Below are 138,871 nucleotides of genomic sequence, written 5' to 3'. Positions count from 1 at the left end.
GTTTGCAAAGTGAAGAAGGTTGAAGGAGATAACAAAGCAGCAGTAGCTGAGGAAGTTACTGAGTTTGAGGAAGTACTGTTCATGGTTGAAGTTGATGTTGATTCAGCTAAAAGTGATACTTGGTTGATTGATAGTGGTAGTTCTAACCACATTACAGGAAATGAGAAACTGTTTAGTAAGCTTGATAGGAGTTTTAATGCCAAGGTGAAAATTGGTAATGGTATGTTTTTGAAGATACTTGGACTAGGTACTGTTACAGTGAAAACTCTAAAAGGATTGAAATCAATTTTTGATGTGTACTTTGTACCTGATGCACAGCAAAATCTGTTGAGTGTTGGTCAGTTGACTGATAACAAGTATGTGTTGTTATTCAAAGGTAAAGCCTGCACTATATTTGACAGAACAGGTGCTGAAATTTTGACAGTAGCCATGAAGAGCAGATGTTATCCATTGAATTTAATGGAAACTAAGCATAGTGCCTTATATGGTGAAGTGAATATGTCAGAATTGTGGCACAGGAGGTTTGGACATGTGAATTACAATTCACTTGTCAAGATGGCATCAGAAAATATGGTAGATGGATTTCCTGGTATACAAAGGGATTTGAAACTGTGTGATATTTGTTAGTATGGAAAGCAGTGCAGAAAGCCCTATCCTAAGGAGAGGAGGTGGAAAGCTCAGCAGAAATTGGAACTCATTCATACAGATCTCTGTGGTCCTATGAAAGAAGTATCTTTGAATGGTAGTAAGTATTTTTTACTTTTCATTGATGACTATACCAAATTCTGTTGGGTTTATTTTCTGGTGCATAAGTCAGATGCTTTGCAGCAGTTTGTCAAGTTCAGAAAATTAGTTGAGAACTTTGCAAAGCTGCATATTAAAACTCTGAGAAGTGATAATGGTTCTGAGTTTACTTCATCAGAGTTTGAGAAGTTTTTGGAGAATCTGGGAGTTAGGCATTAGTTGACTGTGACTTACAGTCCTCATCAGAATGGGACAGCAGAAAGAAAAAATAGAACTCTCTTGGAGATGAGTAGATGTATGCTGTTTCAAATGGATTTACCAAAGAGGTTTTGGGCTGAAGTAGTGAATGCTGCTAATTATATTTTGAATGTGACATGTACTAAAGCCTTAGCATCAAAAACTCTTTATGAACTGTGATACAATTATAAACCAACAGTGTCTCATCTTAGAGTTTTTGGTTGTGTCTGCTTTGTAAAGGTTGCTGACGAAAAGAGGTCTAAATTATATCCTAAGGCTCTACAAACAATTCACTTGGGATATAATGATTTTTTCAAGGGATATAGACTATTGGATGTGAAGTCTGAAAGGTTGTTTATAGGCACAGAAGTGACGTTTGATGAAGGGCAGAAATGGAATTTTGAAAAAAAATGTAGCTAAAAATGTTGATCTAGTTGAATTATCTAGCAAGTCAGTTGATGAAGAAGCTAGTGAGACTGAAGACATTGAAGATGAAAGGTTAGCAGTAAAGGGAACTAGATCATTAACTGATATTTACTGTAGATGTAATGTTACTGTGGCAGAACCTATTTGTTTTGCAGAGGCCAGTGCAGATGAAAATTGGAAGGCTGCAAAGGACACTGAAATGAGTATGATTTTAAAGAACAACACTTGGAATTTGGTTGATAGGCCAAAGGATCAGAATTTTATAGGTGTTAAATGGGTGTTCAGGACAAAGTTGAACCCAGATGGTACAATAAATAAGTACAAAGCAAGGCTAGTTGTAAAGAGGTTTGCACAAACTTATGGTATTGATTTTTTTGAAACATTTGCACCTGTTGCCAAGCTTGACACAATAAGATTACTTGTGGCATTATCAGCTAAGCAAGGTTAGAGGATAAGCCATCTTGATGTGAAATCTGCATTCTTGAATGGCATACTGATAGAGGACATTTATGTGGAACAGCCAGAAGGCTATGTTGTGAAAGGTTCAAAAACTAAAGTATGTAAGTTGGTTAAGGCTTTGTATGGTCTTAAACAGGCTCCACGAGCCTGGTATGATAAAGTTGACCAGCATTTCAGAAGTTTAGGGCTTGATAGAATTATAACAGAATCAACTTTGTATATTCAGAAGATTGATGATTTTGTTAAGCTGATAGTTGCATTATATGTTGATGACTTGTTAATAACAGGTCCAAATGAGAAGTATTTGATGAATTTTAAGGCTCAAATGATGTCTGTATTTGAAATGATAAACTTAGGATTAATGTCCTACTTTCTAGGCATGGAAGTTCAACAGAATAAAGGTGAAATCTGTCTACATCAGGCCAAGTATGCTCGAGACTTGTTGAAAAAGTTCAATATGAGTGATTGTAAGTTTATTCTTGCTCCACTTATTGTTGGTGTTAAATTCTGCAAGAATGATGGTTCTGGTGATGCAAATGGTCTGCTATATAGAAGCATGATAGGTTCACTGTTATACTTATCAGCTTCTAGACCAGACATTATGTATGCAACCTGTCTTCTTTCAAGGTTTATGCAGTCTCCATCACAGGATCATTTAAAGGTAGTTCAAAGAATTATTAGATATGTGAAAGGGACAGTTTATTTTGGTTTAAGATACTTGAAGGATGAAAGCTTTGAAGTTATTGGGCATAGTGACAATGATTGGGCTGGCTCAGTGGACGATTCAAAGAGTACAGGTGGTTATTGTTTTTTCTCTTGGTAGTGCAGTGTTCTCATGGAATTCTAAAAAGCAAGAAATTGTAGCTCAGTCATCTGTTGAGGCAAAGTACATAGTTACTGCAGCAGCAGCAAATCAAGCTCAGTGGTTGAGGAAAGTTTTGACAGATTTGGGAGTGGTTCTAACTAAGGGAATTCTTCTGAATGTCGATAATCAGTCTGCCATTGCTATAACAAAGAATCTAGTGCTTCATGGCAGGACCAAACACATTCGAGTCAAGTTTCATGCTTTAAAGGATGCTGTGAAGAACAATGAGGTTGAATTGCAGTACTGCTCAACTGAAGATCAGTTTGCTGATATTTTTACCAAGGGGCTTAATCGTGAGAGGTTTGAGTTTTTAAGATCTGGTTTACGTGTTCACCAAACTAAAGATCAAGGAGGTGTGTTAGAAAGGTGATCTTTATTTGGTAGATGAAAAGCTGTGAGTTGTGGTAGAAGAAAGGATCAGATGGCAAGTTGCAAAGATATTTTGAAGCAGCTGTTGGAATTAAAACGCAGCAAGCAGGAGTTGTTTTGATTTTACTGATATGTTTGTTAATGAAACGGTGTTGAAGTTTGTTGTTTTGCTTATTTTATTTTATGTTTTATTGTTACGGTGTTGTTTTGTATTTTTTTGTAAGGCTTTAAGCCAAGTATGTTTTTCAGTTTGTTAATCTGGTTGCTGGGTACTGGTTTTCATGATGAATGTGAGCTGAGTTTAGGCTCGATTCATTTTGATTTGAAAATCGTTGCTATTTTTGTGGATATGAGTATATTTTGAATTCAAAACTGCTCATATAAATATTGAGTGATGTACTAAACAAAGTGTGGAATTCCATAATACATTTTCTCACTACTCTGTTTAGAATTTTCTTCTACTTTCTCTGCTTCTCCTCTCTTATTCTGGATTTCATAAACACTTATAAAATCTTACACCTCATTGCATTAAACGTCTATAAATTCGGGAAAAAAAATCATAAAGTTCAAATCTTCCTGCTCTTTCTTTAAACCCCTGCATAGAACGATGAGGTTCTGCAGATGCTCATCGAGTGCTCTGTCATGGTTACTGTTCTTGTTATTAATTGGCAATGCAGGGTCAGAACCTGAAGGATACAAGACCTACATAATTCATGTGGACCATTCTCAGAAACCTTCAACTTTCTTAACCCACAAGTCATGGCATCGTTCCACCCTACAATCATTGTCCAAAGCTGTTGGCGATCAAAAATGCTGCTGTATTCATACAACCATGTCATGCATGGATTCAGTGCTAGGCTCACACCATCCCAAGTATCCAAAATCAAGAACTCTCCAGCTCATCTTGCCATACATGAGGAGTCTTTTGGCAAGCTGCTCACTACCCACTCTCCTAAGTTTCTTGGATTAAGGCATTCTTCTGGTTTGTGGCAAGGCCGACCCTTGGGTAAAGCCACCTAAGCAAGGGCTTTAGGCCCCTAATTTAGAAAAGCCCCAAATTTGGAAAGGTTCTATAATTTTATAATATAATTAATTATATTAAAATATATAAAAATAATTAATAATTAATAAATTTATCTATTTTCTCACTTTTCTAATTATGTGGTTAATAAATTTTAATTTCTATCATTTCTTAATTTCTAGAATGCTATTAATTCTCAATTATTTCTCTTATTTCCAATCAATTAACAGTCATATGTATATAATCATCTCCAACAGTTTTTTTTTTACTTATTTCTCCTATTTTCAATTAACATATTTAATAAATTTCAACAACTATTTTTTTATATAAAATCAATTTTTTTTTTCAATGTATAATATCTATTTTGGCATTCTTCTTTTCTCATTTGCTCTTTCTTCCTTCTTCTATTTAACTTCAATTTTCCTTCAAAGAATAGATAAGAAGTCGGTTATGTTATTATCTTTATAAAACCGTGAATCATATTTACGGTGTGTAATAAGTATTCAACAATTAAGTACTATTGTTTTAATATTTATAGATTTTTTATTTTAATTTAGAATTTATATCATATTATTATATTATCTTTATTTTATGTGATAGTTGATTTATTTAAATTAAAAATTTTGATTGATGATTTATATTAATTATTTAAAAAATCTATGATAGTCGCTTTAGGTTTTTAACTTTATTGGGCCGCCCTTGGTTTGTGGCCTTCTTCATCATATGGTGAAGGTGTGATCATTGGTCTCATTGATTCAGGTGTTTGGCCTGAGAGTGAGAGTTTCAATGAAGAGGGATGCCACCAATCCCTCAAAGATGGAAGGGAAAGTGTGAGAATAGTACGAGTAGCCCTCTTCCTTGCAACAAAAAGCTTATTGGCGCGCGTACATATATCAAAGCATTCCAAGCAAACAACTCGAAGGAAGCAGACAATTCACCAAGAGATTTCCTTGGACATGGAAGACACACAGCATCCATTGCTGCGGGTAACCATGTACCTGGTGCAAGTCAATTTGTATACGCAAAGGGCATAGCCAGAGGAATGGCACCTCGTGCACATCTTGCCATGTACAAGGTCGCAAACTCAGAAGATATTTCTGAAAGTGATGTTCTTGCCGCTATGGGCCAAGCAATTGCAGATGGCGTAGATATCATGTCACTGTCTCTTGGTTTCGAGCAGACGCCATATTTCAAAGATGTCATAGCTATAGCTTCACTTTCAGCTAGTAAGAAGGGGATTGTTGTTGTCTGTAGTTCTGGGAATCAGGAAGCATATAATTCTACAAGGAATGCCGCACCATGGATTACAACCGTAGGTGCTGGTACACTTGACCGAAGTTTCAGTGCAACAGTGACTCTAGGAAATGGATTAACCTTCGAAGGGGAATCAACTTTTCCTGAGAGTGTCCTAATATCAAATGCATCTTTATACTATGGAAAAGGTGATTCTAGGAAAATAACGTGCGAGTCATTAAACAAGAATGAAACTGCTGGAAAGGTAGTCTTGTGCGATTACGCAGGAATTACCATCATTTCGAAGCAAATATGGAAATTTCAGGGATAGGAAGAGTTCAAGATCTGCTTAACATTTGGGGGGAGGCTACTAATATAAACGATTGAGTCTGCCCAGAGTCTGCTTCTGTCTCACCTGTTCCTACAGGAGTGAGGCAGAGGACCTTCTTTAAGGGTGAATTTTTTCTTTTTTGGCTGTAGGCATTGAATAGGTTTGTTGGCTTAACAGGGGAACGTCTTTCAATTCTTTTAAACCTTTGAACCCTGTGTTGATGATTAGGTTAAGCTGTGTTTTCTAATTGTTCATTGAAGGTTGGTGTATAGGGTCTTTTTGCAGGTGTGGTTTTTTGCTCACCTGGGTGTTGAAAACGATTTTGTATGAGTATACCCCTTTATTTTGTATGGGGCATACTAGGCAAAATCTCTGTAAAGAGAGGAACTTTTGTTTCCTTTTCTTCTGAATAGTATGGAAATTTCAAAAAAAAAATTTCGAAGCAAATAAATGAGCTTTACAGGATAGGTGCAAATGCAGGTATAATCGTGGCAGATCAAATCCCTTTTGGTGCTTTAGATGATCTCAGCATTCCCACCCTAGTCCTGCCTACTTCTTCCGGAGCTTTGGTTAGAGAGTATGCTATGGGTGCACGTATTAAAGCAGTAGTGAAAACCATGAGGTTTGTGCTCACAAGTTTGGGTACAAAACCGGTACCACAAGTGGCTGTTTTCTCTTCAAGGGGACCAGATCCAATCAACCCTGCTATTTTAAAACCAGATGTTTTTGCTCCAGGGGTCGACGTGCTGGCTGCAGTCCCACCATTTCCAAAATCAAGAATCGGCGACTATGCGTTGGTGACAGATTATGCATTCAAATCAGGCATATCAATGGCAGCACCCCATGTTGCTGGAGTGGCAGCTTCACTGAAAGCTGTGCACCTTGAATGGAGCCCTGCAGCCATCCGATCAGCTTTGATGACCACTGCCTATACCATCAACAACAATGGAACTACTTTGACAAATCAATTTTATGTTTCTCCTGCAACACCTCTAGATTATGGGGCAGGTCATATCAACCCGAATAAGGCATTGGATCCTGGACTCATTTATAACATGGATATACAAGATTACATCCATTTCCTGCGCGGCTTAGGCTACAATGACACGGAGATGAGAGCTGTTCTTAGGCAAAGTCAATGGAACTGCACCCAAAAGAAAACCGACCTGAACTATCCATCTTTTTTGTTTTTTGAAATTTAATAATATATTGAAGCCAGAGAGAGATAAAAATCCTCACCTCTGGAAGTGCAAAAGAAAATTCATGGCTGTCACTCTCTTAATCATGAGAATAACAACCCAGAATCTCCTTCAAAAGTTCACCTAAAACACTATACAAAAACCAGGGAACTCAAGGCTCCTGTACACGATAAAAAGCTCCCAAGAGCTCCCCTACAACATGGGGTATCCCCATACCTCCCATAACCCATTTACAAAAGGATAAATTCACACAATTCAATCACTTTTCAAGCATCTGCAGCCACGCCAGAAACCCTCCTTCCTCTAAAAGGTGCCACCAGCTAATTATGCCCCCTAACAGACATTGTCCCCTGAAAATGCTTTCCAGCTAGTTCCAGAGCTCTGATGATATCCCCTATCCATCTTTTGTTGCCATATTTAATGACGAAGCCAGCTCTCCAAAGGTAAAGAATTTTTCCAGGGTGGTTACTAACGTGGGAGATGATCAATCAGTTTACCAGGCAGTTGTAAGAAGTTCTACTGCGATGACAGTTAGAGTAGAACCGAACACTCTGACATTCACGAAGAAATATCAAAAGCTAAGTGTTATGGTGAGTGTAGAGGTTGATGGACCAGCTCCTCCTTGGAGTTATGGTTATCTCAAGTGGACTGATCAACGCAATCACACAGTTTCAAGTCCTATAGTGGTCCTGATTTCCTGACGTGAATTTCTCTGTTTGAACCATTATCTCTACCAAAGATTAAGGGCATTGATAAGTTCTACTTGCTTCTATTCTGCCTTTAATCAATCGTGATTGTTGGTTTTGTGTGTTGCCACTTGATGTGTCATTAATGGTGAAACAAAATTCAGGGGGGTTGGGTGCGTTTTTTTCTTTTTGTAAAATAAAGTCATTAGTTTATGCATAAAAGATTGTGATCAAACAGTAAATTAACATTAGCAACATTATGCGAAAATTTTATGCTTGTATTAATATTTAATTGGTGCTTTTCAAAAAACAAAAATAATTGAAACCTTAATCGATTTATAAATTAGTTGGCATTGCAAAACTGAAGGTTCCATTTTATTTGAACCGTACGTAGACCTGAGAAATTTTGATAAAAGTATTTTAATCACTTAAAATAAATATTTAGTCGGTCAAATAAATTCATTAAGTTATAATCTTAAAAAAATGGTTTGGATTAATTTCCATTTAAAGTCTAACTAAATTGTAGTAATTGGCTCAACATTACACATTAGGGTTACTAAAACCATTTATGAACCACTAATAATATATAAAGTAATCTTTGAATCTCAATAGTCAACCAATTTCACAGAAAAGACACCCCACCTAATCAAATTACCAAGTTACATAAACTTCTCCTTTACCACATAGAGACATTGTTTTGAAGATCTGTTGGATTACTCCATTCTAGATCAAGTTATTTTCATGTTATCCATATTTTACTTTTAGAGAGTTCCAATCACAAGATTATTTTCTTGTACACTAACATTACATAGAGAATTGTACCCATCATCTAATTTAATAAAAATTGAATAGAATACTTCATTTATGTCTCTTTTTTTAGAAGCAGAATAGAATTCATTTAGTGTTTCATTTATGTTTGAACACCAAAGTAATTTGTATGTACCTCATAAATTTTAAATTCTTTATCATCTTTTTAACATTTACAAGTTTTATTATAAAAAAAATTAATTCTCTAATCTTATATGGAATATCCAAGCGTAATAATGATTAAAATTTTGTTTGAAAAAATAAAAGAAAATATTTATTTTATATATATATATATATATATATATATATATCCAAATTCCCATAATATTTTTTGGCATCCTTTATTTATTTATTTATTTATTGGTATTGACAAAAACACATTTATTATTTACTAAGACATTAACGGTTTCTTCTGTGAAATAGAAAAAATTAAGCCAAATGATCAGTTTCTTAATGATTAACGAAGCACTATTAGCTGAAACAGAGTCCCTTTCATTTCATGGAAGCTACCGGAAAAGAAATTCGTAAAGGACAAAAATTGAGATTCCGACGAGACCATAATCAAACCAATAGAAAAGCCAAACATAATCCAACCAGTCTTATATGTGGTTGGAGTTAACATTCGTGAGCAAAACTTAGGAGAAATCGACACATAAAAGAAATCGAACGTGAAGCCAAACTGACTTGGATTTAACGTCGTGCAATTAACAATGTCTTTTTGTTCCATTTCTTACATCTATATATGTGGGACAGACAACCATCAAACTCAGACCTTCCTAGTCTATTAGCCCTCATCTGCAAGACTTGAAAGATGAGACTACGCAATTACCACCTCCGCATTCTATCATTGCTACTGTTTTTCTTATTTGGAGTCAACAATGCAATGCCAGAACCTGAAAAATACAAGACGTACATAGTCCACATGGACCATTCACGTAAACCTTCATCTTTCTTGACCCATGAATCTTGGCACCGAGCCACCCTGAGATCATTGTCAAAACCGGTTGATGACAAAGACATGTTGCTTTATTCATACAACCATGTCATGCATGGGTTCAGCGCTAGGCTCACACCATCTCAAGTATCAGAACTCAAGAAATCTCCGGCTCATGTTGCCACACGCGAGGAGGCATTTGGCAAACTGTTCACCACACACTCCCCCGAGTTTCTTGGATTGAGGCATTCTTTTGGGTTGTGGAATGCGTCATCATATGGTGAAGGTGTGATCATAGCACTAATTGATTCAGGAGTTTGGCCAGAGAGTGAGAGTTTCAATGAGAAAGGTATGCCACCAATCCCTACCAGGTGGAAGGGCAAGTGCCAGAATAGTACAAGGAATCCTTTTCCTTGCAATAGAAAGTTGATTGGTGCCCAAACTTTTATCAAAGGAAGCCAAGCTGCTGGTATAACAGATTCGCCAGACGATTCACCAAGAGACTTTCTGGGACATGGAACACACACATCATCCACAGCTGCAGGTAACCATGCACCAGGTGCAAGTCAATTTGGATATGCAAAGGGCATAGCTAGAGGAATTGCACCTCGTGCACACGTTGCCATGTACAAAGTCTCATCAGGACCATTTATTGTAGAAAGTGATGTTCTTGCTGCTATGGATCAAGCGATTTCAGATGGTGTTGACATCATGTCACTATCTCTAGGGTTTCAGCAAACACCTTATTTCCAAGATATCATAGCCATTGCTTCTCTTTCAGCAATTCAGAAGGGGATTGTTGTTGTTTGCGCTGCTGGGAACGATGGAGCACAAAATTCTACACATAATGCAGCACCATGGATTACAACGGTCGGGGCTGGAACACTTGATCGGAGTTTCACTGCAACAGTGACTTTAGGGAATAACCTAACCTTCGAAGGAAAATCAGAGTTCCCAGAACGTGTTCTAATTCTTGACACACCTTTGTACTATGGCAAAGGTGATTTTAACAAAAGAATATGCAACATTAGCATTGAATAAGAGCGAAGTCTTTGGAAAGGTGGTCATCTGTGACAACAGTAACAGGGTTAGCATTTTTGACCAAGCGACAGAGCTTGCAAATGTTGGTGCAGTTGCAGGTATACTCATGGCAGATTGGACCCCTTTTGGTGTTGATGGACTCAGCATTCCCAGCTTGGTTTTACCAACTTCTTCTGGTGCTTTGATTAAAAAGTATGCTATAGGGGCAGCTGGTGAGGCAGCGGTGAAAATCATGAGGTTCGTGCTCACAAGCTTCGGCACGAAGCCAGCGCCACAAGTGGCTGAGTTCTCCTCGAAAGGACCAGACCCTGTCAACCCGAACATTCTAAAGCCAGATATTATTGCTCCAGGGGTTCAAGTGTTGGCTGCATTCCCACCATTAATTCCAGTCGGAGAAATAGGCAACTATCCAGTGGCCTCAGATTATGCATTATTATCAGGCACATCAATGTCTGCTCCTCATGTTGCTGGAGTGACAGCTTTGCTGAAAGCTGTTCACCCTGAATGGAGCCCAGCAGCGATCCGATCAGCTTTGATGACCACGGCAGATACCATTGACAACAATGGAACCACTTTGACAAACGAACTAACTAACCTTCCTGGAACACCTCTAGAATTTGGGGCAGGTCATATCAATCCAAATAAAGCCATGTCTCCTGGACTCATCTATGATATAGATTGGCAAGGGTACGTTGATTTCTTATGCGGCCTAGGCTATAATGACGCGGAGATGAGAGCTATTCTTAGACAAAGCCAATGGAATTGCAGCCAAGAGGGAACAGACCTAAACTACCCATCCTTCGTTGCCATATTTGGCAAAAACGGTAGCTCTCCAAACGTAAAAAACTTTACCAGGGTGGTGACAAACGTGGGAGATGACCAATCAGTTTACCAGGCAGTTGCAGAAACTCCCAATGGAATGTCTATTAGAGTAGAGCCTGGCACTCTAACTTTCACAAAAAAATATCAAAAGCAAACTTATGTTGTGAGTGTAGAGATGGACAGTAAGGCTCCTCCAGTGGCCTACGGTTATCTGAAGTGGATTGATCAAAATAACCACGTCGTCGCAAGCCCCGTGGTGGTCCTGAATTTCTGACGAACATGCTTAGCTTAATTATTTATCTCTAAATCCTCTGATTGTGTTTACTTCTTGCTTCTTATAGAATAACTCCCCAATATTTAAGTTTAGAGATGGCTATTGGACGGGTTAGGTCAAATTTGAATAAGGTCATTTCATATTTAAGTTTTTTCGAGAGTAAAGATCATTTCAAATTCAAATTATTAAATTTTTTAAAATTAAATTAAATTAAATTTGAATGAATTATTTGAATTTAGATAATTTTAAATTAATTTTTTGAATAGTTCGGATTTGATTGATTAGATTCAAATTATTTTTTTTTTATCTAATCGAATTAGAACGGAATAAATTATCAAATTGAGTTTTTAACTTTATACTTTTCAAAAAAAAAATCGCAATCTTTAACTTGATGGTCCAATAATTTATTAAATTTGGGTGTAAACATTTAAATATAGCTTCTAAACTAAAAGATAAGAAAAAAAATACTAAAAAGTAAACAAATATATTCAACAACTCTAATAGGACTTTAAAATATATATGATAACAAAGGCTTGTTTGTGACCAGGCTCACGTTGTCATCAAAGCTTAAGGCTGAGTACATGCATCCAAAAAGTGATTCCATGCTACCTAGAAAACCTCGAAATATCCTCATCATCTTCCCTATCTACCTCAACTATTTAAAGAATTAGGTTTCTTAAAGTTAAACTCATCTTTCACTACAGTGAACTGGAATGGCTGCTGCTATTGCTGCCAAGGATCATTAACGCAACCCCAAGAACTTGAAAGTGCCAAAGCCTACATCATTCCTGAATCTTTTACTATATATTTGTTTTGATCTTTTTTCTTTTTTTTTTCTTTCTGTTTGATACATAATCAATACAACAATTCAATCTGAGATTTATATAGCTTGATTGTAACAAATAATATTCCAGAACTTGGCTTTAAGCATCAGATTGGTCTTTGCTATTGTCTTTTGGCTGTTGCAAGATTACATAAAATGACCAAACAGACAAAGGGCGAAAGCAGAAGAAAAGGGAAAGGAAATACCTTAGATTTATTTGCAAATGACTGATGAGGGAATTTATAGTTTAACAGATGGGGAAAGAACTCCTCTGGAAGATGAAGAAAGCTGAAAGCGAAAATTCGTTAATATTCTTTTACAAGTTAGTATAATTTACAGATGAAGGAAGGAGTAGAATATCTGCATCATAAGACAAACATATGACAAGCTAATAAAAGCATTAAACCTGTTGGAGTTCTTAAAAAAGAGAAAGAACATGAAAACGGAAACAAACTTCACTGCAACTTCATTAATAGCTGATATATATTTATATTACATAGAAACCCACTTAAGTTAAACTAAATCTAGTTACAACTTAACTAGCCATTATCACTAGAAACCATGGTGATCATTATGATTTTGTGTACAAAATGACAGAAAACAGCAGACATATTTTGACAGAATTGTGGCTGTGACATCTCAATGCCTGGTCACGTCTTTCATACTCAAAAGTCCACCTCCTATTTGTGGTGTCAAAAAATATCTTCAACTTGACTGTCAAAGTATCTTCTACATGATCTCAATAGTCTAACAAAACCAAATGAACCAAACAAAACTCTGTCTGAGAAGCTAACAAAAATAAATGAAAAAGACCCAACCTGTCTCATGTAAGGTTGAAGTTAACGTTTGTGAAGATACCATGGGAATTTGACACATAGAAAAAATCAAATATAACAGACATACAAACTTGAAGTTAACGTCCTGCAATTAACAAAGCTGTTGCGTTCAGCATTTATAGATGTGAGATCACAAAACCATCAAGTTCAAATCTTTACTGGTCTTCTCCTCTTTCAGTAAAACAATGACTGGAAGGATGAATTTCTACAGCTACTCACTCTTTGTTCTGTCATGGTTACTTTTGTTATTGTTGCTTGAAATCAATAATGCTATGTCAGAACCTGAAGAATACAAGACATACGTAGTCCACATGGACCATTCTCATAAACCTACTTCATTCTCAACCCATGAGTTATGGCACCGGTCTACTCTTAGATCATTGTCAAATCCTGTTGATGATGAAGAAAAGTTGCTTTACTCTTACAACCATATCATTCATGGCTTTAGTGCTAGGCTCACATCCTCTCAACTATCTGAAATTGAGAAATCTCCAGCTCATCTTGCTACATATCAGGAGTCACTTGGCAAGCTATTCACGACACACTCCCCGGAATTCCTTGGACTAGAACATAACTCTGGCTTATGGCCGGCTGCATCATATGGAGAAGGTGTGATCATAGGTGTCTTTGATACAGGAATTTGGCCGGAGAGTGAGAGTTTTAATGACAAGGGAATGCCACAAGTACCACAGAATTGGAAGGGAAAGTGTGAGAATGGCACAGCCTTCAGCCCTTCAGCTTGCAACAAAAAACTCATTGGAGCTCGATCATTTAGCAAAGGAATCCAAGCTGCTGAAGGAAATATCTCCAAGGAATTAGACTATGACTCACCAAGAGATTTTGATGGGCATGGAACTCACACATCATCAACAGCTGCAGGTAATCATGTACTTGGAGTGAGTCACTTTGGGTATGCAAGAGGCACAGCGAGCGGAGTAGCACCACATGCACATGTCGCCATGTACAAAGTCATGTGGGAAACAGATTCAGGAAATAGTGCAGCAAGTGATGTATTAGCTGGGATGGACCAAGCAATTGCAGATGGCGTTGATATCATGTCACTATCTCTTGGTTTCGACCAGACACCTTATTTCAACGATCTAATTGCCATTGCTTCTCTTTCGGCGGTTGAGAAAGGGATTTTTGTTGTTTGTGCTGCTGGAAATGATGGAGCTCGTAATTCAACATACAATGGAGCACCCTGGATCACAACCGTAGGGGCTGGCACACTTGATCGCAGTTTCACTGCAGCAGTAACTCTAGGTAATGGGGTTACTTTTGAAGGAACGTCATACTTCCCGGAGAGCATTTACATTACCAATACACCACTATATTATGGCAAAGATGATGCAAACAAAGCAATATGCTACATGGAAGCTCTGGATGCAAAAGAAATTGCTGGAAAGGTAGTCGTATGTGACAACAGCAGCAAGATTGACATTTCTAGTCAAATGGAGGAGCTTGACAGAGTAGGTGCTTATGCAGGAATATTTATGACAGACAGATCAACCTTAGATCCAGAAGACTACTACATTCCTAGTCTGGTTCTGCCAACAAGTTCTGGAATGTTCGTAAGAGAGTATGCAAAAAATGCAAGTAAGGCAGAGATAAGAAGCATGAGGTTCCTGTTTACAAGTTTGGGTACAAAACCAGCACCCCAAGTGGCTGATTTCTCTTCGAGAGGACCAGATCCAGTCAACCCAACTGTTCTTAAACCTGATATTATCGCTCCAGGAGTTGATGTGTTGGCAGCAGTAGCACCAAATAGGCCTTTCACAGAAACAGGTAACTATAAGTTCGTGACAGACTATGCCTTATACTCAGGCACATCAATGGCAGCACCCCATGTTGCTGGTGTGGCAGCTTTGTTGAAAGCTGTTCACCCAGAATGGAGCCCAGCAGCCATCCGATCAGCTATGATGACCACTGCATATACTAATAACAACAACGGAACTGCTTTGACAAACCAGTTTCTTGACCTTCCTGGAACACCTCTAGATTATGGAGCAGGTCACATCAACCCAAATAAAGCCATGGATCCTGGACTTATCTACGACATTGAATTCCAGGATTACATAGACTTCCTGTGCAACCTTAGCTACAATGACGCGCAGATGAAAGCTGTTCTTAGAAGAAGTCAATGGAATTGCAGCCGAGAGAGAACTGAACTAAACTACCCATCTTTTATTGCAATATTTAGCAAAGATGAAAGCTCTCCTAAAGTAAAGAACTTTACCAGGGTTGTGAGTAATGTAGGAGATGACAAATCCGTTTATCAGGCAGTTGCAACAACTTCTAGTAGAATGACAATAAAAGTAGAGCCTTCTACTCTAACATTCACAGAGAAATATCAGAAGCAGAGTTTTGTTCTGAGTGTAGAGATCGATGGAGAACCTCCCAAGGTGGTTTACGGTCATGTCAAGTGGATTGATCAATATTCTCACATAGTATCAAGCCCCGTAGTGGTCCTCCTCAACTTCTAGGTAAGACCTTCTATGTATATATATTCAAGACACTATGAATCAGGAAATGAATGTCTGGTTATTACCATAATAACTTCAGGCTTTGAATGAACCAGAAATCTGAAACACTGCAGACTTGTACCAATCACACGACAAAGATACATCAGTATTTCTCGAATTAACAATTCTACAATGGGGTCAAACTGACCAAGAATTAGACGAAAATTTCCCAAGTAATTCCAAAAAGATCATATTAAAGTAGTAAATAAAACTAAAGGCAAAACGAGAAAAAGAAAAATTGAGCTTAGGAATCATAACTGACTTATCTCTAAGGTGGGAGGGCGGAGCTCGGGAAAGTAGAAGAGAATTCAAGCTGTTAAGACTAGTGTATGACAGGTGTCATTATAAGCGTGCAGTTGTACTCCCCAAATGGTGGCTGGAACAGGTCACCTTTCCGTTGACCCAAACGGCCGGTACAACAATACAATGCAACCATAAAGCCGAAAAGGCCCATACCCAGTCCATTTGTCAAAAGCAAAAACCCAACTATAGTGTTAATAACTTGACTATGGTTTTTTTTTTATTATTTAAAATAGTTATTATAATCTTGTATTTATAAATTTTAAAACGTTACTGCTTGATTACCTCTAAATTTATATTATTATTATTATTATTATTATTATCATTGTCATCATTCCATGCATCCCAATGCTGGTAGGTTTGACGTCTATGACTCCTTATCTCTGTGTATTAAAATAGATGATCAAATCCCAATGAGATTCAAACATTAATTATTCAAAAAGAAACGCTGGAGAAAGAAGACATCAAAAAGTACATCAAGCAAAAGGACGTTTGTTGGGACAATTCCTGCAGCAAAAGCGAAGTTTCTTCAATTAACGATAATGATCAAAATGGGTCCAAAATGGAGCCTTCTCATATACAGCCAAACCCGGAATCCCCATATTTGGTAGAAATGTGATATGAAATTTGAACTTTTTATGTTCCCAAAAGGGTTCTTAACAAGCATTGCCAGGCAAGGCTATGGGCCGGCTGACAAGTCAATTTTGAAGAAACAGTCAAAAAGAAAAGAGTTTCAAAATTTAAAGCCACCAAATCAGGAAATGAGCGCCCAGCACGAGTGGGAACCAAGGGCCTAAACAGGAAAGACTGAAAGCCCCTTCAAACCACACATAAGAAGAGGTCCAAATCCAATGGTTCCAAGCTCTTCTGTACACCTTTAGCTGTCAAGCTTTTCTCCTGTCGCAAACAAAGCCCCCACTCCCTTTAAAAACCCCGAGGAGCAGGGCAATGCTTAGAGACTCATGTGAGCTGTAGGACCCAAATGTCAACATTCACCCCCCACCAAAACTTCGTACAAAAGGTATCTGTCTTTAATCGTTTCTAATCATGGGGATTTTGTGTTCAAAGTTCATGTTTGTGCCCATACTAATGAAATCCACCCGCCCTTTATGCCAGCAACAGCTTCTGCAACAATATACTGATGTAGTTTTTTGTCGCCTGTCGGCAATTATGATTACAAAAGAAATGAACAGTAGATTTATGTTTATAAATTGGGCTTTGCATTTGTTCCTTGTTTGATTCAAGTCATTCAATGACCCTAGCTACAATAGAGAATTATCAGATTATCCACCGACACTACAATTTGATGATTTGGTGATAAGCCAAGAAACCTAATAAATTCATATCACCATATGAAACTCTGTAGGAAGAAACAAATTACATGCATCTATATTATAGCCAATGGCACACTGAGCTTGGCATAAAATCCCAAATAATCTACAAAAGAAAAAAAAATTGCATTTCAAGACAACATGAATTTTGCATATACACAGGGCAGAAGTGGTGTTTGCCTGAGCTGGCTCTCAATGAAAGTAATAATTAGCTAAACAAGATGTGTCAATTCACCTTAACCTGAGTTTTCGAGGCTATTGCTCCTCCGATTCTTGTTTTCTCCATAGTGATCTATTAGTTTGGGCACCACTCTCATACCCACTACTGTCACCTGATTCATTTACACGTTTGTCTGTCAATCTATCCCTTGCACCATCTTGTGGCATGCGAATATTTTCCCGACCGGCTCTGCGGTCCTGGAATTTAAATGCAGAATGAAAAACAGAGCTGATACATAACAATCTATAAAGAAAAGCACCAAGTGGTAGAATAACATCAATACATTTAGGCAAGATTTGATTTTGCAACACAGTCCGACTAAATTATCAAATAATTGGTCCTAAAGGAACATGGGTGCTTTATTTTAAGTAATATAAAAGTATATTTCATTTCCCAACGAAAGTTGCTAATCACATCTTGATTTTCTCATCAATAACAACAATAACAATGAGACAGTTTACATGCTCAATTTACATCTTTGCTAACCCCAGCAATTCTAAGATATGATTCATTGCGTTAAATTGACCAATATATATTGCCTTAAAAAATATCTAGGTCAAGAATATGGAAGCAAGAGTTGTAAGACCAAATCTACCATAAACCAGTTTGTCTAGGAAATGCCCTCCATAAACTAAACAACCAAAAGCATGGGGATGTAATAAAAACACGCATTCTGGAGATAATGATGTTACTAACATTAGGTACAAGCATCAATAATCAACTGTCAACTTACATCTCTAAATGGAAACTCATCAGCCTCAAGCATATGAATTACATGCCCCATCTTTGGCCTTTTCTGAGCATTTGGGTCTACACAGCGTAAAGCGACTAAAAGGGCTCGCTTCAGTGCTCTTGAAGAGGGCTTTACTGGTAACCTTGGATCCAAAACACCCTCTGCATTCCGGTTGGTAACCATTGTTTTGAGCCACTCGACCAGATTTACCTGAAAGTTGAAACGACTTACATACATTCAAAAGCAAAAGGACCAAGAAAAGCCATCTAGAATTGATCATATGACAACATTTTCAATTGACTTAATTAATGCCTATAAACCTCTCCTTGAGGACGACTGTAATCCACTGGATTTCTTCCAGAAATTATTTCCATAAGAAGAATACCAAAGCTGTATACGTCACTTCTCTCATTTAACATGCCAGTGCTAGCATATTCTGGAGCCACATATCTACAAAACAGAGCGAGTGGTAACTGCTCAGCCATGGCTAGATCATAACACTAAACAAACAAGAAGATTTTCACAAAGAGAAGTTCAACCAACCCAAATGTTCCCATTACACGAGTCGTAACATAACTCCTTTCCGAGCCCAAGAGCTTTGCTAGGCCAAAGTCAGATACTTTCGGATTCCACTGCTTATCAAGCAAAATGTTGCTTGACTTGATATCTCGATGAACAACCTTAGGCTCAAGTCCCTCATGCAGATATGTCAATCTAAATCAAATTTCAGTTGTTACAGACAACAACGTTGTAAGCAATCGAAGGGGAGAAAACTAAGGAGAATTTAAGCTCTGTACCATTTTCAATCAACTAAAAATTTACCCTTTTGCAGTTCCAAGCACTATGTTCATACGGATCTCCCATGTAAGAGGACTGCAAGGCCCAACATCTCCATGAAGCCATTGTTCTAAATTCCCATTGTCAACGTACTCATAAACAAGCATCCTATAACCACCAAATTAACATGTTAACAAATCCATGCATGATGCTGAAATTTAGCAATTCATAAAAGTTGGAATCTTTACATAAAATTCAAACTTGCAACGCTGCAAATTAAGATCAAATGCAACAAATAACAGAGTCAGTAAGTAAGCACCTCTGAGCTCCTTCCGCACAATAACCAAGTAACCTCACCAAATTCTTATGCCGTACGCGTCCAATTGCTTCCACTTCAACCTTAAACTCCTTTTCCGCCTGACCCCTAAAGAGAAATACAAGAATAACCCAAAATAAAACTCAATTTTTCCCAACACAAAACTCCATGCAACACTGCCTCCTCTTATTTCTCAAGAAATTACACTCATCCGACAAATGTTTCAAAAACTGCCAAATAACCTCAAATATCAGCCAAAAAATCAAAGATACAGCTTTCTTTTACCTGTTATTTAGCAGATTCTTGACAGCAACCTTAGTATTATCTTCCAAAACGCCACGATAAACAATTCCATAACCACCTTCACCAATCACATTCTCTGCAGCAAATCCATTAGTAGACTCCTCAAGCTCTCTCAAAGTATACCAATGTCCCCACCCCAAGTGAGGAACTTCCATGACCGCCATCCGCTGATCACCAGACCGGACCTCGCCCGACCCATTTTCCGACCCGGCTCCACCCTCCGGATACGCAATCCGACGATCCTTCCCTATCTCAATGTGAATTCTGTTGCGCCCAGAAACAGGGCTGCTGTCTTCTTCTGCGTGAAGAACCAAGACAGGCTCGGATTCTGGAAGTGGGTCCGGGTTTGGAGTTTGGTGAAGCTTACTGTCCGGATTAGAATGCCGAGAAGGGTCGACCCGGATTTCCTGAATCTCTTTAGAAACATTGGGGATAGTAGAGTTATGAGTGGACTTAACGTTGTTGTTGCTGCTGGTGGTGGCTTTGTTTTGGCGTTTAGAAGTGAACCAAAGGGAGATAAGGAAGAGAACAATGACTATAGCAGCTCCAACGCAGATTCCAAGGACAACCCATAAACGCAAACCGAAAATTGATGTGCGTTTTGAGAGCCGATCGTTTAAGAAGGAATAATCAGACATTACTTGTGTTGTCTTTTCTTCTTCTTCTTCTTCTTCTTCTTCTTCTTTCTAGTTACTTGGTTTTTGTTTCTTTTGCGTTGGGAAAAGGGGTCAAATTCAGGTAATTGTTTTTGTCAAGAAATGAAGAAGAGTAAAGCGAGAGAATGAGGAGTGGAACTGTTGGAAGGGATGATGAATATATGAGGTCATTGAAGAGAGAGAAAGCAGTGTAAACAGTGCGGAGTAGAGTGGGCTGTTAGAAGAGAGTGAAAGAAAAAGAGAGCAGCAGCTGGCATGATGCGACTTATAGAATTACGAGAGGCAAAAATTGGGGAACCCCCCACTCAAGTTTTAGTGGCTTATTTAATGATCTAATGTTAATCTTGGCATAGTGGGAAATCCAATTGTAGCCAAGCTTATTTTCATGTCAAGCTTTTTATATACTGTGAGTGGATCATGATATAGACATTTATCTTTATAACTAGCAAATTTATTGACAATAACGTAGTATAATACTAGTATAATTTTTTATTTGCACTAAATGATTGTATAATCTTGAATTAAAAGAGTTAATTATTTGTGATAATGAGTAGTACAATTCTTTTTTATATGCATACGATGAAGGGAGAATTCAGATTTGGGATGATGATTTTGGAGTTTTTGTGGGGCTTATTTCTTCATGTGAGTAGATTAATGAAAGAGGAAAAGAAATGGGAAGATGAGAATTATTCAGTTTAATATTTTAGGGTTTAAATATTTTTGGTTGTGTGTAGGAAGGAAGGTGACTTAGGTGAGCTTCTTTGACTTTGGCTTGTGGACCTGCTGATTCGCTTTTAAATAGAGATTCTTGGTCAGTCAGGTATTTAAATTTTCTCACTAGAATTATTCTCATCCTTAATTTATTGCATTTCTTTGTTACACTCGTTTCCCTGCAAGAAGTTAAACCAAGATTATAGGTTTTTTTTACCCCTTTATTTATAAAATAAACGATTACTTAATCTCTTTTTATGTCTTGTTTGTCAATTGTCGTGCATGGTACATGGCATGCAAATGGGGTTACATCAAGTTGGGCTAACTTTTGGGTCCAGCTCCTGAAATGGGTCGTTCATGCCAGCCCATCGACCATCACCGGAATGTTCCACGCCTGGAGGGGTGGCTCCATCTGTCAATTTATCAGTTCGGCAGTCAATCTGCCGGTTTTTACAGTTCGCGGTCATCAAGTGGTAGTTATCTCCTTTCCTCCTTGTTTTGTTACGGAGCGCTATATTACTGTATTACTATCTCATCTTACAAGAACATAAGACAAAATTAAACTTTGCCGTGCCTTTTTCGCGAGGCACATGCAAAGGTGTTTTCAAGGGTGAAGTTACCTGTCTGATCATCTATATGCTGCATGAATGTTTGCTGTCAACATGATGAGCTAAAAGAGCAAGAAATACTTGGCTTTCCCTTGAGATGTTGAATGTTCGATTGATTTGTCACATTGGGAGAAGTCATGATTCCTACCTCATGTGCCTCCATTAACTAACCCTTTGCCCTTATATACGAAGCAACGGAGACCATGTACAAGGTGCAAGCGAAAGGCTGTTCAAAGGGTCCGCCAGGTTTCCCCCCCTGACAGCGAAATTACTCCGACGGCGTTCACATCAAGTCCATGATGGTTAAAAATATGATTTCGGGGTCATGCTCAAATGTCACTGATGACACTTGTCTCATGATTTCAATGCCTCGATTGTTAGGTACGGTAGTTAAGCAAGGCCAAGAATTTGTTAGCTTTTTTTGGGTTGCTTTGTTCCTTCTACTTTTGAAAAATTTAGAGATGTTTTCTTCGAACATACACAGGAACCCCCATGTGGAGTTTTGGCATCATTTTTGCATTTATTATGCAGCAACAGGGAGGGAAAGAGAAGGAGAAGAAATTAATGATTTTGACGATTGTGTTTCAGCCACGTTGTGATGTTCACCATGAGATTGCAAAAGGAGAATGATAAGTTAGCAATGCGCGCGACAGACTTCCTCATCATGTGGCTTCAATAATGTCCCCAGACTTCAAGGCCAAGCTTAAATTATATGTACTCTTTTTCTCTATTTACAATAGTTCATTTTGGGGATCATATTCCTCAACCCGGAGTTCAATTAGATTTCCATTTCAATGCGAGAATTATTGGCAAGGTTCCCAAATATATCAGCACAAGGAAGGTAAAAACCTAAGGCGATGAAATAGTATTGTTAAACTGAACTCTTTTATACTTTTTTTGTATTCTACATATTTACATCATCAAAATTTCAGTTTGGAGGTTTAATTATTGCTGAAAACGATTTGTCCGGCCCCAATAGCAGTGGATTTGCAGCGGATAGAAGCTTTCCTGATCAATTTCCTGTAGCCAAGGCTGACTTGGATTATTCTAGCCTGTGGGGATCCCTGAGTAATTCAAAAGAATCACCCTTTTTACTGCAATGGAAAGTATACTGACCATACATTATGTTGAGATATATTATAGCATTAACATGACAGGAGCCATAAGTTCATCTCTCCTGCAGCCAGCTTAAATGTCTCCTCCACCGACACTGCCTCCGAAAATTGGTCAGACGCTCCATCAGCCTAATCGACGGAATCCAAAAAACCCCATATTGTCAGGGAAAGTATTTTAATATGGCAGACATGATTCTTATTGTATATGAACGCATCAATTACATCTTTCTTGAAGAGCAGATCATTGAAGTGTGATACTAAAACCTGCAGGATTGTCTATTTATGGCGTTTCGAATTTCAATGGTAAGCTTAAGAAAAGAGTTCTCACAGCTGTCTTCTAAAATTTAAAGAAAAGAATAAAGAACCATTTTAGCCGATATTTCTGTATCTTTATTCAATGTGCCATGGAGACAAGGACCATGGTTTCTTTCTATTGTCTTCATCACATTTACTTTTATTTACCTCTAGGTTTTGCAACCATTAAAGCCTAATGGAATAGCATATAAAGTTACTCATGGAATATTACAGGCATTATAATTACAAGTTTTCATTCCATGTATCCAAAAGATGAGCAATGTCAGAATGAATAAATCATGCTATTAATTATATGTCTGGTAAAATCTGCCATTAATAGCAAGTAATTCTAACCAAAATTTTCTCTACTCCACCTATTAATTACAAATTAATATACTACTAAGATACTACACGGTATCCCTAGATGAAAAATCATTCAACTTTTAAGAGGCCAAGTTTCTCAGGAGTATACTTACATGGACGTGGATCATGTACATGCTACGATACTGATCCGAGGAAATGTGAGCAGACACCACCTCCAACTGATGCTTTTCTAGTATGTACATGATGGTGGTTAATACCCCTGGCTTCCTTGGTGAACAGACACTGACTTGTGCATCATCCCCACACATATTAATGACAACATTTGGAGAAAACCATGTCTGAAAGCAGGCTGGAGATATCGGGGCTGGAAATGTTTGAGACACATCTGTGGTCATTGGATAGTTATTTGATGGTCCCTGATCCGCCAAGAATGCTTCCCTTGATTCAGGAACTTGCATCTGCGATGTGATTATCGATGATTGGTCATAATCAACCATTGTTGCACTCCTTAGTTTCTCAAGCTTTTGTTTTTGAAGCGTTTGGAGAGTCTGTTGAAGGTTCTTGATGTACGTTACTGCTTCATCAACAATAGTAGACTTGTCTGCCTGTACAAGATTAAAGATTAAACAGTTTGGTTAATAGCATTTATCACCAGTACCAGTAGTCCTATTTGCTTAAGTTCTTTCCATCCATATTTTGAAACCCAAAAATGGGAACTACAAATGCAAAACTAGTTCAATCCCAATGCAATCAAATAAATGCAATGTCATATCCAAATATACTACCTCTCATGCCAAAAGAAAAAAAATAAAACAGAAAGTTATAAATTTAAGTATGACAGTCTGTTGTATTTATGGTTGTCTGCAACATGTTGGTGCCTTTTATATATTAATTTCAGAGGAAGAAATCAAAGCAAGCTCCTTAGGACATACAATAAGAATTAGCTCTCTTGGACTAGAATAGATTGTAAAGTTTAAAGAAATCAGGTGTCCTAGAATGGAAACCTGTACATGCAAGACATGAGTCCGGTTCTGATGCAATTTAAAATAGACATGCAATGATTCGATATTCTATCTGAACATATATATATACTAGTCTAGTGAATTTTATTTCTGTCTTTCTGGAACTATAAAGCGAGTTGATTAGACTTCCCAAACACAATTTTAAGAATGGTTTGTTCTATTTATCGATGGGTCTACCTGCTATACATTTAATGTATCGTGTACCAAGATAGCAGACATTTTCAGATTAAGAGACCATAGAATAACATTTATCAGGAACGTAGTTTATAAGAGCACAGAAGAACCCTAATGCAACTCTGGAAGAGAAAGCCGTGTTCTGCCAAGCTTGCACCATATATATGGTCAAGGGCAAGGCTATAAGCTCTTACACTACTTTCATACCAGGAATTGCCCTCTATATCTTTAGTTTGTCATTAGCAACGTTCTTACAAAAACAATCCAAATGTATTCTAACATTGAAGTTTATGGAAAAGTGAGAAGAACTTTCATCACATTTTCTTTTTGAGAACCCAAAGTAATCAAAAGCTGAACATGAACAGTTTCCAGGAAAACGAATTTTACTTTAGAGAATTCTATCAGAAAGGTTAAGAACAAGAGGCAGTTATATAATACAATTACTTCTTTCGAGAGATTAAAATTAAACAGTATCTTTTGTAATCAAGATACCAAAATTCCTTCTTCTTTTTTTTCTCTCGGAGTAAAACCTTCATGCAAGTGATGAAAGTTGGATATAGATATCATGGAAAGCAAATTGTCTTCTTTCATCTCCATTACGCCAAAAGTTTTTTCAATCTTATATAAATTATTACCTTAGCAGGAAGTTGAGGAAGCAAAGCATGAAGACTAGAGAACATATTCCTCATCTTCTTCCTCCTTTCTCTTTCGGTCCATATATGCATCTCATGCACGGATTGATCACCAGCATCACCACAAACCTTAGCCTTTCCATTTTTGAAGCCTCCTTTTCTACTTCTCTTCTGACCCCCCTGTGCTACGGCTACTGTGCCCATCTCCATATCTATATATGGGCTATTAGAGCTTGAATTATATGGTTTCATTACCAAACTTGTTCTTCACTACCACAACCACAATTCCCCGGGCCTGATGAATCAACCAGGAAAAGAAGTGAAAAAGAAGCCAAAAGAGAATGGTTTATCACATTTATTTTTGCTTGCAGAGATGGGTGAGTTTTGTACATTTATAATATGGAGAGGAAGTTAAAACTTACAAGAAAGTTTTGTAAAAGGCACAAAAAAGGTCGCAAAAGTGTAAAGGAAGATGATGAAATGGGCTCGTAAGGAAAAAAAGGACCAAAATACAATCATGAGACGATGCCGTTAATTTGGCGTCCAAACAAAAACGGAAGCTAAGCTCTTTGTTCTGTTGTTCGCTGAAAGATTTCTCAAGTGGGGCCCCGATATTATAGACTTGCAGCATCGTCACCCTCTTCTTCCCTTTTATCTACGACCCTGACCTTTCCAAATTTTCATCATAGGAAATGAAATAGAGGCAAGGGCTAGTTGTAAATGGCAGGTGTTGCAAATGTGGGTAACGTAGGGGGTGATGAAGAACCTGTGGGGCAGCAAGATATTAGATGCCCAGACGCGTCAAGCAAGACAAAGTAAAGAAAAACAAAGTTGCAATTCCGGATGGAGCTTTCCATCTGTCTTGTTTGGTCAGCATGGTAAGTATTTCAAGCAAACTAATGATATGGATATCAGTTTAAAGTGCAGAAACTGAAGATAAAAGCCCAGCCAGCTAATCTTTTTCTTTGCTGTATCCTTGTCTCGATCATATATAAAACGCAAAAGAGTTTCAGTTTCAGAAAACTTTCTTCTTTCCTCCTTTTTCGGGTTCAAAGATGATTGCTATAGCCCATGGTCAAGTGTAACTTATCATAACCTTTAGATTCTCTTAAAGAAAGGCTAGCGAACAAAACAAGTTAAAGCTGAAAGTTTTTGTTTTTATATACCACTGCCAATCATCATTACTCGCCCAAAACTAACCCTCTTTTCGCCATCGAGATTCCTTGCGAACCCCAATCCCTCTCCTTCTGGGACCACCTCCACTTCAGATCTGTTCAAAGGAAATGCCTTCACATGACAATTTAACAGGGTCTTTAACACATTTTTGCTTGTAAGCTGAATTAAGTGTGCATCACTCCTACACTTTTGATAGAATGGAGATGGTCAGGGAAGGAGGGAACCTACAACATTTTGCTTGAGAAGACTAGCAACAATTTTAACTCTATACAACACACAGAAAAACATGTATTGATAAATGATAATTTTCACTTTATGCAGGGGAGGTGCGATAAGCACGGTTGGAACTGAGCATCGGGGGTTTTTTTCTATATATGAGAAGGATGCCAGCAGCATCAGTCCCATAGACCATAGTGTCAACCTGTTACAACTTAGAACATAAATAACTGAACAGGTATAAAACGGTCATCAGTTTCAATCATTTTCAACATCATTTGCGCTCTATATGGTTTTTGAACTAGAGGAAGAGTTAGACGTGATGGCCTCAGTTTTATACATCCTGTTTCTTGAGGATTTCTGCTTGGCTAAGACACGCCTGATGAAGAGTTATTCCCAGCATGATTCACCTCTAATTGCAGTTGTGACCTGCCTTCCTTGCAGATTTCCTTCACATTACAACAACGATGGCCTGAATTAGACCAAGAAGTTTTCTGACAGATTCATTTCTTGTTCATGCTAAAATTACCTTGGAAGATGTTGAGTGGCTGAAAGATCCACAGTGCGCCTCAGCAGATGATTTAAAACCAAATGAAGCTTCCAAATTAGATATGTTAGCTACAGAAGGTGCAACAATTGGCTGATTTGAGATGGTGCATGGGTTGGAAAGATTAAAAGGCGTGTTCATCAAGCTTTCTTCATTTGAAGAAAATGTGCCTGCTCCTGTGTTGGGACTGAAGAATCTATTTCCCTCATCATACCCCATGCCGGTGGGAGGCAGTTGCGTTGGCTGTAGTACTCCTGGTAAGCACATTGGGTACAATCTGAATCCATTTCTCATCGATAACATCTGCATAGCAATCACAACAAAAAGAAATGACATTTCATGGTTCTAGCTCAGTTTGTGTTGCCCCATACCATCACAAAAACCAAACAGATGATTTAGAACAAACCCAGTTTATATCATTTCATCTTTCACTCATTTTTTCTTGAATTCTATTCCATCATGTGCAACAAATCCAACAAATTATCTTATCATCATCACACAAAATAAATGTATAAAAAGAAAACAAATCCCTTTCTCCTCTGAACATGTTCATGGGCATCAGCAAAACCAAAATGATTTTAAGTCTGAATAGAGTTAAAGCACCACATCCGCCTAACCTTTCTTTCCTCCCAGTCTGAATCCCATAAACAATAATTATCTCCATGCATTTGCAAAATCATTAAAAGATGTTGACTGATTAGTAGCATACAATTGCACAAACTGCTTTGTCCTAGAGTCATTCAATAGTGCACTATCTGATGCCAATAGCCCCAATCCTCTGTAACATCTTGTAACACATGTTATAAAATTGAGCTGGTATCATGACATTGTTAAATGCCAACATTGCAGGATCTTTAGTATAATTCACACTGGTTTTCTTCAGTGCTTCAGCAAACTTTGACTTTTATGTGGGATCAGTTGGTGTAGTCTTGCTATAGCTGCAAAGCCTATCAGCAAACTCTTTGAATGCGAGAATTCAATAATGTGGCTACCAGAAAGTGCAACCACCTCTTCAATAGTGAATTTCTGGATGCAAAATCTGATGGCAAAAGTTAGGTCATGTTATCTCTAAGGATGTTCTCTTCAACCCTAGAGGCTTGGCACAGGAGGGTATGTATGCAGCCAAGGCAAACCGTGTAGAAAGGCCCTCCAACCTTGGTAATGTGGTTACGAGTGCAAAGGCAAGGATGTCAGCAAAGGAAAATATACCAAGGCCCAGGGTAGATTTATAGTATATATCGGATGATCTTTTCAAAGTCAATGCATGATCGCTGACGGTAGTTTGGTGAGAGCTTGGAGGATGAAGAGACAGAGAAGTAGGATAAAAGTAAAGGTGGAAGGCACGGGAATGGGGAGAGAGGTGATGAAGGAGAAAAGGGGCACCTTCCTGCTTACCGCTCAGGAGAAAGAAGGAAAAAAGGTAGGAAATTTAATGGATAGAAGTGAATTTAGGAAGGTTTCTTATTTTGTTAGATAGGAGAGAGAGATCATAATACACTTTCACGTTTCTTAAGCGTGATAGATGTTAGTCACATAACTTGTTACTTAATCATCAATTATTGAATTACACTCTTCATTTTATAAGGTATTAAAGATCTAAGTGCAAGATCATAATACCGCATTACCTAATTCAGGACATAAACAGAAATAGGAATTATAAGAATCAAAGCAGTAGTAATATATAGATAACTCTTACCATTTTCTTCAATAAAATTAACTAAAAATTCCATCTCTAAATAACATGGTCAGCTGTATTGGAATTTCGTAATATTTGACTAATAAACAGCAAAATTTGGCACGTGAAAATTAACACCGAAAATTGAAAAGACAATGTACGACAACAAAATAAGAAAACACAAAATGGCAGAATCAGAGGAGAACAACTCACCTGTACTTGAAGCTGCAGCTGCTTCAAGTACTCGATCGCCTCGTCAAGCATCGACGCCTTATCCGTCTATCACTCCAAAAGCATGGAACTCATTTATTAGAAAACATTTTTTTTAAAAAAAAAAAAAAAAAGGGGGCTCTGTTTGGTTATGCTTTTCTCAAGTACCTTGTTAGAGTTTGGGATTAGATTCTGTAACGCTTTCATTTTCTCATTAATCCTACTCCTCCTCCTCTGCCAAACAAACAAAAACAAATATCAATCAAATTTCTTATAGATTTCGAATTCACAACAAAAATGTTAAAGAAAAGTCAAACCTTTTCCGACAAATTATGGACTTCGGCTGCTCTGCTTCGCTTCGATGAACTCCGAGGTCGTTCTTGATTTGACGGCGCCTTCGATGGCTCTTGAACCTTCTAGATTTAAAAAGGTAATCTTAATCTCAGCTTGAGCTATTGGCCAAAAAAAACTAAGCTTTCGCCATTTTTAATTTTAAGGAAAGAAAGATCTTTGAAAATTAAATGAAAAGTAATTTCAATTCTTTAACCTCGCTGTCATAACTGAATTCGCCTGCAGAAGACAACGCAATGTCTGCGCTATCTTTAACATTGGCTCCAAAATAAGTTTCAGGATCAGAGAAATTGACTCGAGGCTCCGACTCGGCCCGAACAGCCGATCCGCCGAGTCGGTACTGATCCTCAACCGGAATTGCCATTCCGGCCCGGGAATTAGCAGCGGGCGTTGAGAATTCGGGCGCATGAGACGGAAAAGTGTGAATAGACTTAGTCTTGAATTGCATGCACGAAGAAGACGAAGATGATGAAGCAGAGGAATTGTGAAGGAGTTGGTTAAGGAAGGTGGAGATTTCTTCGGGTTCCGGATTTGAAGACGCAGGTGCTCCGTACAGATCCGCCATGAAAAAGGGGTAGGAGAGAAATTAAAGAGAACCGAAACACAGGCATAAAAAGAAGGAACGTTTCCGATTTGAGTTTCTTTTTCCGTGCTGATATTGTTGGCTTCTTTGTGAAGATGATGATGATTACCGAATAAACAGAGAGAGAGAGAGAGTATGGAGCTCTTTTCCTAAAGTTGGCATATAATCAAATTGTGATTAATCTCCCGCCTTAATTAAACAGACGGTCCAATGTCTTTTTTTATTTTCATTTAGGTCACCCTTTTTTGGTTTATTTCAAAATCTACCACCACATGTTTTGACAGCATCCAACAATTACATCTCCTTTCTGTTTTTAACTTTGGGTTATTTATACCCAAAATCTTTTGACAAATTTATCAATTTTCATGTACAGCAAAAAGAAGACTTAATCATTTAGATTCTTAAATTCCATCCAGCGTTAAGACAAGACAAGATAATATGGTTTTAATAATTAAATTATAGTTTTTATTTATTTATTTTTACTAGTATTTTCCATCAATGTTTTAATGTACAAAGGAAGGCCGATACATAATTGAAGGTGTGGAGGGATGGCAATGAAATAATGGAGCATTTGAAGGGACGTCGGCGTTATTAATGTATTTTGCCTTGAGACTTCAAAACCAACAAGGTGGGAAGATCAGAACAGAAGCAACAAAATAAAGGAAATGAAAGTCAAAGAGACAAGTTTCAGCCCTCACTGTCTTATCCAACCAAACGTCAGCTTGGCCTGAAAGTAGCATTAATTAAAAAGACCAGCCATTCCTGCAATTCCCGAGGCCACTTTGCTAGTGGCGTGTTTAGGAACAAGCTGTGACCTTAAATCAACTCATGGGATTACAGATTACTCCTTTTCTTCCTCACAGGACTCAAGGCCACACTCCCTGAATTTCCTGATTGCTGTTTCCTGCTGAATTGTGGCAAAAGATTCTTTGCTTTTAACACCATGGCTTGTCATGTTTCAGTTTTCATTGTCAGAGATAGGAGGGAGGATGGGAAGGAGATTGGAGAAATTTACAACATCGCAGATTTTGCCAACTTGCTTTATGTTCATACATTTGTCAGGTTGAAATTTAGACAGATTTGTAAGTGTTAGTCTCCCCTCCGATGATGGTTACAAGTCCTTGTTACCATTGCCAATACGCTACCCTCGACCAAAAGTACGGGTTAAACTTGTTTGCAAAGCTTATGTTAACTATGAAGGTTGCTTCCAACCTTCTTCACTGTCGAAGCATTACTCTTTCAAGTTGAAGGTCGCTTTCAACCATCATCTCCTTCTCCCTGACAACTTCCCTTATCCCATTTTGTGCAAGAAAAAATTGAACCAGCCTAGACAAAGAGATTAATAAAATGGGTTAGTCAAAAATTTTAGACCATACCGACGAGAGAGAATCCATTCACTAGAAGCAGCTGCAACAGGGGATCCACTGAAGACAGTATTGACAAAAACAGTCATTTTGCCAAGTTGTTAGAACAGTGAATTAGCCTGTTATTGGTTACGGAGAGAATTTCTTTGAAAAATTATGGTCAATCCAACAAATAAAAGTTATATAAGGAACCACTCACTTGACCTGCCTTGGGGTATCCATAAGGTCAGCCCCTCCCCCCACCAAAACAAAAAGAGAACCAAAATTAAGAGGAACATCAAAATGTAATGAAGTATTCAATAATCTATGTCGCCAATGGGCTAAGATTCATACATAAACTAATAGTGCAGTGATAAAATGAAAAATGTTGAAACCAGCTTTCCGTTCCCAGTGCTTCAGACATTTGTGTCATCCACCCTCATGATTGCTTTGTTTTGACAGAATTGCAATTAAAAATGCCTCCAGCTATTGAATTAGAAGTGCCATGGACTATCTCAGGATAAAAACTGTAAAGGCTACATATGGCAACACTTGAAGGATCACGTTCAATGATTACAGAAGCCACAAATTTGCAATCCTAGTCTTTCTTCCTCTGACCTGAGGAAGAACTAGTTTCCTGAAAACCAATGGTTGTCTCATTTATTCAGACCCGTTGCTTTGCAAATGGGGCACAAATTTTTGTGGATCAACCATTGTTTAATGCAATCAGCATGGAAGTCGTGGCCACATTCCAGTGTTCCAAGATCTTGTCCATCATTATATTCTTCCTGCATGTTTGTAAACAATTATTCAAAGGGTTCATAGAATCAGTAACGAACTGCACAGATGAGAAAAATCATTACCTGACAAATACAACATGGTTCTGCCTCTAACTGAGTTACTGGTGCAGTAGAGTACTTTCGCCGTTTCAGACGGCTTAGTATAGTTTCTTCACTCAACCCTGTGCTCACATTACCAATGCGCTCTTCCAGAGCCAATAACTCCTATTACCCACACAAAGCAATTCTACGGTGAGAACAATTTTCCAAACTCAGAAAGGACAGTAGATGCCAGGAATATAGAACTACCTCATACGACATGTTATCAACATCGAGCCGCATATCTCTATGCCGATCATGAATATCAGCTACCCCAAAAAATACTGATTGATCAAGGATCATAACATCCTGCCATACAAGCAGAATTAAAACGAGCAAACGTCACTAGTTTTGTCAGAAGTAAATTTAATTCAACAAACAACACTCGGATCCTACATTACATGGCCACCCTTTGCCCATAACAAGCTCAAATTTGGAGAAAGCTACCTATATGAACATAGCAACAATATATGAACAACCAAAACTAGAGCAATTTTTTCATGCTTCCATGTTTCAATTGGTGAAGATAGAACCACATCAAATCACACCCTAAATATTAAAAAAACTTACCTCAAAACGAAAGTTCTCACCCCTACGCATGAGATCCAAGACATTGCGAATCTGGCCCATAAAATTAACACACACTGTCAGCTCCAATTGAGTGGTTCTTTGCTAAGACAATTTAACATTAAAAATAAGTTGTATGCAGGTTAAAAGAAAACTTCACAAGATAGCTGTCACAAGATAGCTGGCATTTACTTTTGTGCGATCAAAATAAAGACCAAGGTGCAAAACATGAATAATTTATACATAGAATAATGCAAGCATTTTGGAATAACAACACCCAATGACATGTCTTTCAAACAAAAGCAACTAAGGACAAAGACAATATATGCGCGTTATTCTAAACAATTAGCATTGCATCATCATGCAAGGTGACAAAGTTTCTCCTATATCTATACCAGGTATGTGCTATACAGTCACATTTAGAATGGGAGCAAATCAAGTAGTACAAATGTTAAGCGAATAAAGACTATTCCTTGTTATGTTTGAATTTGAAGGAAAGGTGAAAAGTATCACAATTACCTCAGACACAACAAGCCTGCTTCTTCCTTCAGTGGCAGCAGCTAAAGTTCGGAGTGAATGGGGAATTCCAAGCAAACCAGCATCTTGCCTCTCCATCCATGACATTGACCTAGGATATGGACGATGGTGCCCCTGATTAGCTACTCCGGAGGAAAGCAGCAACTCTTCTGGAGAAGTAGGAGGTCCCGGAGAAAGTGAAGAATGATTGCCCTGCCCTCCAGACTCAGCACCAAGGGTAGACATCAATGATCGACGAACAAGTTCTGACAATCTCCGAGGGTATTGCGTAGAGGGGTTGGGATGAGGAACCCATGTGGAAGCGGACAATGCATTGGCACCAGAACTTGAGCCAGCACGAGATGTAGAAGCAACATTTCCAGAAACACTTATATTTCCACTGTTTAAACCTCGATTTGTTGGATTTCTAACTACAGTTCTCACCTCAGGTGCAGGAACAAACATAGGATGATCTAATAGGTTTCTAGCCATGCTTCTTGATTGATGTTCGTCTCGTGGGACAACATCTCTCTCCCCAGATACATTAGAACTTGATGAACTGCCAGTTCTTGAGCCAGAACCTGCATTCCACCTAAATGGCTGCACATTTCGCGGCAAGGATGGAACATGAATTAAGACATTCTGGTCTTGAGGACTTGCATTATCTACCACTGGTGCTGACCGTAAGTCCAGAGAATGATCAGTTGGAAGAAGTCTTGATGACTGCTGCGAAGATGAAACAACAGACTGCCTGGCCATATCACCTGCAGAAAATATAGGAGGGGCAATAGGTTCTTGTATACTTGAAGGATTTATTCTCGGCCGGAAATTCCTGCGTGAGCTCTCTGCAGTTGGTAAAACGATTTGTTCAGGGATGCTGTCAGAAGCTGATCCTCTTACATCTAATCCAAGTCTAGGGTGTGCCTGTCCTGACGGGGCAGATATATTCACACTACTTCCTGCATTATAGCTAGCAGAAACTCCATGCCATGCACTACTTTCTGCACAATGAAAGTAGCTAGAACTTCCACTTGAAGAGGACTGCCCAACATTTCCTTCAAGAGCCTTTCTTTTGCAGGATGCACGTCGACCCTCATATGAACAACCAGGTCCGCTACTATTACCATCTACAGCGTACCCACCACTTCCAGAAGAAAGTAGAAAAGCTTCAGGACCAGCACCAGGTGATATCCGCTCATTTTCAGATCCACTAGGCTTATATAGATTAGATCGTTCTGTAACTTGACAGATATCATCACCGTGACCCACTAGGCCTGCATTTAAGTTGAGATTCTGGGGAACAGTCCCAGCGTTGGGACTTTGGACAAGTTGAGGGTTCTGTTCATACCGCCGCTCTTCTAATCTGGGACCAGCATTTCCAGAAGCACTCATGGAAGATGACCATCCATGTTCTATTTTCCGCTCATTACGAATGACCTCATTCTGTGTGCCACTAGAGCTAGGCTCTCCCAAGCTCCATCTGCCCAGCTCCTGCTCCTCTCGACCAATAGAGTTCACGTATGCAATGTTCATGTCATTAGGTGACAGCAAACAATCAGGCAGTCGGTTTTCCATAGGATTTCGAATATTATTCCAGCACACCTGCTGGTCTATAGTGGCATTACTTGATGTCGAGCCATGGTCAAAGAAGGTTTCGGGCAAGGAACCAACTGTACCCCTCTGCCCCTGCATTAGGGCTTGAATGAACTTCCGTACAAATTATGGTGAAGTCCTGACAAATATTCCAATACACATTGTAAGTCTACCAATCATCACAACAAAGTGAGAGAGAAACCATGACACTGGAAGTGCTACTAGACAAAGTACTCAGTGTACAAAAATACACGACCATATAATATAAGTATGTTTCAATCCATTTTCATGTATCTATTAGAAAGAGAGTAGTTGAAGTAGGATTTGTGTTGCCTTACAGGGACATTTTTCCCCTCTGACAGAAGGAACCAATTGCTCCAAACAAAGTATCAAACTATTCACAGGGGCATACAATACATGCAAATGTTACTTGGAATCTTCAAAAATGCAAGCTTCAAAATGATAAGAAACTTACAGCTTTTTGGAAAACACAGAAGAAACAAATATCACATAAACAGAGAACACCCAAGGACAGGCAACTGCATCTAAAATCTAATGTCTAAATGTTACTAGGGAGGATAACGATAAGGCTGCAGAAATAAGACCGCGGCATGAAATTATGCAGAAATGCAGTAATCAGTGGGAGAAATAAGAAGTAACTAATTAAGCCAAGTGACCTCTCAACCTGAGAGTTTAGACAATGTAACTAAATTAACAAAGACACCGATTCTCCAGTGCAGCATAGCATCAACAAAGACCAGTAAATGTGCAGCTAGCAGCCCAAACCAAAAGGGCACTGAGAAACTAAATCTGGCAAACTTAAAACATTTCAGGGAATCAAAACCAAACAATAATGAGCATCCAGTAGCAGAAGTTATCCAACAACAAACCAAAACTAAAACAGACAGTAAATAAGGTTAGAGCATCCACGCTTGGCCATATAGAACAAAAGGCAAAGACAGACAAAGAAAAGAAACAAACTGAACGCATAAACAAGAAAGAGGCTTTCCAGCTGTAGTTATCTCTTAAATATGTTCCCTCAGCACCCCCATCCCCCAAAGCCAGCATACAAAAAGATAAAAGAAGAGAAGAAAGACAGAACACAACTAAATCAAACACAACCACAAAATGCAATAGAGAATCTAAGGTCAAACAAGGCAACTATCAGCACCATCTCTCTACAAATCGGCTATTATAAGAGACAGCTTCGACAATCAAACATCCAGTGGAAACACGGAACAAAAACTAACAGACTTTAGTTACAAACAGGAAAGACCTGAAAAGAATATGCAGATTTTGAAAAGAAAAAAAAAGAACATAAAAATCAAAACTTTGAAAGACAATACCCTATAAAGCCAAACAACCAATAAAATCAGGAGAAATAAAAACCAGAGAGAATATCCTCCATATCTCATCTGACCATCAACCGATCAAGCAAAAATAAACATGAAAGTAAACCCAAAGAGCTCACCTAACGGATGGAAATGAAAGACCTTGATCGATCTAAAGAATCTTAACAAGAAAATAAAGGGATTAGACCACAAAAAACGGATGAAAAAGCAGTCTTGAAGCTATTCTCCTTTCCTCTCTCAAGAAAAGAAAGAGAGAAAGGAGAAAGAGAAAAGAAGAAAACAAAAAACACCCACTTGAGCAATGGGAGGAAGGGAGAGGGCCTTTGAAAGATAAAATGAAATGAGAAATCAAATATACAAGAAACAAAGAGAGAGAGAGACTAAAAGAGGACAGTAATCTGTAATTTACCAAATAACCCTGCGGACAGAGAAAGAGAGAGATAAAAAAGAAGAGAAAGAAAGAGAGAGTAATGTGGTCATAAAGAGCAGTTTCCTAACAAGAATTGAATAACAAAAACAATAAAAACAAATAACAAGCAACAACAACTAGGCAAAGGTGTCCTGTTGGGCCGCTTACCAAATGGCTTTCAAGTCTCCATCTTTCTTTTCCTTGTAAAGATTTTTCCCCTCCCTATCTCTACAACTAAACGTATAAAATAAATAAATATTAATTAGGACCCGTCTCCCAATGCCGTCCGTAGGCAAAGCCCCACAAAACACTAAACTCCTCCCTTGGTTCTGTTTCCATCTTGTTCACGCCAAGCACCTGCCTGCCCTTCCTTCCCCTTCTCCTCCCGCTTTAACCATCCACATGCCTCTCTCTTTCTCTCCCTTTCCTTACCCCTCTCATCTTATGAGGAGCCAGCCACCTTTTTTTGTGACCAAGAAAAAGTTAATTAAAGACTGATCAGTTTTCCAAATACATGAACTGATGACCATGACATGTGTAAATATGTTAGATACAAAACGTGGCTACCCCACTTGAATGACTTGGATTTTCTTACCCTTTTTTCTTCTTAAACATCTAAAAACCTGATTGCTTGGTAGAGCATATAATTTTGACTATTCCCCCCGCCCCCCATAAATGGGATTTGTTTCTTTCTTTTCTCATCACATGCTTGTCAAGGAAAACAAATGAATCATGTAGGGGGTAGTGATACAACACATACAAAGAATTAGGCACCATCTTGAGATGGGGTAAGAACCTGAATTCTGTGTCGGTATATTTTAGGTGGAATATGTCAAATGGAGGAGGCTTTGGTGTATGCGCAGAAATATCATTGCTTTGCTTGAAAGAGGTGTGAATACAATGACCCCAAAAGTCCCCTCCCCCCTCCCCCCAATGAGTATTTTTGCAGGTTCTTGCCCCCAAACTTGCTTTAATATTTCGTCTCCTGCCGTTCATATCTCAATCGTGGGGGGCCTCTCCTCTTAGCTTGTTTTGTTTTTCAACCTCTTTTTTTTAATTGATTTTTCTCCCTCTCTCTAACCACTCAAAGGTGGTTGCTTTGCTTTTTTATCCTACAAAATGTGCCCATATGGACAGATGGGTTGTGCATACACAACCGCATTGTGTAATATCTGTCATTGAAAATTGATTAATAAGATAAGCATTGATGATTCCCCCATTTCCAAAGCGAATATTAGAAACATGACCTTTGCTTTTGACAAAAAAAGGACCTTAAAGAAAAATCTCTACTACCTACAAATGACGCCAAAACACTCTCCCTGTATTTGGAACTAATCATGTACCAGTATCTGGACATTACGCACTAATTCCCAAAAGGAAAGATTAAAAAAAAAAAGAAAAAAAAGAGGGAAGAGAAATTAAATGAGGAAGGTGATTTGACTTTTGCTTAAAGAGGACATGCTTGCAAGTTGGAATGATGGGCTGGTTATAAATTCTCAAGGGAAAAGTGAGTCAGTTAGGGCCTCAAGGGATGGGGTGTAGTTGTTAGCAATTATGTGATTTAAAACCAGACAATCCCCCTCTCTTTAAAATCTGTTTCTGTTTCTGAAGGGTGGGTGGTGGGAGTGATTGAATCAATTAATTGGAAGGGAAGCTTATGAATTATGACCCTAAATTTCTTTCTTTTGTTTTTTCTTTTCTTTCGGCCCTGGGAAGAACGCAAGGACTAAAGTGACCCCTCGAACAGTATGTGTTAGCATATGAGAGAGGTGGTGGTGGAGGTTGAATGCGGTGATAATGATTATGCACATGGCAAGTGTTTGCCCATGCAATTTAAATCCAAAACTGGGGCTGTGATTACCACATGATGGATTGTGGGAACTGGGAAGGGAGCGTCTTCCTGTTTTCTCTAGGTATGTGACCAAAAAAAGGGGGCAAGATACTTGTGGGCAAGGTAATGAAGCTACAACATGGCCCTGCCCACTGAATTAGAACATGATCGTTTTGATAAATAAAGCAACTTTGCAGATGAAAGGGCAGAGAAACTTGGCAGAAAAGATTTTGGTTTTTGGTTGTACTACCTTTATAGTATGGAAATGAACACGTATCTTCATTCCAGATGAGAGCTAGGGATTGGGTTGGGGATATTGCCAGACAGCCAGAAGTTGAAGATGTTGGGTCCAGGGCATAATCAGCCTGGCTAAAGATCATCAAAATTCAATTCAACCAGGGAAGGGAAGAAAAGTCCTAACAACGTAAGCAAGCACTAAAATTCTTTAGTAGTATTAATTACTTCCGTCTCATCTAGATTATTGGAAAAAGGAAGAGGTGAGCTCTGAGCTGGGCTAACAATGCTTTCTTCATTGTACTATCATTTCTATCTACTAATAATCACTTCCATTTTTGTATTAATAGAAAACACTACATACAATTTTCACTGTTTCATTTCATTGTCTCAGCAGATGCAGATTTAAGAAATAAAAAATGGAAATTGAAAACCAATGATAATATTTAAAAACCAAAGACATCCTTAAGTCTTCCCAGACTTTGCCTTGAATATTCAAATGATTAAGTAGGAACATGAAAATTTCTGATTTCAAGTTTTTCTTTTCATTACCCACCAACCATCCATCACAGAAGCTATTAAAGCAAGGGGCTACAAGTTTTCCCTGCCTATGATCGAAGTCCAGTCTGCAAACTTCATACAGATTAAACCAAAAGAGCTCATTACCTAATAGACCACATGACAGCCCTCCCTCTTATCAATTTAAATAATTGCAGCAGCAAAGAAAAAACACTAGACATACAATTCAAACAGTTTCATCCAACTTTATTTAAAACAAACAGTCTAGTTATTTCATCGACCACAGCAGTGGTTCAAATTAAATTACAAACAGGCTAAAGAAAGAAAGGCTTGATGTCATTGAAATCTGCATTATATACACAGTTTTGTGCACCTCTGCAACTAGAAGTTCTGAACACACTATAGAACAGGCTAGATGAACAAAGCATTCGAGAAGTGAGTGGAAAGAATTTCTCAACCCATCATCATAGGTGAACTTGGAAGCCAGGTGAAGCACCTGATATTGAAATTGAATGTACCACGTACTTATATTTTCTGAAGGAAAATTCCTGATAATTTGATTCTTCTGAAACAAAACTTCATGATAATTAAATTCTTCTGAAGCAAATTCCTGATATTACCACATGAGTGCAACCTGTATCGTGAACCAAAAGATAATTTCACTAAACTTTCATGAATGTCATCAGCTCAAAGCCTTACCACAAAAGAGGAAAGAGAAATGACCTTAGGAGGTAAGTGATCCTGCCATTACATTACTCTCTACTCAGATTTGAAAATTTCTTGTTCTGTATTAGGTTGCTGAAAACATAAATCCATTCCCTTGCTATTTTTGTGTAATTAAGCCTCCAATGAGGTAACTGCTCCTATCTGCTTTAGGGCGTATCACAGACAATCATCGCCCGAGATCGTTCAACTCTATGAAATTTCCTTCTACAATTGCCCATAAATTATTGGTAGCCAACTGAGATCCCACCTGCATAACAGCCATGTCACAGAAAAACTTGTTCAATTTGAGGAAAGACGCCATCATCTAATAAAAAGTTTAGACATGCTCAACATTTGAGGAGTTCAGACTTCAGATAGCGGAAATTTCACTAGAGATGCACAGCAAATATAGGCAAAAAGGTTTATCTGGTTTGTAAAATGTGAGAAACTGAAAAGAATAGATCAACATCCTTCATTTTAATGCTCAACCATGACATTTAAAACAGCGATACAAGTGTGTAGCACAATTACTTCATAATCTTGAATACATATTATTGTTGGCTTATCTATAACAAAAAAAGAACTGAGGGCTTATCTGTACATGCATGACATAAGATAGGAGTTATAGACTATGCAACTGAGATTTGAAAATGCATGCTTTGTTAGGAAAAGAAGCAGTGTATGCTCAATATAGGTTACCAGATCATTGGGCAGCTCTGGTTGAACGACTGAAGGGAACTCAAAACTGGGAACAGAAACAGATCTAGTTGATATTGATTGATCTAGCTCTTTAGTGAAGTCATCACCATTGATTTCAGCTTCAAGAATGTCAGGTGAAAGAAATCCATCATGCTGAATACCGATGTGACGTACAGCTGCAACACTTTCTTCTGCACAAGAGCTTAAAACATTCTCCGATACACTATTTCCAGCACGAGATTTGACAAATACTCGGCATAGGACAAAAGAAGCCTGCAAATGGTAGAGACATCAACTTTCATGGAAGTAACACTTCCAGAAGCCCCCACCCTTGAAACCAATCTAAACATAATTTCATATGTTCAGCTTCGTATAAAAGATATCTCACAAAAAAGCATCATTAATTACAAAAAAGTTGATATTTTTGAAAGAATATGCATATGAAAGTCAGAACTTACTAAGATTTCACTAGAAAATTAGGGCAGAAATTTTCTTTATTGAGGACTCAGAACACCCCAATCTACACCAATAAAAGTTTCTCCAATTGAAAAGGTAAAAACAATAAGCAAAATTATTTTCATGTGGCCATTCAGAAAAACAAATCATTTAGCATTATTTGCCTAACCAACTGAACACAAAACCAAGATTATGTTCACTCTAATGATGCATCATCTAAAGCATTTTAGAAAAACAACAACGCACCCTTTCAAAAACCACGCAAAGCCACATACAAACAAATGGGGGAATTAACCCACTGAAGTTTTGGAAAGCTTCGAGTTAGATTAGAAATTCCTTTTGGACCCCAGCAAATATATTTGAGTGAAAAGAGTCACGGTCAATTAATAAACAGCAAAAGGTATGGAGCCTTAAAACATTAAAGAAAGAAGCATTAAAAACAAACTAAAAAAGAAGGTTTCTTGGAGACTGGAGAGCACAATATTAAATCTGCAATAGATACAAAATTTGTCAGTTACAATTCATCACTACCTACCAAACATCAATAACAAGAAGCAATTCCTCAAAATATGACCCCATAAATAAAAACTTTAAAGAAAGAAGTAATTTTTACCTTGCGATGGTGAAGCAGGGCATATTCGTACATAATCCAAGAAGTCCTAACTGCTTTCTTAACAGAATTAGCCTCATAAAATACAAATCTAGTTTTAGTCCCCAACAATACATTTTCCCCATCAAACACATCCTTAACTTTCCCTATTTTCCTCCAAAACCCTCCCTTTGCCCTCCTCTTACTCCTCTCTCCTTTTCTCTCCGTATAACAAAACCAGTGCCTTTTCCTTCCCCGACATCCGTGCACAAAGCACACGCCCTCCGGCAAATCCGACGGCTCGTAGTCGTACAAGTTAAGCTCCCTGATCAAATCGTAGCCGTACATGTCAGCGCGATCGGAGGCGTCGGAGCTGTTTTTCCCGGTGAGGTAGTGGTTAAGAAGCTCCTCCTCGGACGGGAAAAATCGGCAACCAGGTGGACGATGATATAACGACCTTGTTCTCGATGAATCTCCTGGAATTTCTATCAATGGAAGAATCGAATCTGAATTGTTGCACATTTTGAGAATTTTTTTTTTTTTCGAATCAAAGAAAGAAGTGATTTTTTTCTAGGGTTTTTCTTTTTTTGGGAGTTTCCTAATTCTTTCATAGAAAGAGGAAACGAGAGAAGGGAGTTTGATTTGGCTGGGGTTTTGGGTTTTTGTAACTGAAAGCGTGCCCGTGAAGCTTCTGTGCAAGTGAGAGTGTGTTAGCGTCCTATACAGGAGTACCTTCGCCTTATCTTTTTCTTTTTTCTTTTTAATTTTCGCACCTTTTTTGCGGCTTTGTTTGTTGGTGGGTAAGGCTGTGGAAAATGGGGGAGGTTTTTGATGACGTGGAGGGATTTCATTGGCTCGATGCGTTAACTCGCTGACCGCGGAAAGAGTAGACTGAAACTTGGATTGGTCAAGAACGGAATCCAGGGAAGAAACCACCGTGACTGTTGTTGGTTGAAAACCCAATATCTGTGATCTGTCAGCCGTTAGATCCCAGTTTTTGGCTTAGCTGGCAGTTGAGAAGATTGGGGGTGTGTCAGGTAGTACAAAAAAATGGTAATACAGAGGAATGTCTTAACCAAAACTCGTGGGACTTTCCCAATTTGGAGGGGTAGCCATAGTTTTCGGCTCAGCTGTACTCGCGGCAAGAGCTGATAGATTCGGCAATTGGACACGTGGCTGAATCTTCTGGAAAGTGGAACCACGCACCATACGAGGAAAGACAAAAGGAACAGGTGCTCCGAATGTGGGGAGCAAGTGTCTAAGGTGTCCAAAATCCGGGGAAAAGTTGTTTGTTTTCTTAATTTTAAATGCGCAAGTAAACTTTGAGATGGGGCGGCTCTAGCGTCGTTAGCCCACGCCGCAAACTCGGGTTATAAATTCAGAGGCGAACAGCCGCCAGGCGCCAGGTGAGGTGAGTCCTTCATGAGCATTTCCTTTTTTGTTTTTCTTAAATATGAGCATACCTTATTGTTTTTTTTTTTAAAGTAAGCATGCGTTATTGTTATTATTATTATTATTATTATTATATATTTGTGATTAATTTTACCTTTGCTCGAAAGAGAAAAAAATCTTTTTCAAACTGTCGACTTTTTTGATAATGATTTGGAGTCTTTTTTTGTTTTTAGGATAGATATGTTGCTGAGGGACGAGTTGAGAGATGGAAAATTAGAGCTAAGAGGATGGGTTCCAGCCTGGAGCATTCTTTCAGTTGCGTTTCTAACAAAGCTAATGCCGGTTTTAACGCAACAGATCGGCGCGGACTCTGTTTCATAATAATTAGTGCCTGACGCCCAAGACCTCTGGACTGTGAAATGACAAAATTGTAAAAGATAAATTTTTTTATAAGTTTAATTTAAAAATATTATTTATTATAAATTTAATTATTTTGAATTAATTTTTAACATAACTTGATAATAATATCATTTAAATTATATTTTAATTTTCTCTATCTCATTATTTAAAAAAAAATTTCAAAATTAAATATCAATTTTTCTAGTCAAATAATGTCTATCTCACCATTCAGTTTTTTTTCGTCATCTTAAATAGCAGACATGACATCAAATTTTTTCTTATTTTGTTTTATTTTTTTGGATGGTGGATTTTTGGGTTCTTAAGAGCAATGAACGGTAATTTTGTTCTTCTATGGTGATTGCAGTCAGCATGATGAATGTGGTAACTGGATACTTTCTGATGATGACTCGTTTTGAAATGTGTGCTGCAATGAAGATGCTTGTGTTGATAAGTTGGATTAGATTAGTTAAAACGATGGGCTTAAAGAGAAAGAATAGCTAAAGCATGTTTGATAGATTTTATGGTGGTTCACGATTTTATTATGTTTAGAATTAGGATAATTATTAAGCATGTTTGTTGGGGATTTTATTTTTTTATGGGATTTTGAGTTATAATTATTCAAGAAATATTTTGTAAAGAGAGTATATTTTGTTTTTGCATAAGAGGAATGAACAAGTCCCTCTTGATAGGGATATATTTTGTTTTGCTTTTGAATGTTGTGGATTGCAAAGTTGAAATTGATTAGACAAATTTGTACATTAGAACACTTTGACAACTTAAACCTAGCTGCGAGCAGGTAAATAAATTAACTATTAGATATTACATTACTGATTTTTAGGCATTGTATCACTAGTTTTTAAGTATTATGAGACTGATTTTTAAGCATTATGTGACTTAATAATTGCGTGATTGGTTTTTAAGTATTATGTGACTGATTTTTAAGTATTGTGTGACTGATTTTTAGGTATTATGTGACTGATTTTTAGGCATTGTGTGATTGATTTTTAGGCAATGACTAAGTCACACAATACCTTACTAACTAGTCACGCAATGCCTATTAACTAGTCATGCAATGCCATATCAACCAATTACACAATACCTAAAAATTAGTCACGTAATACTTTAAGACTAGTCACATAATGCCCAAAGTCAGTCATACAATACGTAAAAATTAGTAACGTAATATTTAAAAACTAGTCACAAAATACCCAAAAATCGATTATGTAATACTTATAAACCACTAAAACTACTGAATTTCATTTAATAAGATCAACAACTTCAAACGATACACCATATTCCATTTAATAACATAATTAACGAATATACCTACTTGACAAAAAATGTTTAAAATGTTCAAAAGTTTTTCTTCATATATCAAAAATTACTCCAAAATGTTTAAAACGCTCAAAGGTTTTTCTTCATGCATTAAAAATTACTTCAAATTACACAAAATGTTTAAACATTTTTCTTTCTGGTAAGAAATACTCTACAAATGAATGGTTTTGTGAGAAAAACTCAAAGAATATGAGTTGGTTTGAGGCGCAGACCTAAACATACTTGACCCGTTAATAAGTTTCAAGTTGAAGCGCGAAGCCAAACGAATAGGTCGATTTTATTAAAGGTAATTTTGTTCAAATTTTAATTCTCTTAGTTAAAAACAGTTAAAATTGTAAGGAGGTTTATTTTCAAAAACACCTAATGCATGAGACTTATTTATAAAAAGAACTCTTGTAAAATTATACCTGCCTAACTCTCACGTAGCTTCTGGTATCATCTCTCCTTGCCGACTTGGACTAGTCTAGAGCACTTGAATTTTGGGGTAGAATTAATGTGTTGCATGGAGGCGTTTGGTCGGGTGGAAGGTCCTTTTCATTTTTCTGGTAGGATAGGAGAAAATGTAAATTAGCTATCAACTCGCACATGGAAATTATTTTACATAGAGGATGTTGTTATTCTGATCCGGGGCCCTTTTGTTATTTGTGTTTTGGACAAACCAGCTTTTCATAAGGCTATTGCTCTTCTTCTTTCCTACACGGCCAAGAAGGCACTCCCCACAGCATTCTCGGTTAAATCATACTGACTTGGTCTAGTCCACAATAAATTATAGAGGTCCTTTGCTGCATGTCAAGGTAAATATGCTTTCAGATAATTAAAAGCAAATATAGGCATGGAACTGTCCGGGAATATCTGTCACACCCTATGCCGCTAGTTTGTTAATGCCAATTCCAGTTCAAAAAGCTTGAAATGTTTTTTTTATTTTGGGAACATGGAAATGCTCAAAATGAACAAGCAACTGAAGAAAAAGATCTCTTTTCGTGATTAAGGTAGTGAGAAGCAGAGTGATAGCTATGGATAACTATTTGCTGGCAACCCAGAATTTATTTGAGACAATCTATCCATTTGATGTGGAAGATCTGAAATGTCGAAACAAACATACTCAAAGTTCAATCCTTCTATTTCAATGGTAAACCTATCACACTCTTTTCTTTCTTGCTAGTGGTAGATGAGGCTTAAGAATAATACTGGCAGTGGTAGGTAAGACTTGGACTGCATGGGACAGCTCCGCAAACTAATTAAGCTTATTAGATGGGGGAAGAAACAAAAGCCACGAGCTCCTCGTTGGATTCCAAGTCTCTACTTCCTCCACCTTGGCGTCCTGGATATGAGTCAACATTCCCATCAAACTTGTGAGCATATCCGCTACCAAGTTTCAGTGCTTTCCCCAAGCCAAATTAATTTATGTACTCATTGAATCTTGGTGGGCTCCCCATCCTTACAGAATGTGGATCAAAAGACCGACTAAGCTGGTAAATAAATTGTGAACGAAGCCATTCGTCAACAAAAATACGCACCGCTTTATTGGTGTGGTTAGCCACAGCTAGGTGCAATTGCCAAGCATCCCACCCAACACTCTGTTCAAGCAATTCCCAGCTGTGGTCATTGCTCTAACGGTTTGAATCGCATTTCCAAAGAAATCTGGGGACAATGGTTCCAATCAAGATCTGTTATTTATGGCCAATTTTCGAAGAACAACTTGCTCGTGTGGAAAACGTCCTGCCTTTTTTATGGACCTCCAAACGAGCGCAGACAAGGACTGAAAGGAGGAGATTTTACCGGTGTTATATTCTGAATTGGCCCTTGCTTTGAGTTTTGCAATGGACTCTGCTGAGAAGTGGAAGATTCTCTCTAAATCTTGGGGTGCTTCGAATCTGCTAATAAATTCATCCGGTTGGATGAATGGAAGGTTAATTAGCGGACCATGACCCTCTGGGAACCACCTCTTAAGCACTGGTGGGCGTGAGATTTGTGCATTTCTTCCTTGCGCTTTAAATAACTCTGACAATATGTTGAAGAAATGCCAGAAGGTGGTTCCGTCCCCAGTAGCGTGGTTCACAGAGCACCCTATGAATACAACATCCACCCGTGACCTGAATTAATATCAAAGGCCTGGCGTGACCATCATGGTTGACAGCTCCATCATGATCGAACAACCAATGGCACATAATCTGGGGAAACAATACCGGATGTTGTCATGTCAACTGCTGCATGAATTAATTGGGCGCCCCAGGGCTGTTGTTGCAATCAACAAAGACAAAATAGGAAGGCGGGTTTTCATCATTTCTTGTCGCGAGGCGGCATGCAAGTGGGTAGAGATGAACAAGGGTGAGGGAGAGAGAACTCTTCAGCCCCTGCAAGTGATTCTTGATCATGTCTTGTTGGCAATTACCTGGAGGTTTGGAAAAGAGAAGGCCGCTTTGAATGTAGTGTAAAGAAAGCATGGGGCCAGATAAAACGGTTGCTTTGATTCTTCTGAAACATAATGGGGTTTCACAAAGCATTCTGATATGTATCGGACAGTTGGGGAATTCATTTCTCACTCAAAGGATAGTAGTTTCTTTGGTTTCCAATAGTCTAATTTTCATTCATAGCTTTGCTCTGTGTAGCTGTAGAATTATAGCTAGGAGACTAAGACAGCTTTTTCAGTCTATTTCTGAGTTAACAATTGAATATGCAATTTAGGAAAAAGTCAGCAGATATGGAAGAAAATTCAATCTTTTATTTTCTGAATCATTTCCATCCCACTCTTTCGTTTTCTCAGTAGTGGTATTGTAGACGAGGCTTGGAAACAAACAAAAGAAAACAAATAAGTGGTAGTAGGTAAGACACGATGCGCAGGGGACAGTCACAGAATCAAAATTTAAGCTTAAATAGAGGAAGAAACAGCAGCCATGAACTCCGCATCCGATTCAAGAGCATTCATAGAGTGAGCTGGAAGGCAGACCTCCAAGTCTATGCTTCCTCCACCTTCGCGTCCTGGATATGAGGAAACCTTCCCATCAAACTTATGAGCATATCCACTGCGGAGTGCCAGTGCTTTCCCCAACCCAAACTCATTTCCGTACTTGTTGAATCTTGGTGAGCTTCCCATCATTACACTTTGTGGATCAAAAAACTGACCAAGCTGGTAAATAAACGGTGAACGAAGCCAATCATTGACAAAGCCACGCACTGATTTGTCTGTGTGGTTAACCACAGCTAGGTGCAATTGCCAAGCAGCCCATCCAAGATTCTGCTCGACCAGTTCACCAGCTGTAGTTACTGCTCTCACGGTTTGAATTGAGTTCCCAAAGTAATCTGGGGACAAGGGTGGATCCAGTCTTGATCTGTTATTTATAGCCAACCTGCAACTAGTTAATTGGTCATTTGGAAAACGGCGGGCCTTTGTTATTGACATCCAGACAAACGCAGATAAAGACTGGAAGGAGGAGATTTTGCTGGTGTTGTATTCTGAATTGGCCCTTGCTTTGAGTTTTGCAATGGACTCTGCTGAGAAGTGGAAGATTCTCTCTAAAAGTTGGGGTGCTTCAAATCTTCTGATTAACTCATCCTGGTGAGTGAAAGGAAGGTTAATTAGTGGACCATGACCCTCTGGAAACCACCTCTTGAGCACAGGTTGGCGTGAGATTTTTACATTATCTCCCTGTGCTTGAAATATTTCGGACAATGTGTTGAAGAAATGCCAGAAGGTGGATCCATCCCCAATAGCATGGTTCATAGAACACCCTATGAATACCCCATCAACCAGCTCCGTGACCTGAATAGACAGCAAAGGTCTGGAGTGACCATCATGGTTGATTGCTCTGTCATGGTCAAAGAATGATTGAACAACCAATGGCACATAAGTTGGGGAAAGAATGTGGGATACTGTTGCGTCAACGGCTGCGTGGATAAACTTGGCCCCAGGGCTGTTGTTGCAATCAACAAAGACAAAATAAGCAGGGGGGTTTTCCTCTCTTCTTGTTGCAAGACGACCTGCAAGAGGATAGAAATGAACAAGGGAGAGGGAGAGGGACTTCTTGAGCCTGTCCAAGATATTCTTGATCAAGTCTTGTGGACAATCCTCTGGCGGAGGTTTGGCAAAGAGAAGGCCCTTTTGGATATACTGTACAGAAAGCATGGCTAGATCCCATGTTGTCAGATAGAAGGGCTGCTTCGATTCTTGAGAAACATGCGGTGGTTTCACAAAGCATTCTGAGATGCATCGAACTTTTGATGGATTCATTTTTCTTGCTCGAGGGAAGTGGTGAATCTATTTTCTTTGGTTACCACCGTCTAGTTTTTGATTCACAACTTGGCTTTTATGTAGTTGTAGAATTATGTACAGTAGAGCTTTCCTCAGTCTTGGCCGAAATAATCAAACTTATCTTTTCTCAACCACCCTTGGCGGAACCGAGTCAAACAAAAATGTCAATTTATATTTTTTATGCATATTTTATGAGTACCAAACCGAACGGTCTCAAAGAAAGTCAGTCCTTTCTGAACACAGAACAGTCAAATTATCTTAGTAGAAACATTTTGGTAACCAAATCCAATAGCGATCGCCGAATCTTCACCTTGATTATTAGCTCAAGTGCTGGTAAAGAGCCAAATTCACCAGCATTCAGTTTTAATATGGCAAGTTTCATCAAGATGTTGCTAGGAATCTGTGTTGAGACTATTCGAATGGAGTTGAAGCATCCACCTACCCCAGTGCTGACGACGCCAAAGGGAAACCAGGTTCGATGTTCGTGTTGACTGCAAGTTTTCCTCTGGGGATAATAAAAAAATTAAGCAAGAAACCTAGCGTCTTGCTCACCAAGCAAGCACCTAGGAACTTTCCCCTTAATTTCGCAAGCAAAAATAATGACGGTTTCGAAATTGGAACAGGTCGTATTTTTTTATGTGTCATCGACTTGACCTCTCAAAACGGGCAACAACAGGAGCATCATGGCATTACGAAACTAAACCATACGCTTTCTTTCTTTCTTTTTGTATTTTATTGGGTGACATTCCGGCAGATCGTCCCCCCTAACTTGCATCAACACCCGTATGATAAGCAATATGAACAGCATCTTCTTCAATACTACTTACGCCAAAATAGTTTTGAGAACCAAAAGATTGTTCTAAAACAAACTTTCAATAACATTAAACAAACTTATAGTTATCAATAACAAGCCAAGTAAATTAAAGAACTTAACAAATAAAAAAAAAACAACCAAGCCAAAACAATCCATGTTCTAGGCAAGTATTAAAAATCCTATGACCACCAAAAGCATACCATATATAAATATTGCAAACTAATAAGATCGCCCAGTGTTGATAAATAAAGGGTCGAGCAACTCCTCTGCCAAGATACTAGACCGAAATTTTCAGTCTCTCAAGAGACAAGGTTATCATTCAGGGATAGTGAAGCCAATTGGTCGGCTGGACTGTTGGCCTGTTGCTGAGCAGCAACACTCCTCAATACCTCCAAGGCCTCTGCTACTTTAGCCTTCAAAGCTTCTGGCGATTCCAGGAGATGCAAAACCTCAGTTTGGTCCATCTCTAGAAGCATTCCTGTAACCTTGGCCGCTGAATCACGCTCAAGCCGTTCCACAAGGGGATACAAGCTTTCACCAAGCATCTGCTCACAAGTCACAAATTGAAAATATAAACATCTTAATCTAATTAAATCAAACAAATAAATACCCACAGTCAAACAATTCAACAGAAGCGCTCACCGTCCTCTGCTGTTCAGGTGTAGCATTTGCAAGAGCCGTAGCCAAAGCTGGAATCGGCATAGGCTGTCCAACACCAGCATCTCGCAAGGGCATGCCACCCAAGTCATATGGAACAGAAAGCATTCCTCCAGCAACACTTGACATGGGAACATCAGGCATGTTACGACCAGGTGGGTAACGATAGACACGTCCCCTGGGCAGCATCTGGAACAGGAAGGATAAATTACACAAAAGCCCACAACCAAAGCATAAGAATGAAATGCATGCCTGTATAGATATATAGACATATGCATATAACATACCTGTTGCTGCATCAATGGCACTGGTGGTTGAGTCTGTTGCACTGGACTTGCTCCCCGTCGTCCCCCTGGGCGCTGACCCTGCTGCACCATGGGAACAAAGGAAATTGGCACAGGAGGCCCACCAGGCCTCATTCCAGGAACCAGTTGCTGCTGATAACCAAAACCAGCCTATAATACATAATATAAGGGAAACAAGCATGGTCAAAATTCAAATCTCTCAATGCAATAAAATGGGTGTTAACTACTTGCAACCCAGAAACACCAGAGAGAGAATAAAATTAACACATTCCTAATCATTCAGTGGGGGAGCAGTAGCAGGAATTTTTCTCAATAAAAACAAATCATCCAAGCATCCAAAAGGGGAGTAAACATATATTACTTGTGGAGGAATGATAGCTGGAGGTGCTTGCCCATATAAAAATTGTTGGCCAAGACCTGGAGCACCAGAAGGGTACATTGGCATACGAGGAGCAACTGAGGGGATAGCAAGCGGTCTCATTTGAGAAAACTGAGCCTGAATAAATAAAACAGATACATGTGAGAAAGCTCACACACATTGATTCATTGAACAATCAGAACACTTAAATTTCAAAGATTGAGAATGTGAACTTCATAAGAACTTCAGAATATCTATTACATGGCCCATTATTAAATTGATAAACAAGAATAAAGAAAATGTGAAAACGAATCCATACACAAATTTAATCACACTACAAAAATCAAATGGTCCAAGGACTTATCCTGATACCTGAAGCCTTGCTCTTCTCTCCTCTTTCCTCTGTGCAAGTGCAACATAAAGCGGTTTGCTAACAACCATTTTACCATTCATCTCAGCAAGCTGTAGATGCACAACATGTATCAAATTATGATCTGATACTGAGATGACCACCCAAAAGACAAAAAAAAAAAAAAATTTCAAACTTACAGCACGAGATGCTTCTTCAGGGGTTGAAAATGCCACAAACCCAGAGCCCTTACTAATTCCACTAGGATCACGCATAACCTGTAAAAATTTAAGCAGAAAAGGCTATAACATACACATCAAGAAAAACAAGATTACAGTAGCTAGCATCAACAATCAAATGATCAAGAAGCGTTATCACAAACCTTGCATGAAGTAATGTTACCAAATTCTGAAAAGAGTTCCTTCAAGTTTTCATCACCAATACTATCATCTAAGTTTTTAATGTATAAATTCACACCCTGAAATTTATCAGCAGCCTCCTTCATAGTCTGCTCAAATCGAGCTTTTAATTCATGCTCTCTTTCAGATTTTTTCTGGGCTTTTCCAACGTACCACTCCTTCTCTTCAAATTTCTTTCCATTAAGAGCTTCAACAGCTTTAGCAGCGTCTTCAGAATTTTCAAAGTTAACGAATCCAAAACACTTCGACTTCCCATCTGCATCCCTCATAACTACAGCACTAGTAATTTCACCATGCTCACCAAAAATTTTTTTGAAGTCTTCATCAGTTGTAGACTCAGAAAGATTTTTCACATAAACATTATTAAATTTGGCCCTACTCAATGCAGTCTCTCTTTCCTGCTTACGAAGAAAGTGTCCAACATAGACCTGCTTGTCATTAATTAACATGCCATTTAATTTATCAATTGCATTTTGTGCAGATTCTTCATTGTCAAATTGTACAAAACCATAGCCTTTGGACTGGCCAAAACCATCAGTAGCTATCTTGCAAGAAAGAATGTTGCCAAATGAAGAAAACGTATCATGCAATGCTTTGTGGTCAATAGACTTGTCCAGATTCTGCAAGGAAAACAGAAATCATAGGTATAAATAAACAAGAAACCTCTGTATGCATGTGATTGGTTGCAACAAATGGAAGACGAAAGTCAGAAAATATCCATTGCAAATATTTACATTAAAATTGAGAATGCAAGGGGAGAGTTTAAACAGGCAAGGGCAAGAGACTAAGAGCCTATTTGACCTAGCTTTTTTTGACTTAAAAGCCATTATGAAACTTATATGGAAAAATAATAACTTTTAAAATTAAACTAAAGCTGTTTTGTAAGCCGTTCGACAAAATAAATTATATAAGTTCTAATTTTGATTAAAATTACCATAAAAAGTATTCATATCATCTTCAATTACCTAATAAATTAAAACAGAAAAAATCTGCTTCAAGTTTATACACAATTTTAGATGTTAAAATCAAAAAAATCTATACAAAAATAGAACACTCAAACTTTGTATAGTAATAATAATGTAACAAGCAATCGAAACATGATGCTTCAATTCTCCAAGAAAGAAGAGAAAAGAGGAAAGGATGTATTGGACATTAAAATTCTTTTTGATGACCAAAATGCAATTTTAATTTTGAATCTTTTTTTCTCTTAATCTTTGTAAGAACAAAAAAATCTCAAATTTTGCTATTCTGTTCCTAGTTTTTCTTTCTAATAGACTTTATCTTATTAAAAACAAAAAAAAAAAAAATCAAATTTTGCTATTTTGTTCCTGAGTTTTTTATTTTTTTTTTTCTAATAGTTTTTGTATAGAGAGGTAGAGGATGCGGAGATTGCAATTTATGTTAGAGAAGGGTGATTTGCAGAGAGAGGGAGAGGAGAGGGAGATCGATTGAGAGAGAATGTGATATTTCTTGAAAAGTTGGCATGTTTTTAATAAAGGAAAAAGAGAACTCCACTTTAAGCTTTTTTTAAAAAAATTTTGTTCCTTTAAGAAAAGCTGTTTTTTTAAGAACTTGTTGTAGATAAGCTTAAAAAAAGTCAGGTCAAACAAGCACTAAAACACCTAAGAACATTCACCCAAAATGACCATAGTTCTAATTTCAAAAAATAAAAATCCTTATAGCCAAACAAACATCTAAATGGGAGAAACAAAGTGGGTGGGAGGAGGGGCATATTGGAAGAATAAAAAGACATTAATACCTTGATAAATATGTTTGCAGTACCACTCTTGCGAAGACTAGGGTCTCGCTGAGAATACATGATTCGGATGGGCTTGTTATTTAGTGGAGTGAAATTCAATAGATCCAATGCCCTAGCCGCTGCAGACAAGAATGACGCAAGGGCGCTATTAATTAACTTGAACAAATTCATAGTAAAAAATTGATTCTCCCAAAGTTCATTATCCAAAACATGATCTTCAAAAAAATGAGCCATAAAACTTCATTTATTTTTTTACACTGCAGAGCAAAACTGTCAAAACACAAATCTTTTGCAAAGATGCGTTCATATTTCTTATATCTACATACACTACGCACAATCCCAGAGAAAACTATATAATCCAAGACCAATATTTCGACTTAAATTCATTTACACTTACTAAAAACATTGCCATCAATGGAAATTGCATAGATACTAACTTAAAATTTGCAATAGAATTAAATTAACAAAGAAATCAGCCAGAATAATTTTCCAATTGAAGTAAATTCATCGATATTTACACTTTATTAATACCTGGATTTTCAAATAACCCTATATTCATAAAATTCCAAAAAAAAAAATCAATAATCTACATTCACATTCCAAAAGAATTCAAAGAAAACTAACAACCAAACAGCCTTAAATTATTAAATTACTAAATAAAGATAATTTTTTGCACTCAAGTAGAAGTCTAACCATCACGAGGATTGTTATAGTTGACGTAGCCATAACCGAGAGAGCGGCCCGTAGCCAAGTCCCGGCAAACCCTAACGGAGACGACCTGAGCCACGGAGCCGAACATTTCGTAGAGCTGCTCATCGGTAACGGTAACATCAAGATCCCCAACATAGAGCGACGTTGGCATGAACTGCGCTCCTCCGGGTCCTGGAGCGACGCCGTTTGGCCCGGAAACCGGCGGCTGATGCTGAACCTGAATCTGCGCCATCGACGAAAACCCTAACCCTACCTCTTCTTGTTTTTTTTTGTTTTCTTCCCTTTTTTTTGGATTTTTTTTGTCTTTTTTGTTTCCCTCTCCTCTTGTTATTCAATCACAACTTTAGAGAAACAAAAGAATAGGGACAGGTTTTTTTGAAACTAAATAGAAAATGATGGGATTTTTTTTTTTTTTTGTGTTTTGGGATAAAAGAGGAGAGGGAGGGGTAAAACGGGGATAGAATCGTCGGAGATCCGGACGGTAGACGACGACGGAGAAAAGAAGAGTTGTGGAAAAATTTTTTGGATTTTTTTTTTAAAAAAAAAGTGATAAAAAAGGGGGAGGGCAGAACAAACTGCACCGCACCGGCGAAGGAGTCACAGTGTCGTTTTTATAGTTTGCAAAAGTTTTGAAGAAACCCTACTTCTCTTTTCCAAAGTTGATATCCGCCGTCGGATTTTTTGATGGACAGAAATCAAGCGGTATAATGTAGATGAGAAATCAGGTGCTTGCGTGACAATAGGGCACTTGAATGACACGTGGCAGTGTCAGACGCATCGGTTACAGGAAGTTGCTTCCTCTGGGGTGTTTTTTACGTCATCGAGGAATTTAGACATTTGTTTTGTTTATGTGAAAAATAAAAGACAATTGTTTGGAGGAATTTAACTTTTATGTGTGCCTTTTTGCTCTTTCTTGTTCAGCAACAGCAATGCATGTTGTTTGACTTAGCCACCAAGTAAGTTGTGGCTTTGGTTGGGGAATTCTTCGACGCACCCTTTGTTGTTTTTCTTTTTTTGATAACCAAAAAAATACTTGGTAATCATCACTCCCCGAGTCCAAAGATTAGATATAGTAGCTATTGAGTTTAACACAAATAATAATAATAATAATAACAATAATAATAATAATTATTCCTGAAACTTATAAATCTAAATTATCAATTTTTTATAATGCAAAGAGGTAAAATCTTCCATTGAAAATAAACTGTATTTTGTTTAATATAAACATAGCAAAAATGGCCATACCCAATTAATTTTATCATGTTTAACTTATTGTTGATAAGATTTAAAATCTTTCTCTTGACTTGACTGCCTTGGTATTTGTCGATGGATAACTAAAGAATCAACATGGATACTTAAGTATAAACAAAAAGGAAAGAAAAGCGGGTCAAATGCGTGTGCTGTCAGATGTGGACTGTTAGGCGTTTGCCCAAAACGCACGGCCTAAGCTCTGGGCTCACTGTTCGAGGCTGGCTGGACCCATGTCACAAGTTTTGTTTATTAATCCGAGACCTTGTTCAGTAAATTTGCAGGATTGGGCCTGCTGGGCTAGTTGGGCTATTGTTCATATGTCCATTAATTCTTTCCAGAATGAGATGAGACATTAATTAATACATTATCTTCTTAGGCACGTAGATGCAAATTCTAGATTTATTTATTTTTAATTAATGCGTGTCACATGGTAAAAAAGTTTAAATAGTAATTAGCAAGTCATACGGTCTCAAATTTATTTAGGGAAGTTCAATACAGTTTATCAATTGTCTGCAAATTAATTTTAAATAAAAATATAAGATTAAAATCATTAAAATTTTAGTAGAGAAACTAAAACCGAAAAATTAAGATAGTAGGAAAACAAAATTAAGCCTTGTATCTTTTAATTCCTATATACTCCATATCCTGACCAAAACACAAGAAAAAAAACCAAGTTCTGTAGCATGCCTCTTTGAAGAGAAGTGAGTGAGCAAAGAGCTAGCTCACTAAAAGGGGTTTAACTAAAGAACCTTAAATTAAGCGGCGTTACTTCCCTTGGTTGGTGGCTTGGTGCTGGATTGACTCGTTAATCAGAGTTGGCGAGGGTCATGTATACTGGTTCTGCCATGTGCTGTCGGTCGATGTGGTGCACATGTTAAAGATATTTTACATCTGCTTTGGTATTCTCAAGGTTCCACGGACCTTTGGTTACATATATAAGGGTCTCCGATCGCAACATCTAAAGTTGAAAATGGACAAATCTTATTCCTCGGCCAAACTGCATAATTTGTTTTCTACTTGTTGGATTTTTATGTAGAATGGTGAAACGAATGTATTATTGAGAGGAAGGGTTAATATGGTCTCCAACAGTCGTGAAGAACTGTGGTGAAGGTTTTGGTGATGCAGTGTAAAAGTTGTTGACCCTGTTGTTGCATCGAAAGCAATGACTTTTGCTTTTCTTGGTTCTCTTCCAAAAGGTTCGGATCGATACAGATCAATGCCGAATTGTTGAAATGGCTAGGCTTTTGGGGTGTCCAGCATGGCTTGCGCCGGAGGCTTGTGCCAGGCCAAAGGTGGTCATCCATTTATCCTATCAGGCTGTATATCCGCCTCTTTCTGGACTTGGTATAGGATATGGACTCAACGCACAATGGTTTTTCTGTTTTCAAAGGGCTAATCTAATCCCAAATTCTGATTCCTTGGCAGCACACCTGGTCCAATATTCATTGTGTTGATGGACGGTGATCGCACGTTATTCTAAAATAAATAGGTGTAAAAAGTCGTTTGAGAAGAGATGAGCAATGACTCATTTAATGTTGGCAAATTAAGAGGCTAATTTTTGAGGAAACGGGTACATATCCTAAAAACAAACTTCATATATCAGACGTCATCAACAATAATATAATATATATCCATTCAGAAGCAAACCCCGTCATCCCGGATGAGAATTGAGAAACATGCAAGTTAATGGAAACTTGATTCGTATTATATGCCACAGTGAATATTACTAATTTATCTTATAGAGTCGTAATTCCTCATCCTCTAATTAGTTGAAGAAACTAAGCTAATTAGCCAAAAAAAGGTCACCTTTTCTTTTATGGCATGGACTTTTGACAACAGTATATAGTACTGATGCACACTCGGTTACCGAGAGAAAACCCTCCATTTCCATTTGAAAATATTCTCTCTGGATAACTGCCATGAATTTCCCTCCAAATCCCTAAGCCTGGGTGGGTAAATCAATATTCTGGCCCACAAAACACACTATGCAACTTTTGTTTTTAAATGCTTTAAATAAATGCACGTCAATTAACTGATCAGCAGTAGAGAAGTAGATTAGATAGATGTAGTTGCAACTTTATGGAAGTCTTCCAAGCAATAGAATCATAAGATAGACGATGCAGCATTTGTATTTTAATTTTGAGAACACCCACGATCCACCTACTTTTGTTTCTGGCATCGAGGGGAGGGGACGGGAGGGGATGAGGACACATCTCTTTTTCCAATTTTGAAAAAAACTGAAAATAATCCAAGATTCAAGGGGGTAGCCTAGCTTAAGGGGAGGATGATATATAGGGAGGTAGGTGCGTGGACTTCAGTGTCCAAGGGTGACTGCTTTTAACCTAAAAGCTTCATTTCAACAAGTTTCCCCCCCTGTAGTCAAAAGGATCACACACCCAAAAACAATACACCAGCTGCTGAGAGAGAGAGAGCTCGAATAAAGAGTGACACAAACCCGCTTTGGTTTTAAGTCAGGAATAAATAAGCAGTAGAGTACAAGGAGACAACTTTGTCTTTCTTCTTTCCCGAAACAAAAGAAAAAGCTAAGCATATCATCATCATCATCATCATCATCAAAGCAGATCATAATGGGAACAGAATTTTGGTTTTCTAGCAGTTTTCTCCTTTCCTGTATCTTTTTTCAAACCCCTTCATCTGCCTTCCGGGTGTAATGGGAATAGCTCCAGAGTTCTGTTTTCCTCCTCTTTACACGATGATCTGCTTTCTTCTTCCAAGTACTCAAATGACCAGCTCCTGCACTTTCTCTTATATGGACTATCCTCCTCTCTTTCCATTAATTCCACCTGTAAACAAATGCATGGTAATTTGATAAGCTTCATGTTTGTAAGATAGAAAAGCTAACCATAGTATATAAATCAAGGTTTTTCTTCTTCTTCTTTTAGTAGGACGTACCCTAGTGTCCAATGTTATGGTGGTAATAGGAGCTGAGCTTCTCGGACAATGGTTAAGGCCAAGACTGTTGCGCTTCTGCTTTTGTCTCTCGCGTGCTTTGTGGTTTTGGAACCAGTAGAAAACGTTTTTGCCTTCAATCTTGCCGTACTTCCCTAGCTGCGCAGTGATTTGTTCTATTTGTTGTGCATTTGGAGTTCGCATCCCACCTCTATACAGCATCTCCAAAATCCCTATCTGCTCTTGTGTTGGATTCCACCGCGTACCCCCTGGGTGAGTTTCCACCTACAAGAAATGAAGTCTCTGGTTCATAAAAGTTCTTCCGATACTCTTTACTTGATTAAGTTTCCACTAGTAATAGTGATGAAGCATAGCTTAAACTCATGATTACGCCTTCTCCTCAAATTATCATTGGAAAAAATGGGCTTCATCGTACCATTTCCTCTTATATTTTTAGCTACTCCGATGTAGGTCAATCGTAAGGTGGTTTAAATATAGAGTAGTTTGCAAAAATAAGGTACGTAGTTAGACGGAAACCGAACAAGGCAAGGGCTGCTGGAGTCATATTGAGCCAAGTTGACAGTAAGGAAAGGTACATGAAAAAATGAAAAAGTTTGTTGCAATTAATACCTGAGGAGAATCTCGCTTCTCGTCCAGGGGGCCAAGCTTTCTAGGGCCACTTTCGGGTCTAATGAAGCTCTTAAGGTCGAAAGAGGAGACGGTATTATCTGTGGAGGTGGCCAGCTTGGGAGCAAGAGGGCGTAAGCGCTTGCAGCCAAGGGAGAGGGATGGTTCGTGCTCCCAGAACCCACGTGCCAACTGATGCACCTTCATGTTTCCCATGGTGAAGGAGTGAATGATGGAGAGTTGTGATTATATAGAAGAGGGAAGAAGAAAACGCTTAAAGCAAAAAATAAAGAAAGAAAGAAGAGAAAGTGGGATATGAGGTGGTGCTTAGAAGAACCAAGACCAAATGATGAGGTGAGGTTGACTTGTGATTTCCCGTATTTTAAAAAGCAAAAAACAAAAGGAAAAGAAACAGAGGGAGAAAAGGGGAAAAAAACAAACACACACAGTGGAGAAGAGAAGAGTTGAAATAGGGGGGAGGAGAGGGAACAGGACACCAAAGAGAGAGGAAAAAAATGGGGTTGATGGCATGGCATGGCATGAGCGTGTGCGTGTATTTTGTTGTGTAAATGCGTGTGGGTTGGGCAGTCTAATCGAATGGGTTTTAATTTTCTTGCTTTCATGATAAGGTGTTGCTGCTTTTCGGTGGCCTCTTTTTGCTTCTCTCTCACTTTATTTTCTAAAAAGCCATTGTGGGAGAGGAATGAAAAAAGATTCCTCCAATCCCAAAACTTGAAAATGGAACTCTTTCTTTGCTTTCGAAGATACGGATATGGTGAGAGAGTGAAGGCCGTCGTCTATCCATCTTTAACAGGTAGAGAATGTTGAAAAAAATTAACCAAACCCATAACTCATAACAAAAAACAATTATTCTATTTTTGAGTGCATGAGTATGACAAGCATCCCAACACTCCCCCCTCTACTTTGGGAACTGTTGCTCCCAATTTCCCAAATTCTATATTCTAATCCTCCAAAACCAACAAACCCCACTTTTTTTTTTATTTATGTACTACTATCTTATTATTTTTCGTATGTGCCAGTATCTCTTGGGTCTAGTACCTACCATGCAACCACACATGCCATTCTTGATATAAGAAAGGAAATCCAAATGCTTCTTGTACTTAAGTATTATTTTTTATTATTAATACGTATAATTTTGAGTTTGGTAAATAATAATTGCATGTTCCACTTTGTATGATGAGGTTTGAATATAGAACTGGATCTTATGACCACAATCACGGATACTTCGGAAGCAATCGATTGTGTTCAGCACGTGTGACTGCCTCTTACCACACATGTGCTTCAATTATACAAACATCTTCTCTGTGATGATATATTAATAAAAAGTACTACATTGTTATTTCTTTCTTTCCCTTTTATATATGTACATATATATAGATATATATATATATTGTGCAACAGTTTCACAAATTTGTTAAATAGTTTAATGTAACGATTTGCCATATTGAGTGACAACTTTTACAAATGTCACGTTTTGAGAATTTATATAATTAACTACATTACCAAAACTATTATTTGTTTAAGGTTGTTTAAAAAAATTAGAAACAAAAAACTAAAGAAAAATAAAAGGGAAAAGAAAGAGGGATAGAATTATTAATTAGTGGTGCTTAATTTTGTTCAAGAAATTTTGCTTGTTTCTTGGTGATTGCTTAAGGCCAATTTGGCATAGTCAATACTCAATAGTCATACATACAATTCCTGATTTCCCCTTGTTTAAGGAATTCTTTTTGTTTTCAAAGTTATGGGTAATATTTGCGAAGACCATGTATATATGAAAGCAGCTTCTTCAAAGCATGACAAAGATGCATGTTTTTGCGCACTTTCACTGAAATTTCATGCCTAAAGGTTGATAAGCATACATCCTTGCACTGATTTTGCGGGTTTAAAATAGGAGGGGTTCCCACCAATAATATTGTTTCTTTAAGAATATTAATTTAACCATCATTTTTCTTGAAGAAATTAGAACAAAAAGAAAGGCCACTCCTTTGAAAGAAATAATTGGGAGTCATTTTCCTTAAACAGCAAAGAGAAAAGAAAAAACTCCAAATGTGAAATGTATCCCAAAATTCTAACAGCAATTGCTGTATTACACTGGCAGGGCATCTACAGCCATTGATACCCCTCCATCGTCAAATAAGGATTCAACATTGGAGATTTTGTTGCCGGGCTGATGTGACCTTTCTCCTTCTCTTCCGACCTTGGACCTGCCATGCACTGCCAAGAGCATCCTGACATTGACAAATTTGCCTGCAACTTTTTCAATATATTGTTGATTTTGCAAAACAGCTCACTCTAAGCTCTTGGAGGATTTTTCACCAACAGGAATCACAAAGTTGAATCATACTTACTATGTATCTGATTTGATCTCATCACTTTGGACTCACTCTATCTTTTACTACAACTTTTTCTTTGTACCTTAGTTGTCTCATTTAAACCAAACTGCCTTGATCTTTGTACAGTAATTTGGAAACTATGCAAAAAAAAAAAGAATAGAACTCTTTGTCAGTCGATCATATTGAACTAATTAACCTAGCGTTGCTTCATGAAAATATATATATATATATATATATGTTTCTAATTAATTAATCATCATCTGCTATAAATATTCATTAAGGAGCTATTTAGCATGGAAAAACGTAACGCAAATGTAAATGAACAAGAAAAATCATGTGTACGTTGAAAAAACACAGGCTTCTTTAAGGATTTACTAGTTACAGTTAAGCTGTCAAATGAAAAGATGCTTGGTGAAAATCCTTCTCCCCCTGTTTCTTGAAAAGAGAAAGATTACTTGGAAAAGGTGATCTATTTCGAGGTTAACTGCGATTGGCCAGGTGTCATTCTGGCTTGACGACAATGCGTGGGATAATCATGTCAGTGTTGACATCTTAGATTATGAGTTGAGCCCCATGATACATTTTTTTGGCCTCACGTAAGCTGATCCCACGACTGATTACACCATCTCCTTCAATCACGACAAACATTGAAAGGAAAATATTTTTCCCCAATATGAATCTTTCCCACCCCTACTCACATAGGCAGCCATGATTCTGTACCTAAACTCATTTTTTATTTTGGCAATAGATATCACATGTCAGGCCTGATTACTTAATTTCCTTACATTTTCTTTGCTTCTTTATGGCCAAATTAATAAGCTTTTCTTATGTCCACGTACAATACTTGAGTTTTTCACTAGATGCTTAACGTACCCTCTCTTCTTTTCTTTATGGGTCATTTTAGCCAAAAAGAAATGGAAAAATATTGATTAAGATCGACCAATGACTTTATAGATCGTAAGAAAGAGGTTTTGCCATTTTGGATAAGTTTAATGTTCAAGGTTCTTAATTTGTGGTGTGGTTTCATCTTAAATCTCTTCCAGTTGTATGCATATATGGTTTTATCTTTAATATGTATACATTCTTACTTAAGAAAAACTAATACTGAACTTGGTTAAAAAAAAAGGCATCAAATAATATACTATAACTTCACTGGAGAGACCCCCGTGTGACTGTGATCAAGCAGTAACATTAATTAATGGGGTAAATTAAAGAATATATATATATATATCCTTCAAATAATAACAAAGAAGTAAATAGCTAGGAATATGCATGATTGAGAATCACAGTGTTTCCATTTTGTCTGCATATCATTAATTAATCACATCATGGCAATGTTGAGGGTAAAATAAGATTACTGATCAGTTTGTTCTGTGCTTAATTAAGCATCAGATATAATCATGCGAGAACAAATGAAGGGTCGATAATGAATTGGTAAGGTGCTAGAAATGCAGGTGGGGTCCTTGCAATGATTCAACAAAAGCAGCAATGAATCAGGTACCTAGAATTTCACATTTGGATCAACAAACCACCGAACAAAGACTAAGCAATTTTTGCAGGGCACAAATGAAGAAAAATTCCTTGTCTTATTCGAGAATAAGAGTGCGATGAGCCAATCGCCAAATGACATATATATATATATGTGCGCGATCTGAGAAAAACACCAAATATGGAAAACGGTGATCAGGTGTAGGACACTTGTTGTGAAATGAATGGACAGTCAAATTCATGGCGCAGTGGCGTTTTTACTTGTTGAAAATGGGTTATATATGTTCGAGGTTTTTTGGAAATTCATACAAATGGGGGGGGATTTTGTTTCTGTCGGTCAAAGAGGACTTGCTGAAGGCTATGGATTTTGCATGATAGGAGAGTGGATCCCACACAGTGGAAGAAGCGGTGGGAATCCATCATTAGAAAGACAATGCCATCATTTGCACGTGTCTATGGACCACACTCACCCAATTCCATCATCATAAAAAGTAAGTTACAGCGTCCTCACACATGAACAAGATCAAACTAATTGAACTTTAGCCTCACATCGATCCCTCTTCTATGCCGCCCCATCTCCTGTCTTTCACAGGGAAACTGATCAATTTCTCTCGCTTTAATCACCTTGAAGATTTCTTTACATATTTGCACTACGTACTTGCATAAGTTAAATTAGTAATTATAATACAAATCCAGATCGAAGATGGATGCAGAATTAATGGATTCAACTGTTGAATTATATATATATATAGCATCATTCAGGATTCCATATATCATATAGAGAAGAGATCACAAATCAGGTTATCTCAAATGAACTCAGTTTCTTTAGTTAGTACTTGTTAAGAAGGTTTAGGGTTCAAACTTTAAATCTCTCTTTTAATCCTCCCTTAGATCTCTTCATATATAATCCATATTTAACAAAAGCAAAGTTATTATTATCAGACGTTTATACTGTGTAGTGTAGGTATGAAACTAAGCTGTTTACAAAAACCATGGCTGCTTTAATGGAATTTGAATGCAGCCATTGCCTTTAAGAAACCAAATGTTTTAGTAATGGTTTGTTATCTCAGGGCATTTTAGTGTGGATGAGTTGCAGATTTTTTTTCTTAATTAAGCAAGTAAGGGGGTGTATATATATATATATGTACCAACAAATTAAGTGAAGCCGCATTATTATGATCATAATGTGGGTCTAGATTATTACATGCATTTGTGTCGATTTTAAAAGATTTTTTGCGTGGCTTAATCTCTGAATTATTTGGCCATCATCAAGATTTTATTACAAGGAGAAGGTGTCGTTTTCTTGTTTTTGAAAGCAATATTCACTGTGCATGCCTTTTAGGCCTGTAGCCCACTTATCTTTATGGGTTCTCAAAGCCCACTCTCAGCACTATAATCTTAAGGTTTTCCTTTAAATTCATATATAAAACAGAAAAATCATTGCACAAATTCATATAGTTTCCCCCTTTCTTCTTACTCTTACAAATGCCAAATTAAAGTTCAGAATTTAAACCCACATATTCTGAGTCTCCCGGAGAATAGTAGAGTACTTAAAACTATTAACCAGACACATAAAGCTGAGATTCTAGCCTTCATACATGTATCCACATATATACGTATAGGAAAGAATGAGCAGGAATGGTTTAATTTGTGTGTGGAAGTTGATAATGTATGTGCAGGGGCGGTCCATGGCCTAGTTTGATGGGGCGGTAGGAGAAAAAGTAATGACAAAGAATCAGAAAAATTGAAATGCAGATGAGGGAGAGAGAGAGAGAAGGGGTCATCTTCACCCACTTTTGCAAATGACTTTATATTTCTATACTCTAGTTTGCGTTTTGCTTGGAAACCTTTTCAGCTTGGAAATTGATAGAAAGGGATGGATTGATTGACACTGTTGGTTTACTGATGATGCCAAATAAAGCGAAAATGCGGGCAGCTGCAGCAAGCGCATGATTGTTTAGATTGAAATATATTCCCAACTAGATTTCGATGGGGTAACTTTACATAAACTCCGCTCATGACTTTATGGTTCTACAGTGTAATTCCCATTGCTTTTCTCGTTTCTCCTTTACCTTTTTTTCTCGAGAAAGAGTGAAAGAAAAGGGAAAAAAGAATAGATGGGATGAGGATAGCATGATCGCTTGGTGAGAAAATTGTCATGTCGTGTAAGGGAAAGTGGGTGCAAATGTGCAGGGAAAGGGATTTGGTTCCCAAAGAGTAAATGGATGACAGTCCAAGCACAATTAATTGAATTGATGGCACTGAAAGACCCTCACTATACAAACTTTCCCCATCCCCCTTTTGCTTTGCTTTATATTCTTCCCCATCAGCCCCTTTTTCCTTTCCCATGTTTTTTTTAACCTCTTTTGTGGTGTTTGCACAAACTCAAAAGAGTTAAAAACTTGACCTCCCAAGCCTTAAAAGTCTAAACGTCTCTTTCCCATCTTCTTCTCCTTCCTCTTCTTCTTATGTATTTTTCGATTTGGCTAATCTGTCATAAAGTTCTATTGCATTACTACCCCCTCGTCCCTCCTCTTTCCTTTGTGTAGTGCGTTAAAATCACTCTCCCAATAGCATCGAATCAAGTGCCAAAAATGTCCCACGCTCCATTGGTTGTCTGAATTCTACCTGAATATTGTATTATATGGCCCATGAAACTTCACAGCCGTTGATCTCATTTTCCCGCCCAAAGCCATGGGCACACTCCAGTTTCAAGTCACAAATCCCGGTACAGGGACTTTTTTATTATTGTTATATTTTGTGGATATTGGATTTGTTTGTCTGCTGGTGGAAATTGGGAGTTGTGATCCATGGTTTTTTTGTTTTGTTTGTTTTCCCCTGCCCCTGCCTCTGCCTCTGCCTCTGCCTCTGGGTCACCCAAGACCGACTTTTCCTTCCTTCAAGTAATGAAAAATGTTATCCTTTGAAGTTGAGTTTGAAGATGAAAGTCAATAGCATAAAAAGTTATCCATCAATAAGTAAATTAGCACAAAAAGTTGTGGGGGGAAAAAGGGGAGGCCTGGCCTTAAATTAATTAGTGATAGACTGACTGAGTATCCAGTTGATAAATAAAATCCCACCTGCTGTGGTAGGTGATTACTTAAATGATAAAATGTAGTGGTGGCATGCTGGTAAATGGGTGCATCATTAAGACAGGTTTATCATACATTACTATAATAATTCTTTGCTTTTTTGTACTTTGTATGCATTCCACCCAAATATATATATGAGAGTTGTAGCAACCCATATTAACTTTGAACTCGTTGTCTTTAAATAAACAATGTAATGCAAGCTAATAAAATGATAAAAGAGACTACAGGAAAAAAAAAAAAGTAAATGAATGAAGGTTTGGTCTTTCTCAATAAAATATTAAGCATTTTCCATGAATGCCATGAAAAAAATTCCCATTATTGGAAATGTTTTGAGGTGATAAGACAATTTATTTGATATATTCTTAGGTTCATCTCGTTAAAGAATATGAAACTTTTTTGAGTTAAGATATAGTAACTAAAAGGTTAATATCTTAATCTTAAATAAATAATTTATTGTGTTCATGTCCTCGATTTATCGTTGACTTAAAACAAAACTAAGTTGACTCTTATAATTAGTGATGAAGTTAGAATTTTAAGTTCGAAGTGATAAAAATAAAAAATTTAATATTTGAGAGATGGAGTTATAAAATTTATTAAAAATAAGAGTGAAATTATAAATATTCAAAACAAAAACAAGAACCAAAAATAAATAATGATATTACTATAGTCTATGTACATTTTTAAATAAAAATAAATGAATCATTTTTGGTATGGTATAGAATAGTTGTTAGTTGTAAATACAAAGAACAAAAAATTAAAAAAAAAGGCAGAAAATTGGCCCTAAAAGGAAAAGCCCAAAAGGCAAGTACTTGACGGGCTGAGGTACCCAAATTTCAAACAAAAACATCTGAAAGCCCAAAACTGTTGGTTGGGCTCTGGAATTCGTGAAAATAACCCAATCACTATTCTACTTTTACGTAGCAGTACTGTACTTCGTCACTCTTCCTGGAAGGCTCGCTAAGCTTAGCTTAGCTTCACCACCAGCCAACCGCCGCGGTTCCTGTAAGCCAGGTTTCTCCGGTTTTCCTGCAACTTCACTCCTTCGCCTGGCCGTTTCTTTTTCCATTTCTCCTGTTTCTTCACGTGTTTTTTATCCCTCGTTTAGTTACTTGTTTATCGATCAAATTTTATGTCAATAATTTGATTATTGTCATTACTTCTTGGATCGATGTTGGGGTTGGAGAACATATTATTTAGTTTAAAAGACAACAACTGCAAATCCCTTTTAATAATGTCTATTACTGACTTTGTTCAAGTCATTTCTTAGTTGACCATTGCTTGTGTTTGGAGGAAGATAACGACATGTTGAATCGCTGAGGAATTATTGCTTTATGGTTATCATTTTGATGCTGATATTCTGCTAAATTTTAAAACTTTCATGTACCTCTCTCTCTCTTCTTTTTTTTAGGGGGTGTGGGAGAAAGGGGCTGAATTATCTTTAATTTATGATTAGTGAAACTTTATCATATAAAAACATGCAGCATCAAACAAGCAATTCAAATGTAACTCAAAATAATAATTCAACTAACATCAAACTTGAACAGAAAGATCGATCCTATGCGTCTAAAATATTAACTAAATACTTTTGTTCACTAAAGAATTTGTTTTGGTGTCGAACATTTGCGTGTTGGTCCTTTCTCAGCCTCTACTTGTTTAGTAATTCTTAGTGTAGAGGGGAGGGTTTATTGAAGTTTTAGGTCTAGAAGGGGGAGACGATTAGGACAGATAATGACTGCTGATAAATGTTGCAGGTTTATTTGATAGTGTGGTTGGTGGTCCATAAGCATACACCTTGGTTTGGACAGACATAGGTTTTGTGAAAAATTACCAATACAAAACAGTCCCCAGCATGCGGCCTTGGTAGATCGAGATGGGGACTTGCTTTCGGACTCTATGTAGCCTTTCTGCTGGTCATGACAACATTGAAAAGCTAGTTGAAGAGAAGTTCTTTCCCTAAGTTGTCAGATTCTCAGACACGTGGTTTGATCTTGATGGAGTCTCCCTTACACCCACCTCCCCTTCTGAAAGATATGATGGGGTTGCTACAAATATTACTACTCCAGAAGGTTTATGTGTCCTTCTTTACCTCACATACTTCGAGAGAAGCTCTGGTGAATTACTGTCCTGTTTTTGAACACTAGTAGAACCATATAATTCCCTCCTTTGATTGTTGTTACTGTACTACATTAGATCTTTTCAAAGTGCCAAATTAACACTTGCTTTTATATATTTGAAGAATTGAAAGATTGTGACTTCACACATTAGAACGATGATGTTCATAGCAAGCCTACCATTTCTGTAGTTTGTCCATGAGTAAAGTCTGCTTTCATGTCAGTGGTCTGATTTTTCCATTCTTCTAACAGGACAAAAAAAATCAAATGCCATTTTTAATTGGTCTGATATAGTCCCCATTCCCTTTTAACCGTGTAAGTCATTTGTGTTCTATTTTTTTTTGTAGATTTCTGAGTTGACCAAGAGGTAACCGGTACCATGTCTCTGTCTCTGTGACTCCAAGCTTGTGTGTGTAGAAAAGGGGGGGGGGGGTGGAAGAAAGTCTTTTGAAAGTTATTCTTTTTCTTTTGCTAATGTGCTCTATCTGTATTTATTGGCCTTTGTAGTGGAAAGATGTGATTATTTTTAATAAGCATCTGATAAGATTGAAGTCTAGAGACTTGATATATGCTAGCAAACGAAGATTTAACTCAACTTACATTAATTCAATCAATTTGACTATATCTGTTCTTACTGCCTGCTTGAACATCTCTTATGGTTTGTGTTACATGATGTCAAACATGTGTAATTTAATCATTTATCAATTACAGATTTCATCCTCATAGGTAGAATATTTAAGAATTTGCTTTTAACATCTGTCTAAATCTCTTGTAAAGGGAGAAAAACTTGAATTACTCTTGGGAAAAGTGTTACTTTGTAAAAACATAGACCTCATTTTGAATGGTTTGTTCTTATTGCATACTTGACCTGTTGCTATCTCCTATTACAAATAGTATTGTTATTTTGATTGGACTGGAAGCTTATGGAAATCTTGACATCTCTGTTTGGTTCCATTTACTTTGTGGTATATATGCGTTCTCATATGGTTTCTGTCATTTTCTTGAGAATGTCGTCTAGTGTTAATTTTTATATCATGCTAGATTGCCATCGTGTTGCTGTCACCGGCATGCCATATTGCGACTAGTAGGTTGCTGCAGCATTTAATTGCGAAGAAGAGGCAATTATACTGGAATGCCTGGAATTTCATGTGAAAGAAAATGTTTAGTACCTTTCAATTGTATACATGACAAACTTGACAGTGAAGAGCTGTCTTGTGCTGCATGTGGGGTGAAGCAATGTAAATTTTTCCTCTTGTAATTTGTCTCATTAAAAGCTACTTGTCTATCTGCATTGCACATTCTATAAAAGTACTAATTTTATAGTTAATTTGTATAATGCCATTGGACCGACATCTTATTTTATCCCTTCCCGTACATAATATTTAACTTAGAGATGAAAGTCTTGCAATATCAATTGCAGGGACTGTTGAAGCTAAAATCATCATATAGATTACAAAGAATTTTCTGTATCGCATGATATCTTACAGATGAAGAATTGTCCTTATAATGATATGCACTTTTGTTGGTGGGGATGCACGACCTGCTTTTGGCTCCTTGGTAAATAATTTTTAAAGGGTCTCCACTCGTTTGGGATTGCGGTGGGTGGAGGGTAGTTTTGAAGGTGGTTCTGTACGAGGATGACAGCCTGGTAACTGCATGTGACAACCTGGTTATGGTGGCTTCATGTGTTAACTGCTACCTTTCCTTGAGTAATATTATTTCAGGAGGAGGAAGGAGATTTCCATTTAGAAGAGATAGCGCAGCAATTTTGAGAATAGGCTCCCGGCTCCGCCCGCCCGAGTTCTGAAATATGTTATCTAGAAGACAGAGGAACACGCTAAGAAATACACAGGTCATATAATCTGGCAGGCAGAGTATTTTTATAATACAAGTTTGATATTCAGATCCCAAGCTTGTTTCTTTATTTGTTTCCCACTATGTAGCCTTTTGTTTGTGATTGAGGCATGTATACCTTCATCTGATTACGTGGGCCTTCTACTTTCCGGGAAGAGAAAAGAAAAGAAAGATAGAATGGTAACGCCTGCAACACAGGTTACGAAATATCTGAAAAGATGGGCTAGAAATGAAGCCTAGAAGGCCATCAAACAACAACTAGTTTCCATCGGTCGGCTTAGAGGTCTTTGAATAACTTGGCGCAGTGGTAAAACTTGAAACTCCAATTTCCTTCAATGGGATTGACCTCGACTGACTGACCTTTTACAGGTTAATAATTTAGACTTTTATTTAAGAAAGATTTCAATTATTTGTTTTTTTGTCCATGTGTTATGGTGGGCGTAAAGAGTTTAAATTATCATATGACCAGCAATGATGGTGAATCAATATTTCAAATGTAAAGTTGAGATGAGCTTTCTGTATATTTTAGCTGGAGATCCATAAACACCGTAGCCTGTGTTATCTCTTTTCTTATGCCTTCTCCTTTTCTATTGCTAATAAAAGTCAACATCTGATTGGACGACAGCAGCGGCAGACTGTCACAACTAATAAACACAAGAAAGATCAACCGTCCATCACTTAATTAAAAGCGAAAAACAACAAAACAAAACAAAAGAAAAGAAAAAGAAAGGGCATAGGTTTCCCTCCAACCGTTAACATGTTACATGTTTGGTCCTTATTAATACAAATCGAAATCCAAATGTCCCAGTACTTGCCTTGTCAATACGCATTTGACAAACCCAAAAAAACCAAAGCATAAGCTTACGTTAATTAATCAAAAGAAATAACAAAGAGAAAAAACACCCACTCACCGCCCACCTTTCATCACCTATCAACTTCCACCAAACAAACCCTTCCGTAAGCCACCACCATTCATGACGGTGACAACCTCCCTGCTGATCCAAAGGACCACACTCTCTCTCTTTCTGTGGGGCTTCTCTCTAATTTGGCTGTGTAATTTTTGTGGTGTGGTGTCCACAGGCAAAAGTCACAAGCACCCGTACTCGGTTCTCCCAAGTATCTCACCCTTATCTCCTTATCTACTTTGTTTGGTTTAGCAACTAAAAGTTTTCAAGACACAAAATTGTAGGCCATCGCCGTTTTTCCCTTTTTTTTCCATAGCTATCCTCTATCATCGAATTCGCCAAACTGTTTTCATCACAATCACAGATACATCTCTATAAGAAAAGGAAAAGGGCGGAACATGAGAAAGGAAAGGCAAAGATGAAAGAGTAATTTCTAACTGATCAACTATATCTAGCTAGCCATCCCGGTTTCATCACTATCCAAGTTACAAGTTACAAGCCACAAACTAAACATCTGTATTCCCAAAGTAAAAACATAACCTTATCAAACAGAATCAATCCATTCTTTTTGTATTGATTCTATTCTTCGGGCACTTGCTATTCCATTAGAATCCGAAGACATAAGAAGAAGAGGAAAAAAAAAAGAAAGTGGAGGCTATGAACAGTTGTTGATTTTTGTTGGTGGGGTCTTTTTTCTTTTGGGGGATTTATTATGATCATCACTTTTATATCGTTCAATCTTCATCAGAACTTTCCGGGTACTTGTTCAAATCAGGCTTCTGGAAACCTCGACTAGGGTTTGATTCTGACGATGAAGCAGCATGAAGCGACGTTTGTAAAGCATCGACTTTAGCTCCCACCTCCGTGGCTTTCTTGCGTATGGAAGCGGCGGAGATGTCCCTAAGCTCGTCTTCTTGGAGTATGAGGTCAGGGAAGTTGAGCCTAGCGGAAGGCCCGCGCAAGTAGAAGACGGCGGTGTCATAGGCACGGGCAGCAGCTATAGGGGTGGTGTAAGAGCCGAGCCAAATTCTAGAGCGCTTGTTTGGTTCTCTGATTTCAGCCACCCACTTGCCCCACTTCCTCATCCTTATCCCTCTGAATGGTTTCTCTTTTTGCTGTTTCCTTTGCTTCCGCTTCTCTCCGCTTGTTGAACTTGAAGTTGAACAACAATCGCCTTCCATGAGAGAAAAGATATAAAATAAAAAAGCAAAAATCCTATTCAGAGCCTATGTCCTAAAGGAACTAGCTAAACCCTTTTACGGAACTTTTTCCCCTTGTTTCTAGAGACTATAACTTGTAAGCCATAACAAAAAGAAGAAGAAGAAGAAGAAGAAAAGATTCTACGTTTAATCAAAGAATACCCTTTGCCTCAAAAGTTATTCTCTGTTATATATATGGATGCCAATATATATATAAATAGCAAAGGAGAGAGAGAAAAAAAAAGAGAAGGGTTGGGGTGGGGGAGGAATGCAGAGGCAAGAAGCATTAGTATCCCACTTGGCTGCTAGTCTGTCGTCTGGGCACGGCCGCCACGTTGATCTTCCTTAAAGATCAATCCAAATTTGGCCGACATAATCCATCAGCTGCATCTCTTTCTCTTTCCATTAAAGCCTATAATAAACATATAAACACAAAAACACACTCTCACTTGGTGAGTATGAAAAGGGTATTTCGTAATTTAACCAAAGCAAAAATCTCACGTAGCGGCTTGGAAGCATGTGACCGCCGACGTGGTTCTGCTCCCAGCACGCAAACTCCCTACCTAGTTTATTTTTAGTAGTCGTATACTCTTTTTTTATGTACATACATATATAAATACGCTACAAGGCAATCATTCCCATTTTTATTTCTTAATCAAATGCTTTTACATCATTAACAAGTTGGGCATTCACAAATTCTACTTACATGTTCATTTCACCGATTTGAGGTATGACGCACTGTACTAATTCCTTTGAGAACATTCAGATACATTAAAATATGCCTATAAATATAGATAAGAATACATAATATATGACACGCTAATTCATTTGAGATAGAGAGATCGATGTTTCTCAAACTAATGAAACGTAAATCTATGTTTACAAAAATTTAGCCAAGGTTTTTTGTTTTCTCATTCTTTGAATCATGAAACCGTTGTATGTGTACATAATTCTTTATACAATCACTTACAAATCAAATTCATTATATATATACCTCAAATAATTAAGTATATCTTGAGCACCCTTAAATAATTTACGACTAGCTCTTCATGTTTGTATATATTAAGGTGGTTGATCTAATTATTTATAGAAAAAAAGGAAAGAAGAAAAGAAAAGAAAAGAAAGAAAGAAAGCTGCTTTTTGTCTAACTGAAATAACTGGATTTAACTTTGTTTGTTATTTGGATACTAATGGGGAGGTGTATAGGCAAGTGGATCCAATTAAGCTGAGAAGGAGAAAGAAAGAGAGAGATGACAATTTAAGCTATGGGGGTAAAGGTTACAGAGAGAAGAGGAGAAGTCGGTGGTGGATGGGTGGATGGGGATTGAGAGTGACTTTCCGTCCACGCAATGAAGCTCCCTTGTAGTGGAAATAGCAAATTGGTCTTAATACTTTTATTTTATTATTAATAACTACAAACTATAATATAACTATATGTACATGTACAAATCCCCTGTATGGTTCAAACTCATTGAACTGACTTTTGTTGGTGTCAATCTCAATCATCTGATTAATTTTAGACTTTTTAAGACACATTACTTCTGAGTGCTTAACCCATGATCATCGAGAAGTGGCATCTCTTGATTGGTTCTTTGATATTTACTATTGGAAGGCCATCCCCTGATTTGATTATTGACCAACACATAGGCTGGCTAGAGGTTGATATATATATAAACTTGTTCAAGGCTTCCGGGTGCCAATTTTGAATTAGAAAACAATAACTGTCGTGTAGAAAACAAAGAGTGGAATCGGGAATGATGAGCTACTTCGGCGCGCCCTTGAGGGCTCCAAAACTCAAAATTTTCTGCCAAGGGCAAATTAAGGGGCGGGAGGGTAGGCACCGTACGTACGTTACCTTCTTCCACTTGGCTTCTACGACTCTTTTCACCGTTGAATCTTACATAATCAAAGAGTGCTGCTGCTTTCTTTCTTTAAATAATATAATATAATATAATATATTTTAATCAAATTTTCTCATGTCACCGAAATTTAGTCGGTAAACTATCTAAGCACCTTTCTTTGGATGCAATTGCAATTGCAATTGGAAGAGTGAGCAATATGAATAGGAATTCATCAATATATACATTTTGTAGTTGATATACAAAGTCTTGAACCATTAAACTAAACAAGATGAAGAAAATGTCATGAGAAACAAGGGGAAAATTAATTATTAATTAATCTAATTGGAGGAGATGCAAGTCTTAATTATCTCATGCTGTAACTATCAACAAATTTATAAGAGCTACACTAAAATTCAAAGATACATTTAATCTATCATGTATATATATGTAAGTCAATAGGAAGCAGTAAAGAAGTGGCGAGAGAGAGAGAGAGAGAGAGAGACTGTTAAAGACTAAAGCACTAGGCAATGAGGAGTGTGTATATGTTGGCAGTGACAGCTCGGAATCTTTTTGGAAAATTTGGATTATGAGGCAAAGGCAAAGGCAAGGATGCATTGGTTTCAGATGAGACATGTGCGACGTGAGGGGATCGTTCATTCCTCAATTGCCCAACTTGGAATATATATATCTTGCTATTTGGTCGGCACCAATTAATTAATTGTGATATTTAATTAGGCTCATGTTCTCATGTTGCAATATGCCATTGCCAAGACCCTTTCCCATGTCTCATCCATTTTATTCTTAATTCTTCATTCGCTACATTTTAATATTTCTTTATTACTATATTTATATATATAAATTATTAAGCTCTCGTGCCTAAGTTGATCTTATTCCAACATGAATTTTCATATAAAAATTCCAATGAGTTGGATTTTTTTATCAAATTTCCAACTTCATTTTTCATTTCTATATGTATCTTCTTTCTCTCTTTGATCGTTTACATTAACAAATTACTCCATATTTTCCTACTCTCAAGCAAAAGCTACATTTAATAAACATTAATTATTTCTCTCTCTTTATTCAACTTTATTTATTTTAATTTTTCTAGCTAGGGCTTGTTTTGGTTTTTTTTGTAAGTGTACATGCAACCCAACAATAATATTAAAGTTAAAAGTTCATTAGGTAGTACATTTGGTCAACTGCAATGCACTGTGTCTACTGGCTACCAGCATAACTAATAAAGGATTGCAGGTACATACATTAAATCCTAAATAATAGATAGATAAAGTTAAACATTAATTCTGACTTTCTTTCCCCCGTCCTGTTCATTGGTACTATAAGATATTCACATGTTGATGGTATAAAAAGATATCTCAAAACAAATAATTAAATAGATTAAGAGCAGTTACAAAATAAGCTTTTGAAATATATGTAAAAACATATCTATATATAGATTCCATGTCACGAATGAAGCCTTAAACTTTTAAAACTGGTGATTATGTTAGTAAATCAGGCTCACCACCATGAATGAATTGACCACACAACTTCTACTATTGGGGAATAGCTTTGTCATCCTGATCAAACAGTTGATCTTTCACTCACCAATTTGTGCATCATTATCTTATAAACCACAAAGTGATTTGTAGTTTGTGTATCAACAACTTTACCCTCTGTTTGCTTTCCTTCCTCCTTTGGTTTCAACAGCCCTTTTTACGGTAATTAACTCTAAAAAACTTTTCCTGCCAGCCATTCATGTTCTGTTTGTCCAAAAGAGTAAATAGTGGAGTGCAGAAAATGTGAATGAGTGACTTTGGTACTATTAAACAGATGTAAACATGCAATTTCAAAAGCAAATTTCACTTCAAATCTGTTGCTCGTCCTGTTTCTCTTTCTCTTTCAATCTTCACTCCCTGTAAGCCATGAATGAAAGGGCAGAGGCGACACGCTTGTGAATAAAAGGCTCTGTCACCTGCTCATCCCATACCAGACAAACAACCTGTCACTTAGAAATTAAAAAAACAAACATATAACACTGATAATATATTCAACAAGACAGATGATCTTTATTCCTTTATCTAGGATAACCACTAAACTTAATCTTTTGGGTTTAGATACCAACCTTATCCTTAAAATTCTACTATTAAAAACCACTTTAAGACCTCCTACTTTTTGGTTCTGATATAATGAGCACTGTTGGTCCTACACAAAGACAGCCTTTGGGGCGAATCTGTTTGCTGCACACATCGTTAGTCACTTAAAGACTTGACTTCCACGGTTCCACCATGGGCTCAAAAGAAAAGAAATGCATTCAGACAGGTCATCCTTAATCTTGAAACAGAAACAGAGATCAGATTCAGCAGGACTGCCCGACGAATCATGCACCAAGACAAATCTTGAGTGCACGACGACGCTATTGGTAGTTGATCAGTGCAAATCTGAGGCCTTATCCTATAGCGTCTGAGTAAAGGGAAGATTCCATGACAATGTCCCACTAGGCTATGATATTATGCAACATGATTGGGCAGTAGACCAACTATTAAGCAAGCTAGTCCTTCAAAGCTGATTGATATGGAGCAGTTAATCCTTATTATGCCGACAACAAAGCCATCAAATCATAGATTAAAATATCAAGAATATCAGGAATTGTGGCTGGAGTTGTTTAGGACCTTACTTAAGTTGGAGTATAAAGTAAACGTCCCAAATTATGCAAGGTTTATTTCATTTTCTGTTTTATTTTGAGTATCAAGAGAATTAAGCCTTGGGGCCAAGTGTGAGGCCTATTTCTTTTCTTGCTTCAAGTCTGTTCTGTTTCAGACTTTCAGTTAACAAATTAACTCTAAATTACCCTCCATCAACCAAACTTCAAATCAAACACGCAGCAAAGCAACTATGAAATTTCTCAATCCTAACACTTAATAGCAAGTACATTGCACAGGCCTGGGGCAACACCTAAAAAGCTTTCCAATCCCCTAGTTGTTTCAACCAACCTTAACCACATGCAAATCTCATTCAAGGCCCCAATTTGTCTCAAAAATCCAAGAATAGAGTCTAGACCTAATTTTCCTGCTTGGACAAAATACCTACCAAGTTCTTGTCAATTTGCGGCCACACCCCCCCTATCCTTGTCCTACATCACCTATGATTGGGGGAACTTCACTGAATCATTGGACCTGACCTTGATACCATCAATCAGAAGGCTGATAGGTAATGATCCACAAAGCCTGAAAGGACCTTTGCCGGTCAGGGGGCATGAACTCCTGCAATTACTGCATCAAAAGGATTTAAGAGCAATCTACTTATCCAGGATCAATACAGACAATGGCTTTTAAAGGCCACCAGATCTTTCTGAAACTCCATGATGTTGAATTGAGATGAGGCAGGTTATAATGATCAAAGCACAATTCCGAAACAATTAACTAGTTCTAACTAACAATTATTCTCGATTCCTTTGCTCTGCAATCTCTACAATGAAACAGTACAGAACTTTTCATCCCATTAATTTCCTTCACCTTCTCTCATTTGCTGCTACTCGTAAAATGAATTTCAGGAGAAATTAACCACAAAACCATTCTATTTATGTTACACTCCACTACCCCTTCCTGTCTTATGTCTGATATCGCATCTTAATGCACATTACCAGAATTATAGTCGACGGAAACTCCTCTTTGAACATGCCAATATTGACAAGCAATCATGCCACTCAAAGAACAAATAAAAGACAAATCAATCAATAATCAACATTCTCATATTCTCACAACCTCTACTTTTAATTCATTACACCTTTTATTAAATATTTTCATTATTCATCTTTTCATATCCAAACAAACTCCAGGCTATAACTTAAAGGATTTTTAAATTTCTATATTAACTTTAATATTACCAAACAAGCATTTTAATTGGCCAAAAAAGGCCAGATATAAAACCGGCACTTATGCAACTGCATCCAGGTAAACACCCACAAGAATAGTTCTTCAACATAGCAAGGCAAAGAAATTTGACCTGATTAACCTAGACAAGCACTAATGTAAAGTAACAACAAAAATATGCTTCGAAGGTAGGAGATCACTGGACAATTAGAAGTTTTCCATATACAAATCTAAACAATTAAAATGAAAATAAGAAAGCAACCATGTTCGACCACTGTCTGCTGATCAAGTTCAAGATATTCCAACACACAATAAGCAGCTCATGTACCAACATAGATGAGGCACATACTAGATTGGTTTTGAAATAGAGAATAAATCTACATGCATTGTTACACTGCAGTTTTGCTCTTGTTAATAAGTATATACCATGTCAAATTTCAAGGTATCCCTAGTAAACTCTACACTATCAAAAGAAAAAATAAAAATACAGTGACAATTTGAGGTAGATATATACCACTTGCAAATCTGATGACAATGAAGAACCACACTGGGCAAATACCACCATTAGGATTCTCAACTCTTATTAAACAAGCAGCAAAGCTCACTGTTCATATAAATTCTAATCTTTCCCCATCCTCCCTAATAATTCATAAGTTACAATTACTGACCTCCATAACGAACCACACTTTCCTCATAGAAAATACCCATCTTCCTCAAAAATCACCTCATCCTCACTATCTTCCAACAAATAATCTTCATCATCAGCTTTCTCAATCTCCCACTCATCCTCATCACCCTCCTCCCCTTCAGAAAACACCGAAATCCTCAAACCACCAAACTCATTCCTCCCCACCACAAGCTCATTTACCACCCCATCCAATTCCCCCAAACTCCGACTATCAAATTCTGAAACCGAAAACGACCCATCATCCTCCCTCCTCCACCGCTTAGGCACCAAATCCTTCTCCGTAACCTCCCCATTTTCCACCCCTATCCAAGACACCCACAAATCAGCATGTCTCCCCAAACCCCTGTCCCGATCCCCTACAACCACAGTCCCCAAATTCTCCTCCCTTGCCCTCCTCAACATCTCCGTAAAATCCTTATCATCCGAAACCAAAAACAACCAATCAATCCCTCTACTCATAGAATGCTGCATTTGTCTTTTCAATGCCCAATCCGCCGCTTGTGGCTTATCCTCTACTGTCTTAACACAAACCCCAGCTCTCCTTAACTCACTCGCCAACCCATACCCAACCTTCGGCGTTACCAAACTCCTTGCCGCTTCATTGTACTTGTGATTCCCACTTATATACCTTTCCTTAAACCGCTGTCGTTTCTTACCTTTCAGCGATTTCATTCTGTTTAACTTCTTTTGTCGTTCCCTTTCATGTAACTGCTTGAAATGTTTTCTCAAATCCAGATTTGTCTTGCATTTCCGACCGCAAACTCCACAGATGTAAGGATCGGATAGAGTCACGATTCCTTTGCGTTCGAGGATGTCGAGGTTTTTCCTCTCGCGGCGTTCTTGTAGGACCCACTGAGGCAAATGGATAAACGCGTGACGGTTAGCGTATGCTGACATGTCAACGATTTCTCCGAATTTTTCAGCCACCTTTTTTAAGGCCACCGCGGCTTCGTACGGCGGTCCGCGCGGTGGCTTGTTGTCGAGGTCCCACAAGATAACAACTTTTTTCTGCTTGGGAGCATAAACGCCTTGCTTGTTTCTCACCATGTCGATTTCCACGGCGTTGGCGTTGGAGGCGATGAACTTGATGGTGAGGTGGCATTGGCGCGAGGGGGATTTGGTATTGAAGGGTGTGGGGAAAGCGGGTGAGAGAGAGTGGGAAAAGTGGAGGCCTGGTTTGCTGAGGAGAGGGGCTGGGTCTAGGTGAAGGGATTTTAAGGAATTGCAGAGAGGATTCATTGCTTTATTCGTAGGATCTGCTCTTTGTTTCCCCTTTCTCTTGTTTTGTTTTCGAGTGGAGTGAAGTGAAGTCGGGGACTGAATGTTTTGCTGAAGGCATTTGGATAGGCATTGGTCTAATCTAAATATCAACAACCAGAGAGCTGTGGCCATTTTTGGGCCTGAATTTTGGGCTTTTCAAGAAATTGCAGATCCAGATATGTTCGTTTATGGGCCTATTACTTTTCTTGTTATTGTAAAGAAACAATAGTATGGGCCTTTCACCTTCGCAATTTAAGCAGAAGCAGCTCTTTCATCACTTTGGATAGATATGTCGAGGGGAATAAGAGAAGGGAACAAGGGAACCAATGGAATTGGATAAACATGTTGACTCTCGAAATTCTTGCCAAAAGAATGTTGGATTTTGTGCTGCTGCGAATTTTGACGCTGGGACATGTCACTTTTGCTTCTCAGGTCCCATGGTTAGCCCCCAAGCAACTCTGCACCCAATCATTCCTAGTGTGCACGACTGTCTGCAACAACATAGACAAATAAGATAGAAAGAGCTCTTACTTAAATGGTTTTGCCTGGCAAAGAAAAAGAAAAGTTGTATTTGCAGTTAATAATCACCATGCTGGCTTTACATTTTCTCTTTTCTTTCACTTTCTCTTTTTCAACCCTGTCATTGACAAGGCTATGGGGGAAGAGAAAGAAAAACTGTTTGATAATTGACTTCATCAAAGGTCTATTTCTAGCTTTTAGCTGCTCATTATTTTTCCGATGCTTTTTTCAGTTAACTAATCTTCTTCTCTATTCTGCATTTTGGTGCCCCTGGTAAATTGAATAGACATAACTCTCTTTTACACAAATATTAGCCTTTATTCTTTTACAATAAGCAATGAAAAATATAAAATAAAGCCTAAACTTGTTGGAATTGAATTTGATTTTCTGGCCATCCACAATTTATTTATGAATGGTATAGTTCACTTTCAGCAACTGTAATTCTGATGTGATGTACAACATTGTTTTCTACTTTGACAATTGTGAGCATCTATGAGAAAGTTTGAAGAGTTTAAGATGCAGGGCAGCTCCACCAATCCTTAAGCTTCAAGCATCACCCTGAAATACAAGTGGCATCCTATCTTTTTCCACATAAGACATGGCAACCACTTTTTTTTCTTCTTTTGTTGTTCTGCAATTTGGAAAACAAAGACTTTCTCAAATCTTTATGGTTTCTTTGTACCCAAAAAGAAAAAATCTTTATGGTTTCTCTTTAATGATTTCCCCTTGAATTATGGCAATTATCTTTGGAATTATGACCAAGACTTTTTGTCAACTATTACCAAACAGGATGATTATTAAATTGATGATTGCTTTTATGTTTTATTCTGATACAGGGGGTGAATGATGGAGCATTAGTAACTATACTTTAGTGGGGCTTCTGCAGTTGAGTTATTGGTTTTAATTCTCACACTCTGTTTTGGGTGGTTGTAATATTGACATCCACTGTAAAGTCCTTTAGTGCTTGGTTCACCCCCCAAAATTAATAGCATTAAATGAAATTAATTATTTTTGTTTTAAATATATGTTCAGACAAAAGGTCGACATAGAGTTTTTCTTTTCTTTTCTTTTAAAAGAAAGAAAGAAAGAAAGAAAAAATTGGTATTTTGATGGCTATCCAGGAGTATGGAGGCCTCCCACTACTTTGCAGATGAAACATAATTTGGCTGGCAAAATGACAGGGAACGCATTCAAATCACAATCCCTTAAGATGAGAGTTTATGGCCAATGTTACTAATTTAAGTAGCTATAATTAAATAGATATAGAGTGCTAGCGTGACACCTAAGATGCCTAAAACAACTCAATCGCTACCTTACTTAAAAAAATATGAACCTCAAACAGAAATCCCATACGAAAATGAATAAAAATGTGAAGTCCCTACCATCAGAATAGGCTTGGCCAACATAACACAGGCAGTGGCCCCCCCATCCCATTGTATCATGGACTAGATAGCCTTTTTTTTTTCCAGGCCTAGAGATCATGCCTAATGAGACAAATTTTCAATGTGCAATGTTATGTTTTTTTTCTTCTCAACCAGAATGAGAAAGTCAATAAACTATTTCAGATACCTTTTATTTAAATACAGTGCATTCCTCTGAATAAAACACATTTTTAATGTATGTTCAATGTTCAAGCAAAGTTCTTGCCAAGGTATCAAGAACTCCTTTGTTTATACAAGAAAAAGGAAAGAAATTTGCCCTTTTTCCTGCATCCATGAAATGATTGCGTTTGCATAGAATTCCAGCCGAGTAGATTTTACATGGGATTAACTGTCAAGTGGACAAAAAACTACCAACACGTACATATCGAAAAATCATGTTCCTTATTTTCTTGCCACGTTTCTCAAACTCTTGTTGCACATGCTCCGCCTTTGCTCGAGTCCCAAATGCTGAATTTGTCTCCTAAATCCAGATATCGGACAACATACAGTAAAAACAATGAAAGCGGCCCCCAAGGAGAAGTTGGACTTGTGGCTTTCTAGAAGGTCTAACAGGTTTTACAACTTACAAACAAGCCACCCGACTAACCCCCTCCTCCTCTCTCTCTCTCTCCTTTGAAACAAAAAATGAATCAATAAACGCGTTTTTTAATGAGGAAGGATTGTCGGTTCACATTAATTAAAGAATGGACCATAAGTAAAGGAAACGTTAATGCCCATATATCCCACGAAATGGTTCCTCTCCTTTACTACTTTACTGTTTGCTTACACCATCGCTCCTGCCTTTCTTGAACCAGTCTTAGTCCACGCTTGCCTTGCCGTCTCTTTCTCCTTATAGTTTCTTCCTCTTTTTCATTAGCCTTTTATTCACGAAATACGTTTTCAGAAACAAAAACCCAGCAGCCGTAGAGAATAAGCTAATACAGGTTGAGAAAAAGAGATGATTGAATGGAAACATGTAGCGGCGGTGGCGATGACCATCGGAATACTTGTGACCCTTTTGGTTGTGTTTATATGGAGGTGGTGTTACCACAAAGAGCGTAAAGATGTTGTTGATCAGAACCGGGCTGCTAGGACTGAAAATTTTCAAGACGGGATTGCTAGACTTCACCAGGCGAGTCTACATCGCCGGTTTGATTTAGATAGCAAGAGAAGAGGAAATTACTATGTTTTTCGACGTGGGGCATCAGCAAAACCTTTGTTTAATTGGGCTGATCATCCATCTCTTATCACAGATGCAGTTGAAAATGGATGGTCTCGATTTGGCTTCACAGGCTACATGTCATCCCAGTCTACAAGATCAAGCCTGTTGGGGCTATGTGCAGCTGGTGATTATGGAAAAGGACATGATATAGAGATAAACTGGGAAGTATGTCAGGGATCAGCAGATTTCATGCAAAAGATTAGGCTGAATTCTGGGTCAAGGAAGGGGACTATGGGTCATCATTCCATGGCTGCAGCATCTGTTATTAGAACAGCTTTGCCTCTACCGGGGCCTCCTTTGGGGAATTCTGCTTTCCCTCAAGAGGCCTATTTTGAGATCACGATTTTGTATTGCCGTGGAGATGATCATGACTCGAGAGGCAAGCTGAAGGAAGGTGAGAGGACAAAACTCATCCAGGAAACTTACAATGCAAAAGCAAATTCAGAATCTTTAGTCCATGTTATAAGCGGTCATGATATTAAGATTGAGGAATTAAAGCTTGCAACTAAAGATGATGAAGGCAAAGGTGATTCAGTGATGTTATCCGTGGGACTAACTGTAGGTGGCTCTCTTCCTTTGAAGCTTCCTGGTAGCTATCCAGGATCCATCGGTTTCAATTCGGATGGTTCTGTCTATCTAGATGGTAACAAATTTTCTTCAATATTACTTTCTATCAAATCTCTAATTACCATTTTTTTATGTTAATGTCGATTAAGCACAGTCCATTTATAGATGAAATAGTAGTTCACAAGTTAGAACTGTGGCTAGCAATAAAAAAGTGGCAACCCGCCAATGAATAAAGCTCTCATGCTAAAAGTTATCCAAAATTAGCCGGAGCCTCGAAGTAATTGAAAAAAAGGCCCACTGCCACATGGTCATGAATTATGTATAGAGAAGCATTATTTTATTAGTTAGGCTAAGACCACTTAATCAGTTAATCGTGCCACCCTTCACTGTATCAGGAGTAGGTATGGAGCTGTTGACTCAAAAAAAATGTATCAGGTTCCTCTAATTTATTGCTGTATTATCTGTACCAATAAAATTTAGGCTAAGCAGTTCAACTTTCATGGTTCTAAGTCACTTCTTTATGCAACTTCTTTCCTTCTCTTTTTGAGTTGTGATCAGCACTTCCAAGTCTTCAACCCGTGCTTTATTCTATTCCAGGAATTAAACTTGTGTTTGGATCTGAGAAAGAAGACTGGGGGAAAACAGAGAAGGTGATAGGTTGCGGTTTCGATCCTAGGCAAAAGAAAGTGTTTTTCACATTAGACTCCGAGCTGGTACATGTAATAAATTGCAAGTCTGAGGAATATGGGACTCCCCTTTATCCAAGTCTTGCGGCAAACGCTGATGTTTTGGTTCTGGTTAATTTTGGACAAAGTGCCTTTGCATATGCTCCAGCGAATGGACAACGGACACCAAATCCGTGCTTCATTGGCCCTCTTGTAAATTCCCCTGCTGCTGCTCTTGGCTATGAAGACAGCAAAGAGCTATTTTCAATGGGAAGAATTGATTCCCAATGGCTTAACAGATGCACAACTAAAGGCAGCCACAACGTTGGCAATAATTATCCAACAACAGATTTTGATGAGGAGTCTGAGGCTGATTTGTTTGAAATCGTCTTGGATAACAACGGAAGATCCCCCAACACAGTATTGTAGCTACAAGACTGACAATTTTTGGCAACGAGTGTCTCCAAGTTATCTCGGTTTTGGCATTGAATGAAGTATTTCTTGTGAGAGGCGTGGATTTGGTGTACATGAACACACACTAGAGTTTCAGTAGGAGAGAATAGTTGAACCTCTGCAATATTTAGCAGCTTGTTCATCTTCAAAATACCTAGACACAAACAGGTTTTATGAGGAATTGAGAAGGAAAATACTTGAATTCTCTTTAAGCTTTTACAATGCGCACCTAACCTTTGGCCTTGTATAGTTTTTTACTTGTCATGGTATGTAATTTACTTTGTATAGAATCAATAGCATTTGTTCATTTTTTGCTTCTCTTGGCCTACAGTTTACGCTCAAACTCCGTAACATGAGCGTTTTGGTGTAGCAAAACTGAACTTACAGAGTCGTTTAATGATAGTCAAAAAGACCAAAAAGAAGACAGAACAGAAGGGGATAAAGAAAACAGACAAATCTCCTGGAAGGGCAAGAGGCAAAAAGATGAGATGCCAAGTATCAACCTCACCCACCGTTAAATATGCACAAAACAAAGAGGAGAACATATATTGTCAAACATGCTAGTGCCGCGTCAAATTTTTGTTGGTGAAGGGGTCAAATTTCAAGATTAGATTGTTTCAGAATACAAACATTGCATGCTCCCAAGTCATGGAATCATCACATTTATTATAATGTCAACAACAACAACAACTTGAGAGAAGTCTGACCATTTAAAACTCCACATCCAAGGTTGCTTGCTTGCTTGGAGGAATGTCAAAAACCCACCATTCAACCTATGACAGCTGCGTTGAAGAAGAAAAACAGGCCTGCTATATATCATTGTTTGAAAATGGACTAACCGTAAGTGCAAAAGCTGTGGATTTGGCGATTGTATATATCTATATTTGGGCAGGAAAGCAAACAAAAATATATATGTTCATGATGACAGAGAAGAAAGAATATATTCTATTAACTTAAAGATTGAATCCTGCAACAAGAAAAGTAAAAAAGAAGACTATATATGTTTATGGCTATTTTGGTGTTCTCTTCTAGAGTTTTGAAATCTATGAGCAAGGTAGCTATATGGTTAAATTTGTCAAATTTCTGCTTTAGCGTATCAGTGGTTGAAGTGTTTGGAAATTTAGGGTGGGTTGACTTGAATAAATAAATAGTAATAATAGCACTAGCAGTACACTAACGGTCCTTATGAGTGAACTGAGCCATGGGTTAGATTATAAACCTTTTTGACCCGCCAAACGCAGCAAGAATTTTCACCCAAAAACAAAACTTTCTCGTTTGTTGCTTCTTAATTCGTATTTTCTTTCTTGGGTCAAGCTCAAAGTTGTTCCTCATTATCCAAATATTTATATTCATCTAATTACTTGTTGTGCTCGAGTTTTCGCAGTCTCGCTTCCTGCCATCAAGCTGCAATAATCAAATATTTACCTGTTTAAAAATTAAATCATGATAAATAAATTAAAGCCTTTCGATTTCGATCAATATTCTTCCCACGAATTTTTTTTAAAATTTTTTGTTTTGAATTATTGATGTTTATACTAGTACTTTTTAAACAATCCTAAACATTTTGTTAAATAAAAATTTTAAAAGAATCCATATCGTATCCTGTTGAGTTTTGCTGCGTGGGCAACATGCGTGGCTGTCGTCTCAAGAGTATTCCATGCCACTCTGGTCTGGTATGGTGCTTTAAAAGCTTCCATCTGTTGGTAAAAGGCCTGTAAAGAATATATATCAGTTCCAGCACTTAACCGACTCTTCCTGCAGTGCCAAGAGCCCACGGCCATGCTATGGCTGTTCTAACCCAATGGCCTCGAGCCCACGGCTGTGGCTGTTTCGGCCTTTGAACCCATGGAAGCAAAAGAGATTCAATTTCAATCAAATACCGCTGCCCAATAAGGCATATGGCCCTTTGGGATGAACAAGTGTCCTTCAAAATAAGAAGCAAATTCGGGGAGGGAAACACTGGAAGGGCGGATGGGTACCTAACTCATCAACTTTAATTTGCTACCCAACGAGACGTCATATTCAGATGATGTGTCACCTGAATCGTGACTAGGCAGGGGCCAGGGGCTGTGACACCACGGTGGGCATCGTTACCTACCGTATTGGAACCAAAGGAAGTATCCACGCTATTACTATCATTATTAATCTTAAAATCCAATTGTACCAAAAAGAATGCGCCAATTAGTGGTAGGTACCGCTGTCTTTAAGAGATATTGTACAGACAATATCAGCAATGGACCATTTCATTCAATGGTTGGGTCCTATTGCCTTGTGAGTCCATAGCTTGAATCAAAACTATACTCTATTAGAGCCACTTGCTTAATCTGGTAATCCTTGAATATTTTTTATTCGTCCAGCTCCGTGAAGCGAATCCAAACGGGAGAACACGTATCGCCAACATAGTCCACCGGTTCCAAGAGAGGTAGGCTACCATACGCTTAAATGTGACACTTGATTGACCCGTTATTATGGCTTCTATTTTTAAGGATGGTTTACCAGGTCCTTTGGTTTTAAGGTGTTGATGATACCCTAATATCAGGAAAACAGCCAATTTTCTTTACCTTTAACATTAGAGTTTGAATTTTTTATTTTACCTTCAAATTTTCAATCTCTACGCAAAACCTCTGTGTCTTCCAATTTGAGAATCCACCATGGGAACAGAAGATGGAAAAATACATGCAATGTTTCTTCCCTACATGGCACCAGGCCACATGATGCCAATGGTAGATGCGGCCAGGCTACTAGCTGCAGCTGCTGGCACCAAGGTCACCATAATTGTCACTGCCATGAATGCCCTTCGCATCAAAAACGCCATTGATGGAGATGTCCAATCTGGCCATCAGATTTCACTTGAAATTCTCTCTTTCCCTGGCGCTCAAGTCGGCTTACCTGAAGGCTGCGAAAACATGATATCCACCCCAACACCAGAAATGTCCATGAAACTCTTCCATGCCATCGAATTGCTGCAACCAAACATTGAAAAGCTTTTCCGTGAAGACCACCCTAACTGCATAATCTCCGACAGTCTCTTCCCATGGACTTTGGATGCTGCCAATGATCTTGGCATACCAAGGATCGCCTTTAATGGTAGTGGATTCTTCAATCTTTGTGTCACTGACAGTATTATACGTTATCAACCTCAGAAGAACGTCAAATCCGAGACAGAAGCGTTCGTTGTTCCAGGACTTCCAGATGAAGTAAAACTCACAAGTTCACAAGTGCCAGATATTTATAGGACCAGAACTACCTTCTCTGAGTTATTTGACAAGCTAAAGGAATCCGAGAGGAATAGCTTTGGGGTGTTGATGAACAGTTTTTATGAGTTAGAGCCTGCTTACGCAGATCATTGCAAGAAAGTTATGGGAATCAAGACTTGGCACATTGGCCCTGTATCTCTCTACAATAGAGATACCGATGATAAAGGTGAAAGAGGGGACAAGGCTTCTGTTTCCAAATACGCTTGCCTTAGTTGGCTTGATTGCAAGAAACCCAAATCCGTTCTTTACATCTGCTTTGGAAGCCTAACCAGATTCAGCAAAAATCAAACAACAGAGATTGCTTACGCACTTGAGGCTTCGGGCTACTCATTCATGTGGGTTGTTGGGAAAGTCTTAAAAACAGACGACGGTGATTGCAAAAAGCAACAGCAAGAATTACCAGAAGGATTTGAAGACAAAATGAAAGAAAACGGACAAGGATTAATCATAACGGGATGGGCACCCCAAGTGCTGATACTTGATCATCCAGCTATTGGAGGTTTTTTGACGCATTGTGGTTGGAACTCTATACTCGAAGGAGTTAGTGCAGGTGTACCATTCATCACATGGCCGATCTTTGCAGAGCAATTCTTCAATGAAAAGCTTGTGACGCAGGTGCTCAATTTTGGAGTAGCGGTGGGCAATGAGGTTTGGAAAGCTTGGGCAACAGAGGAATCACCGTCCATAACGAACAGAGATGATATTCTAAAGGCGATTGATGCGGTTATGGGCAATACGGGTGAGGCAACAGAGATGCGCAGAAGAGCAAAACGACTTGGAGAATTGGCAAAGAGAGCCATTGAAGAAGGCAATTCATCATACAATGACATGAAAAATTTGATTGAGGATATCAGAATGTACAAAACAGGAACTAGTGGCTGAGCAAAGCTTGGAGAATTACAAAAGAAAGATGATGAAGGCGGGAATTCATCTTAAAGACGAGGAAGGTTTGATTGGGGATGTCATATTGTACAAAACAAACTAATGCGTATTTTATTTCTTTTCTTTTTTGAGACTGGTAATAAAAGAGTTTTAAGTAAAAAAGGGTCGCATAGAAGCCTGCAGATGTAATAAGGTTTTCTCTGGATAGAATAAGCACTTTTAATGCTTCTGCATTTTTTGAGACTTGAGAAAAATTACTCCTTGAAAGGTTTGTGAATTGCTATGTAGAAAAAGATTTTGAGCTATTATGTCATCTTTAAGAAAGGAGCAAATGTCAAACTAGAGCATTTTGGAGGAGAATGTCCTGTTTGATAAAAATTGCACAAAGATAACGAATTGTCACTTCAATAAAAGCTCTGATTTTCTCAGTCTATTACCAACAGCCAACGAATCCCCAACAATATCAGCACACTTCAACCAGAGGTAAAGAGAGACAACATTTAGTCTCCAAAATCTATTAGCTTATAAATCTTAAATGGTTTTTTTTTTCTGTCACTAATTTATAATGTGGACAAAGTCACAGGTGCTCGACTAGAATTGCACATCTTGCCAAGATGCTTAACATAAATGAAGCTAAATGTATAGCTAAATGCCATAATAGTCTCATCACGTCTGCTGATCGAGCACATAGCTAGAGACAGGGTGGATATTGCTTGGCTTGCTGTTGAACCCTTTTCCGATACTCATCTAAGTTCTGCAGTAGCCAATATTGCATTAGTACAAAAAGATAAAAGTTTCCTCTCTTCTATAACAGGCTATTAACAGCAACAGAAATTATTAAAAAGCAAACTTTGGTTATTTTGAGGGGAATGCTAATTACCGAGACATAGAGCTGATACCACTCAGTTTGTGCAGGATCGCTTGCATTGGGTTGATCAAGCAAATCTTGAATGCCCACCAAAATTTGCTTTATAGTAATGGCTGGTTTCCACCCCTTTTAGGAGGAAAATTAGGAAATAGAAAAACAATAAGCCCATCAGAAATGAGATCCATGCTTTCTTGTCGATCAACCATAAATGAGAAACCCCCAGCAAAATAATATGCATTTACATCAAAGACGGTCTCGAGTACTTACGTTGTCCTCGTTGAGGATAGACAGACATACAGTTCCAGAAGGACAAACATTAGGATGGAGGAAGCCTTGTGGAAACTTGCAGTTAGGGGGTTTGCTAGGGTAGTCCTCACTGAAGTGGAGAGTAAGAGGAAAGTAGCCACCGTCCCAATCAGTCTGCAAAATTGCAAAGGCTAGTAGAGGTGAAAACATGCCGCAATGAACTATAAGCACTTAAAAGGAGAAAAGATCGCACTTGATTGATGCTGCAGAATAGTTGTCATCTAATTAATACTACTGGAAATGATTTCTCAAAATCAATTTGATGAGAGGTTTTGTTTCCGAACTATTGAGTGTGACAAAAGAAAAGGGAAAGCATTTTGACTTCCAAGGTCTACCATGCTTCCTTAACTAAAACTCTCATTGAATAGAAGTGTGTTATTAATTAAGTTGAAGCATCAAGTTGTTCCTCAGTATTTGAACCGAATGCCTTGGCTAGCTTTCCAATGCAAAATATGGAACTCACTGAAAAAGCAGAAAACGGTAAAAGTTTGTATACAATCAGTGTCTAACCTTTAATCATACGGATTATCCATTTCAATCACGAATTTGAATATCCTGGTACATAACTGCTAAAACCATAGAAATTCCAGAACACACAAATGGCATACTTAGTAATGAAAAACATATGATCATTAACCTAAAACCTATTTAAGACTGACCCCTTTTTTGCCGGGAATAATACAGTGCCAAAGCATCATATTCACGGACCCATCTAGCGCAGTCTCAGGCTTAGCCACAAAACCCTTCAAAATAATAATAAATAGTAATTGAAAAAAGAAGAAGACAAATTGATTAATAAAGTGTTGAAAGAAAAGAAAAGAGAAGCAAAGGAAGAAGAAGATGTGAGAGGGGAGAGAGGTACGTGGGGGTGATTTTTGCGCCAGGCTTTTCGTTCCTCTGTAAGACGGCTACGTGCGATGCCACCCGACATGGCGTTGCGAAGATCTTTGTCTTCCTCTACGAAATTTCTCTTCTGTGTGCACAGATTGGCTTCCCATTTTTAGTTTTAAAGTTGACTTGGAACCTTCTATTCCTTGTAACATTTCCTTACCTAAAGTGCCGTCAATTTTTTGTTTTATGAACAAGGAAATTTATTTTTTTATTAAGAAGAGGTGGGATTTTTATTTATTATTTTTGGTAATAAAGGAGATTTGACTCTATCATTTTGAAGAGTGTACCTATCAATGGCAAAAAATCTGAGACTATTTTTATTCCCTTTCGTCATTTTCTAGGTTTTATTATATTTTCTGAATGCACAAGTCAAAAAAGCTTTAAGAACATGTGCTACAATTGATGGGTAATTTGCACGTGGTCATGATGTAGATGGACGGTGTCGGTGGTGAATATCTCAACAGTAAATGATTTGAAACTAATTATCCAGCCCAGCCCAAGTCATTGGTTCTAATATTAATTTCAATTTTTGAGTATGTTTAGCTTAGTTCTTTTTAACTTAAAAATTATTATAAAGTTCTTATAAAATATAATAATTTTTAAAATTAAGTTAAAATTATTTGATAAATTTACTTTTTATAAATAAGTTGTTAGGCAAAACAACGCATATAAACTCTAATTTTAGTTAAAATTACCATAAAAAGTATTTAATAAATAATTTTTTATTAATCAGAAATTTTTTTGTTCAAAATAAAAAATATTAACTTTATTTTTTATCTATTTAAAATAAAATTTTGAAAAATATAAAAAAGATTTTTATATAACATAAAGTTTATAATTAATAATAAATCATAAAAAAAATAAAAGAAAGCAATGAGTCTACTACTAAAACCCTTAATCCGAACAATGAGAACTCAAAAGAGAAAAAGAGAAGTCTAAGGTGGTAGTAATAATTTAGGAAAATCACCTTTAGCTATTGATGTCCTTACAAACAAAGTTCACCTCGATGAACAATATTATCTCAACAACTATAATCAACAAATATTATATTAATTTTCATCTAATTTATCTCAGCAACTATTGATCTATTTGATTAATTATTTCAATCATAATCATTAAATATTATATGCATCATAAAGAAGTTAAGAATATATAAACATTATATAATTGTCATATCAAACAATAAACTAAGAAATATCAACTAATAAAGAGAGTTTTTCAAAGTAAAAAAAAAAACGAATAGAAAATAAAATGAAAAAGAAAATAGAAAGAGAAAGAAGAAATAATACTTGAATACACTTTTGAATTTTAGATCTNATAAAAAGAGTTTTCAAAGTTAAAAAAAAAAAACGATAGAAAATAAAATGAAAAAGAAAATAGAAAGAGAAAGAAGAAATAATACTTGAATACACTTTTGAATTTTAGATCTTCTTTTTTCTTAATTTTTATAAGAACAAAAAAAAAAACCTAGAATGATGATTTGCAGAAAGGGAGAGAGGAGAGGGAGATCGATAGGGAGAGAGGAAGGAAGTATTTTTTAAGAGAGAATCTTTTTGGAAAAAAATAACCCTCCTAATAAGCTGGTGTGATTTTTTTTTTTTTTTAAAAAAAAGCTCCTAATTGGAGCTTTGTTTAAGCTCTTTTTTTAGATTTTATTTTTTAAAAAAAATTTCTTTTTTTAAAAAAATTTTTTCACGAAATATTGTTTAACTCAACTCTTACTTTTAAGCAATAGATAAATTAAAAATAAATTAAATCAAACAGACGCTTTATATATGTTTTTTCTTCTTCTCATTTTTCCTTGGATGGACCACTTTGAAGATATTGATATGGTCTCTTCTCCTTGGGTTGGGTCAATGGGCAATGTGTAGAGGGTCACAATTTAGATAGGCTTGACCCGTATCAGGAATTCCCATGGTAAGTTTCACCTAAAATTCTCAGGCCATATAGGCCTAAAATATGAAATGCCTGATCATTTTTTTGGCCATTAACCCCATCCTCATTCAACAACCTACTTTTCTTTCCCAAAAATCAAATAATTTGATCGTAATTTTATTTCCAAAATACCTTTTCCTTTTTTAAGTCAAATAAAATGAGTAGTCTCTAATCAAAGTCAATAATAGTAACAAGGTTTTAATTGGAGTTGCACATGATTTGACATATAAATTCACCTGTTTTGACCAGTAGATAGTCTTCTCATTTCCTAATTGCATCTCATTCATTGCAAAATTTAAACAATTTTATATAATCTAATCGGATTCTGGACAAGGCTATAATAAAAAACAATGGATGTACATGTTATCTTTCAAGCTTAGTTTTTCATTTGAGTTATGTTATGGACGTAAATAAGTTATTTCCTGATCTCATAGATTCAATTGCATGAGAATTATAACAAAAATTTTACATGATTTAATCAAAGTCACAATGAGAATAACTTGTTGATTTAAATATTTTAATGACTATAATTAAGGCATACAAAAATTCTTGACAACTATCATGGAACTAAATCTATAAGATCAAAACTCAAGAAAAGAGCTCTAAAAGTTTAGTTGAACCCAACTCATTTTGTAGCCAAGAAAAGAAGAGAAAAAAGAAATTCACAAATGAATGGAAAAGATAGAGAGAAAATAGCATGGCCCTCAATTTGGCTGGAAAACTGTCGACTTTGTATGACTCTTGGCAGAGCCAATCATCAATGCATTTGAGTGTGATTTATGACTAGATATTAACAAAGGGAGCATCTTCTGAAGAGGAGCATACCCCACTACTCACCAAGCATATACCCCAGAGCCAGAGCACTAAATAAATAAAGAAACCACATCTAATTGGCAAAAATGAGGCATGCGCATGATGAAGCCCTACAACCCTGCACATGTTGTGTCTCCAACACATTGAAAGCTTTAAGATTATCATCACAGGTTTTACAATAAGATCTTTAGCAGCATTGTGGTTTTTGTTCAGGACAAAATTATGATGGTGGACAAAAAAACTAAAAGAAAACACAATATAGATTTGCTGATTGGCTTTCTGGTTGACACTAGAGGCTGAGTGTAATAATTATGCCTTAGGAATCATAACTTTTCTATGAAACCTTAGATCATGCTAAATATGTACTTGAAGGGATAAAAAAAAAACCCTGTGCACTGATTAACAGAACTGCGCGATTAGACAGCAGGATAGTCCAAATTAGGATAATGACTGTGCTAATGATTCTGGTAAATAAAGCGGAAGACTCGAGTGTGAAGAGTTTGCTTGCGAGAATGATAGAATGAAGGGGGACAGAAAGATTGGTGCTTGGATAAAAAGTAGGGATCGAGAATAATTTTTAGTGTTGTAAAGGAGGTGGGAGCATGTGATGCAAAGCTCCACATGGGGTAGAAAGCACCAGGACAGAAGGTGGGCTGGAGACTGGAGAAGATTGGAAGGCTGGGAATATTATAGAATTTATTGCCTATCTGCACAGTTGCAGCTAGCCTAGCTACTCATCTCTGAAATTCAGTGACCAAAACAATAAAAAGCTACCAGCTGCTTGCTTTGGTTTAAAAATGAGTTTAATTTACTCCAATCATGTGGTTGCCCTCATGGTCTAATGAGAATGCTCTGTTGGCTTCCAGTAATTTTAACTAGTTGATTAAATTGCCGAAAGCTGATCTGTGTGTTGACTGATTCCAAGAAGTTGGTTCACTCCTCTTGTTACTTTTCTTCTCTTTTCAAAAGGAGAATTGAACATGGGAGAACTTGCGTATTGGCAGCAGATTGGCTAGAAAATGAAGGTGCAAACTGGATGGATCAATTACGAGCAGAGGGCCAATTGGTTCAGATTTCTATCATTTCATATATAGTTGGTGTAATCATTCTTCATATTATTATAAGAAGATAGAAGCAAAGAAGGAAACAAGTGCAAGATTTATGGCCTTTGGCTGTTGTTGGTGTCCATTGGTTGTATGAGATTTCCACTGCCAGCAAGATGGGGAACAAAACTTTTGATTTTTGATTTTGCTCTTGCGTGCTTACTTTTAAGGAGGAACTTGCTCTGATCGTAGCAAATTGCATTCCCCTAGATCTTTCCTTATGTATAAAAACTATAGGTAAAATGTTTCCAAGACAACATGAATGGGCTGAATGCACAAGGCGAGTCCATTCCTGTATTGCTCGAAGCTTCATGGCGGAATGAACATGAAAGGTATTTCTGGTGTCGATACAAGGGATGTATGTTCGACATATTTGGTGAAGTAACGTAGTCTATACTTGTAATACGGATAATGTACCGTTGTGCAATTAATGATTGTTTCACGGAATCAGGTTCTGAGCTATGACAAGACAGGTAAAGGTGCAATAGCAACACAGATACGTGTAGAGAAAACCAACATAATTGGTCGGACATAAAACAGCAACATATGGAGCTTTTTCAATCACATTGGTTGGTAGAGTGACATCACAGTATACAAAGACAAGTGTATTTCAAAGGTGCTGCTTCCATAGACGATAGTCAAAATGTTAAATTATACATAACGGTGACAAAGGAATGTGTATTTTTGAACCCTTGTCAAGGTTTGGTAAGATGGAGTGATCAGTTCATATAGAGGAAATCTCAAGATAACAAGTTCTACTCAATGTCACAACATACACTCTTGTGATAAAATAATCCCCTCTTAAAGAAGGACAAAAAAAGTGGGGCTTTCTTTAGTTGCTTGGTCTTGCTTGCAATCTAACGGTCGAATTGGAAAAAATCCAGTGAATGGTGAGTTAGGTTGAGGAAAAGGAAACTTCGGGTTAGGGTTTTTGCATCTTTTTCTCCCTGTTTTCCCTTGTTTCTTCCTTGTGACTGAAGCTGTTGTACATGTGCCTGGACGATCACAAGTTTGCTTAACTTACAGTCTACCGCATCAATAAAAGGCAACCAAGCAAAGCAAACGGTCAACAATTTTCTTTTTAAATAATGATAAATGTCTAAATTGTTAGCTAAATGGGGTCATTTGTTATAACCTAATCCTATAAAATAAAAGTCCAACCAAAAATAAAAAGCATTGCGCCAAAACCTTTTCGATAAAAAATCCTTGTCAGCCATTGTATTACCAGTAACTGATGGGAAATATTCCTCATATTCCCTCTTTCAAGATGATGGGGGCGTTGGTTAGATTGTGCTAGTTATTCCATGGGAATAGATGGATAGATAGATATATATATTGTTGACATGATTTTTCAGCTACGGCCCACTAGAGCAGGACACAACACGCTCCTTTGGGATGGTGGGCAGATCTTTTCAAGGCCCCCCCTCCTTTTTTTTTTTTTTTTCATTTTTTATGCATTTGGTGAAAGCAAGTTTTTACTAAGAACAAAAACAGAACAACAGGGCATCCTATCGCAGCAACTCTTTCTTAGCATGATGGTAAGAGTTTCTTTTTTTTCTTTTTTAAATTTTTAACACAACCCTTGTACCCAAAAAAGTGAGAGTTTAAAGGCACAAGCTACATATAACAATGGTAACTCGAATTTAAGGGTGTAAAAAACTTTCGAAAAAGGCCTAAGACATACCTTTGTGTATCCTAATGACGCTAAATACCTAAGCTAGTATCAAGATGCATGCAGCCAAGCGGCCCTGCAATGGAACCTTCAATTCTAACGTTGCTGTCAAGGTAACTAAGTGACATACCTATTTGGTTCAAGAAAAAACAAGAGAGGGGAATTATTAGCCCTTCATTTTGATGCTACATTGATACTTGATACTACTTGTATCTAGAACTTCTGTAATATTTATTGAGCACCTTTTTAACACTCAGCGATGCAACCACCACCGGCATTTAGCTGGTATACTATACCTTTGAATAGGGGCTTCAGCTTGCCTAATCCCTCCAACCGCATCACATCCTACTAATTAAAGGCTTCAAAAGAATGAGGACTTTGCTCTGTTTTTCTTTTTCAACATTGATTACAGGAATGAAGCCAAGCTGGTAGGCATTTTCTGGTTGTTTTTGGTTTAAGATTCTTCGCTCTTATTCAAGACCCTTTAATTTGGATTCAAACATTTTTATAGTTTATGCAATTTATTATAAAGGTTTTTACAACTCATTCAAGCAAAAAAACAAAAACTCAAGTTTGACTTTGAACATTGAAGTTCCTTGTGACACGCATAATTAGCTAAATATTTGCTTCTATAAGCAGATATATTTTGACTGTAAAGCAAATCTGGATTCAGAAACCATGGAAAAGGCATTTCTAAATCTAACATGAATTTTAAATATGCCTAGTAGATATTAATGGGGACGAATCATATCGAGTACAATTCTATCTAACATATGAACTAAAAAACATTACCATACTAAAACAGAGCATTGTAAAAGTCAAATTAATGCAAATTTGAACATGATGGGTTCTTGATTTTATATCCAAAAGTGAGGAGGCTTATTTCATTTACCAACTCCTTCACCCCCCAACTTTCCTTTTTTTGCTTCACTAAAAGGCTTTAATATCTCCTCCAAAAATGAATATGGATGCATGGATTTAGTCACTAATAATAATAATAATAGTATACTACTATCATTCATGAAAGGAAACCTTTTTTTCCATAGTTGCACTTTATGAAGTGGTAAGCGGAAGTCTAATCTCTCCAAGTGACCACAACAAAAGCCAAGGAGAAGAATTAATTAACTGCCACAGAATCAGTAAAAGGTGGGACCAAAGAAGTCTGACCAAGTGAAAGTGGGGTCCACGAGGGGTTATTGTACAAGACTAAAAAGGGCCATGTGAGTGTGGGAGACCACCAGCTGGCTATGTCTATTTTGTGGGTCTTTTCTTTCTCCTCTTTTCCTTCTCTTTACTTTCCATTTTTCCCACTGCTTCCCCTGTTTTCCTCCCATTTTTCTTTTCTTCTTCTCCTTCTTCTTATTATTCACGGGTTAGCTTCCAGAATCATAAGAAAAGAAAAAACCTCTCTTTTATTTTTCTTCTATGAAAGAGACTAGCTTTTTGTTTTTTTCATGATCAAGTTCATTTCTTCGCTTAATTAAATTATTAACATATAAAGGAGGTGGGTGGTGACAAATTAATATACTACTAGTCTGTTTTCATCTATCTCCTGCATTTATAGACATTATAGACTACTGGGGCCTATTCACATTGTTTCTTTAGTAATTCTGGCACATGATCTTTTAACATCAAACCTAGGGAAAAAGAGTAGTACATTTATACAGTATTTATATAATCACATGCAAAAATTTAGTAAGAAAAAAGTGAGTGAATTGTTAGCGTAGATATATGTATGATCCAAACTTTTCTCTAGAAATCGTATACGATTGCAAATCACGTGGCTTAGGTGCTGTGCCACCCCTTTTTTCTACCATATTCTGGGCACAATCATGAAATCTTAAGCATCATAATACGTGGTTTTAGGAGCACTTAGCTATCAATTTTCTTCTTTTCTTTGGGTTAAAGATCCAAAAAAAGGGGCAAAACCCAGAAAAAATATGGTGCTAAAAAGGGTAGAACTGTAAAAGTGGGGACAAAAAACGTGGGAGGGAAAGGGGACGGAAAGAAGACCCCATGAACAAGGAAGGTGAGGAACAGAGACGTTGCCGTAAGAAAAAGGGTAAAAAGGGAAAGAGTGTTATGAAAGTTTTTTTTTTTTTTTACAAGACGATTTTGTAGTGAAGGCAAAGGAAAATGATAGTGGTTGTTGTCACTGCGGTTAACTTGCGCTGCTTTGTTTTCTTCTATGCCACCCCACAGCCTCTAATTCCTCAACTACCCTTCCCTCTTTTTCATCTCTCTCTCCTTCTTTTTGTTACGCTTCCCCAACAATAACAACAGCAATAACAGCAGCAACCCATTGTCTGGAGCGAACTCAGTTTTTTTCTTTCTTAGTTGTTGCATCACTTTCTTTGTCCTCAAATTTTCCGTATTTTCGGACAATGAGAACCTTTTTTTTTTTTTTACAAGGAAAATGGAAAATTAAAGATTTGATCTTCTAACACTTTAGCACAAACTAAAACAAACTTACAAAAAACCATTCACTTTCTCTTTGTTGGGTTTTTCTTCTTTCTTTCTTTCTCTCTCTCTCTTTTCTCTTTGTGTTTGGAAATTGTGGAACTTGTTTTCTTTCTTTCTTTCTTTAGCTGCTTCCTATGGAAGCTGCTGCAGCTTCTGAGGATTGTTGTGTTAAGGTTGCGGTTCATGTAAGACCGCTCATCGGTGATGAGAAGCTTCAAGGTTGTAAAGATTGTGTTACAGTCGTCTCAGGAAAGCCTCAGGTACTGTCACCATAGAGAATGCCGGTGTTCACTGTTAAGTGCTTGTTCAATGGGTGATTTCTGGGGATTGTAATGGTTTCTGAGTATGGAGTTGCTGGTTAATTTGAAGTTTATGGAGATCTGGATCTTTGGATGCTTGAATGGTTGATCAGTGAGAATTAACTCTGATTTTGGATCAGAATTTTTCTCATCATTTACTATTTCTATAATTGAGTTGATTGTGAATTAGATTCTTTTACCGTGGAAGTTAAAATTATGTACAATTAAGCTGAGTTCAGTTAGTTTCTATGATATGGTTCTGTTGATTGTTATTTCCATTTTGGAGTTATGACTCTGTGCTCCTGTTTTAGTAGTGAGTTATGAATACTTTAAAGGATGGTTCTTTACATTTAGGTTGAATTAGTTGATAATAGGTTTTAATTGCTGTTAAACTTTTGTTTATGTGAAGTAATCCATTTTAAAGGAAGGAGAAACCAAATTAGAAAAAAAAATTATATTTTGATTGGTAAGACCTGGGATGTTTCCTGCGTGCTTTCCAAATTACATCCTTGAGTACCACTGACAGCCTGTTTCAATCAGAAACGAAAATGTTGAATTCTTCTGCTAAATTCTTGGATTAAGACCAGGCCAGATTTTTGCAAATTCTATTGTCTTTGCACAATGGAACATTTTTTTTCCTTCATTTAATTAGATATATGTAGTTTTTTTTTGGTTACGAAGCTATATGTTGTTTTTGTCTATTCTGCAGGTACAAATTGGGACACATTCCTTTACGTTTGATCATGTCTATGGGAGCACTGGTCCTCCCTCTTCTGCCATGTTTGAGGAATGCATTGTTCCACTTGTTGATGGCTTATTCCAAGGATATAATGCTACTGTTCTTGCGTATGGTCAGGTACAGCTTAATCTCCACCAGACACTGCTAAATGTTGCAATTTCATTTTCTTGTGATTGAAGTTCCAAAAATTGTGCAGACTGGGTCAGGTAAAACATATACTATGGGCACAGGCTTCAAAGATGGTTGCCAAACAGGAATCATTCCTCAAGTAATGAATGCTTTGTTCAGCAAGATTGAAAGTCTTAAACATCAAATCGAATTTCAATTGCACGTTTCCTTCATTGAGGTTTGTTAAAGAAACAGGCATTTCTTTTGTTGTGGTAATTTCTATTTATGCTATTAGCATTGTACTAGGTTGGTGACTCTGTTTTGCAAACTTAATTTTGTGAATGCATCTCATGCAGTGTAGGCCTGTTGTCCTATAAGCTTTTTCCTTAGCCTGGTTTTTGGGTTGCTTCCTTTTGGTTTTGGTTAAATTACTCTTAGCATCAAATGCCAGAATCACAAACACAATTTTGGAAAACTGTAAATTTTTTGCCAAATAATCGGGCTTCCTTATAGCATATCCATTCAATGAATATATCTTCTGTTTCCTGAATTCTATTTTGCATGAATATACATATGAAGCCTGGTTTGAGTATCTCTTCATAGTTTATAGTTTCTGACATATATAATATTTATCTAATTTTGACATGAAAGATTCTGAAGGAAGAAGTGCGAGATTTGCTGGATTCTACGTCTTTGAACAAATCAGATACTGCAAGCGTGAACACAGGGAAAGTAAATGTCCCTGGAAAACCACCAATACAGATTCGTGAATCATCAAATGGTGTTATTACACTGGCAGGATCTACTGAACTTAGTGTCAGTACATTAAAAGAAATGTCTGCTTGCCTAGAACAGGGATCATTGAGTAGGGCGACAGGGAGTACTAATATGAACAACCAGTCAAGGTTAATTCACATTCTATTCTTGTTAAACTAATATCCTTAAGTATTTATGTGTTTTCATTTCTTCAAAACTGCAGAGCAAATGTTACCTGGTGGTTCTTTGTTAATGGACAAAACAGTATCTGTTTTAGATCATTATCTGTTAAACCTGAAAATTATTGATTCGCTGCAGTGCTAAGGGTAAGTCTGTAACTTAGTTTATGAGGAAAACCGGGCAATCTTTGGCTATAGATGAATCCAGGATGGGAAGCTACAAAATATGGGAAAAGGTCATATAATGCAATGATGATAATATTGTTGGTGCCAACTCTAACTTTATATATACTTTTAAACAAGGCTCATTCCAATTTTTCCCTGAAGTTCTATACTTGGATGTTTCTTTGATAGTTCTAGTTGTTATTTTTTTGAAAAAATGAAAAACTTGAAAGTGTTTCAAGGTTTGGGTTTCTCGAGCTGCAGAGTATATGTTGCTTTTGATATATCCCTGTCACTTATACCAAGCAATTGTTTCTTGACCTGTTTAGTTTTACATTTTTTTTCTAGGTTATAAATGCCTTGCTCAATAAAAATTTTTGATAATTTATTTGTGTACCAATCTTGCAGTTAGTATATGCCACTGTAATAATTTCCTATAATGACATTTTTTTGCCTTACTGTTATGTGGTTGTGTAGCCGCTCACATGCAATCTTCACCATCACCTTAGAGCAAATGCATAAACTCAATCCGGTTGTTTCTGGAGATGGAAGTCATAATGACATTATGAGTGAAGAATATCTTTGTGCCAAGTTACATTTGGTAGATCTTGCTGGATCAGAGCGAGCAAAACGAACAGGTTCTGATGGTATGCGTTTTAAAGAAGGTTAGTGGCATTGTTTATCGTTTTCTCTATGTCATGAAAGTATTCTTCTCCATCCAAACAAAATAATTGGCCATCTTCATCATCTAAACAGGAGTTCATATCAACAAGGGCCTGCTAGCACTTGGTAATGTCATCAGTGCACTTGGTGATGAAAAAAAGCGCAAAGAAGGTGTTCACGTTCCATATCGAGATAGTAAACTTACACGGCTTTTGCAGGTATGAATATTTTAAAAAGTCTGTAACTCCCATGTCACTAGTGCTTATTTATCTTGTATTAGTTTAAAAGAGTGGTAATAATATGAAACTGAACTGTTAATTTATGTTAGAAATTGTCTTTATAAACCCATGCTTACATCTGCCTACAGCTTGATTGCATTGAAAGTGGGTATTAAAATGAGATACATTCAGCATTTTTCAACATATTTGAAGATAGAAGTAGGTACCCAAGATACATCTGCAGATTCCTAGCCTTTTATAGATTGTATATTTTGGTGTCTTTTTTTCGTCTCAAAGCTCAACTAAGACTAGTTACTGAGACAAAGTTATCTCATAAATTGGCCAAGGGCTGTTCCTATATTAAGTTGTTTGATCTTAAATGTCAGGGTTTAACATATGCCCATGTGGCAAATAAAATGGCCATGATGAATGAAGAGAATGATGAATCTATTAGGAAGACAAAATGGTTTATGAAATTATACTTCATTTTTTAAAATATTGCGTATCTTTACTTACTCTCAGCTTGTTGTTATATTAAGTGCTAAAAGTGTGATCGTTTCTTTGGGCAGGATTCTCTTGGTGGCAACAGCAGAACTGTCATGATAGGTACCTCCCTTTATTCTGATTAACCTGCTCAGCTGTTTCCTTTTTTTATAATTTGATGCATCCATCTTCTAGTTCCTTCTGACTTTTGCATTAATTGGCATTTTGAATATATTTAATCATTTTCCTTAATTAATTTCTTTCTGGGCAGCCTGCATTAGTCCCGCTGACATCAATGCCGAGGAAACCCTTAATACTTTAAAGTACGCAAATCGTGCTCGCAATATCCAAAACAAGCCTGTTGTAAGTTTAAGAGAATAATTTTGTTTAAATATTTCCTCTTTCTTCCCCCTCCTTTTTGCCTAGTCAGATACAGGCATTCAAGTAATTTCTATACAAAATTTTTATTCTTGTTTTGATTTTAAATAGGTTAACCGAGATCCTATGTCAAATGAGATGCTAAAGATGCGTCAACAATTAGAGTATCTGCAGGCAGAACTTTGTGCCCGTGGAGGTTCTGATGAAGTACAGGTACCATGGTTCTCTTAACTACTTAAATATACTTCAAATAATCAATATTTAATCTTTTCTTCGGGACAAATTTTTTTTTGCTCAGCCAAGATATAAGTGGCATTAATAAACTGCATAAAGCAGCAATATTTACAAGCACTGCATGGTGCCTATAAAAGCCACTAGCATATACAAGTGTAGGCAGTACGCTCTTTGGTAGTAGACATGAATCACATAGGCTAAACAATAACAAAACCGAAAAGCTTGTAGTTAAAGAGATGCATAATAACTTGAGAGCTACAACCATGCTGAAACATCAAATCCTTATCAACTCCATGCTTAGGGGTTTCCTTCTTGTAAAGTGTGTAAATTGGTGACACTGCCAAGCGATTGCAAAAATTTTCTGGATGGGCCCATAAAGTGATTCGTCACCACTCTAGTTTTTATAGAGCTTCCCATTCCTCTGATATTCCGACATAGAGTGCACATTGTTTGAAGAAGATATGGTCATTCAACAGCTGAACAGGATAGTGAAGCCTAAACCCTAAACCCGCTTAAGTTAGTAAAACTTGTTATATATGTCCCAAGGACTGGGTAGCTTTACTTAAATAACTCATTCAATCCTGGACTTAAGTTCCATAGATTTTCTGATAGGATTTATTTTGTAGGTTCTCAAGGAAAGGATTGCTTGGCTTGAAGCTGCTAATGAGGATCTTTGCCGAGAACTTCATGAGTACCGCAGCAGATGCACCATTGTAGAGCAACGCGAAACAGATGCTCATGTATGTTAAGGAAACCCTTATTGAGATCATATGAACTTTTAATTTTCTTGGTTGATTTACATGCAAGCATATTTTGGTTCTAAATGCATATGAATGCAAAACTTTCTATTTCAGGATGGCAGTCCTTGTTCTGTCAAAAGTGAAGGGCTGAAAAGGAATTTGCACAGTATAGAGTCATCTGACTATCAAATGGGTGAAACCATGATAGGTACAGTCTTACCTGATCTATGTAAGCTGTATAACAGTCTTCTTTATTAGTGATACCAGCTCAAGTGGGCTGGTATACTATTTGTTATAACCATGCTCTTTCTGATTTATATTTTTCTCAAGTTGTTTTCTTGACTTGAAAATGATCGGTGTTTTGGCAGGTGATTCCAGAGAAATTGATGAAGAAGCAGCTAAAGAGTGGGAGCACACACTTCTACAAAATACTATGGACAAAGAGTTGCATGAGTTGAATAGACGTTTAGAGGAGAAAGAGGTATAATTTATGTGTTACAATAACATTCGATTTTTTTTTTCAGAAGTCATATTCTTAGGGTTCTCTATCCTTGATGATTAGATAGTATGTCTGCTGCAGCTTCTATAATTAGCGCAGTTGGGATTTTTCCAACACTAGCTAATTCTTCTGTTTTATGTTTATGTTCATTTTTGTCTCTGCAGTCTGAGATGAAACTTTTTGGAGGTGACACAGTTGCACTCAAGCACCATTTTGGGAAGAAAATTCAGGAGTTAGAGGACGAGAAAAGAGCTGTGCAGGTTTAAATACACATCTTTAATTCTCACAGCTTAACTCATCAAAGAAGAATTTTGTGTTTAACATTTGCTAACCTATTTTCTAACTGCAGCAAGAGAGGGATCGCTTGTTGGCCGAAATTGAAAATCTTTCTGCTGGTTCTGATGGACAAACACAAAAATTGCAAGATATCCATGCTCAGAAACTAAAATCCCTTGAAGCACAGGTGACAAAAAGTTTTAGCTGAAATTGCATTTATTATTGGATCGAATAAAATGGCTTGATGATTTCATTCTAAATTACAACCAGATTCTGGATCTTAAGAAAAAACAAGAGAACCAGGTTCAGCTTTTAAAGCAGAAACAGAAAAGTGATGAAGCAGCCAAACGACTGCAAGATGAAATTCAATTCATAAAGGCACAAAAGGTTAATTCTTATTATGGTCCTTAATATGTTTCATTGTTTAAGGTATCTGTCATATCATTTATATTGTATGCACTGCTAAATCTACCCACATCAACTCCCCCTGCCCTCTTTTCTTTTCTTCCCTTGATTCTGAGGTTGTAGGTTCAGTTGCAACATAGGATAAAACAAGAGGCAGAACAATTCCGTCAGTGGAAAGCCTCTAGAGAAAAGGAACTGTTGCAGGTGCCGTGCTTCTTTTCTTTCTATCAAAATTAAACAATTTATAATAACATGCCAGATGCACTTGCAATACATCGTGATGTTACATGAGAAGAAAGATAATCACTTACTACAGGATTGACATCTTGGATTCGTCACTTGTATTTGCATCTATTATTAGTTTTACACACTTACCTGTGTTAATAATATGCATGCACAAGCAGTTACGGAAGGAAGGCAGGAGAAATGAGTATGAAAGGCATAAGCTACAAGCGTTAAATCAACGCCAGAAATTGGTAAGCTTATTTTGTTTCTTGTGAAGGAGATGAGTGCCTACCACTGATTTGTTTGTAGAGAAAATAATTTGCAGCTATTCTTGCTTTCAGGTTCTCCAAAGAAAAACAGAGGAGGCGGCCATGGCCACCAAGAGGCTAAAAGAGTTGCTCGAAGCTCGTAAATCATCTGCCCGTGATAACTCAGGTGGGCTTTTCCTTTTAAGGTTGCTGTCCTGGACAATCCATGTTTTGGATAAAATAATGCTCTTCGTATAGGCATAGACGATTCAACTATATAGAGTAGCTTCTAGATTGTACTTGGAATGCTTTATGCTAGAGGTCTAGATTGAGGGAGATAAAGTATTCATGCCCTGGGTCCTTTCATTTGTGATAATTTCTAAAGTTTTGGTATTTTCCAGCTATTGCCAATGGGAATGGAACAAATGGGCAGGTAATGATCTCTGTTTCTCTTGTGTTTATTTTTTCTCTTTTTTTTGGGGTTAATTTCAACATCCACTTGTTAAAAACCAACTAACTTAAGTTCCTTCTGTAGAACAATGAGAAAGCTTTACAACGTTGGCTAGATCATGAGCTAGAAGTCATGGTGAATGTGCATGAAGTTCGCTTTGAATATGAGAAGCAAAGCCAAGTGTATGTAGTAAAATCTTATTTATATAATTAAACTGATGCAGGATATATAAACTATTCTTATATCACTTTTACTTATTATGTACAATCTCCAGGAGAGCTGCTCTTGCAGAAGAGTTGGCTGTGTTGAAGCAAGTAGATGAGTTTGCTTCAAAAGGGCTGAGCCCTCCAAGAGGAAAGAATGGATTTGCCAGGTATCAATTATCCAAAGACATTTACTTTATTACGGGCAACTTTTTCCTTCTCTTACCCTTCCATAGTATGGGTTCTTTGGTGTGGAATCAGTGAAGAAGATCGCAGAAAGCAACCTTAACATATAACCAACATTCGTATACATCTTATTGCTTTTTCCTTTCATCAATTTGTGGGTCATCCATGGTTGGACCTAACATGAGTTTGTATAGATTAGTTAAATGTGGCTTTAGATATGATACTTTCTCCTATGTAGAAATGATCCAACCTCTTTTAACGTTCCTTGATGTATTTTATTGCTTTGCAGGGCATCCTCCATGTCACCAAATGCAAGAGTGGCTAGAATATCTTCACTTGAGAATATGCTCAGCATATCATCTAATTCACTTGTTGCAATGGCTTCACAACTTTCAGAGGCAGAGGAGCGGGAGCGTGCCTTCACTAATCGTGGACGTTGGAATCAGTTGCGCTCTATGGGAGATGCAAAGAACTTGCTTCAATATATGTTCAATTCTCTTGGAGATGCAAGGTGCTTTCTCTCACCTAGTTATATATATGTAAATATACAGAAAGTATGTATGTCAAATATAATAGCCTAGTCCCTGGAATTTGACAAGGAAAAGAAAGAACGAATAAATTATGGTTCGAAAGAGTATCTTATGTGGTGCTTATATGTTGTCAACAGGTGCCAATTATGGGAAAAAGACATGGAAATCAAGGAAATGAAAGAACAACTTAAAGAACTTGTAAGTCTGTTGCGCCAGAGTGAGCTACGAAGAAAAGAAGTTGAGAATGAGCTAAAATTAAGAGAGCAAGCTGTTGCCATTGCATTGGCTACATCAGCTACGGTAAGTTTTATATAAACTTTATTCAGGTTTTGAACATCTGAGGCTTTTATATAGGGTTTCATCTGAGGCATAGTATAACAGTCCATAATTAAGAGCATTCAACTAATCAACTAATGATTCTAAAGCTGTTTTCATATCAACACACAGCTAAAGCTGTACTTTGGTACATATATAACATCCAGAAGAGGTTCAGTTAGATTGATTTTGGTCAATTGACTTCTCACTTCTAAGCATGCTGTATAACTACATGCCTACAACTACTTATCTTGAATTGTTTTTTGGAGATCTTTAATAGCTTAAAGGAACGATGCTGATACCATATTTTGGATAAACTCCAAACTGTAATTTTATGAGAGAATAAAATTTTCTCAAACACACAACAAAAATGCAACCTGACCAAAACCACATTTGGTATGGACTTAGAGAATGTGCAACCCCTTTTGTCTGTTCATCTCAAAGTCCCTTACAGCTGAACCATAGAGAACCATCTGACTGTTTGCTTGATTAACAAAATTCCCTCTTCAAATATTTTCATCAAAGTGGTGATCCTACTTACGTTGGTTACAATTAAATTCACATTGCTTATCCATCATAAAATCCTAAACCTCTGTTCACCTGAACAGCAAGTCCTTCAACCTGTATTGCATCAAGGCATCTCTAGAAAAGAATTCAAACTAAAGTAGGATTTTCTTTTTCAGTACAATAAATAGAAATTTTGTACAGGATCATCTAGTTGTTGCCACTGTTGTCATGTTTTTTTGTCTTCAAGTGAATCGTCTGTGTCAACTTATCACTACTCCTAGCACTGCTTTTTAACTATGTGTTCATGAGCAGGGGAACTCACCAAATTCATTGAAACACGTTGCTGATGACATGAACGGCTCGTTGTCTCCAATGTCTGTGCCAGCACAGAAACAGCTGAAGTATAGCCCAGGTATTGTTAATGGTCCAATCAGAGAATCAGCAGCATTCATAGATCAAACACGAAAGGTAACTTCATTCTCCAACTTTAATGATAGTGTTGCAATATGCTTTCATGCTTGGATAAGAAAAGTTGGATTTGCTGCTTGTGCAGATGGTACCACTTGGGCAGTTACCAATGAAAAAGTTAGTTGCTATAGGACAAGCTGGCAATGGAAAACTGTGGAGGTGGAAAAGAAGCCATCACCAATGGCTCGTACAATTCAAATGGAAATGGCAGAAGCCATGGAGACTCTCAGAATGGATTAGGCACAGTGATGAAACAATAATAAGGGCAAGGCCTCGTCCACAAGCTCTGCCACAAAGAGTCTGATAGTCCATGGTCGCCAGATTATGTTGGCCATATAAATCTTTGACGTATAAGAATATTCCCAGCCCAAGGTGCAGGGTGGAGCCTAGAAAAGAGTGCAGGTAATCTTTTCTGCATTAGTATCTTCATGTAGACATGGCCTCCAATCAGTGCTATTGGATGCCCTTACTACAATTCTTTTAATTAACGTGATTTCAGTCGTTGAGAGCATAATTAGTTATCAGCTAAAAAATGAGAGCATTTTGCTGATCTGCAAATCTCTTGACTTGGAAATATGAGAGCATTCCTTCAAAGAACAATTACCAATGAAAATCAATGAACTGTTAAGTACATGAACTCAAATATGGCTGCTTTTCCAACTGTGGCACAAAAATGTACTAGAGGGAATAAATAGTTTATGAGAATCATGACCTGCTTGGTTCAACCATATTTTGATCTGACTTAGCAAAACCCTGCTTGCCACACATGGATGAACCTTATATTATCATTTTCTTAGTTGATGCAGTGTGCTGGAAATGGCTGTTGGAACCTGCTTATGCGGTGCTGGTTTAGTTGATTTTGAAAATATCAAAACTATAGGTTTGTAATCTTCAATTTTTTTGCTGTGATTACTGCATTCGGAGCATCTTGTAAAGAGTGTTGATGCTGCCGATGGCGTGCCAAATACGTTGAAGACGCTAGAAGCATGAGATGGTTTCGGTGGTGATGCTTTAGCAAAAAGTATATAGTATCTCGCTGGAGCTGTCTCTAAGGTTTTGGTGTATTTTTTTTTTTTGGGTTTTGTTTTTCTTTCAATCAATAACACACTTTGAGGGAAGAAAGAAAGAAAATGTTCCCAAGTCATAGAAATTTGTATGGAAGGTGCAGGGTCTAATTGTATTTTTCAGTTTTTAGTTTTACCCAATTTGTAATCTCTTAGTTCATATGTTTCAGCGTGTGTAAGCTTGGTATTAATTTCGTTGAAAGATTGAACTGTGTAGTATTTTCATTTGTTATACAAGGAAAATTCTTTAGCTCTTTCTGTCTCTCCCGGAATAGTGGTTCCATTGAAAAACCAAGTTGGCCTATTTTCAGAAACCAAAGACTCAACACTGAGGCGTGTGTACATGATTAAGAAGTATATTAATAAGAAAAAGGAAAAGCCACACTTATCCAACTTTGGCAAAATGAGACATGATACTCTGCTTTGATACATCATTCTTCACTCGATCAAATTTTAACTCTAATGTTGTTCTGTAACAGAAACTTTATCACTGGATGAGTGCAGTATTGCAACTCTTAGACCAAGAGAACAGATTTGCTTCACTTTCGATTGATGCATGACCTTAAAATCCTATATATCAGGCATTGAAGAATTGACTTGCTACTGATTGTCAATGGTACATTGACTGCAGTTCCGTTGTGCCCATATCAACAATGCAGACATAAAAGTGATAGAAGATATACGAGTCTAATGATCAGGCACTGGAAACAGATGTCCATAAGTGAGCAAACACACGTTCCATGTACCAGCCCATCACATATTGCCACACCAGTGTGCATAGTGCTCTTCTTTGCGAAGCTTACTAACAAGACCCCCACACTGTAAACAGATAAAGCTGCTTCCATCAGCGAATGCGTCCAATACAATTTGCATTCTGCCTGTTTCAGCAAGTATAGAAGTCCCATGAGCATCTGATGCAACTAATGGACCACTAGGGTTGCATGGTAATGATCCATCTTCTGAAGGCTCGGCTTCATCTATTGCACACTCAGCGAACAAAGAAACCAGCTGATCAACTGCAGTGTTTTCTTGCATTCTAGCTCTGTATACGTCACGAGCACGGCTCAACGACTGCAACACAGCTGAATCACCACCTCTAGTTCCAATGGCCATCACCACCTGTTCCATCACGGATAAGCAGAGATTAAAGGAGAAAAACAAGGTCAAAGCCTCCAAGGTACATGTCTAAGTTAAGGTGAATTTCTAATCCTTTCTGTCACTGTTTCCACAGTTCAAAAGAGAATACTTCAAACTAAAGCATAACAAAAAGATATGCCAGCCATATATCCTTTGCCCTATACTCGGACAGTAAGGACTGATTCACACCATAAAATGACTGAAGGATACGTGAGTGTACGTCAAATCTAGAGATGAAATAGCCCTGGAAGAGGAGTTTTTTTTATCAGATGTGGCTCTTGAAGAGAAATAAATGGTGAAAAATCATTAGTTAGTTGAATTAAGTTAAGACCAATGGTGTGTGTATTGAGATGTATTATTGCTGGCTGCCTAACAAGGGCAAGGCTACTTTTGTCCTCCTTGTGTCAACAAACACCAAATGAACAAAGATATGATATTTTAGTTTGATCCACGATGGCCAACTCAGATTCCAGGTATTACAACCAATACTTGTAACGTCAATGCCATCTTCAAAGGCCTACAGTGAGAATAGGTGGCAACAATAGATAATTAACAATAGAAAGTCAAGTTGATGATATATAATAGGCTACTAATGCTAATATATTCAGAAAGGGGCAATTCACAATTGTTATTCAAAAAGAGGAGAGGTCCATTGATTATTAACCCCAATAGTTGTTGGTATTGGAAAGTAAGAAAAATGAAAGTTCAAAGAATCACCAGCATCGGAACTGATCATATAGAAGAACAAAACAGCCAAGTCCCACACAATTAACAATAGAAAGGTTGAAAGAAGACGATTTCTAAACCTTAGTTCTCGAATGACTAATAACATATGAAATTGCAGTAGGGTGACATCCCCTTTTTCTTTTATTTTTTCAATCTGGGTTTCTATCTCCTCTCACAAAAGACACAGAATAATAAAAAAGGCAAAATTTCTATTCTTGATTTCTTTATATTCCAAAGGCAAAACGCTTCACCTTTTCTCTATTCTTAGGCTCTCGTTCATTAGTTGGGGTTCTCAAACTACATGCAAGATATCAAGCATTTGTTTTCAACCACGAAATTTCATTTTTCTAACATGCTTTTTGAAAGACACCTCCTTTGGCCCTCACTCCTAACTAAACTAACCCTCTTTACTGTTTAGATATATTCATAGTGACCCAATCCCTTTTTCATATATCTATAGCTATAAAGTGCTAAAGATGTATGTTAAGTTATTAGCAGCAGAAGAAAATACAAAGCTACAGAACTACTCCATTGGCTTAATTTATAGTTGAAAAATAACAAAATTTCCCATTATCGTTAAAGAACAAAAAAAAGAAAATTTATAATTTTTCCATATTGCCCTTGAGGAATTTCAATATTGGAAGCAATTAAAAGCCAACAAATTTAGGATTGCAACGTCTGAAGAAGCTAAAGAAACAGCTTCTTTTTTAACAAACACTAAAGAAACTCGCGAAATATTAATAACCAGAAAACTAAACAAAGAACCATTCAAGAGGAAGAAAGGAAGCTGGAAAAAGATTAAAAGAAATTGTAAAAGTTTTATGATGATTACCACTTGAAGAGCCTCAGAAGGCTTGCCTTGATCGATGAGTTTACGAGCCATTGCGATCAGCTCCTTCCCAACATCATTGGACCCTTGCTGCTGTGGCGGCGCCGCGGCGGTGGCCTCCGTTTCCATCATGTCGTCGTCCCTACGGTCCATGGCATCTGGTACTTCGCTTTTCCGTTCTCCGTCGATAAAATGTATCCTTCGTTCCGATTATCAGTAGGGAGAATCGGCTTTTCGTTTGGCCTTCAATTTTTTTTTATTGAATTAAAATTTGGTAGAGGATTCTAGCAAATTCTGGCGAGGTGGCTCTTTCTTCTCTTCTTCTCCCCCACAAAACATTGATACGTGGACTGGGACTGCTCCTTTCAGCCAGCGCTGGGGCTTCTCCTATTGGGCCCAGCCTTCTTTGGTCTTCAAGAGATTCTAGGCCTATTTTGTGAGCATGGTCGAGCAGCTTTCTCTTTCTATTAATTTGAAGGAAATTATAGTTAAAAATTTACAAAAATTACTGAGGAGGTTTTATTATTTGGACTGTTGGAAATCTAGCTCCCGTACCTGAATTGGATGATCACAATTGATACCATTCCTCTCCCATGCCATGTTATGTTGCTATAGTATAATAATAATAATAATAGAGTGGTGCGAAAACGAATGGGCGTAGGCAGAGGCAGTGAGATGTGCACACTAGAACTAGAACTAGAACTAGAGCTGGTGTGCTACTAGTACTAGCATATGATGAAATTTTAATCATCAGGCATTAAAATCACCTGCAACTGTGTGCGCGTAATGTAGGGGCCAAGAATACGAAACATCAAACATAAATAATGTCAGAAAAGAAATGCAGCAAATTGCTTTTGTTATCATATTCATGCAGTATAAATAAATAAATATTTCTTTTTCCTCTATGCATATTACTCAAACTATTAAATATCCGGAACAACATAAAATTAAGACATCCCATAATGTGGGTCCAATTCACCATCCTCCATTAATACAGCTTCTTTAATCTCCTGTAACATCTTCAACACTTGCCACATCGTCGGCCTTTGCTCCGGGGAGCTCGTACTACAAGCAATGGCCACTTCAAGAAGCATCCCTAGCCTCTCATCATCCCCCCCATCGTCTTCCCTACAAGACCTAAGCCAATGCATCATCTCCTCTGGCGCCAAAAACGGGTGCTGCGAGGGAGGCTTTCCTGTCAAGAGCTCTAACAGCAAAACCCCGAATGCAAAAACATCCGATTTTGATGTTGCCTCGTGGTTTGAATTGCGAGTCTCCGGAGGTTTGCATGCGATGGAATCGGGGTCTTCATCGGGTGCGGAAGTCAAGACAAGGGCTGCCAGGCAGTAGTCGGAGATACAGGCCTCGAAGTCGGGGCCAAGAAGGACGTTGGAGGACTTGAGATTGCCATGGACGAGCCTCCATGCTTGGTGGATGTAGGAGAGGCCCTGTGCTACGTCCTCCGCTATTTTCAAGCACGAGGTCCAGTGGAGTGGCTTAGCCCTTGTTGATTTCGATCCTGGCACAGGAAATTTGGAGGGAACAATTCAGACAATTGAAATTCATCACATGATAATCCAACTCAAAATCAAGTGGGTCCCACGTAATACTAGCCGGCCCAGCCAGCCAGCTGGCACTGAGGCCGTCTATCTAGACTCTGATGATGTATGGGGACTGTGCATTGGGACCCACAAAAAAATTAACGTGGGACCCATTAACATCATCCGAATCCGACGACCATGTTCCTGTGCTTCACTTGAGATTAGGATCGCACGCCGGAAAAATCAATCCACGAGAAAAAGTTCTGGACTACTATTATATTAAGAACTAATTAATTAAAAAAATATGGAAATCATATCAATTCCCCATGCACTCAGCAGCTAGATTCTCGGTGTTCGTGGAAAACTTAGATACCTACAAATCTAGTCACTCCAAACTTCCAACTCAAACCGGGAGCTGATCAGGCGACGGAATTAGATCGTATGCTTACAAAAACTGATTAAGATTTAGCAACCGATATACAACATCCATCTTGTGAACTAGTACACGTGCCATTCCCTAATTGGGTCCTTCTAAATTCACAATCACGCAGCAACCCGAGTCACACCGAGTGCACTCCTCAACTCACTAACAGCCCACAGAAAAAAAGAACGAAAGGAAGCTTACCGTGAATGAGGGAGAGGAGGCTGCCGTTGGGCTGATAATCATAGACAAGAAGCCTCTCTTCTTTGGCCTGGAAATAAGCCCTCAGAGGCACCAAATTGGGGTGCCTTAGACCACCAACCGATTCCATGTGCTGCTCAAACGTTTCCTTCGTTGTGCTTGCTAATTTCCCAGCATCAAGCCTCTTGACCGTCACGATCAGACGATTATCAAGTACTGCCTTGTACGTGGTCCCCATGGTTCCCCTCCCAAGCAACTCTGCTGAGGCTCTCATCAGCTGGTCCAGCGTATACAACTGCGCTTCACCCGCACAGAATATCAAGTTCCCACTCTTGGCAACTTGCATTCCTTGCACTCTCTTCACTTTCTCTTCTAACTCAGTCTCTTGCTCCATTTGAATCACCGCTGCAACTTGTGCTGTAGTCGCCCCATCGTCAGATTCGATCACAGCCGTTGATTGCTTTTTATCTTTCTGTCTCCTTAACGCCATGACGAAGCAAAGTAGTGAACCAATAAGAATAAAGACCCCAGTAGAAAACCCTATGATAACCGCAGTTCTCTTGTGCTTCTTTGCACTTGGTTGAGCCAACTCCACGCCATGCACTTCTACACTTTGACCAAGAACCACCGCAGGCGGCGGTGCCACCACAGCAGCCGTGGGACCAAAAAAGTGGGGCCTTGGATGACATTCTTTGTGAATAATCTCCCCACAAAGACCAGGGTTCCATGAAAAAGAAGAGAAACCAAACCGTAGCAACGCCTGGGTCACTGGAATTGCACCAGTGAGATTGTTCCCGGAAATGCTGAAGGTTTTAAGAGAAGACTGGTTCAATGGAGGAACCGTTCCGTTGAACCGATTCCAGTCCAACCGGAGATAGTATAACCGGTCTAGAGAAGCTAACGAGCTTGGTATGGGGCCAGTGATATTATTGTAGGACAAATCAAGGGTTCTTATCCTGTGAAGGGAAAGGATTGAAGGAGGGAAAGAACCAGTGAAGAAGTTATGATCAAGGAAGAGGCTTTTGAGGTTGATGAGCCCTGAGAGATCAGGAATTGGACCGGTGAGGGAGTTGTTTTGGAGACTCAAGACTCGGAGTTGGTCAAGGTGGGACAATGTGTTGGGAGCGAAAATGCCACCAAGATCTAGATCTTCTAAAATGAGACGTACCACTTTTTGCTCGTAACATGTGACTCCTTGCCAATCACAAAAGTGAAAGCTTGCATTTTGAGAGAATCTAAGGTTGCTTCTCAAATCTGCTTTCATTTGAAAACCCAGAAGAGCAGTAGCCTCGGGTGATGGCAAAAGCTTTGCAGCTTCTGGAGAAGCAATTATGCTACATAATAGGAACAAAATGAAGAACCTTTGAAGAAGGGGTTGTGTTCTCTTCAGCATTGCGTGGGAAACTTCTCAGCTCTCACTCTCTCTCCCCCTTTTTGTTTTCCCTTGTATCTGTTTTTCCAAAAGCAATAAGCTTGTTGATTAGTCTGTCTCACTCCACTTGATAGGCCAAAGTGTTTCGTAGAGAGAGAGGACTGAGATGGCGATAGGAGCAAGCGGTACGTGACAAAGCATGTAATAAGCTAATAGCTAGGGGAGCAGCTGTCGGAGTACAAGTCAGAATCACGTGAAGGCAAGCACAGAGATATGGGCAAAAAAGCTAGTGTCTAATTCCCTAATGTAATGTATTTCTGTACTGTACGGTTTAATACACTCTGTCTTTATACCAACCCAAGCAACCCGCAAGGCCCTTTCTTTTCCTTGCCCATTCTTGCTTTTTTCATGTAATTATTTCTCTTTTTCTTTCTTGGCGACGAGAAATAAATTTTAAAACGCCTGTCATTGTGAATTGGGTAAACTTTTTGAGCTGACAGTGCCAAGCTGCCACGTGAATTCACAGTTGGGTAATCTTTTTGATGGGTTGATCGAGTTTTGAAGATCGAAAAGGGGCAGGTATTGGTAAATGTGGGTTCGTCATCTTTGGGTATTCATGGCTATGGTTACGCTTTCCCGTTCTTAATGTAACCTTGACCTAAATGGATTGCCTCTTAATGAAGAAAGGTACCTTTTACGATCATCTTGATTGCTGATGCCACCTCCTATTCAAATTACTACATGTCCTCAAATCACAAAGGCAAGGCTAACCATTTCTGGTTATGACATAGTTTTGAGTCTTAAATCAAGCCCAGTCTTACTCGACCTTCAATATTCTAGACCTGTTTTGGGTTCATGATCGAGTCTGAAAAATCGAAATTCCTCAACATTTAAATAAGCTTAAATTAATGATTCAACTTGAGCAGACATAATTTGACGTCTAATCCACTCAAACCTTAAGCTCATTTCAGTTATGCACCACATAAATTTGTTTTAATAAACAATAAAAAAATGTTATGAAAATGCTAAATCATAATTAACATTAAGGTGTGGGACAACAACCGCTCGAAAGTTAAGGCCTTTTAGTGGAAGCTGCATGCATAGCCCAAAAAATGGCTGGAAGAGGGCCCGAGCCCATACTTCCTCTAGTACGCATCCGGCATGTGCAATCTAATGTTCCAATTATAAAAGGAAATCGATTCTTTGAATTGCCCGATGTGGTGTAGCTCACCTCTTTGTCAGAATATTGGGTGCTGAAGGTAGGAGATGCGTACAAATTGTGAGATTGGATGCTTCCTTTGTATTGGTTCAAGTTCCATCCATTCTTCCAAGGCACATGACTTGTCGACATAGACAAAACAAAAAGACCCATCCCTTAAAATCACCTTTGAAGGACGCCCGTCGATCTCCTGCCAAGCATCAGCGACCACCAGCTGCATGGCCTACTTGTATAATGTCAACTACTCTTGCTGGTTCACAATTACTTCAGAGTACACACAGTCGATCATCCTCATCCTTGTCGTGATCGAAAATATTCACACACGAGGCCATCAAGGTAAAAAAACCTTCAACCAGATAAATATATACCGAGGGAGAATGATCAGAGTGTGAGATACATACATACTTGCCCCATTCATGTCAACTTATTGTGGCAATCGCGATTCAACTTGTTCCTACGGATTTCAAAGCATGATTTCCCATCTACACTGCTATATGACTTATAATTAGCCTCATCCTGGTTAACAACTTAAAGCCCCAGTTAGTTTGGAAATTATATGGCCGCCAAATCCTATATGTTCTAATCTGTGGGGAATTCCATCATTCTATGGGCTGGCTGCCCCCAAGGAGCACTTATGATCCAACTAAGTAGGGCTCCATTAATAAATGCAATTATTTGCAAAGAAGGAAACAATCTAAGAAACCAACACAAGGTCACAATCTGCAATGGTACGATGCAATTGCAAAAGCAAATACTTATGCAAAAGGGTAGATCTATGACTGTTTCGTCAAATTTAAGTTTAGATAGCTAGATAGACAACCGATTTGGCTAGGTCTATAAATTCGTCCAAGATTTATTCCAGCAATCCAACTACTGCCTGTGAGACGAATGAAAGTAATATATGGTCCTTACCTTAATAATAATAGCTTCTGTAGTTGTGTCCACATCCGATGAGGCAAGAAAACAAAAGCTTCTGTCTTTTAATGCAAAAAAATGGCGGGTGCATGGAATATCTCAAATGTAAATTAAACATAAGAAAAGACAAAATGCTAGGCTTAAAGTTAATGCTGCATAAATGTAAAGAGATCAGAAGGTGGGGTAACTTTTGCTGAGGAAGATGGTCGGTCAAACAAATGAGTCATGAGTCATGACTGGCCAGGGCCGAAGACAAGTGTTTTTCCAGCTTAGATACAGCAGGATCTGTGTCTACGATCTGAGGGCTCCAGCCCAAACGAACCAAGGAATATGAACTGAGTTGTCAAGATTTTTGGGGTCAAAAATGGGCTGTCAAGATTGGTTGGTGTATTGTAAAGTTGTCCGGGAAAGAATCGCGATGCTGAAGAGTGAAAGAAGCTTTGACTCGAAGATTTTCATATCGTGATTCTGTGATAGTGCATAATGCAAGATTCATTGGGAAGGCAAACCACGTGGCAGCATAAGGAAGACGAAGATTCCTCTATAGTCAAAACTCTCAACATAAACGCAACAATGTTACTCCTTCTACTTCACATTTCTGTTGAAGACAAAATCACCAAAATAATATTTATTCTTCTTATTATTCGTAACACCCTTTTGTTCAATCTGATCTGACCATGTCAATTATATTGTTAGCATCCGTTTTTAAGGATGGACTCAAATCTAAAATGGTGACTTTCGCCTCTTTGGGCAATCGATTAGGAACTAGCATAGCATTTCCAGACGGCTATCGCTTCGGAAGTTTTGGCACCCAGGGCCCAGCCTATATATGGTGGCTAGTGGTCACCCACTCCTGGGTTCAAACAACCACGTCCGTCTATTTGAGAACTACAAGACTATGGAAACATCAATAATGGTTTCTTTTTCCTTTAATATAATCCTGTTGATTCTGAATGGAGATTGGACTGCTGGTAGATAATGGCTCATGCTTCCTTCCATGATTATGCTCTAGTCGCTTTCACCACCACGTGGCCCATCTACATGATCTGCGTTACAGTTCAGAGTCACCTCCACAGTCCTTTTAACTGGGAACTTCAGTGGACCATTTTGCTTCATAATTCTGGGATTGATACCCTTAGGGAGACACTACAAAATCCTGTTAATAGTGCAGAGCAAACTAAACTCGAGATTTAGCACTTTGCTTCCTGCTTTAAATTAGGGAATAAGAGGGTACAGTTTCGCAGCCAAAGTTGGCTAAAAGAGTTAAAAGATGTCCAGTTTGTACTCAAGAGGATGGCTAAGGCCGGACACAAGATACAAATTTGCTCGATCCATTCATGCAGGCTAGGTTTTTCAGCCGTATGAGCTCAAAATTTTGCTTGGGCCAAGAACTTTCTACTTGCTACTTTCTCCAGCTCTTTTTTATTATTATTTAATTGTGACAATCATTCATCTCATTTCATAAAATGAGTGAAAATGATGAATAAGTATATTTACGTTATGTTATTTTCACATATATGATTGTTAATTTAATAAAAGTTTTTTATAAAAAAATAATATAAATTTTGGAGATGTCATAATAGAGTTGATGTAACTTGTTTTGAATAATAAAATTTTGTTGAAAAGTTTATCATATTCTGTATCAAAAGCAAAAGGAAAGTTAGAAAGTGGTATATTATATTTAATCACATTGAAAGAAGACCTCAGTGAAGATAATGTAAATACGATGGAAGGCCAATAAAAGTGGGTGCAAGTGGGCAATGATCTGGATAACTATCACCAACAACCTTTCACAAAAGAGAGGCCGATCAAACAGCGTAAGCTTATTGGCAGAGCGAAAAAAGAGAGGGAGAGGTAACCCTGGCACGAGCTTCCGATGAATAATTCTTAATTTTAATCATGAAACAACGAAAACAGCCACTGAAGTGTCAGCAGCTCTCCATTAACACTTGAGACATAATTAAACCAATGACGGCGACCACAGACAAAATATTAATAATGTTTTTTAAGTGTCTAATGGGGCACTCTTTGAGCTGGACCACATAGTTGCGTTAGCAACTTGTAATGCTGTGGGTTGGTTGAGACTTGTGTCAACACTCTTCTCCTCTAAATTTATGGCTTAAACAAAACGTTCTTGGTTATGTAGGTGAGCCAGTTTGCACACAAATTCAAAGTGAGATTGCAGTGGCGAGCGGGTTCCAGAATGGCAGTAGAAAGAAGGTAGAAATAGGCCCTATTCCCATACCTGAATGGACAAAGTCTGGGACCATACTCTTTTCAAAAGCACCTAATGTTCTCTTTGTCATTGACGATTTCCCATTATGTCATGTCGTGTTTTCTCTGCTTTAAAGATTCATGGTACAGTGTACACATGTGGCTGGATTATGCAATAATACAAGGTTGCAAAGTATACTTGTTTTCTTGGTAATTGCAGAGGAATAACATCTTTCACGAAAATGTAAAAACTGGATTATGCAATAATTCTGCGGCCACCAGTTGATTGTAAAAACTGGAATGCTGGCAGTTTAGGACCTTAGTCATGGTACCAGCAAATTAGAAGCCAAGTTTTCTGCGTTACATCTTTCACGACGCTGAATATTTTCACTCTAAACCCAGATGATTTTCACTTTTCAGTCTTCAATACAAGTACCAATTGCTTCGTTTTTCATTTAAATGAAATGTATGTAAACTATCTACATAATTTCCAAGTGAACTTACTATTATTCTTTCCTTGCATATAACTTTCTTCAGCAAGTGGCCACTAAAAAACCTATACAGGAAATGAAAAACCTGTCAAACGGAAATGATCATAGAATTCTTGAGGTTTCATAAATTTTGACCAAGACCATATCTCATATTCTCATTATATAGAAGTGAAAGAAAGAATAATTCATCATAAGCATTCATACAATAGTGTCACAATTTTAAAAATAAAAAGCCACTGCTTCCTTGCTTGTGCAGTGTAAGAAGATTAAGGTGAAGGAGCCATTTCAGGAATTGAAGAACTATAGGTAAAAGGCTTACAAGGAATGAAAGTGTAAGACCACATTCGAGGACAGAACATTGGATGGGCAAAGAAATTTGCACATTCCACTATCGATCTCTGAAATGGAAGACCAGGAATGCAATTGTTCCTTACATCAAGCACTCTTCTCTCAATCAAAATCCTACATAGGGGGCCAACATGTATAAAATAATTGTCAGACAATGATAAATTCACCAATTTTCCAAGTTCGCAGAGCACCTCAGGTACCGTTCCAAACAGAAGGTTACCAGCAAGGTTTAGCTGCTCCAAATTCTCCAAACAAGCTAATGAGAAAGGTAAAGGACCAGTCAACTGATTGTTGCCAGCATCAAAAACTACAGCCTCTTTTAGCAAACCTATCTCATAAGGAATACAACCTGTTAGCTGGTCGTTTAAGAGCAGAACCTCGGCTAAAGAAGGAAAGGCTTTGAAAATGCCTCTTGGAAGTGGACCGTTGAATTTGTTGTTGGCCAATGTGAGGTAAAGAATATGGGTGCTGCCAATGCTATCAGGCAGCTGAATCATGAAATTATTGTTGTTGATAAAGAGAGCATCAAGATTCTGAGTAAATATTTGAGCAGGGACTGACCCTGTAAAGAAGTTGAAGCGAATGTCCAAGAATGTTAGACCGCTCATGTCCACAACTGCTGCTGGAAATGGACCGGAAAATTGGTTGTTACTTATATCAAGCTCATAGAGATAACGAAGCTTGGCAATATTTGGCGAAAGAGTACCACCAAAATTGTTGGAATTCGCATGGAAGAGGGCAATATCTGGTAGCTTATCAAGAAAGCCATCTAATGTAGGGGCAGCCAGCTGAAATCCATTGAAGTCAATAGAAGCAACAGCTATTGCAGACTTATTATCAGGGGGATTATCACAGTAGAATCCTTTATAACTGCATACATCTGAACCCAGCCAAGTTTCGGTGATGCCAAGCGGATCGGAGGTGATTATAGACTTAAATTTTTGGATTACCGGGTACACTAGAGCCAGCCTTTGGTCAGCAAACTCCAAAACTTCCTTTTCCGAAGCAAGTGCTGGCAGAGTTGTTATAGGGGTTCTTGACAGTGGACAGTTGAGTTTGAATGGAAGAGTATGATGTTCATCGTTGCAGCCCTTGCTGAGGTAGCTGTCTTTGCTGCCACTGCCGATACCAATTGTAAATTCAAGAGCTTCTCTGCTGGAATCTTGAGCTGTGGTGTGGAGAATGAGACAAGCCAAGAGGATGCGGAGAGTTGAAACTACAATGATGTTGGAGATGCTGCTCATTGTTGCTATGTTACACCTATATGCTTCCTTTTTGTGATGGAAATGAAACCATATAACTAAGACGTGCGCACCTAAGGTGAAGGTTGACAATAACAAGAGAGAAGCTAGCTATAGAAAATAGGTAGAGATTGCCACACTCAGAGTCATCTGGAACTATTCTTAGGGTCTATTTTTATTTTCTATTGATCTTTTCCATCCACTTAAAGTGCATTTCTTGATAGTGACCACAAAGAAGAAATTTCTTTTCTCTGTTTTGACAAGGAAGAAGCAAAGTTGTTCAGAAGCATGCTTGTGCATGATTGACCTCATTCATCAGCATATTGAGAGGGGTAGTAAACACAAAGCAACGCTTTTCGGCCTTGTTCCCAGTAAAACTAAACTTGCATTAACCTCTAAAGAAAAGTAAGACAGCTCGGAACTCAAAAGAAAATTTACCCGGAAGAACAAGATTAATTACAACAATAGACAGTTTATTTATAGTGAGTACATAATCTTAAATCTCATGAAATCGTTAATCTTGGTCCTGTTGCATATTGAATTCCAGACCCCCCGGAACAATGATAGAAAGTATCTTATCTTGGCCATATGGTCTTACAAATATTCAAGTTGCTTAGCCGGATAGTGGATTCCAATGGAAAACTTGTCTTGACAGCTGCCGCATTATTGTCTCCCAGCTAGCATCATAATTCAGCGATCTTTTTTTACGGAATGCTTGGTGGGAGATAATACTGAGAAAAGAAAAAGGCAATGGTGGACTGACTCCTCTCTTCTCCCCATGTGGATGATTTTCTTTTTCTGTCCTAGCAACTAAATGCGAACTCCTTTTTATTTTTATTTTTGGGTATGATTTTAACCTAGTTATTAAACTAGCTAGTAGTTGAAAGAAATGCTTTTCTATCCTTTCAACAATTTCATATCTCTTCACCTTTTTTATCCTTCTAATTGAAAAACCATAATTTCATTTCATGTCTCATGTTCCTCTCTACACTCGTCTATCCAAAAAATTTTAATTGGACGTTTGACAAGAAGGAAAATTGAGTTATGTTGTAGCTTTTCTAATTCATTATCACTACCATCTTATACAGAAAGGTTCTCTCATCTAACTCTTCCAACTTTGAAACTATGGAAGTTTAGTTGTGTTGAAGGAAAATTTTTTCCTTGCTTTCACTGCTTTCTAGACTAAATCATAATATCATTGGGAAATCAACAAATTGGTGGGTGTTGTTCATTGAAGTCCCTCAAAAACTGTTTACAGCATATAAGTTACTAATGATCCCACTATTGAATCATCATAGGCACTCAGTCAGAGGAGATGTCACACTATCCCAATTTAACAATGCGGGATCGAATATTGGAAGTGAATAGTTGTTTTACAAAAACAATATGAAGTGGAAGGATTGTTTCCAAAAGTGGTACATATGAGCCAATTTGATAGGACCTTGCATCCCGGTATAGCTTACTTCTCTAATTATAAATCATAAATATCTTTTAAATCACTTGTGAGTAATCAAATGATGTTATTTTTATATGTGTTTATAAACATCTGATTGTGTGTATGTTTATCTGGATCTTTAATTATGTACAGATTTTCATTGTGAAATACTCACTTTTAAATTGAATCACAATACTATTTTTATATCAAACACCTTATTCATCACACAATTAATGAACTTACAAACGAAAGACTAAAGAGTTACTTAATTTGTGAGTGAAGTTGTTGTTGCTCTAAAGTTCAATTAATTGGTACGGTTTAAGTAAATGGCCCAAGCATCTCTTGTTGGTGAAAGATTAAAAGGAAGAAAAGCGGAAAAAAGTCAGAAAGAATCAAGTTTAATATGTGCAATTTAAGGGTGAGCATCAGTCAGTTTCGGTTTCAACAGGAACCAAAACCGACAGAAACCGAACTTCCTTACGACCGACTGAGATTGACTGGTTGTAAGGGAAACCAGATCAATCGAAACCGACTTCAGTTTCGATCGGTTGGAGGGTGGGTGAGCACAATCTGTCAACCACTCAAGTTCTTCAACATTGTATATACCTTGAGGCTTGAATAAAAGGAAGATGAGTAGATGACAGCAACTACAAGAGACGACCGGCGACTGGCGAGGAGGACGACAATGACAACAAGGGGTCGACGACGGCAATTGATGAGGACCAAGGAAGAAGCCAAGAAGGTTTTCAGGGTTTCAAAGGGAAAAAAGGGGGTTGATTTGATGAGTGTATACAACAATCGAGGAAAAGAAGGAAGACAAAAGGGGTTTAAAGAGGCTAAAAATGAATTTTCACCCTTCCCTTTGATTTTTCGATCGTTTCGGGTGGAGAGACAGTGTCGTCGGTGACTGGACCATGAAGTATTAAAACCAACGATTAAACTCGACCTCTCAAATCAACACCGAATAACTAAGCCGACTATGACCGTCGACGTCGATTTCGGTCAGTTGCACGGTTGCAATCGATTGGTGCTCTCCCCTAATGTGCATTAATTATTCCAAACTTAAAGCCCATATTAACTTGATGGTCCATCGTAGTTAAGCCCACCAAAAAAAATTCCCGGTCGGCGCAAATGGCAGGAGCCGGGAATCAAATTGGCCCATTTTTTATTAAACTTTCGGCACATAAATCGGCCTACTCTCTACCAACCCTCAACCAACACTGTAATTTTCGAAGTGCCTTACAGAAAGATGACACTTACTTTATATATAACAAATATGGGGAAATAGTAACCACGAAACTTAAAAGAAATCCACTGCATTTCAACATCCATGAAACGTCAAATTTTTTAAGTTAATTACAAACATCACTTTCAACAGACAGGGGAAAGAAAAACAAAGACAATGACAGAGAAGATCAGTTTCCCTGCTATTATAATCCCCTCTAATTAACCACATTTCCAAACCATATGCTATCAATTAATATATGCTAATACAAAGTACAAACATATATATAAAGTAACAGCATTATCGTACTAATGAATCTTATTCCGAGTCCAAATAAAGCACATGCATCCCACCAAAGTGACTTTAGACAGTCCAGATTTCTTTAATGTGGCGGCTTCACAAGCGCATTATAGCTTCGTGGAGCTGGCGGAACTTCATCTTCTTGAGAAACGATTCGGGTTCTCAATGAAGCCGCAGGTAGCCTACATGGAATGATGCTGAATGTGCTCTCCCTTGCGCAGGTCCTAGGCCTTGCAAAGAACCTTCCACAGTCAGCTGCTGATCTTTGATTTGGAAGCCCCATTATGCAATTCCTATTCACGTTAAGCCTCCTTAACCTGATTAGTCTCCTGCATTGTGGGCCTACTTGGGTGAAGTAATTATTTGACAGCGTGAAATTGAATGCCCTTGGAAGCCTACATAGAACCTCTGGTATTGGCCCGTAGAATTTGTTATGAGCCATGTTAAGCAGCTGCAACCTTGCCATGCAACCGAATGACTGCGGAATGGGACCTGTTAACCGGTTGGATCCAACATCGAACACCGTCGTTCTGTTTAAGTACCCAATTTCAAAAGGCAGGCAACCGGATAACTTGTTGCCCAAGAAGAGTACCTCAGTCATGGTTTCCCAGGCTGCCCCTATGCTTCTTGGGATGGTACCCGTGAAGTTGTTGTTTGCTAGGGTGAGATAGAGTGCTGGTGTGTTGCCAAAATTGGGAGGGATTGTTCGAGAAAACACATTGTTGTTAATGAAAAGAACATCAGTGTCGAAATTGAACAAACTACGAGGGACAGGACCCAGATACTTATTGAAACGAAGATCGACAAAGGTTAAGTTTGTGGCACCAAGAACGTTGGACGGGAATCCTCCCATGAATTTGTTGTTACTCAAGTCGATTTCATAGAAATAACGTAACCCATTGAGGCCTTGGTTGATGACCCCGCTAAAATTGTTTGAATTGGCATGGAATATAGCAATGTCAGGCAAATTTGTAATGAAACGATAAAAGTTCAAGTTACCTCCAAACCGTGCGCCATTGAAATCAATACCTGCTAGTCCAGTTATGTTCCTGTCAGGCACAGTGTCACAAATGTAACCTTTGAAGAGGCAGTAATTGTTGCCAAACCAAGTGCCGGTGTAGTTTTGCGGGTCAAAGGTAATGTTTCTTTTCAGTTCCTGGGTAATGAAAAGAATCCTGGCTCTATTGGCTAGGGGTCCTGGATTGTTATTTGGTTGGCGAGGCAGGAGACGAAGTGAAGGATTGTATAGCGGAGGACGGGGACTAACATAGCGAACGGTTCTAGTAGGGCGTGGTGGCGGTGAGATTGGAGGGCATGTTGGAGGAGGGGGGTAAGTTTGGGCGATTGCAAATTGGAAGAAATATGTATTCAGGAGAAGGAAAGTGGCAAAGAGCATTTGTGGAAGCATGGTTTGCTTGCTATCTAGCCGTTCCTGGAAACAAAAGGTACCGAGGATTGTGGCGCAAAGCTAACACAGGAGGAATGAGTACTTATAATGAAGCCTTTCATGTTTCAACTTTCAGTCAAGGGTTTGGGGCTCAAATTCTAAATGCACATCGCACATTTCAGAAACATAATTTATGCCTTTTTCTTTTATCTTCAGGAAAACGACTTTAAACAGTTAGTCATTATCCTAATCCATTTAATTTTGAGTTTATGACTAATACGTTCAACCACAACATTGTAATGTAAGTAATTAAAGTTATCCTTGTCTATTTGAATTAACGCATAAGCGAGCAGAATATTTCATGTTACACTTGGGTAGCAGTAAGTTGCAGACATTTTTCATCTCTAAATCAATTTTGGGGAAATATTGTCCAAAAGTACAGTGCATGAATCAAATGGTAATAATTAAGACCCTTTTTTTCCTTTTATTTTGCCTTTAAGTTTTAAGACTTTCATTCTTCTTCGTGGATGACTCTACCTCCCACGAAGCCAAGACCATTGCTTTGATAGTACGTGGAAATAAAGTTTATGACTTTATCTAGCAATAATTGGTTGCGGGTGGTTCTCTCGGGACAAATCATAGGTAAAGGTAGAGATAACTTTGCATAAAGAAAGGTTGGAAAAGTAAATGTTGGCAACAAAACAACAAAAGAGGATACCTCAGATTGATTTATTTAGTAAATAAAGATTGAGAATAACCTTCTTCCCAAGGTTAGTGGAGCCAGGGGCATTCTATAGTTTGTAGGAAGAAGACAAAAAAAGAAGAACCCACCGACACCAAAGAGAAATTGCTCGATCAGCTATTTTAATTAATTGTCAATTTGATTGGTTTTTTCTTTTTTTCCATTCTAAAGAAATGATCCACAAAGATCAGGCCGTTAATTTTTTTATGATAAAATAGGAAAAGAAGCTGATGTATCCCACTTTTTCTAAAGTGCATGGGGACTGTTTCTTTTCGTTCTACGCATCCAAATAGGCAAAGCTATTGAATGGTTAAGGAGTTTGCAAATGGTCAGTTAAAACTTATTTACGCAAATTGTTGATGCCAAAATTTTTCAATGATCAAGCAATTCTTCAAATTCGATACCGAATGGAAACCAAATTGGATACATGGAGGAAGCATTATCTTTAGCTTAAATTCGAGTAGGAAATGTTCATCATTGGAAACAAATTCAAGAAAGCTGTGCTAAGTGAACGGGGCTGCAGTGGCTGCAGCAGTTCAAGTCTAAGTCGTCGTAGGGGAGACTAAGCCAGCCAACACATACAATGTGGGCAGTTGTCAAAAAAGGGTCCTTGCACCTGAGGAATTGTGCAGCTCCTTTGGACAACAAGAAAAGAAAAGATAATGGCATCAGCAGCAAAATCACTTTATTCCACCTTTTTCTTAATAAAAAATTAGCTGGTTAAACAACCTAATAATAAAAAACCCCAAATCAGGGGAAGAGAGAGAGAAGAAATTAAAGGGGGTGTGAAACTTTGATCGTTGCTGTTAGTAAGTGACATTTAACAATGACGAGGACCTCAGTTCACTTTTCCTTTGATTTCAACATCTTCTTTTTAGACTGTCTCCTTATTGCAATCCAAGTATCAATGCCTGGTACAGGGTTTAAATTTAGAAATTGTACTTATTTAATTAGTCATTTTACAACCTAGAATGAAGAACATTTGACAAAATATATGTCTGCAAAACTTTCACCTAATCCTTCGGACAACTAACAACCATGGTTAAGAATTTTTGGTCCGAGGCGAAACGTTAATTATGATTTTTTTTTTTTGTCTTTATCTTCACTTTAACTTTTTATTCCAGAAACTCTGATTTTTTCAGACCTTTATTTTTAGTCTTGGTCTTGGAAGCCAATTAGAATTCTTGAAGAAACGCTTGAATTGAACATAAAGTAGAAAAAATTGATCAATATACGTACGTGCAATTAAAATGGCTTTGGTCAGTTGCTTTTGTAACAGAGGAAGATCCTTGGTCCTCTTCTTACATATATTCCGATTGTTGGGCAACTCTTCAAGCATAAAACAAACAAAGCTACACCAAGAATATTGCTGAATTAATGGAAAGGATAGTGTCTCATAATGCCATTTGGGTAACTCCACCTTCCCATAATTGCCTTTTTCATATTTTATTCTTTTCCCATGGTCCTACGATTTACGAAAGCATCAGTACGTCAGATTGCTATATAAACAAACGTTGGAAAGAGAAGAGCTTTGCTAGCTAGGCTTACGTTCTATTAATTAAATTACTGTGCTTAAAATCAGCACAACATTGGATTCATGAGGCATTGATAAATGATGATAAAAGAATTTGGGGTTACTTTACTGTCAATTATAGATGAAACCATATGATTTTCTCTTCTTTTTTTTCCTAAACAAAACATAAAAAAAAAAAAAGGGGGTCTGCCATCACGAAGGTGCCAGCTCACGAAAGGTCATTGGACAAAAAAAGTTAGTATTGGGCGTTAAACTTACTATCTAACTGGGGTGGATCTTGGTCAGCAGCTGTGGGAATGGACCCAATTGAACTGGACCATATAGCTCAATCCCATAAGCCCAGACAAAGGGCAAAAGATGGAGTGGGCTCTTGGACGCGTGTAGTGGGAGCTCAAGAGTCAAGGGAACTTTGCCAGCTTCATCATGCTGGGAATTCTCATCGGTTCACTTGCCAGAATATAAAATTCCAAATCTAATTTCATTTTCATTTCGGGACATTAACTCTACCTCAATGTGATGAATATATTTTGAACTAGAAGGTTCCAACATTCACGTGACCCCAACCCCATGTACTTAGCTACAACGTCTCTTTAATCAACACATCACAACTTGACTTAGTTTGAGATTGCTATCCTTTCCTGCTAGCTTCAGGGTTAAGCAATAGACAGTTTACGTACAAGCGATTGCTTAGCAGAAATCAAAGTGCTTGGTTTGTAGCACATTACACCTTTTCTATTGTCGTGGTTTCAAAGTAAAGTTTGTCTTTGAGATTCATCGGTCCCTTCCCTTTTCCATTACTAGTCCGGAGAAAAAGCTTGATTGACCAAACTCAATCTGCTATGCTTGAGCAACAAGACATGAACAGAGCTCAAGCATACAAAATCATAACAGAGCCTGCAACAGGGATGACTTCAAATTTCTTGTGTCTTGACGGAAGGAAAGCAAGGTGAGTTTGTACGTTTCACCATAAACATAATTGAAAGAATAACAACTCAATTGCAATGACAAACTTAACCTTAGAAATAGATTTTGAACAATCTTTGTTCTTGTTAGCTTGTGACAGATAACGCAAATCCTGCACAAGCTTTTGGTGTTGGTGAATAGATATTTTCAGTCGGAAAAGAGAAAAAGCAAGGTTGACTTGAAACGGGTTAAATCGATCCTCCCAAAAGAAGAAAGTAGTGGGCTGCCATGGCCTCTTGTCAAAGTGAACATGGGCAACTTTGAAGTAATGTTTCCTTGGAGAGTTTAGAGGCGCCGTTAGTGAAGAAACCTAGATACTCACTACACAGCTATAAATGAAGAAATTCAAAAGCACATTTGTAATGTTGACTAAACTCGTCTATCAAAAGTGTAAAATTTCCAAAAGGAAGATGTGAGGTCATATTCATCCCAAGGAGTTGTTGGAACATTGAAACTTGCAGAACAGGTAATCAACTGGTACTTTTCTTTTGAAAAAAATGAAAGACTTGGAATTCAAATGTGATGAACAAGGGTGGAAAAAGATAAAAAGTAGATTACAGTTTAAGTTTGACCTAAACAGGAAAGGTCTTGGGAAACAACGAATGGTATTTCTAAATTCCTTTGATATTGAAAGGAAAAACAAACGAGTGGGGTACAACACATGAACGCGCCAGACCGGCCGGTTTGACTTACTCTTATTCTCCGATGTGAAATGGGGTTCTCTCAAAACCAAACCGCCAACACTATAGATTCTCTACCACTACCAAATCCGACCATAAATCCATGATCGCAACTTGAGTCCACGATATTCGCAGAATTGGAACTTGGAGAGAGATCCGAAGCTGACAAAAAAACAACCCACGGCCACACTTATTTTTCCTTCTTTCTTTATCACACTCCACTCAACACTTTAAAATTCGGCATCAAGGGTCAACCTTCACTCACAAGACAACATCTGTTGTTTAAAGAAATCAATAACAAAAAAAAATTCTTATCTCTTCATTGACTGCAACACCCAATTGCTTCATTTATAAAATAATGGATCAGAGCTTTTGGTTGGACATTGGAACAAATTAAAGTGAGAGCATCCTCAGCAAGATCCGCCACCATATTGTATGTGTATAATATATATATATATATATATATATATATATATAATAAAGNTAATATATATATATATATATATATATATATATATATAAAAGGGAAAAAAATTCTGGTAATTGAGTATAAGAACATTAAAAAATAGAAAGATGAAAAAGAAAAACCCCATTTCTTGCATGATTCAGCTCCACCAAATCCACAATGTCTCCTACTCTATGCCTATTTTTCTTTTCTAAACAAAGTCTGGTGCCAAAACCAAAAAAAAACAAGGAATCCTATATTGTCTTTTAAAAACAGCTAACGTAACCACTAATCAATCTTCTTGTCTTCTTGGAGACAGAGCCCTGGCTCTAAGTTGACTATCTGAACAACCCTGCAGATGGCCTAATCTTTTAAGATTTCCCTTGGAATTTTGATGACCATTTCAGGGCCGTTGGATGGTTTGGACTAAGATGACTCCAGGACCACGGCCGCCGGCGCATCCGTGATGTTGTGGCTGTGATTGTGATCTCCTTCATATGTTACAATTAGCATTCTCGGATCGTCTACAGCTCGTTCCACATGTTTCCTTGCAGGGCAGCCCCTCACGCTGCTACACTTGTAATAGCCCCTGAATTTGCCCAGTAGGGAAGGGTTAGGGAAAACTCGGGACTGAGTTAAAGTAGACTCACACGCCAAACAAACGAATCATAACTCAGTGGACAATTCAATGCATAATACAAAAAAGTCAATGACAATTAATCGCCAACCAGAAGATGACAATTGCAGTTGAAAACAATAACATTCAATGCAAACTTTGCATTATTGTTTGGAGGCTTTTGGTCAAACCGCAAACGGGTGAAACAACTAGTTAATAGCCCACGATAAGAACAAGGAAACGTAAAAAAATAAAGATTTTTGACTGATCAGAGGGTGCAAAAACCAAACAATTTTTACACACCTTGGATGAGGAGAACCCTTGATTGGTTTCTGGCCATACTTTCTCCAGGAAAAATCATCAGGAGGAATATCAGCCATCTTGTTGCTAATAGCTGGAACTCTAATCACTCTCTTCACTCTCGATTTCCTGCACAACAAAATTTCAATCAAAAGGTTTAGGCTTCAGAACCAAATCAATTAAATGCAGAAACTGTATGTACAACTGAAAAATGAAAAACCAACCTTTTCTTGGAGCAGTGGCAACGGCCAGATGCTGACCCACACTTGAGAGCAGCATCATCCATGGAATTGCACTTCCTTTTCAGAGAGGAAGACAAAGGAGGTTTACCAGAAGAAGGTACATGCGAAGGACTAGTAAATTGGAACCCAGAAGAGAAAGATGGCTGCATGCTATCAGTATCCCCTGTCAATGAAGATATAAAAGAATTCCCAGCAGACAAAGGGGGAGAAGATGTGAAATTGATAGTAGTAGGCGCTTCATTTCTCTCCAAAAGACCACTCCTTGCCACCAAAAGAGGACTGCTTTTACTCTGGTGGTGATTATGAGGCAAAGGAGGCAACCTATGACCTGGGGTTGGACAAAAAGGCTTGAAAGCAGACACCTGATCTTTGTTTACTTGAACAGAACAAGTCCCTGACTCTTGGATCTTCTGCCGAGGTTGTTGTAAATCTTGTTGCTGTTGCTTCTCTTCTTGTTGGAGAGAAGTAAGAGGAGCACGTCTAAATCGAGCATGGCCAGTTCTCGGTCTACCAAGTAAAGAAATAACCTTCTTGAAGGAATTAACAGTCTTATCTGTAACAGCTTGGATTTCCATGGCTGGCTCTGGACCTGAAGGAGAAGAAGTTTTAAACGAAGCATCCTGATTGTAGAGCTGTTGACTGTTAGACATCAACCTTATCAATTCTTCAACACCTTGAATTCCAGCAGTTGCAGCTTCTCTCAAAGCATTTTCCTCCATTTTCCCTGCAAAACTATCACCACGACCATATCCCATCATCAATTCCACAGCCATCTCTCTTCATCCAAGAGGAACAAAGCCCACACAAAATTTTGATGACCCAAAAGAAGCAGTTTATAAATATAGAGAAAGACAAGAAGAGGGAAAATAAATTGAAAAAATGATGATGAAATTTAAAAAAGAAGAAGAAAAAAGCAAAAGAAAAAAAAAACTAAAAAAGCAAAGAAAGAATGTGAAAGATGATTATGATAAAAGTAAGAAGCGAAGGATTCGAGTCAAACTGATGCCTTCGCAATGCAACGCATTGGGTCACTGACCTGTCGCTTCTGTTACATATTGCCGTCAAACTCACCACCCAATCAAGTCGTTCCACGTATTCAAAATTTATCAACACATTGACCAACTCGCTTTAAAAGTGGGTCCCCGGGCAACGGGATAAACCGGTTTGGAGACCATGTCGAAATGATGCAAAAAGGGATTAAGGTCAAAAGGTGGTGATTAGCCGTTGGATTCATGACTCAGTAAAATCGGGACTTTTTTTTTGGTTTGTGTGGGTTGGAGACAGTGGGGAAGAGTTGACCTTTAACAGCTTTTAATGCAAAAGAAAATTAAAATTTTTTTAAAGTCTTTCGTGGGACCCCCCACCCTCTTTTACCGGAAACCGGAAGCAGTGTCAAAGTCTCGTCCCACAAGTCACATGGGATTCTTTCTTCGTATCAAAGAATGGGGTCCCACAGGCCGTTTTGATTTAATAAAATAATAGTATAAGCTTTGTTTTATACCGTTTGATTGTCTCTTTTTCATCATTTGATATGATATCATCCCGTTGAATTTCTGATGACAGTCTTAAAGGGTTTAGACCCTATGCCTTTGGCTTGATGCTTACAGCTGGACGTTGAAAAACATTTTCTTTTACTAAAATTAAAAAAAACACAAACTGGAAATTAAAATTAAGAGAGTAATTATTTCAAATAATTCCACTTTCTTAAGATGGAATTAGTTGATTGATGAGGAATTATTTTTTTATTTTCCCCTTCGGCCTGCATTTGTGAAACCAAATCAAATTGAATAATATCGCGTTTTGCAATCAAATCAAGTCAACGTTGACAAAGAGAGATAGCAAAACGTGTTCTTGAATGAAAATAATACTCCATGGTTTCAATACTGAATAAATAAGTCAATTGAATAATTGATATCCTAAGATATTTGGGATTAATTAAAACGATTTTAAGCACTAATATTTCTTGACCTTTCCCATTTCAATGTGTGAATGTTGATTGGATTAAAAACATTGGGAAGACCCAGCTTAGCTACATATTCTAGAATTTTAATTGTGGAAAAAATTGAAAAATCAATTGAGAAGAATTTGATAAAAAATTTAAAAGATAATTATTTTTTTACCAAAGGCCAAATGGACATTTCACTTATGTATAATACTAAACTAGAAAGGCAAAAGCATAAATAATAGTTGTAAAAAAAATGATGCTATGCTATAAATCTCGATAGAGGAAATGAGGCTCTTTTTCATGTCAACGTGACATTACAAAAAGGAAAAAGCAATCATGCACTATGACTATGTTCCTCGTAAATGTTGCTTGAACCAAACAATAGTAAACTCGTTTTAATCTTTCAAAATTCACCTAACTCTATTTTGTAAAAATAATTTCAAAAACTCTAATATAACAAAGTGAAGGTATTAAATGAAAGACTAGGACAACGAATGTTCACATCTGCTGAGCAAATAAAAAAAAAACACGAATGTTCACATCTAAATTCAAAGGATAATAGCAAAATTATTACCTGCTCTGAAGAGGAGAAAGAAGGCTTTGTTTTAGTGGGATTTTTAGAGAGAAAACAACTTTGCTTTGGTAGCTCAATCTCAATGGGGATAGACTATATAGGGAGAGTTGAATTTTAAACAGAAAAAGATGGATGGGAGATGGGATCATGTAAGGAAAGCAAGAACTTCGCGGAGGGGGAAATTAGTCGCTGAAGGTCAATAAATGGGAATCTGATACTTGCTACTAATAACAATCCCATTAACGTGTGGAATTAAAATTAAGACCGAATTGTGCTGAATTATGTTGACTTCCTTGATCTCTTCTAATCAATTATCTTAATTCGCGGGTTAGTAACAATCTCTCTATGTTTTTTGCATTTGACGACAAGCTTCCTCCGATCTGCTTAATAAAACTTACTACTAATTATAATACGTGCTTTTTATTTTAAAATTGAAGTTTAATGAGGCTGAGGCCTCTTTTATTGAACATGAAAAGGACTACAATAACAAGTTTGATACATTATTTGTTAGTGACTTTTATTGTTTTCAACTATTGTACATGGAATGACCCAATCACGTAAAAGGGAAGATCGAATTCAGAATACTATAAGCAACACGTTTTTTGTTCTTCCCATTTTACAACAATACGTACTTTTCTGTGTCTGTACCCAAAAAAACGTGTCTCAGCGACATGGAAAGAATCAAAGACATAGCTGTATAATCCTTGATTAATTTTTTGCCGAAAATTTTTGAAAACGACACTTGGGTTGGGTGCCCAAAAAGACCAAGGCGAGCTACAAGTCTGTAGAGCATAGGACAAGTGCCACCAGGAGACCCATAAAATTGCACCCACCGAATAAGGTAGCCCAAATTCCAGACTGTCCAAGTGGCCCATTGAGGAACAAAAGTAGGCGAAATTATTATTATTATTGTTATTATAATGTATGGAGCTATTCTGAAATAAGACACTATGATATTCTGAAATGATTACTTGTCTTTACACTGGTCAGCTCTATAATTTGTTTTGACAATCCTAAGTGGTGTAATAAAGTATGATGCATCGAGGGATTAAGGCATTGGTAAGCTGGTCAACTGTTTATTAAATCTCTTTCTCATAATTAAACGCATTAACATTCAACTTTATTACCATTATAAATGGAAATATTTAAAGCGAATGTAATCATTAAGTTGACCGCCTAATGTATATTAATGTTATGCAAGGGATTCTTGTAAAAGTAAAACCATAGAGCCGGCCCAATGTTCGGCATGGTCGAAAACAAGCATTAGCATGCTTCCATCAAGCCCATGGCCGATGCCTTGGCCTTTCTGGTGGACCGGGTGGCTTCAGAAACTTGAATTGGCAAATTGCCGGGGAGGAAACTTCATCATTAACTGGGTGTTGTGATTAGCTTAAAATAGAAGATAGGAAAAGTCAGTGGCGTTGTAAAACTCATTTTGAACAAAGCCCATCTTTCTTTTGTCATTTTTTAATTCAACTTTACTGTTGGTATGAATATGATGGTAAAAGAGGTATCGGAGGAGATGATAAATTTGTGGTGAGGCTTCAACATCGAACGTCAGCTTAAAAAGAAGTCGTGGAGATGATTTCTTTCGCATATAGACAAAGAAGAAAGATTCCATTCCGACTAGGGCTAAAGATGGATTCTGTGTCGTGTAATGTAAGACAATAGTTTTAGTGTTTTTTTACTTATTATATCAATATCCTCCATTCTATTCCTGCCAATCATCCCTAGTGTCTACCTCTACGTTTAACAATTAGACCAGGTTCTTTAGATACCAAGAAAATTGAAATCCTTAAGCATTTTCCCCAGGGTAAAAGGTAGACCAGAGCCATAGCCCATACGCATCACCCACCCAATGCAGCAGTTGGTTTAAGCAGTTAAGAAGCTGCTAATACTTTTCCCAGTTCTTCTCCTTGGCCATTAACCAAGCCCATTGATGAACGGTTGATATCTTTTAACTAACTGTCAACCTGCAACTGGTCTCTGGCCCCACCCCCGGTGGGCCCATCCCAGCTACAATCACAGTAAGTAACGAGTGATGGTGAAGAATCTTCAAAACTTTCTGGCAAAGCCTTGCAAGTAAAATGGAGAGGAGAGTTGGAACTGGAAAGACAGTGACATGTGCGCTTTTGGTGGTTGGATTCGGTAAATTTCAATTAGTAGAGAGTTGCAGAGGGAGAGGCTAGGCATTCGGCAGGCGAAACGAAAATCAACACTTTTGGAGGCTTGCGTATTATTATAGTGAGAGAAATTTCACAATCTGCAACAGCCTAGCTGTGCACCTGTTTTTTTTTTTTCGGATTTTTCAAGTTTATTTATTATGGGCCCATATGTACCAGTATCATGGGCCTCTTTATGGGCGGTGAACTGACGGTCGTGATAAAAATATCTTCTCCTCTGGATCTCCTCCATCCCCATTATTAGTTTTGTGGAGCTTTCTGGATATGGAATCGGTTCATCTGTTGGACCACCTTGCATCTGCTCGGAATCTTTGCTTTACCTCTTTAGTAATATCTTATCTTTCACCTTTTAAAAAAAAAATTAAAATTATCAAGATTGGAAAGAAAAAGTTTCCTTATTTGATGATGCTGAAACACAGAAACATTCTTAGAAATTGATAATTGAAAAGGTTTTTCTTTTACTTGCAATATTATGTATGTATCTTAATTATAAAAAAGTTTAATGAATGTGGCATTTGAATATAATTACTTATATTAAATAGCATCAACAGCTTTTTAATTTATAATATGAAAGATCCTTCTTTTCGACCAATATTATATTATATATCAAAATTTTTTAAAAAATATCACTAACCCTGCTAATTAACTCCTTATTAGAACATTTTTCAATCATATTTCCCTTCTCATTGAAGCTAATAACTATGGTTGATAAGTAAAACCATTTATATGATATCTGAAGCGAACACCTACCCCACTACGAGCATAATTCAAGGAAATAATAGTATGATACTAAGCAACTTGCCTGGGTTCTTACTCAGTTTAATGTTGCTATCATTATTCTCCAAAAACTTATCCATAGAAAATCCCCCATCTTTATTTGTCTGTATCCTAATCAATATTATAGGCATAACATTCATAAACAATCCTACATCCAATACATGGCCCTGCCCCCTTTGGGGTCAATGTCATTGTGATATTCTTCTGTATTAAAATATCCAGATATGATATATCTGTTTAGATGTATCAGCCTTTGATGACTTAAATATCCAGAAATAATGATAGTTATATATAGATAGGCGAGAAAAAACGTAACATGGCAAAGCCAATTAAGCAACATTAATTGAATGGTTATTCACCAAAAGCCATATTCATAGGAAAATATTAAACAAGTTGGAATTTTTTTTTTGTATTTTTTAATGACGGAGTAATCAAGATAGTGCTGTTTAATATTGATAATTAAAATATTATTTTTAAAAATTAATAATGAAAACAAAAAATTAAGTCATAAAAAAGTTATTTACTCTTTAAGCAATCAAATGGAAGAAAAACCGATGTTTTACATGTGCATTTTGGATTCAGGGCAAGCTGTTGAGCGAAAATCACATGGTAGGCGTCTCAAATTTCTTGGGGAAAAAGGTAATTAAGCTTTTTATTTTCGAGAAAAAAAGAAAAGAAGATGCATGTGCAACGTTGATTAATCTCTTGTTTGTTTCCCATTTATTACTGTTGGTCTTCGTACCAATTGGCAACAATCATTCAACTCTAATAAATCGATAATGCTTATATAATTAATTAAGTAAAATGTTTCACATGTGTAGCAGGTGCAAGTGGGAGGCATAAGGCATCTCTTCTCGCCCGTTACTCTGTAATATTATTATTTGTTTATTTCTCTAAAAGTTAATGCATGCCATGAGAAACATATGAGATAATTTTTTTTTCCTTCACGAGGAATGGGTTGAAAAGATTTGATACAGTGCATTTATTATATATTGTTAGAGTTTTCTTCCTTCTTACCCTATACGCATGGGATTTAGAAGGGAAAGAAATGAAAGAAAAAGAAGAAGAATACTTCAAAACAAAGAGATAATGAACTTGTTAGGTTGAAGGGTGGACGGTCCTTGACAAAATCCTTTGTTTCATGAAAGCAAAGATATAATAAATTGTCGTTGAAGTCCATGCATTTTTACAGATTCAACGAATTTAGACAGTGGAGCAATATTCTTATCCTTTATTTAATTTCCCTATAAACAATAAAAAATGCTTTTGAACTTCATATACTCTTAACATTCAAGCATCCGAATACAAGCAGAGGATAAATTAGGAAATAAAAGAATTTGGCGGAAGATTAAAGATATTAACCAAGGTTAGGTATTGCAGCGAAAACGTTGACAAAATCTATTTATTCATAAAAAATATCTTAATGATTTTCATTGAGCTTGGTTAACCCAAGGAAAAGAGAAGCCGTGGCCGTGAGTAACTCAACTAGCTAGGCGGGCGATGATCAAATACTGAATGAAAGCGAAACGGGGGCGAAATTATTGATGCAAAAACGGAAGTCATTCCTACAACTTTCCCGCTGGGTCCCACACCAAGACAACAGGCCCTCTCCCTGTCTCCCTCTCACACAAGAAACGCCGATAATTTACCGAGTTGAAAGTTCAAACTTCAAACTACGTGGCCACTCCTAATCCATTCCCTTAAACAA

At 37.6% G+C, this 138,871-nt stretch overlaps 20 protein-coding genes and 3 pseudogenes across 24 annotated transcripts; 6 read left to right on the top strand and 17 right to left on the bottom strand.

The window, feature by feature from the left end:
• On the top strand, window positions 3,708–7,654 carry LOC18591169 (annotated as a pseudogene).
• Window positions 9,189–11,448, top strand: LOC108662998 (annotated as a pseudogene).
• Window positions 12,732–15,681, top strand: LOC18591168 (subtilisin-like protease SBT1.7). Its single transcript, XM_007017129.2, has one exon. It carries the CDS (start codon window positions 13,293–13,295, stop codon window positions 15,588–15,590), a length of 2,298 nt encoding a protein of 765 aa, XP_007017191.2. The 5' UTR covers window positions 12,732–13,292; the 3' UTR covers window positions 15,591–15,681.
• LOC18591167 (probable serine/threonine-protein kinase At1g01540) lies at window positions 17,133–20,499 on the bottom strand. The gene is made up of 7 exons (XM_018126290.1): window positions 19,592–20,499; window positions 19,310–19,414; window positions 19,036–19,158; window positions 18,757–18,927; window positions 18,534–18,663; window positions 18,214–18,423; window positions 17,133–17,677 (listed from the first exon to the last, which is right to left on the bottom strand). The coding sequence occupies exons 1-7, from the start codon at window positions 20,245–20,247 to the stop codon at window positions 17,516–17,518; spliced, it is 1,557 nt and encodes a 518-aa protein (XP_017981779.1). The 5' UTR covers window positions 20,248–20,499; the 3' UTR covers window positions 17,133–17,515.
• Window positions 22,504–25,512, bottom strand: LOC18591166 (transcription factor bHLH95). The gene is made up of 3 exons (XM_007017127.2): window positions 25,149–25,512; window positions 23,470–23,922; window positions 22,504–22,828 (listed from the first exon to the last, which is right to left on the bottom strand). The coding sequence occupies exons 1-3, from the start codon at window positions 25,395–25,397 to the stop codon at window positions 22,730–22,732; spliced, it is 801 nt and encodes a 266-aa protein (XP_007017189.1). The 5' UTR covers window positions 25,398–25,512; the 3' UTR covers window positions 22,504–22,729.
• LOC18591165 (transcription factor SPATULA) lies at window positions 26,588–30,046 on the bottom strand. Of its 2 annotated transcripts, none has more exons than XM_007017126.2 (6): window positions 29,517–30,046; window positions 29,287–29,385; window positions 29,138–29,203; window positions 28,973–29,038; window positions 27,067–27,387; window positions 26,588–26,986 (listed from the first exon to the last, which is right to left on the bottom strand). In XM_007017126.2, the coding sequence occupies exons 1-6, from the start codon at window positions 29,883–29,885 to the stop codon at window positions 26,906–26,908; spliced, it is 1,002 nt and encodes a 333-aa protein (XP_007017188.2). In that variant the 5' UTR covers window positions 29,886–30,046; the 3' UTR covers window positions 26,588–26,905. The 2 variants fall into 2 exon arrangements, with proteins under 2 accessions (XP_007017188.2, XP_007017187.2); XM_007017125.2 differs by having other exon boundaries at window positions 26,761–26,986; window positions 29,287–29,382.
• LOC18591164 (probable E3 ubiquitin-protein ligase RHG1A) lies at window positions 31,428–36,526 on the bottom strand. Its single transcript, XM_007017121.2, has 6 exons — window positions 36,272–36,526; window positions 33,211–34,939; window positions 32,695–32,745; window positions 32,335–32,433; window positions 32,110–32,250; window positions 31,428–32,034 (listed from the first exon to the last, which is right to left on the bottom strand). Exons 2-6 carry the CDS (start codon window positions 34,897–34,899, stop codon window positions 31,903–31,905), a joined length of 2,112 nt encoding a protein of 703 aa, XP_007017183.2. The 5' UTR covers window positions 34,900–34,939; window positions 36,272–36,526; the 3' UTR covers window positions 31,428–31,902.
• On the bottom strand, window positions 39,366–42,282 carry LOC18591163 (NAC domain-containing protein 92). Its single transcript, XM_007017120.2, has 4 exons — window positions 41,619–42,282; window positions 40,550–40,822; window positions 39,869–40,118; window positions 39,366–39,779 (listed from the first exon to the last, which is right to left on the bottom strand). Exons 1-3 carry the CDS (start codon window positions 42,114–42,116, stop codon window positions 40,038–40,040), a joined length of 852 nt encoding a protein of 283 aa, XP_007017182.2. The 5' UTR covers window positions 42,117–42,282; the 3' UTR covers window positions 39,366–39,779; window positions 39,869–40,037.
• LOC18591162 lies at window positions 45,719–47,321 on the bottom strand (annotated as a pseudogene).
• Window positions 47,425–49,160, bottom strand: LOC18591161 (uncharacterized acetyltransferase At3g50280). The gene has a single exon (XM_018125869.1). It carries the CDS (start codon window positions 48,946–48,948, stop codon window positions 47,590–47,592), a length of 1,359 nt encoding a protein of 452 aa, XP_017981358.1. The 5' UTR covers window positions 48,949–49,160; the 3' UTR covers window positions 47,425–47,589.
• LOC18591160 (polyadenylate-binding protein 2) lies at window positions 49,786–54,952 on the bottom strand. 2 transcript variants are annotated; one of them, XM_007017116.2, is made up of 9 exons: window positions 54,324–54,952; window positions 53,631–53,749; window positions 51,835–52,491; window positions 51,653–51,730; window positions 51,476–51,565; window positions 51,107–51,241; window positions 50,728–50,895; window positions 50,426–50,629; window positions 49,786–50,328 (listed from the first exon to the last, which is right to left on the bottom strand). In XM_007017116.2, exons 1-9 carry the CDS (start codon window positions 54,571–54,573, stop codon window positions 50,083–50,085), a joined length of 1,947 nt encoding a protein of 648 aa, XP_007017178.2. In that variant the 5' UTR covers window positions 54,574–54,952; the 3' UTR covers window positions 49,786–50,082. The 2 variants fall into 2 exon arrangements, with proteins under 2 accessions (XP_007017178.2, XP_017981356.1); XM_018125867.1 differs by lacking the exon at window positions 53,631–53,749.
• On the bottom strand, window positions 58,026–59,463 carry LOC18591159 (WUSCHEL-related homeobox 4). Its single transcript, XM_007017115.2, has 3 exons — window positions 59,133–59,463; window positions 58,506–58,787; window positions 58,026–58,396 (listed from the first exon to the last, which is right to left on the bottom strand). The coding sequence occupies exons 1-3, from the start codon at window positions 59,343–59,345 to the stop codon at window positions 58,244–58,246; spliced, it is 648 nt and encodes a 215-aa protein (XP_007017177.1). The 5' UTR covers window positions 59,346–59,463; the 3' UTR covers window positions 58,026–58,243.
• Window positions 71,335–72,705, bottom strand: LOC18591157 (ethylene-responsive transcription factor RAP2-1). Its single transcript, XM_007017113.2, has one exon. It carries the CDS (start codon window positions 72,112–72,114, stop codon window positions 71,668–71,670), a length of 447 nt encoding a protein of 148 aa, XP_007017175.1. The 5' UTR covers window positions 72,115–72,705; the 3' UTR covers window positions 71,335–71,667.
• LOC18591156 lies at window positions 76,835–79,934 on the bottom strand. The gene is made up of 2 exons (XM_007017110.2): window positions 78,354–79,934; window positions 76,835–77,230 (listed from the first exon to the last, which is right to left on the bottom strand). Exon 1 carries the CDS (start codon window positions 79,917–79,919, stop codon window positions 78,531–78,533), a length of 1,389 nt encoding a protein of 462 aa, XP_007017172.2. The 5' UTR covers window positions 79,920–79,934; the 3' UTR covers window positions 76,835–77,230; window positions 78,354–78,530.
• On the top strand, window positions 82,449–84,950 carry LOC18591155. The gene is made up of 2 exons (XM_018125353.1): window positions 82,449–83,592; window positions 84,114–84,950. Exons 1-2 carry the CDS (start codon window positions 82,686–82,688, stop codon window positions 84,608–84,610), a joined length of 1,404 nt encoding a protein of 467 aa, XP_017980842.1. The 5' UTR covers window positions 82,449–82,685; the 3' UTR covers window positions 84,611–84,950.
• On the top strand, window positions 86,974–89,133 carry LOC18591154 (scopoletin glucosyltransferase). The gene has a single exon (XM_007017107.2). It carries the CDS (start codon window positions 87,286–87,288, stop codon window positions 88,771–88,773), a length of 1,488 nt encoding a protein of 495 aa, XP_007017169.2. The 5' UTR covers window positions 86,974–87,285; the 3' UTR covers window positions 88,774–89,133.
• Window positions 89,182–91,000, bottom strand: LOC18591151 (SUMO-conjugating enzyme SCE1). Of its 2 annotated transcripts, none has more exons than XM_007017106.2 (5): window positions 90,810–91,000; window positions 90,607–90,690; window positions 89,909–90,061; window positions 89,654–89,767; window positions 89,182–89,520 (listed from the first exon to the last, which is right to left on the bottom strand). In XM_007017106.2, exons 1-5 carry the CDS (start codon window positions 90,876–90,878, stop codon window positions 89,440–89,442), a joined length of 501 nt encoding a protein of 166 aa, XP_007017168.2. In that variant the 5' UTR covers window positions 90,879–91,000; the 3' UTR covers window positions 89,182–89,439. The 2 variants fall into 2 exon arrangements, with proteins under 2 accessions (XP_007017168.2, XP_007017167.2); XM_007017105.2 differs by having other exon boundaries at window positions 89,182–89,527; window positions 90,810–90,995.
• On the top strand, window positions 98,899–109,410 carry LOC18591150 (kinesin-like protein KIN-4A). 2 transcript variants are annotated; one of them, XM_007017102.2, is made up of 26 exons: window positions 98,899–99,084; window positions 99,833–99,979; window positions 100,059–100,208; window positions 100,622–100,875; window positions 101,545–101,732; window positions 101,824–101,948; window positions 102,518–102,554; window positions 102,703–102,794; window positions 102,921–103,022; window positions 103,670–103,783; window positions 103,898–103,991; window positions 104,152–104,264; window positions 104,447–104,542; window positions 104,632–104,745; window positions 104,829–104,945; window positions 105,087–105,167; window positions 105,368–105,439; window positions 105,530–105,623; window positions 105,838–105,869; window positions 105,972–106,069; window positions 106,162–106,260; window positions 106,566–106,787; window positions 106,944–107,106; window positions 107,941–108,096; window positions 108,182–108,498; window positions 108,894–109,410. In XM_007017102.2, exons 1-25 carry the CDS (start codon window positions 98,959–98,961, stop codon window positions 108,398–108,400), a joined length of 3,105 nt encoding a protein of 1,034 aa, XP_007017164.1. In that variant the 5' UTR covers window positions 98,899–98,958; the 3' UTR covers window positions 108,401–108,498; window positions 108,894–109,410. The 2 variants fall into 2 exon arrangements, with proteins under 2 accessions (XP_007017164.1, XP_007017165.1); XM_007017103.2 differs by having other exon boundaries at window positions 98,959–99,084; window positions 108,903–109,410.
• On the bottom strand, window positions 109,425–112,203 carry LOC18591149. The gene is made up of 2 exons (XM_007017099.2): window positions 111,856–112,203; window positions 109,425–110,279 (listed from the first exon to the last, which is right to left on the bottom strand). Exons 1-2 carry the CDS (start codon window positions 112,003–112,005, stop codon window positions 109,914–109,916), a joined length of 516 nt encoding a protein of 171 aa, XP_007017161.1. The 5' UTR covers window positions 112,006–112,203; the 3' UTR covers window positions 109,425–109,913.
• On the bottom strand, window positions 112,683–115,499 carry LOC18591148 (probable inactive receptor kinase At5g67200). The gene is made up of 2 exons (XM_007017097.2): window positions 114,019–115,499; window positions 112,683–113,371 (listed from the first exon to the last, which is right to left on the bottom strand). Exons 1-2 carry the CDS (start codon window positions 115,406–115,408, stop codon window positions 112,800–112,802), a joined length of 1,962 nt encoding a protein of 653 aa, XP_007017159.2. The 5' UTR covers window positions 115,409–115,499; the 3' UTR covers window positions 112,683–112,799.
• On the bottom strand, window positions 120,361–122,014 carry LOC18591146 (uncharacterized protein At4g06744). Its single transcript, XM_007017095.2, has one exon. The coding sequence runs from the start codon at window positions 121,816–121,818 to the stop codon at window positions 120,493–120,495; it is 1,326 nt and encodes a 441-aa protein (XP_007017157.2). The 5' UTR covers window positions 121,819–122,014; the 3' UTR covers window positions 120,361–120,492.
• Window positions 124,539–126,331, bottom strand: LOC18591145 (uncharacterized protein At4g06744). The gene has a single exon (XM_007017094.2). The coding sequence runs from the start codon at window positions 126,181–126,183 to the stop codon at window positions 124,858–124,860; it is 1,326 nt and encodes a 441-aa protein (XP_007017156.2). The 5' UTR covers window positions 126,184–126,331; the 3' UTR covers window positions 124,539–124,857.
• Window positions 130,650–132,622, bottom strand: LOC18591144 (probable WRKY transcription factor 7). The gene is made up of 3 exons (XM_007017093.2): window positions 131,667–132,622; window positions 131,446–131,571; window positions 130,650–131,115 (listed from the first exon to the last, which is right to left on the bottom strand). Exons 1-3 carry the CDS (start codon window positions 132,455–132,457, stop codon window positions 130,953–130,955), a joined length of 1,080 nt encoding a protein of 359 aa, XP_007017155.2. The 5' UTR covers window positions 132,458–132,622; the 3' UTR covers window positions 130,650–130,952.

The sequence above is a fragment of the Theobroma cacao genome, chromosome 8, assembly GCF_000208745.1.
Source record: "Theobroma cacao cultivar B97-61/B2 chromosome 8, Criollo_cocoa_genome_V2, whole genome shotgun sequence".
NCBI classification, from domain to species: Eukaryota; Viridiplantae; Streptophyta; class Magnoliopsida; order Malvales; family Malvaceae; genus Theobroma; species Theobroma cacao.
This window is presented reverse-complemented; position numbering and strand designations above follow the sequence as displayed.

Coding starts and splice junctions, on each gene's coding strand:
- LOC18591160 (XM_007017116.2), bottom strand. CDS start 54,573: ATGGCGCAGATTCAGGTTCAGCATCAGCCGCCGGTTTCCGGGCCAAAC. Junction 52,492..53,630: donor CTGCAAACATATTTATCAAG/GTATTAATGTCT, acceptor TTTTCCTTGCAG/AATCTGGACAAGTCTATTGA. Junction 50,896..51,106: donor CAGCTATCATTCCTCCACAA/GTAATATATGTT, acceptor TATGTATTATAG/GCTGGTTTTGGTTATCAGCA.
- LOC18591163 (XM_007017120.2), bottom strand. CDS start 42,116: ATGTGCAACAATTCAGATTCGATTCTTCCATTGATAGAAATTCCAGGA. Junction 40,823..41,618: donor CCCTGCTTCACCATCGCAAG/GTAAAAATTACT, acceptor TACCATTTGCAG/GCTTCTTTTGTCCTATGCCG. Junction 40,119..40,549: donor CAGAGCTGCCCAATGATCTG/GTAACCTATATT, acceptor GCTGTTATGCAG/GTGGGATCTCAGTTGGCTAC.
- LOC18591157 (XM_007017113.2), bottom strand. CDS start 72,114: ATGGAAGGCGATTGTTGTTCAACTTCAAGTTCAACAAGCGGAGAGAAG.
- LOC18591150 (XM_007017102.2), top strand. CDS start 98,959: ATGGAAGCTGCTGCAGCTTCTGAGGATTGTTGTGTTAAGGTTGCGGTT. Junction 99,085..99,832: donor TCGTCTCAGGAAAGCCTCAG/GTACTGTCACCA, acceptor TCTATTCTGCAG/GTACAAATTGGGACACATTC. Junction 104,946..105,086: donor AATTCATAAAGGCACAAAAG/GTTAATTCTTAT, acceptor CTGAGGTTGTAG/GTTCAGTTGCAACATAGGAT.
- LOC18591145 (XM_007017094.2), bottom strand. CDS start 126,183: ATGCTTCCACAAATGCTCTTTGCCACTTTCCTTCTCCTGAATACATAT.
- LOC18591156 (XM_007017110.2), bottom strand. CDS start 79,919: ATGGCCACAGCTCTCTGGTTGTTGATATTTAGATTAGACCAATGCCTA.
- LOC18591151 (XM_007017106.2), bottom strand. CDS start 90,878: ATGTCGGGTGGCATCGCACGTAGCCGTCTTACAGAGGAACGAAAAGCC. Junction 89,768..89,908: donor CTATCCTCAACGAGGACAAC/GTAAGTACTCGA, acceptor TCCTCCTAAAAG/GGGTGGAAACCAGCCATTAC. Junction 89,521..89,653: donor GGTATCAGCTCTATGTCTCG/GTAATTAGCATT, acceptor TGCAGAACTTAG/ATGAGTATCGGAAAAGGGTT.
- LOC18591159 (XM_007017115.2), bottom strand. CDS start 59,345: ATGGGAAACATGAAGGTGCATCAGTTGGCACGTGGGTTCTGGGAGCAC. Junction 58,788..59,132: donor AGAAGCGAGATTCTCCTCAG/GTATTAATTGCA, acceptor CATTTCTTGTAG/GTGGAAACTCACCCAGGGGG. Junction 58,397..58,505: donor CCATAACATTGGACACTAGG/GTACGTCCTACT, acceptor ATTTGTTTACAG/GTGGAATTAATGGAAAGAGA.
- LOC18591168 (XM_007017129.2), top strand. CDS start 13,293: ATGACTGGAAGGATGAATTTCTACAGCTACTCACTCTTTGTTCTGTCA.
- LOC18591144 (XM_007017093.2), bottom strand. CDS start 132,457: ATGGCTGTGGAATTGATGATGGGATATGGTCGTGGTGATAGTTTTGCA. Junction 131,572..131,666: donor TGCCACTGCTCCAAGAAAAG/GTTGGTTTTTCA, acceptor TTTGTTGTGCAG/GAAATCGAGAGTGAAGAGAG. Junction 131,116..131,445: donor AAGGGTTCTCCTCATCCAAG/GTGTGTAAAAAT, acceptor GGGCAAATTCAG/GGGCTATTACAAGTGTAGCA.
- LOC18591165 (XM_007017126.2), bottom strand. CDS start 29,885: ATGGCGGATCTGTACGGAGCACCTGCGTCTTCAAATCCGGAACCCGAA. Junction 29,386..29,516: donor AATTCAGTTATGACAGCGAG/GTTAAAGAATTG, acceptor TTTTAAATCTAG/AAGGTTCAAGAGCCATCGAA. Junction 27,388..28,972: donor AGCTGCAGCTTCAAGTACAG/GTGAGTTGTTCT, acceptor ATTGCTATGCAG/ATGTTATCGATGAGAAATGG.
- LOC18591161 (XM_018125869.1), bottom strand. CDS start 48,948: ATGAATCCATCAAAAGTTCGATGCATCTCAGAATGCTTTGTGAAACCA.
- LOC18591167 (XM_018126290.1), bottom strand. CDS start 20,247: ATGTCTGATTATTCCTTCTTAAACGATCGGCTCTCAAAACGCACATCA. Junction 18,664..18,756: donor CGTGTAATGGGAACATTTGG/GTTGGTTGAACT, acceptor TCTGTTTTGTAG/ATATGTGGCTCCAGAATATG. Junction 18,424..18,533: donor ACAGTCGTCCTCAAGGAGAG/GTTTATAGGCAT, acceptor TTCAACTTTCAG/GTAAATCTGGTCGAGTGGCT.
- LOC18591155 (XM_018125353.1), top strand. CDS start 82,686: ATGATTGAATGGAAACATGTAGCGGCGGTGGCGATGACCATCGGAATA. Junction 83,593..84,113: donor TGGTTCTGTCTATCTAGATG/GTAACAAATTTT, acceptor ATTCTATTCCAG/GAATTAAACTTGTGTTTGGA.
- LOC18591164 (XM_007017121.2), bottom strand. CDS start 34,899: ATGCAGGGGCAGAGGGGTACAGTTGGTTCCTTGCCCGAAACCTTCTTT. Junction 32,746..33,210: donor GCAGGCTTGTTGTGTCTGAG/GTAATTGTGATA, acceptor TTTATGGGCCAG/ATTCGCAATGTCTTGGATCT. Junction 32,434..32,694: donor GTGAGAACTTTCGTTTTGAG/GTAAGTTTTTTT, acceptor CTTGTATGGCAG/GATGTTATGATCCTTGATCA.
- LOC18591146 (XM_007017095.2), bottom strand. CDS start 121,818: ATGAGCAGCATCTCCAACATCATTGTAGTTTCAACTCTCCGCATCCTC.
- LOC18591154 (XM_007017107.2), top strand. CDS start 87,286: ATGGGAACAGAAGATGGAAAAATACATGCAATGTTTCTTCCCTACATG.
- LOC18591148 (XM_007017097.2), bottom strand. CDS start 115,408: ATGCTGAAGAGAACACAACCCCTTCTTCAAAGGTTCTTCATTTTGTTC. Junction 113,372..114,018: donor CCTCCTCTCCCTCATTCACG/GTAAGCTTCCTT, acceptor TTCCTGTGCCAG/GATCGAAATCAACAAGGGCT.
- LOC18591166 (XM_007017127.2), bottom strand. CDS start 25,397: ATGAAACCATATAATTCAAGCTCTAATAGCCCATATATAGATATGGAG. Junction 23,923..25,148: donor TTCCTCAACTTCCTGCTAAG/GTAATAATTTAT, acceptor AATCTTGTACAG/GCAGACAAGTCTACTATTGT. Junction 22,829..23,469: donor TGTACATGATCCACGTCCAT/GTAAGTATACTC, acceptor TCCGTCGATTAG/GCTGATGGAGCGTCTGACCA.
- LOC18591149 (XM_007017099.2), bottom strand. CDS start 112,005: ATGGACCGTAGGGACGACGACATGATGGAAACGGAGGCCACCGCCGCG. Junction 110,280..111,855: donor CTTCTGAGGCTCTTCAAGTG/GTAATCATCATA, acceptor GTGATGGAACAG/GTGGTGATGGCCATTGGAAC.